General features: G+C 43.4%; 3 protein-coding genes and 1 long non-coding RNA gene across 14 annotated transcripts; 2 read left to right on the top strand and 2 right to left on the bottom strand.

The window, feature by feature from the left end:
- Positions 1 to 65,230: 65,230 nt before the first annotated feature.
- Positions 65,231 to 70,738, bottom strand: Lig4 (DNA ligase 4). Its single transcript, XM_032918759.1, has one exon. It carries the CDS (start codon positions 69,891 to 69,893, stop codon positions 67,158 to 67,160), a length of 2,736 nt encoding a protein of 911 aa, XP_032774650.1. The 5' UTR covers positions 69,894 to 70,738; the 3' UTR covers positions 65,231 to 67,157.
- A 3,409-nt stretch (positions 70,739 to 74,147) lies between these two features.
- On the top strand, positions 74,148 to 87,583 carry Abhd13 (abhydrolase domain containing 13). 4 transcript variants are annotated; one of them, XM_032918908.1, is made up of 3 exons: positions 74,161 to 74,431; positions 76,881 to 76,952; positions 84,950 to 87,583. In XM_032918908.1, exon 3 carries the CDS (start codon positions 84,970 to 84,972, stop codon positions 85,981 to 85,983), a length of 1,014 nt encoding a protein of 337 aa, XP_032774799.1. In that variant the 5' UTR covers positions 74,161 to 74,431; positions 76,881 to 76,952; positions 84,950 to 84,969; the 3' UTR covers positions 85,984 to 87,583. The 4 variants fall into 4 exon arrangements, with proteins under 4 accessions (XP_032774798.1, XP_032774799.1, XP_032774801.1 ...); XM_032918910.1 differs by lacking the exon at positions 74,161 to 74,431 and adding an exon at positions 74,442 to 74,594; XM_032918907.1 differs by lacking the exon at positions 76,881 to 76,952 and having other exon boundaries at positions 74,148 to 74,431.
- A 2,065-nt stretch (positions 87,584 to 89,648) lies between these two features.
- On the bottom strand, positions 89,649 to 99,708 carry LOC116914678. The gene is made up of 2 exons (XR_004389761.1): positions 99,482 to 99,708; positions 89,649 to 90,275 (listed from the first exon to the last, which is right to left on the bottom strand). It is a non-coding gene; the product is annotated as an uncharacterized LOC116914678 (long non-coding RNA).
- Positions 99,174 to 129,988, top strand: Tnfsf13b (TNF superfamily member 13b). 8 transcript variants are annotated; one of them, XM_032919086.1, is made up of 7 exons: positions 99,174 to 99,832; positions 99,920 to 100,004; positions 106,167 to 106,262; positions 113,348 to 113,404; positions 124,572 to 124,684; positions 124,765 to 124,915; positions 129,321 to 129,988. In XM_032919086.1, exons 1-7 carry the CDS (start codon positions 99,470 to 99,472, stop codon positions 129,431 to 129,433), a joined length of 978 nt encoding a protein of 325 aa, XP_032774977.1. In that variant the 5' UTR covers positions 99,174 to 99,469; the 3' UTR covers positions 129,434 to 129,988. The 8 variants fall into 8 exon arrangements, with proteins under 8 accessions (XP_032774977.1, XP_032774981.1, XP_032774979.1 ...); XM_032919090.1 differs by lacking the exon at positions 106,167 to 106,262; XM_032919088.1 differs by lacking the exon at positions 113,348 to 113,404.
- Positions 129,989 to 144,179: the final 14,191 nt, after the last annotated feature.

The raw sequence follows: 144,179 nt of genomic DNA, 5'->3' as shown, positions 1-144,179 counted from the left end.
ATTCCTGCTATAGAGTCCTTAACAAATAACATTCAATCCCCTTTTTCATTTTTAACCAGGACTCAGAGATTGGCAATTCTGTATAATAGGTCCCATATCAGACACTGCTGAGATAATCTAAATATATAAGCAGGAACGAACGACTTTTAATCACCACCTAAAGGCTTGGGAGCGAATCCTGAAATGGAAGTGCTTTGCGATGCAGACGTATGAGGTTCTGCCGCTTGGAAGCAAAGAAACTGTGAAAATCTTCATTGTAACTCGGAGGTGGAATCTCTGCGCCTGAATTCCACTGTGTTGGAGCAGAGAAAAATTTCCATCCTCTAAAATCTGTTAAACCTTCTGAGAGACGAGCAGCCCAGCTTCACCCCCTGAGCTTCAACTGAGTGGGCGAGGATGGCAAGCCAACAGTCCACTGTGGATTCCCCTCACGGACGGGAAACTTGAGCTTCCCCAAGCACCAGAGCGCTGCTATATGGACCATACATTATTTTATAAATGTGATGCTGTCCTCCATTTCACATGATTCACATGTACCCTGTTGAAGGCTAGCAATATGGGGGAAACGTGACCAAATACATTGCACATACATGTATGCAATTTTGAAAGATGAATGAAGAAATGAACAAGCCACACATGTCTAGGAAGAAGTTCATTTTGAAGCTGAAGGGGGTTTCTGGAGTTTGGGATTAGGTGTTGGCAATATTCGATTGGTAACAAATCATAGAGAGCAAGCAGAAGAAGGAAAAAGAGAAGGCTGAGTTCAAGTCCTGGTTCTCTTCCTAAGGATAAAAGTGCATGTTCCTTAATCTATCAAGCCTTGGGGGTCTTCTAAGTATGATGAATGAATTAAGTCAATCTCTTAGCCCTTACACTCTTACAGAGTAAAACTGAGTGAAGTGTTTAAAAATAAGTTTAATCTCATCACTCAAATGAGACTAGCCCCGGCAGAGGCAAGTCGGTCTCTGTAGTTTACACTATCCTATGAGTGGCAGCCAGCCATTTTCTGATTGGCTTTGAGACCCATGGGAAGGAATGTTTCTTAGTATTGCAAACCCAGGGAAGAACCTATAACTGGAGATGTCCCAAGCCCTAGGGCAGGGTCTACTACTGATATTAAGCTCAGTAAGTAATCTTCCAAAGTTCCTCCTTAATACCTGAATACCTAGAGTCTTAGATCAGCCCCGATATCTTCCCTGCTCAGCACAGTTTCATTGCAGATGACGGCCAATACAGAGACCCATAGCTTATCAACAGCTGAGAATAAACAGGACATCTGCGTCAGCCTCTCAAATGCAGGAGACACTGCAGGAACGAGTAAAGAGTTAGAGCAGGGGTGTGGGAGGGAGGGATGTGAAATTCTGTCCTCTAAACATGACACATTAACACAGGCAACATGCACACACATGTAAACACATACACATGCACACACATGTTCAGACACACACATATGCATACACATATGCCCATGTACACATGTGCACATACACAAATACACACATACATGCATGCACATGCACACACAGACACATGTACATGAGTGCACACATACACATGTCCTGTGTGTGCACACACACATGCATACATATGTAAACACATACACATGCACACATGAGCAGACACACACATTCACATTCACATATATATGAATATGTGAACATATACCTGTGCATGTACACAAATACACACACATGCATGCACATGCATGCACAAAGACACACATACATGATTATACACATACCCATGCCTGTGTGTGTGCACACACATATACACAGACACACACACATGCATATGCATACATACACAATCACACAGGCACACACTCATGCATACACATGCATACACTCACTCTCACCCAGTTACACACACACACACACATACACACACATGCACAGGGATGAATGTGCCTTGTCTCTAATTCTGTGTTTACATACTATAATTGTAATCTATTTTAAGCATGAAAGGTAATTTTGTTTCCCCTCTTTACTACCTTCACATTTTACATTTTCCAGGTCATAATTCATATAGACATTAATCTTTTTTCAATTCAGCCATCCATTCTGTGTGTTTCAAAATCATGTATCATAATATAAACATATGTAATCCCTACTTAAATAAAAATACATTTTAAAATATTCACTTTTTCTTGTTTACTATAAATAATTAAATCAATAAACGATTCAAACTCAAAATTTCTGATTTTACAGTGCTGGGAAAGCCATGTGCATGCAGTGGAATACATACTTTAAGGTTTGAATTCAGACCTTTCCATGAGGCTGCAATGGGAGGTATGAGAGCCACTTGTGCCAAGAGGCAGGAGCTCCCAGTCAGCCTCGTGGTCACCGTGGAAACCAGATGTTCTCCAATGCGCTCTGCTGCTAAGTGGGATGTTCTTTCAGTATGGTAAAATAAACACATTTTCTACTTACTTATTTCCACCTTCCTGATGGGTTCTTAGGATGTAACTCATCATAGCCTAGAGATATCTATAAATAATTATTCAGTTTATCATTTGTAGTTACATGTGCCCAAGTGTGTGTATGTGTATAGTGTGTGTGTATATTCATGTGTGCATATATGTGAGTATGTATGTACATGTATGTCTATGTGTTTATATGTGTGTACAAGTGTTAAGTGTGTGTCTATGTGTGTGTCAGTTTATGTGTGTATGTGTTTATGTGTCTATATGTGTACCTGTGTATGTGTGTCTGTGCATGGCTGTGTTAACTATGTTAAAATAAGAAATAGCACACGATTTCACTCCTAATGATTCCAATCCGATTTTTAGAACTTTAACATTTTCTCCTTTTTTTCTTTTAAAAAGAGTTAAAATAAACCAAAACCCCCAAAAGGTTCTGCACGTTTTCTATACCATCTTGAAATGAAGACCCTCCTACAGGTCTTCTCAGTGATTGTCACAAGTGCCGCTCCACATATGGAAATCAAAGTACTGTACATGGACTTGGCGAACAATGAGGCCCCAACCCCAACACTTCTCCTGTTGATACCATGCTCCCCAGACAAAAGAAGTTAGGAGAAACAAGAAAGACAGATTTACATGGGAACTCCCAGTATATGGAAAAGTTAGTCCAGGGTATCCCTCAATGTATGGGGTATGTATGACATTAATCACAAATTGAATTAGTGATCTCTTGTGTATAGAATTACAGTGTATATTGTTCACACTTACATGGCATGCCTAAAGCAATGAAGAGTGGCCATTCACATTTGTAAATCTGAATGTGGCAAGGGCAAAAAGAAACATCAGGAAAAAAATTACCAAGTGCCATTCCCTACTCACACTTCCTAGTCATGGTGGGGTCTAAATAAAGCCCTGAAGGCCTTGCAGGTTCCCCATAAACACTTCATGAGGCTGAGTTACAAATTCTGCCAACAATGTCACTAACTGGAAGCTGGGGATAGTGAGTAGGGAAAGGCAAAGAACATCATGACTGACATACAATTGTCCCGCCTACCAGGTGGACTTCCTCAGGCTGAACTGGTTCTTTTTCGTAAATCAGTTAACTCATGGCGTGATTTTGATACTGGCGGTTTCCCCATGAATGGCCACATTTCATACATTGTTCCTAAGTTGAGTCAATGTGCAGAACTGGCTAGCATTGCTTAGTCCTTACACGTAGACCCTCTAGTCTGCCTTCTTGAAGATTGACTGTCTTTCCCTCTATCTTTGAGCATGTTTAAAAAAAAAAGAATCAATTTTCCCTGTGCCCTTGTGCTTAAAATGGCCCTCTATGCTGCAACACCCCTGCATTCAGGAAAAGTGTGTCTCTTTCTGCTTTTGTAGCATCCCTGTGACTTCACTAGGGTCCCATGAGATGGTGCTTAGATGCTCTGGTCATTTTCACTATCGCTGTATATAGTATGCTGTGTGTTATGTGTAAAATACTTGCAAGCACGGTGAGCGGTGGGCATGTCACGCTCTCCATCTATTGTGCTAATTAGTTTCTCAACGAAGCATCTCATTAAGAAGCTTAAAACACTTCTCATGTAGACTTAATGATAACAAGTGAGACAGAGTCGGTGGAAATGGTTTATCCAGAGAAGAGGAAAGAAGCAGAAACCCATCTTCAAACTATAACTTGTCAGAGGAGGAAGGCATAAAGGTCAGGAGTAAATGTGAAAGATACCCTGCCACTATGAATAACACCACTGACTTTCTGTGCCAGAGTGCCTTTCATGTGACACACAGCTGACACCAAGTTGCTTACACAGTGACGCAGACTTGCTAGCACATGGCTGAACAGTCCTGGGCTCTGCTGTAGCCAAGGCTAGACAGTCCACTCCTGGCAGGCTGCCTTCATGGTGTCCATGGTGAAGAGCCCTGATGGTACTCTGGTAAAATGTTTGATGACTGTGCTGAAAAGGCATTAATCTCTCCAGGCTCACAGGTCCGTCGAAGAAGCTCACAAGATCTGCCTCGGTGTTCTCAAACACTGATTAATACCCAGTGTCCTGCCCTCCTTGGAACGAGCTTATCATGGGCGATTGCATTAAGATTTCAGTTTTTCTGAGTTCTGCAGACATCATAAGGGGCAGCTGCTATCTCCCAGGTCTGCCAGGAAGTTGTTCCCAGGCAGGTAGTGCCTTGGAAAGTGTTCTTCCCCTCAGAGCAAGGAGCTGCATGTACTAAACAGTAACAAGCGACCTGAAGACACAGAGAGCATCTGAACCAAGCTCGGTTGTCTTTACAGCGTTCTGTATTTTCTGGTTACAGAATTGTAGAATAAAATACAACTCATAAGGTAAGGGTGTTGGGGTCTAAATCTCCGCTCACGTCCAGACAGAACACACCAAATCAACATGGTTCCACGTGGAGAGGTTTAAGGAGAGAAGCAGAGTAGAAGAGGGGAGAAGTAAAGGCCGGCCATGAGCAGTGGAGGGAAGTGGGAGATGGGGAGAGAAGGGACAAAGAGAAGAGGGAGAGAGAGGAGCAAGAAGGAGAGGAGGAAGAGGATGAGGAGGGGGCAAGAAGCCCCCTTTATAGTCAGGCATGGCTGGCCGTTGCCAGGCAACTGGGGCGGAGCATACCTGGCTGTTGCTAGGTAGCTGTGGAGGCGGAGCTTAGACAGAATAACAACAAAGGTTGTTTTTTTTTTTTTCTTCTTCTCAATTTAGCAAGGCAGTTTTAAGTTCAATAATTTGTATACAATCGTGATTCCAAGAAGGACTCGATTATGTTTAGTTAACAAACTGAGTGAAGACTCGAGACAGTTGAAGTCCCCTTAATATGGAGCAGCAAGCAAACACAGAACGAGCTACCATGATAACAACCTTCAGGAGACAACATGTTCAGGATGAGTGTACTCAGCTATCCGCTTGAATTACACACAGCTGCCCAGCCTTGGCCAGGAGACCCCTGCAGCCCACAGTCCCTGAAGGCAAGGCACAGACATGAATATGCTCACTGCATTTCATCTCTGTGTCACTAGAATTTTGCAAGTGGATCAGTTGGCCTGAAGACAGTAGCATTTCCAAATCTCACTGTGCAGGACGCCTTGCAAATGAGCTGTTGGGAGATCAGCCCTGGGCTTTCTGTACTGAACCGGTTAAGGAAAAAAAGAACAGAAGCATTTCCTACACCAGTGACACCCTGAAGGAGTCATCTTTAAACATGGTTTCAAGTCTAAAAAAATGCCCAGTGCTAGGCTGACCAAAGGAGCAGCGTTTGAAACCGTGTGGCTTTCTGTAACAGCTTCATGTTGACTTCCCACTTCTGAGGACCACCAGCAGATAGACTGGCTGTCACACTTATGTCCCAGCATCCCTGGGAGACAAAGGAGGTATGTAACAAGACAGTGTCTGACTCTAGCTTCTCTGAAAATCCTGTTCTGTTTCCTTCTCCCCCAGTGTTCTCTGTCAGAGACTGGGTACAGGGCTTGCACTTAACTTCAGCAAGTGAGACAAGAGCTCGTGCCCTTGGAATATGATTGACAGATGTCCGTATCTGTGCCAGGCAAGTCCAGCAGTGCCCAGCAGATGTTATTATCCCAGAACACACGACAGCACAGTCCTCGTCACCCCACACCTGACTACTGAAGCCCAGGAGAGGGAACACCAAAGCGTCAACAGACAGTGCAAGTTGGTGCAAGATACTGTGAAGTTCAGTCTCTATGCCGAAGGGAACGGAATTCTTAAAGAAGAAAATAAAAATACATGTAAAATGGCTGAAAGCACACTCTTCCTTCAGTGACGCTTCAGTAGTTTGTCTTACTCTCAAAGCACAATTGCTCTGTAGAGTTTGCCATTGAAGGCAGAGTGCACACAAAACCTCCGCAGAACCTCAGAGTACAGCTTGCTTTTCTCTCTTTCTCTTTCTTTCTCTCTCTTTCTTTCTTTCTTTCTCTCTCTTCTCTCTCTTCCTTTTCTTCTTCCTTCCTTCTCTCTCTCTCTCTCTCTGCTTTCTTGCTTATTTTTATTTATTTATTTATTTATCTATTTTTTAAAAAGTACTCTACAGACAGTTTTAGCAATGGCATCAGCCTGGGTGTGTGTGTGTGTGTGTGTGTGTGTGTGTGTGTGTGTGTGTGTGTGTGTGTGTGTGTGTGTGAGGTGATGCTTACTCAAGACTGAACATAAGAGATACCGAAAGAACAGTCTACGAGGTAAGGCACACCAATGGCTATCAGCAGGGACAAGGGACTCTATAGTGGATTCATCAGGAGTGAAGCTTCCCTGGGACACACAGAGGGAGACTATGAAGGGAGGAGATCCCACTACTTGAGGATGTTTTTCAGAGCAGACCTGGACAGGGAAGGTGCATGCTTAGGTAGGAGGTGAACCTTCCATGAGAAAGTCTCAGGCAGCTGTGGAGCCTTCTGCCAAATGCGGGTGTTTGCAGAAAGATTCACTAAGCTCAATCAGATGTAGAATCTTGCAATCCCCTTTCGTGGATGAAAAATCGAAGGCACAAAAAAAGCAGACAGCAAGCACAAGTATTTAAAGGGGGGGCAGACTTACAATGCATCACTAACATGGCCACAGTGATTCTAGGAAGCAATGCAGACTCGAATTACTGGAGAAATTTAACAAGGAGCAGAAGTAGCATGTGCAGGACATGTTGTACGCTATTTATAAGGATGGTTGAAGGTATTAATTTTAAATTCTATGCCTGGTAAAATACCCATGACAAACATCTAAAACATACCAGAGAAATATAACTTCCATGAAAAATAAAACACAGGGGAAAAAAAAAAAGCAATAAAATGTCAGAACATTCAAAACATGAAGTAAAAGCGCGGGGGGGGGGTTTACATGGATGAAGGTTCCACACAGACAAGGCTTCAGCAGCAGGTAAAGAATCCTGCAAGTTTATATTCAAAAGCAACTTTAGAGATATGTTTACAAAAGGTAGAAACTGCCTTTAGAAAATGGGATTCCATGGGCTCTGAACATGAGCCTCAACTCCAGACTGTAGATAAAGGGCTTGGCCTCACTGGTGTTCTGAGTCTATCTGCCCACCGCTTTCTCATTTCCCTGCAAGACTTCTTCTTTTCCTCTCCACTTTATGTTTTTTCTCTGCTTCATGGCATCCCTGTCTGCAGCAATAACATACTTAGAGTTCCAGATCTGAGAGGTTCTTGGGAATGGGCATATCCTAACTGTCCATGTTTAGGGCAAATAATGTGAAAATTGCTGTGTGCACTTGAGAGATACCTTTAGGCGTGAGCTGTGTGCACAAGAGAGAGACACCTTGGGATGTGAACTGTGTACACACAAGAGATACCTCCGGATGTGAGCTGTACGCACGAGAAAAACCAGGTGTGAACTGTGCACACATGGGAGATTCCTTCAGGCGTGAGCTGTGTGCACATGAGAGAGACCTTCTGGCATACATGGGCAAACCCTGAGAGATGAAGAAAGCATAATTCCCTGCTCCCCAAGGCTTCCTGTGAAAAGACAAGCATTCTGGACCAAGCCCCGTTCTAGTGGACTTCCCACATGGATGGGTGACAGAGGCACGGCTCTTTCCGTTAAGGGACTTCAAAGTGAACGAAAGAGGAGCGACCTCACTGTCTGAGAATTCACATAAAAAAAAGAAACCCTGCCTGATTTTAGACAAGATTGGTTGTTTAGTTTTGTTCGCTTGCTGTGTTTGTTTTGTTTTGTTTTTATTCCGATCCTGGTCTTTGTTTCCACATAAAAATGAAAAGGGGTTGTTTGAAAGAGTAGCCTCAAGTCTCCAGGGTAGAAAGCCCATGTGCATTTACAGCCAAAAGAAGAGAAAAGTCTTTTTTAAAATCATCAAATGTGGCTGCTTCAGCAAACAGAACAAGGAATCACAGCTGAAGGAGCCCCTGACAGTTCAATGTGTTGAGCCATCTTGGAGCCGGAAAGGACTTAGAGGCTGGCCAGCCAGAGAGCCCCAGATGCGGTCTGCCCAGGTCCGACGGCCACCAGGAGCCCTTCTGAAGCACTGGTTTAGAATCTGCCTTTTGGTTGCCACCCTGTAACCCGATTCAGGTGCTGATTGCAGTGTAAAGGCTCATAAGTAGTATTCTTACAATAAGAATCATCTGAGCTTGTATCAAAACTCAGGTGACAGCAAATGCTGGAGGATGCGGGAGAAAGAGGAACACTTTCCTCCAGACTGGTACAACCATTCTGACAGTCTGAGGTTCAAAATTGGACATTGAACTGCCTGAGGATACCATCCTTGGGCATATACCCAAAAGATGCCCCAACATATAAAAAGACACGTGTCACTATGTTCATCAAGCCTTATTAATAATAGCCAGAAGCTGGAAAGAACCCAGATGCCCTTCAACAGAGGAATGGATACAGAAAATGTGGTACATCTACACAATGGAATATTACTCAGCTATCAAAAACAGTGACTTTATTAAATTCATAGACAAATGGTTGGAACTGGAAAATATCAACCTGAGTGAGTTAACCCAATCACAGAAAGACATACATGGTATGCACTCATTGATAAGTGGCTATTGGCCCAAATGCTTGAATTACCCTAGATGCCTAGAACAAATGAAACTCAAGACGGATGATCAAAATGTGAATGCTTCACTCCTTCTTTAAAAGGGGAACAAGAATACCCTTGGCAGGGAAGAGAGAGGCAAAGATTAAAACAGAGACTGAAGGGACACCCATTCAGCCCAGCCACCCTGTAACCCCAGAATACAGCAAATTCCAGCAGCAAACCACTGAACTGAGAATTGAAAGAATGGAAGAGCTTGGGGGCTAATACAACAATGCTCAACCAGAGCTTCCAGGGACAAGCCACTAGTATTCCCTTATAAGAATCATCTGAAGGGGAAGCCCTATTTAGACTGTTGGGGAGAGCACAATGGGGGAGGGTGGGGAGGGGAACACCCATAAGGAAGGAGGGGAGGGGATGTTTGCGAAACCGAAAAGGGAATAACACTCAAATGTATTAAGAAATATTAAGTTAAAAAAAAAAAGAATCATCTGAGCTATTTAAGAAGCACGTTTCCCAGAAAAGTAATCGATTTTTTAAAAAATTTTTGCATGCATAAAAACAAGGCAGCAAAGTTATCTTTCTTTTGCTTTGTTTTACCTTTTTTCAGACTTCAGAGAACAATAAAACAAGAGTTCCTCCTGTGTCACTTGCCTTTCTCAGGAAGAAATAAAAAGGACTGGGTATGTAAGCGCATTGACAACTTCAGCTTCAGGGGAGAAATTCAGATTTCTCCTTCTAAAGGTTAGAGATGTTTGCATGAGGGATCGACTTGCAAATTTTCTCTACTCCCTTTTCAAATTTCTCTGTGGACTCTCTCTACTGTTCCTGCAATCGGAGGGGACTGGGACCCACCTGTGTATAACCTTGGGTTGTAGCAAGGCAGAACATCCAGAAAAGGAGCCCATACCCAAGGCTACAGTGCTCGAGCACAATCAAAGGAAGCAAGTGTTACCTTGACAACTGTGGTAACATGAGAGGTAAAAGTGTGAGTTAGGGGAAAATGAAAATTTAAATTAAAATGTCAGCAGTAGAGAAGCAACAATCTTTTATGCAGTTTACAGTAAATGAGAAAAGAATTCTGTTGGCATGTAACTCTATGGAAGAGCAGGGATACAGGAACGGGAAAGACAGAGAAGGAGAGGGAGGAAGAGAACAAAATGGAGAGGAAGATGTTAGATGGATAGACAGATGATAGATAGATAGATAGATAGATAGATAGATTAGAAAACAGATAGAAGATAGATTAATAGGTTATAGATATAGATAGATTATAAATGATAATAAATGATAGTCAGATTATAGATAGATTATAGATTATAGGTGATGATAGATAATACATAGTTGGCTAGATAGACTATAGATAAAAATATATAGTTGGATAGATAGGTAGATTATAGATAGATGATAGTAAAATAGATATATTAATAGACATGATAGATATATAGATTGATTGATTGATTGATGATAAAGAGATGATAGGGATCTTGTGTTTCTAAGTCCATTTGGAATTACCTACAAACCCTTTTTACTATCTATTATATACTATTACTATTTAGTGCCCTTTAAAATGTATCCTTAGAGGGCAGGTTATTTTAAAAAGGAAATTATCTTACAACAATGATGCATTAGGGGATATTTTTCCTAAGCCCAAGTTACCTTAAAGCAAACAGCACTGAGGTGAGGTTTGTTCTAACATAATTCAGGGGCCAGGAGAGCCTGGAGTCTGTGATTTTTCTTGGAAAGATGAGGTGCTGCGAAGAGAGAGGTGGCTTAAATATGTGCTCCTCAGTAATGAGCAGCATCTCATATAGAATCTTCCTTAAATGCTGCATTCTGTGACCTGAGGTAAGAGTAAAAGACACCCGATAGAGGGGCAGGAGAGCGGGACAGCTCTCATTACACACGCAAATGGCGTACCACATTATAAATTAAAGGTGGCTCTGTATCAATTTTCACATTGAATATATTCTTCATCTTATGAAGGATTCAATAAAGTGTGCAACTGGCACTTCTGCTGGTCCTGGTACTATGTCTTATATAATAATATTAAAAATACGTGCAGGCTCACAGAAAAACCCAGTCCATACACTGCTCTCCTTGCAAGCTCAAGGGGCTTGTGTCCAGTTCCTGGAACCCACATAGAAAAAGCCAGTGTGGAGATATGGGCTTGTCATCTCAGCACTGGGGAGGTTGGGACAGGTGGGTCCTGCAGATCTGGGGACAATCAGCCTAACCTACTTGGGAAATCCCAGGCCACTGAGAGCTCTTGTCACAAAGAAAAGGAGAATGAACGGTCCCTGGGGGAGAACACTGGAGGCAACCTCTGCCTTCCACGTGTACTCATACAAACACACGTGAACACTTACCCATACATGAAGGAGGGGACACAGACCCATTATAACAGCTGGAATAATATCACGATAGCCGCCAACGACAATGACAGTGACAAAATCCAAAGGTCAACAAGAAGAAGCTTAGAAACAGTTGTCTGAGTCAAGAATCGGGAATTGAAATTTCTCAAAATATGTTCTCACACAGGGAGGGTTGGCGGCATAAGCTTTTTTACAACTGGAAATGTGTAATTAGTGGAAGAATATTTTTATGTGTGGTGTGCTTTTTATCTTATTCCTATCACACATAAATAGAACCCACTCCATGGTTTTTGAACCCTGACTGACCTAAGTAAGTCACCCTGTACATCGCCGTCAGCATTACGCTGTTCTCTGCCTGTTTCTTACCCAAAGCCAAGATTCATTCACAGACTTTGGGCTTTTTTAATGCTTATTTTAAAGGCTGTGCTTTAATTAAAAACAAAAAAGAAAAACAAAACAGAAGCATCTCCCTTTTCCCCCTTCCAATCGCTCCCACACACCCCTCTCTGCCCTCCAGTTTTATGGCTTTGTTACTGTGTGTGTGTGTGTGTGTGTGTGTGTGTGTGTGTGTGTGTGTGTGTGTATATACATATATATTCCAAAATATAACCTATTGAGTACAAATCATGTTACTTGCACATATGTTTCCAGGGCTGACATAAGTGCTTCCTCCCTAAGGACTAGCTTCCCTAGTACCAGAAGCTACCTTGCAAGCAAACAACAGTCCTACCCAGCCATGATGCCTGTAACCATATCAACCACCAGCATGGCACAATAACCCTAAGGGTGTGGTAGTGGCCCGCATACCCTGGTGGCAACAAATCGCTCTCTAATTGAACTTCAGACCTGTTCAACAGGAAGGAGGCCATGCCTGATAAAGGAAATCTAAGTACTCAGTGCCAGTGAAGTCCTGGTCTTTAGAGGAGAATCTCCAACCAATAGCTTACTAAAGCAGCACCATCCCTAATAAGAGTCTATAAACATGTGTCCTTATACCCGTGAAAACTGTAGTCTTCACCCCTCACTAAAGAAACCTCTCCTGGCAGCAGAGACCGCTGAAGAAAACCACAGCCAATCAACATGCAGAGCTGCAGAAACCACAGCCAATCAACATGAAGAGTTGTGTAGCCCGGGATACAAAACCCTGCCACATCTAAAGGCTCAGGGAGCATTGCAGAAGAGGGAGTGGGAAGATTTTAAGAACCCAGAGGATCAGTGACTCTGGTGTGAGATGTGTCCCCTAGTAATGTCAGACGCCACACTTACAAAGTCTCCCAAGATGACATCCCGAAAATGAGCTAAACAAAGAGAATACGAACGAACACGTGAAATTGTACAGGAAAAAGTCTACGAGGCGTCAATCCTGTCACAAAGAGTCACAGGCAACTGAGCAAAGCCAGGAGCAGGAAAGGTGGCCTTTCCGTGGGGAAAGAGCAGGACAATTAGTTGTCTAGTGACTCCCGGACTTTTACAAATCAAATTTAATTGCGAGTCGACCGTGTCTCACATGTAACGTGTAATTTTTTCAAGTCTGAATTTTCTCTGGGCTTAATGATAACCAACTTTCAACAACTATAACTTCTTCCCTAACCTGTTTAGGGCCTGTGTAACCAGATGCCTTCCACCCCAAGGTCACTCCAGTTAGCTGTTAGTACATCAGAGGCTAAAACGACGCAATATAAATTTCAAATCAAGTCATCTTCATTTCCCTGGAAAGGTCGGGGTTGCATTCCTTTGTTTCCGTTACCTCTCGGTTTATAAAGAAACAAAAATAGCATAAGTGAGTCTTCAGATTTTATTTCTCCTATTCGGGACTAGAAAATTAGGATATCAGTAGAAGAAAACTAAATATATAATTGATGTTCTAAACTCTGTCCAATAAGTCATGCTACTTGTGGAAATAAAACTAGATGCTCAGCTGGCAAATCTTAGAAAGGTGCAGGTGAAGAAGAGGACAGCTCACAGAGATACCGGTGCATTTGGAGTTACCGACACGCCCCCGTCTCAGCTGTTCATTTGTCCAGGCTTCTCCTGGAAGCTGCCCGGAGAAATGCCGTTACCCACACTGCCTTTCTGTCTGTGCAGTTTTCATGCTAATGAGCATTGCAAGTTCAAAAGCGAGCCACAGAACCAAGAAGGCAGAGCGTGAACTACCTGGGTCACCTGCCTCCTGGCAGAGCAATCTAGCTATCCTTCTGAAATAACAGGACAGAATATATTAATCGTCATGCATTTGTGCTACTTCCCGGAAGATCAATGTTTGTCAGCAAGATCCTTGGGCCATATAAGAAGTGAAGGTATCCTTTCAATTCACAGCAGGTAAGAATGTTAATGGGCTGTACCCAGAGCCCCGCTGGCGAGCCAGGCCAAGAACAGCGGGGCCTGCATTCCCTTCTGGCCAAGGAAAATCTCTTTTGGACCCTAGGAGATGTTTTAAATGGCGTGCAATGTCTGCAGACCAGTCACTGTAGCATGTTGGGAGAAAAAACGGAGTCGATCTTTGAAGAACACCGTGTAACCTGTGTTAAATGTGGGGTTGGCAACGGCGTACGAAGGCATGAGCTTGGGACGCAATCACTGATCACTGAGTTTTGAAGGAAACTTACGAGCCAGCCCTATCTCGAATCTCAAAGACAACCCTGACTGTGAGGGTACAGCTCAGCTCATAATGGTTGGGATTTCTTAACTGATACAACTCAGGCTAGGGGGACAAAAGCTGCCTAAGCAGAAGCAGGCTGATTGTAGCCAATAGATCAATGGAACAGTGTGTTATAGCGGGGAAGTCGAGGCCGCAGGAAGTTAAGGCAGGTGGCCACATTGCATTTGCAGGTAGGAACTAGAGAGAGCTATGGGTGTCAACACTCTCTACCTTCTCGCTTTCAGCCCAGGGAATGGTGGGGCCCACAGTTAAGGTGGGGCTTAAGATCTCAATTAACCTAATCTATACTAGTATGTCAGAGGGCCGGCCTCTTAGGGGGCTCGAGATCCCGCCAAGTTGGCAAATATTAAGCATGACACTGGAGAAACAAGGAGATGAGCCACACCCCGTCTTTCTGCCCTACGTGGCGTTCATTGGCAGACGCACTAGTCTTTGACTTTGTAGTTTTCTTCATTGCATCTGTGGGCACATTCCAAACTCAGCAAGAAGTAGAGAATGTATGTTTGTATGTGAAAAATAGTGGGAAAGAACACAGAGAAAACAAAAACAATCTCATCTCATCCTCAAGGATGCTTGGCCCCCCAGTCCTTAAGTTAGGATGAACATGTGTGTGTGTGTGTGTGTGTGTGTGTGTGTGTGTGTGTGATTCTTTCATCCATTAGTTAATAAAATATTGAATGAGTCCTGGTTTCTTGCCCATGAGGATTGCCTTTGTGATAGAGTGAAGAGGAAAGGCCTTGAGTTCAAATCCTATTTACACTCCATTATATAGTACAGACAAGACACAGAAAAATACTCCAAGGTCATCTAGAGTGGCCTTCTGAGGCTTCCAAACAGTACAACCCAATTCTCCCATGGACCCACAGTGGGTTTTAAAATAAAGATCCAGTTGCTGGTAAGTTACTCTTTGGACTGTTGCGATTGTGCCACAGAGAAAGTCTTAAACTGATTTCTGGCCTATCTGTGTGTTACCCAACGACTATACCACATGAGTAAATTTAGGTTCCTTTATTTGAAAATCTATTCAATTCTCTGGGCATGCTGATGTTGGAGTTTAATCCCAGCATTTGGGAGGCAGAGGTGGGAAGATGTCTAAGATGGAGGCCAGCCTGGTCCACAGAGCACATGTTCCAGGACACTCAGGGATACACAGAGAAACACTGTCTTGAACACTCCAAAATGAATTCATCAAGTGAAATTAAAAATTCTTTCCATCTGTCCTATAAAAGTGAAAATATTTAAAACTCCTCCAAATAGCCATAACCTTTAAGGTTCATTTCTTTCAAATGGGACTTTCGATATGTCCTTATAAGTTTATATGGTTCTGTTCCCAGCTGACTATCTGGGGAGCAGGCATGTCCACACCGTGAGTGCTGTTAGTCTGTCTTTCCTGCCCCACGGTTCAGCTGTGCCTCTTCCTGCACTGGATGAGCTCTCCACAGCGCCTTTGCACACTCTGCCATCTTCGTGTCACAAACGCTTCTTCATGTTTTTTGTGATACTGGGAAAATTCTTACTCATTGCTCAGAACCTTACATATTGTTCTTTTCTTTCCTCAGACAGCTGCTGAGGCTGTCTACTACAGCCCTAACCAACGTACAGCGAGAGACACCATCTGCCATTGTCTGCCTAACCTAACTGGGGCATGAGGCTTCAAAGCCAAGGTTGAATTCTTCATTTTTGTTCATGGTGATTTAGGGTTTAGTCAAGACCGGATGGGAAAGTGTCAGGGGTTTCTGAATTTCAGAAAAACCATTGTAGGTTCTCCCAGCAGCAGGAGAGACATAAAAGGGGATTGACTCAAAGCAACATCAAGTTTTTGGAATAAAATGCATTACAGATATTCCTAACATGACCTTGGGAAATGCCTAGTGGAAGACACTTTATTGTAATTGTATAGGATTGTTCCCTGAGTTAAATGACAATAGGTGGCACCGGCATTGTCGCTAGAGGGCAGAGTGTTGAGAGAGGGATGATGACCAGGGCAAGGTCTTCATTCCTGTGTGACTAATGGGTTCATGGCTGAGTTCGAGTTTGGAAGAAGAGCTTAGTTGGAGAAAGCTGGCCAGTGGGGAAGTGCCTTTGAAGGCTGTGTTTTGTTCATTTGTATCCATATCTATTTATCATCTATCTCCTATCTTCTATTTATCACCTATCACCTGTCTACTAACCATCTATCATCTATCTTCTATATAACATCTATTTATCTGCCATCTATCTATCACCCTAATATCTATGTTATCCTTCATCTATTTTACCTATCATCATAATCTATCATCATATCATCTGTCATCTATCTCCTATTCATTTATATTTCACCCATAACCATCTATTTCATCTATTTATCTTCTATATAACATCTATTTATCTATCGTCTATCTATCCCCTATCTATCATCTATTATCCTTCATCTATCACCTATCATCTATAATCTATAATCTATTTATCATCTGCCATCTATCTAGCTAACATCTAACATCTATATATCTCTCATCAATCTATCATTTATGATCTATTTATCTACCAAATATCCTTCATCTAACATGTACCTATCTATCATCACCTCTCCCTCCCTCACCTCTTCTCTCTCCCTTCCACCCTCTCTGTCTGTCTGCCTGTCTCTATCTCTGTCTCTCTGTCTCTCTCTCTGTCTCTCTTTCTGTCTCTGTCTCTCTCTGTCTCTCTGTCTCTCTCTGTCTCTTTCTCTCTCTCTCTCTCTCCCTCTCTCTCCCTCCCTCCCTCTTTCCTTCTCTCTCATCCTCTCATCAGGAAGGAAGTGAGTTGCCTCTTCTCCACACATTCACAACAGCTTAATACTTCGTGCTGTGTTGGTTCCATAGCAGTGGGTCCACAGATCCTCTGAAACCACCAGTCAAGTGACCCTTCCATAGATTTTTCTGGTATCGTCTGACAGTGACAGGAAGAAGACTAGCATGGTTTTCAATCAAATGATTGTTATATCCTGTGACGAATAACAATGAGGAGATGTTATATCCTCCTCATCTCCCTTCTCACTAAGACGTCTGAACAAGCAGAGCCATTCTCATGGAAAGCCAAAACAAATCACATGCATGGGCCTTTGGGTGGCAGCAGTACTTCCTTCCGTGGGGCAGAGGAATTCTCCCTTGAAGACCCTTCATCAAGCACAAGACATCCCCTGTGGTGACATCCCTTACTTACAGAGTGTCTTTTTGATTGACAAATAACCTGAATCCGTTACCTTTATTTTGGATGGGGCTTTTGTGTCAAAATGACTTTGCTCCCTGAGTGTTTCCCAGGGGAAGAGAAAATGAAGACAAAACAACTTCTGGGAGAGAGAAAGGGGCTGAGGTACTTGCTTTCCAGATTCCATTTTCTCTCTGCTTAGTGAAGAATAACATCCCTGTGTTCCAAGAGTCGCCCCAAGCTAGCAGTGTGACCAACAGGAGCTGCAACCTTTTCCCTAAATTCCACAGGAAGGAAGAAGCCCTGAGCTCCTTCTGAACACCGGTGGGTTCAGACGGCCTCAGGATTCCTTTGGAATAAAGGGTTAGATGTAGCAATAGTGAGACACAGCCTTTTGTTTGGCCTGGAGTGCTAAGGGAAACCATGCCTTCTCTTTCACAGTCTGGACACAGCAGCTTCTGGGATCCCACAGGTGAGGGTGGGGGTCCTTTCATTGGTATTCATTCCCTCAGCCCACGATAGCAATCCTAAGAAACCTTAACTTTAAAAGTCTGTGTACCGTATAGAACTGGGGAGCAGGGGAACCCAGATGTTGAAGCAAGTTGGCTTTGAAGAGGGATGCCACCCCTTCAGTCTCTGCTCCATTTTTGTCCCTGTATTTCTCTCAGACAGTTACAATTTTGGGTTGAAAATTTTGAAGATGGGCTGGTATCCCCATCCCTCCACTGGGGGCCCAGGCTAACTATTGAAGGTGGTCTCCCATGTTCCATCTCCCCACTGTTGGGCATTTCTTAAGATCACCCACATTGAGTCCCAGTGGCTCTCACATCCCAGGTCACTGGGACTTTCTCGAGAGGTTGCCCCATTCTTCTCCCAAATCCTGCCCACAGCAGTTGCATATTTCAAGTCATTCTCCTGGACTTCTGGCTTCTCTTCTGATCCAGACCCCCTTTCCCTTCACCCTCCCCTCTCCCATCCAGATCCTCCCTCCCATGACTATTTTGTTCCCCCTTCTATGTGAGATTGAAGCACCCTCTCTTGGGTCTTCTTTCTTGTTAAATGTCTTAAGGTCTGTGGATTGTATCATGGGCAGTTTGTATTTTTTTTTTTTGGCTAATATCCACTTATCAGTGAATACATACCATGCATGTCCTTTTGGGTCTGAGTTGCCTCATTCAGGATGATATTTTCTAGTTCCATCCATTTGCCTGAATCTTACATCTGACTCTAAGAGGATGCTGTAATTGAGGGAGGTCAGGAATCTTGTGACTTCACCTTCTTCATTTGTCTGAGCAAATTTCTATATGGCTGGCTATTTTATATCATGTTTATAATCATAAAGTAACAATTATTATTCACTACAATGTAATATTTTACACCGCATGTTTGTCAAAATAATGTTTGTCCCTTAATTTCCCATTTGCTGGAGTCTGGATCCCGGTGAAGCTGAACCGAGAAATGGTGGGCATTTTAAGAGGTAACTAGGTCATGTGTGCTCTTCACCTTCAGGAAGGGATTAATCCAGTTCTCCTGAGAATGGGTTCGTTGTCATGACAGCAGATGTTACTCTCCAGCCTGGTGCCTGTGTCTCACTTTCTGACCAAGCGGCCTCTTTTCCACACACTCCCGCTTCTACGCTTTGTGCTGTGGCGTTCCCGGCCAAAACCAGAAGCTTGGTGCCTTGTTTAATGTGTTTCCAAATCTGTAAGCTGAGTAAATGTTTGCCTTTATGAATTATTTAGCTTTCATTCTCCTCGTACAGACTTTTAAAGAATAGGTCAAGAACACTGCTGAAAGGGCTCAAACATCCGTCTCGCCGGGGCCCTGACACTTTAAACAGGGCAGCAGGCTACATCCTCCCCATGCCAACGGAATGGACTCACCTTGTCCCTTGACACTCCAAGCCTCGACACACCTGTAGCAGTCAGTGGCCATGAGTGTTTCTAGTCCACTGAAATTCAAGTGACTCTTGAAATAAAAAGCCTCACCCTCCCTACAGACAAAGAAACCAAGGCGGCACAATTTCCTCCAGCCCAAGTTCCCTACAGATTGCACATTATGGGGCCCTAAAGCCAGTCTGAGACATTGCTGTTAACCTCCGGTGACCTTGTATATATGCAAATCCAGTTATTGGGGTGACAGCATGCTCCATTTGTAGTCTGATGCCTAGTTTGCAAGTAAAAGCACTATATGAGGAACTGTAGAAAGAGTTTTGCCACACTGCTGAGGTTTCTCTCTCGGCTGGTCCCATGCAGGCATGCACCTGCCCAGGAGCTATTTTTGGATCCACAACTGAACGACACACACACATACACACACACACACACACACACACACACACACACACACAGAGAGAGAGAGGAGAGAGACAGAGACAGAGAGACAGAGAGACAGAGACAGAGAGACAGAGACAGACAGAGGGACAGAGAGACAGAGAAGAGACAGATAAACAGACAGACAGACTGAGGTTAGCTTATTTTTAACATGCCTTACTAGCTCAATGGCCTTTCTTTCTTGGCTAGCATGCCCTTCCCTCTGGTACTCCTGGCTTAACACTTTCTAAATCTACTTTTAACTTTGCTGTCCTGTTACTTTTTGTGAAGCCTATTGGTCTTTGCTGCCTCAGACATTTCTGGGCAGCCCTTCCGGGGACCGCTTTCCCTTTACACCTACATGTTGGATGATCTCCCCTCTGTAAATCTGTCTCTCCCGGGCCCTGGAGATTGTCTCCTCCTGCATCTTAGCCCAGGCAACTCTAAGGGTCCCACCCATTCTCCCTTTGCCCAGCCATTGGCTGTGCTGCAATTCTTTATTGCCAATCAAATCCAGATGGGGGCAGGCTTCCTTTTAGCCTGAGGGATGCTGAGAACAGGTTTTTTTGGATAACCCAGTTAGCAAGAGAACACCAGCCGCTACAAGTAACTTTTTTTTAATTTGCCGAGTGGTTGGACAACCGACCAACAAGCGACAAGACTAATTGGCTTTATCTTACTTCAGCCACAAGTTCCAAGGCTTTTTTTGAGACAACATTCTAAATCAAGCTTTGAATTCATGGGAACCCCAGTGGGTATGGATCAATCCTTGTCCTAGAAAATAGTCAAGACCCACCCTAACTGCCACCTCCCTGGTTCGTTCCCTCTGTGGTGTTAGGAGGCCCCATTCGTGGCTGAGGATTCCAGCTATGGGACTTGGCGAGAGAATTTGTTTGACTCAGATGGACCTCAGTGGAAACTGTCGATCTGAGATCCACAGGGGTAAGATGCTTGATGTGGTCGTCTAAGCAGCATCTCAGCCATATTGGGAACATCCCCTTGCCACCTGACGCCATTTTGTGCTCTTCCCTCTGAAAGGCTTATCAATACGATTGTAGAGCGAATGGTAGTTTGTTCTGTGGTGTCAATAGTGCCTGGATATTTTACTCAATGTGAGCTGTAGATGTAGAGCTCTTAAGGCGAACAAGAAATAGTTAACGCTGTGGTTCTGCCGTTCTTAAATGCATTTCAAATACCCAGTGTGTAACGTTCATGTAGCTGTAGCTCTCACCTTTCAATAAAGACGCTTCTTTTTAGCATCAGATAGGCAGGGCCACAGAGATCCAAAACCGGCAGAAATTCATCGAGTAAGTGACCCAGGGTGCCCATTCCCAGTGATACATCTCGAGCGCAAGCTCTAAGGTTCAGGGGACATGACGGACGATGGGGCAGGAAGAATGTAAGAGTCAGAAACTGGTGTGAGACAGCATCTTCTATACATGACACGGATTCCACACACACGAAATCTCAACAACACGATCACATAAGCGAGACCCGAGCAATGATCACACCCATCGACAAGACAATATGAATGGGGAAATTGCACAAGGTCCACTCTAGATGAGTGAAGGCAGAGAATCACTGACTGCTGAGAGATGGGAAACCGGTTTTTCTCCAGGGAGGAGCCTCCCATAGGTTATCCAATCCCAGTGGTCAGCACCAAAACATGTACATACAAACAACAGTACATGTAGTCATCTGTGTGTGTGTGTGTGTGTGTGTGTGTGTGTGTGTGTGTGTGTGTGTGTAAAACAATAATTAAAGAAGACATCATGAATTCGAAAGGGAGTGGAGGAGACACAAGAGGAATTAGAAGGAAAAAAGGGGTAGAAATTATGGAAAAACCATACTCATGTATGGAATTCTCAAAAACAAAAACTTTTCATTAAAATAACATTTAAAAAAAACTTTAAATCATTTAGTCTGTGTACTTAGAGAAAAATGTCTCAACCTGGAACAGGAATGGTGAGGCAGCCTCTATGTAAATGCAGGAGACAGCACAGCCACAGAAGCATCTCCTACAGAGGGACCTAATTGAGGAGAGGGATCCTGAGAGAACAAGGATTGCTGCTGCAGACAATGCCAGCCAATCGGGAACTGCTGTTTAGAAGAGATGATTTCTTGGGACCAATAGGGTTCAGATGGAGGGTGTTAAAGGAGCTTGCAGTAATGTTCAAGATCAGCGTGGGGTGTTTCTCACCTGCTCCCAGAGTCTGTGTCTTTGACTCTGCAGGACCGTACCTCCAACCCCCAAGGACAGGTAGGGTCAGGAGGCCAGCAGTCCAAGGCGCAGGCAACATTAACCTGCTTAATATTCTCAGCCCTTTAATTATCTGAAGCTCAGTGTTGTTTGATTGGCATTGACCTCTGCTTCTTGCAATTCTCGCACACCAAATGAATCAGACAGACCCTCTAGGAGGTAGCTATAGTCAAGAAGCTGCTGCTGCTGCTACTTCGCCTGCTGAGAGACTTCTGTGCCCATAACCCCAGTCTCTCCCGGCTTCCCTTTCATGCTTTCTTATCCTGTTTCCCACAGTTCACAGTGACATCATTTCCTTTCACTCTTGTTCTCTAATGAGGTCGAGGGCTGTTAGAGTTTTCTGTTCCATCCACCTGGTATTAACAGGCTGTGGCAGGCACAGCTATGACTAAGGGCCAATGATGATTGGGCTGAAAATTATCCTCTTCCTTCTAAGCATCCTTTCAACGTACAATTCCTTTAGAGCTCTGCCACACTCATAAAGCACATAAATATCACCAAGCATTCTTATTGGTAAAGACAACATATACTTATAAGAATCAGCCTAAGAGGAGTATGCACGAAAATAATCACAGCCCCTGAAGGAATCCAGCAGTTAAAACTTGTCCCGTGTGGTCCTCACCCACAGAGACCGTGTGAGTTCTATCTACATCTGTCCACTGAGGCAGAGACACAGACACAAGGACCCCTGGAGTTGACGAAACTCCAGCCAAGGTTGAAAATAAGATGGTAAAATAAAGAGACTTGATTGCTAAGAATGAAACCAGCTACTGTTATAGTATGACATGCACTGTTAGGAAGGAAAAGAATCAGGCTTTAAGATCGTATAGCTCTCTCCAAATCCTAAATCACCAATGTACCCCTTGACTTGTGACTTGAAGTCATCATCAACTTAGCTCTCCAAGTAGGTGATGTTCTTTTCAGCTGTAGCTGGTATGAGGGGAGCTGAGCTCGATCAAGACCCTCATGGATGCGTGGCACATTAACCCATGTGAACTGTGAGATCCAAGTGTAATAATGAATTCAAATTCCACCTCAAATCTGTGAAATGTCCTCTCTGCGGTCGGTCACACTGGGCACCAACACACATCATCCGAGCTCAGGGAGAACTGAGGGTAAACCTGAAGCGATAGATGGTGCGAAATGTTAAACGTATTATAGTTGACTATGGGATGGTTCTATTACTCTTGACTATTTCTCATCCCAAGCTTCTGTGTGAGTTATTTCTTATAGCGCTGTGGTGAAGTGCCTTCCAGGAAAACAGAAGAAGAGGAAGAGGAAGGTACGTGTGTCACAAACAGGGTGAGACAGGAAAAAGTCTTTGTCAAGTTCTCTAGTTTTAGCTTACAATCACCAAGGCAACCAAGGCAGCATGGGGTTACAAGGGTCCAAACCCAAGACCAAAGCATCCCAGGCCATGGTCCCACTTCATGGTGGTTATGAAGAGGGATTAGAATAATACTAGTAGGCAGAGAAGGCTAAGGCAGGCTCCCATAATCAGCCACTTCTTGTTCTCAGAAGACTAAGGAAAAACAATGGGCAGACACAGGGTCAATACTGAGACAGGGCTGATAAAAGGGGAAAGACCCGAGGACCCTTTAAAATACCATTGAAAGGACTTCCAACCTCAGTCTTCTCACATCCCGGTAGTGCAAACGCTTCCCTTTCTCCATAGCTTGGTCTTCTATCTTTCCAGATGTTCAATTCTTTGTTCATGCCAGGGAACAAACTCAAGAATCCCTTAGACAACCATCCTTTGCAGTAATGGTGTTAGGGATTTGTCTTGCCCCATACTAGACTTTTACATGTAAAAAATACTGAAGTGAATACCAATGGCGGATTCAATTATCACGATATCCATAAATATAGATAGCTGTGAACTAAGGAATCAACTTGTGTTGAGCTTCAATAATCAGCACTGAGCTCCACCCCAGCCTTACCCAGCTTAGCGCTCATTAACAGTCTAAATTCAATGAACCCCTGAACCCCTGAACCCCTTCAGCACCCAGCTTATCTATAGCTATTTCAATTCCTCACACCTCAAAAAACCAAGGCTCTTCACCTGTGCACCTGCTACAGCCATGTTCCTGTTCCCTGGAAGCCTTCCGAGCATCCATTGCTTGTACACGCTGTCTTCGAACGTGCACCTACGGCTTCGTGTGGCCAGCCATGGCTTCCTGAACCTGGAACAGGCTGATTCTGCTCATCTGCTACGGGAATCACCAAAACAGATCTCTACTGAAATAGTCCATCTGCCACCTCCACCGGGTTATCAGGTCTCTGCACTATTTCCGGTATTTGTAATCTGTGTCTGCAATATTGTGGGGGATAATTTTACATTATTAAATATGAGAGTATATTAAAAAAAATGGGTAGGCCGCGCATTTTGTCCTTCGACTTTAATTTTGTCCCTGCAGCATCTTGCCCAGTTCCAGCGGACAGCGGGCAGTTCATATATTAACACGTCTGACATGAATAATGAGCCGTGTTATAATAGGGTGAAATTATATGAATAATTAAAGTTCCAGTCAAAGTCTATAATAGAGAACAAGGCTTCCTTCCACTTAGAAAGGGCACAGAATACTTGATAAATGACGAGATCAACAGCTTGTTAATACTCTAGGAAAAGCGTGGCCATTAACACTTGTCTAAGTTGTCCCGTGGAAGGGCCGTGTCCTCTGAGCCTTAATGTGTTGGCTCATGAAACCCAGTTCTCTTGTTACCGTGTGTTTACTTATCACATGTTCGTCAGCACTGATAGCCACAAATCTAGTTCGATGATCCACATGATGGAAGGTGCAGTTCCTTCTCTAAAACTGCGGAATCTCAGAGAGAGAGAGAGAGAGAATAAGGGCGGCTTCATGAGTATGGACAAAACAAATAAAAGGTGTCCTTACTGGAGGCTGAAGGCCAAGGCAAGGACTGACACTTCTGTTCCATTAAAGAGCAATACCTTCACGGTTGGAGGAGAAGGTCTCCTAAAAATAAATGTCTAAACTAATGATTGTGATGGGTGTAGTCCTAAGGTCGTAAAGCATAATAAACATTGGGAATAGACTTGAATGAAGTCACTGGAGCAGAGGACCTGCGTGTCAACACACTATCCTTGTGTTATCCGGAATTTGACATAACAGGATAATCTCTTCCCTAAGTATAATGTACAGACCTCAGAATCCATTTGTGGAAAACCTGTAAAGTTTCCTCCAGACTACAGTGATGGATTACTGTTATTAACGAACCCAAGGACTGTCTCACACACTGACCTCTCTTTCCACAATTTTACCCACATCGTTCTTCTGGGGTGTGCATTTCTTGGAGCTGACCAGTGGATGCACCCCCACTGAAGTGCACACCGTAAGTTAGATGTCCTACAGATCACTCATGTCACAGGAAAATCGGGGTTTTCAGAACTTCATTTTAAACTGTAATCACTTGGATTTCCTATCTACAGGCAGTGTTTTCATCCAAGGTCTAACCTGCGTGGTGTTTACAGTAAAGGGTCCTGCATGCCCTGTCCTCAGATTTCATTTACTCAGCTACTCTATGCCTTAGAGGAACCTTTATATTTGGGGCAATAGCCTTGCAGAAGCTCATGACACAGTCAGTGCCTCTCGAAAGAGATGTTCTCCAACATCTGGAGTTTGTAGTCACTTGCTTATGAGAGTGTATTGCTTTGAAAAATTATCATAATCTGTAATGATTATCTCTCAGACTTGTCTGAGTATGGCCTTGAACTAGGTGCTCTGTATCCGGCTCCTTTATCTGACCTCTGTACATGCTCCACAATCAGGAGTCCATGTGGTCCCTGATTCGCTTTCATTTCAGCGTTTCGAAAAGCAAACACCTTAAAAACACATCCCCGGTGAAATGAGGATGGTAAATTCCACATGGCAGAACATCATTCTCTTTCTGCATAGCCTATGGTTGAATTATTCTGACTCAAATGGAACTTCCCTCGATGTGTATATGTATACGTGCACATGTGCTTGTGCGTGTGCGTGCGTGTGTGTGTGTGTGTGTGTGTGTGTGTGTGTGTGTGTGTGTGTGTGTGTTTAATTCTATTGGAATGGGTGTTTTGCTTGCATGCATGTCTGTCCACCTCATAAATGCCTGATGCTCATGGAGGCTAGTCTTCTAGAGTGTGGGATTTTTCTGGAATTAGAGTCACAGGTGGATGTGAGCCACCATGTGGTTGCTAGGAATTGATACCAACTCCCACTGAGCAATCTCTCCAGCCTCTGTCACATATTTTTTTAAATATGAAATTGTAAGGAGAGATAGCTTAGTGGTTAAGAGCACTGATGCTCTTCCAGAGGTCCTGAGTTCAATCCCAGCAACCACATGGTGGGGCTCACAACCATCTGTAATGAGATCTGCTGCCCTCTTCCGGTGTGTCTGAAGACAGCTACAGTGTACTTATTCATAATAAATAAATAAATCTTTAAAAAAAATGTAAGGAGTAAGTTCATAGAAGAAAAACAAGTCACATTGAACCACATAAGATAAGAAGACCTTGTTAAAGTTGATACAAGTTTAATAAGGTAATATGGTATTTCCTCTCCACATGGCAAGTCCTTGGCTTGGTTACTAGGAAGATGGAACATGGAAGTGAGTGACCTCTTGTTGCAAGACTGTAGCTGTGAAGCTTCCTTAGAGCGTGAGTCAGAGGGACAAAACTGATCCCACCTGATCTCTCAGCGCTCTGCCAGCCTGTAAGATTCCATCCTGCCAGTTTGCTCACTGGTGATTTGAAAATGTCACAAGTATCAAGGCTCCTGGAATATTACAAATATGCAGTACATTTTAAATGTCCACTAAGACAGCTAAAGAGGGATGTAGCTATTGGGAAGGATGGATAGTTTAGTTGCTAATGTGGAAATCACAGCAGATGTTCTTAACTGTTGATATTGGTAAAATGTAACGGTTCCTAACAATGTGCAGGGACCTCTCCTTTGTGTGGTTGCCATGGACACCTGGATGGATGAATACCAATCCCACCTGTTGTCTTATCTGCAGTCCTCCTAACTTCCTAGTTTAGGTATTTCCAGACACCAATTACTTTCTCTGGGAAGTGGGATGGGTTCCAGATACAGAAAGAGTTCTTGCCCTACATAAACTTGGTTTTAAATTTACCATGCAAATATCAGGAACAGCCTGAAATGAACACCAGGAGTGTGTGGTGAGGCCATGGGAATGGCACAGCCCCAGTGCATTAGACCCAGGATCTAGAACTCCTGATGCTACATTTCTAACCCATTAAATCCAATATCGCCTTAAAGTGAGTCTTCCTTAACTTAAAATGCAAACTATCCTAACCAATGCATGTGACAGTGGATATTTTCTAAACAATCTTATTTTTCCTTTTTAAAAAAAATCTTTTAGCGACTGCTTTAGCGTCATCCACAGACAGCTCAAAATTATGGAAATCCATAGTTATAAAACAGGAAGAAACCCCTCTGTTGATAAATAATTCATGATGGGACTCCACAGTGCTGTAATCCATCCTGGTATACTTTAAGTGGAAACTGAGTTATAAAGGGTTTCTGTTCTCTTGATGTAAAAGTAATAGCCTTTGACTCTGAAGATCCCACAGTGAGTAAAGATATTTTATATGAATTGTCTCCCTCAATCGAGGAAAGCAAAAGCAGCTGGTGTGAGCCAGGAGGATGCTTTTAGAAGGAACTGACGTCCGTCCTCAGCCAGATGACACTGATACTGTGGCATGCGTCCAGGGTACCACTCACTTGTCACCCCGTCTCCTACACTGCAAACCCCACACACTGTCTGGCAACCACGGGTTCTGCAGCCTCGCTGCCAAGTGAGTTTTGGACCTCTGTGGAGACAGATTGAGCTTTAAAGTGCCCACACTTACTGAAGCTACAACATGCGGGAGGGAATTTAAACACGTGGAGTCTTTGGTTTAACATGAGAAAGTGGGAATAATAAACACCCACATCATCTAAGTGGCGAACAAGGAAACTCCCTGCATTCTTTTACTATTCCTTTGCTCTGTCTGAGCCGCATCGCTCCTTCTCTTCCCCTATTCTGCTAATTTATAAGCATGTATTTCCTGACCATGTATTTCCCAAGTGTAAAAATCTCTCAAGGACTCCTTAAAGAATACAGATTAGTCCTCGGATCAGGGTTCTCATGTCTGTGCATGCCCTGGCCTAGCCCCTGACTCAGTTCTGCTCTCTTGGCCACCTTGAAATGTCAGATAACACCCATGGGCTACAAGGCACAAATCCTACCTTAAACAGCCCCATATTTTCTAAGTAGAACTGAACTTCAGTACCCAGGCCCCCTTCTCAGAGTACTTCCTCTGTTCCCTCTGATATAAATCTCCTCAAAGCACCAGCTAGGTTTTACAATTCAGGAGTGTCATTCTGGAGAACCATGGAGTCATTCTTTGAAATGTGAGCATCAGGAAAGCGGCCCTGCACCTACCAGCACATCTTTAACATGTCCTTAGATGTTACCACAGATCACTGGAATATATTTAAAAAGTAAGATACAGAACAATTTAGTATAATAGTTGCAGAAATGTGAAGTGGGTCAAAAGACTAAAGATGAAGTAGTCCTGAGTATTGGGAACCATATTAGTTAGTTCTGTGTCACTGTGATCAAAATACCAAACGCGAAAACTTTATCAAAAAAGTGATTTCCACTGTGTTTCCCAAGTAGCTATGGCAGCTTGGACCTGTGTAATTGAGCAAAACATGATGGTGGTAGGTGTGAAAAGAGGGCAGATCCTCCACCTCATGAAGGAGAGGAGGCAGAAAGAAGAAAGATATGAACCATGTGTGAGCTCTAAAATTATCTGTAACAGTCACCTACTTCCTCCAGGTAGGAGCTCATATTAGCAAGATTTTCTAGAGAAACAGAATTTATAGAGTGCATAGGTGGATAGATAGATGTATACATACATAATTAGATGCATAGATAGATACATAGATACATAGATAGATACATAGATAGATACATAGATAGATACATAGATGATAGATACAGATAGATAGATAGATAGATAGATAGATAGATAGATAGATAGATAGATAGATAGATAGATACAAAGATACACAGATACATAGATAGATACATAGATAGATACATAGTTAGATACATAAATACAGGGATGATTCATAGATGCATAGATATATAGATGATTTAGATTAGATAGAGATAGGTAGAAGGGGGATTTATTAGAATGGCTTACAGGCTTTGGTCCACCTAGTCCACCAATGGTTTTCTACCAATGGAAGGACTAAGAATTCAGTAATTGCTCAGTCCACAAGGCTGGATGTCTCACCTGGCTTTAATGCCAGTGAAGGAATGAACTTGCCAGCCAGAGTAAGGGCAAGCAGGCAAAGAGAAAGCAAGCTTCCTTCTCTTAATCTACTTTATATAGGCTTCCAGAAAAAGGCATGGTCCAGATTAAAGATGGATCTTCACACCTCGAAAGATCTAGATTAGAAATGGGTCTCCCCACTTCAGATGATTTAAGAAAAAAAAAATCTTCTACAGGTTTACTCAGCAATTTTGGTTTTAGTTAATTCCAGATGTAGTCAAGTCGACAACTAAGAACAGCCAGCAAAGGGTCCACCTCCTAATGCTTCACCATCTCTGAACATAGTGCCCACAGCAAAAGACCAGCTGCCCCATACACGAACCAGAATAGGAATTGCAGGCAAACCATAGCCAAAGGTCTGTGGACATGTCGCAATGGAGAAATGCATTTATTTGAACTGCATACATCTTGAATCTGGATGGAATCCTCCAGGAGTCTGATAGTAAATTACCCAGATGTCCCACTAATCACTGTTTGTTTGCAATCGTTGAGTTAGCAAGGGAACTGCCTATTGAAGTCTGTCTTCAGGAGAAATTGAAGTTAAACATTTTTGGATCTTTTTAAAAAGATAAAGATTCACCTGAATATCTTTGTTTTTCTCCAAAAATTATTCAGAATTTTGTATGAAAAAATATCTTTTTATTTATGTATTTACATCCTCAGTTATTTGTGCACATCTAGCATGATGACAGTATTTATTTTACACATTATGTTCTGTGATTCCAACTGCCCCAGCCTGGGAACTGGAAGTCCTTTGTGTTTTCTTCATTGTCCGTTGGGTGCGGCCCCATCATTGTGGGTTTCTCTGATAATCTCATGCACTGTCTTAGTTAGAGTTTTACTGCTGTGAACAGACACTATGACCAAGGCATCTCTTATAAAGGACAACATTTAGTTGGGGCTGGGTTACAGGTTCAGAGGTTCAGAGGTAAGAACATGGCAGCATCCAGGCAGGCATGGTGCAGGCAGAGCTGAGAGTTCTACATTTTCATCTGAAGTCTGCTAGCAGAAAACTGGCTTCCAGGAAGGTAGAATGAGGGTCTTAAAGCCCATGCCCACAGTAACACACTGCACCAGCAAGGTCACCTCCTAATAGCGCCACTCCCTGGGCCAAGCATACACAAACCATCACATGCACTTACTTCTGCTTCTCCAATAGATGCTCCACCTATTTGCCGCACTGATCCTGGAATTGGCCATATTCCCAGAAGCCCTTAGCTCCTCTTGTTGGCAACAAGACCTGGAACTAGCTATGCTCAATGGTGCTTGGGCACTAATTCTCTTATGCCCTTTGAGCTGACAGAGCAAAAAGTATGTAACTCCAGTTAGGGTGAGATAGTTCACTCTTTGGCTTGTGGACTGAGAACAGTTCAGTGTTTTTTGACACTCTTGACACTCTAAGAGTTGTGCTCTCTTCTGTCTTGCACACTCCCTAGGGTCTGGCTCTCAAGCTTTCAGATGCCTCTGTGAGAGTCCAGGATGTCTAACAAATCCTTCCTTATGACAACTCGTTTTCTAGTACCTTGGACCATAGAAAAGTCCTCCCTACTCCTCAAATAGAGTCTTTTGGACAGTAAAGTCTGAGGGTGGTCAGGTGACTCAGATTGCCTATGTCCTCTCTCCAAGCCCTAGCTGGATTGATTAACAATCTAAATCAAAAGTTGGATCTAGATGGCTCTGAGACAGCCTGAAGCTGTGCCCAGCTGCTCCTTTCTGATGGCGATTTTAAGCCTTTTGTCCGGCTTCATTTCAAAACCACTAAATGCTTCAGAGGAGCACACGGTGTAGAATGGCAGGATCCACACAATGCCATGGTTTGCTCTCAGGTTTTGCTGACCTTCAAGTTCAGTGGTCTGGGTGGATTTCCATTTATTTTAGCAGAGAGGATACCTTACAGGGAGCTTACATAATGCTTTAAAATGTTGTGTTTTGCATCTAGGACGAGAGACATTTGCTCTGCTAGAATCCCATCCGTCATAGCTAAAATCAGAAATCCCACCAAGATGATCATGAAGCTTACCCCAAGCACCTGATCAACCCGTCCTCAATTGCTTCAGTATGTATTTTCATACTTAATGTGACTCTGTTAGAACAAAACAACAAGTGCTTCTTAATAATCTATGCCTGCATTCAGTACTTCGAGAGGGTCTTTGGACAGAGTTAGATGCAGATGAATTTTTAAGCTCGGCTTGATGTTTCTTTTTAATTTATTACAGCCCCACCCTTTTTTTAAATTAGAAATAAAAAGTGGTTCATTTTTTCACACGACAACCCTGTTGGCACAGTAACACTAAAGGGTGCAATGGTGACATGAATACTTTGGTGATAACCAACAGCTCTCTAATTAAATTAGGGCATAATTACCAAGAGGAAAATTATGCCTAGTACTGGAAAACCCAGCCAAATACTAGTGAAAACCGTGGTTGTTGGAGAAGCGCCTACAACCGCCCTTTACTAAACCAGCATCATCCTTAGCTACACTGTAAATATTTCCCCCTTGGACCCACTGGTAACTGTAGTCCTCACCTCTCATCAAAGAAACTTCTCTTTGCAACAGATGAATATCCAGAAAACCATAGCCAATCAAAATACAGAGTTGCAGAGCACAGTTACAATGGATAAATCTACAAAAAAAAAAAAAAAAAAAAAAATCCTGCACCCAGGCTCAGGAAACATTGTAGAAGAGGATAGAAAGACTGTAAGGGTCAAAGGTTCAGGGAGTTTGCTGTCAGATTGTGTCTCATAGAAATATCAGAAGTTATCTCAAAGTCTCACCAGCATGATTTCCCAAACACGAGCTGAACATTGGAATGTTCATGGAGTAGACATGCCACCATGGACTAGAGAAAGACCAGGAGACCTCAGCCTAAACAGGGAAGTAAAGGCAGCTAAGGAATGCTTGCAGTAGGAGAAATGGTTCATACCAAGGAAGAGCACATCAATTGGTTATAAAATACCAATGGCCAGCCCTGAAGACATTCGTAAAGATAATATTATATGACTGGACAGGTTATATTTAGGAGCGTACAGCATGCGTGCGTGCCTGCACGCGTGGGTGTGTGGGTGTAGACATTAAGTAATGGTTAGTTTTAAAAGAGACAATGAATTTGAAAGAGAGCAAGAAAGGCTATATGGGATGGGATGGAGAGAGGAAAGGAAAGGGGAAGATAATGTAATTATATTATAATGTCAACAAATAAAAGAAAAAGGTGATTTAAAGTGGTTCATTTTGCACGTGAATTTCTACATTTCAGCTTTGATGCTCACTTCCTCTTGTCGCCATTGAAAGTGTTCCTGTTCCCCAGATACTGTGTCAGCTGGAGAACAATACAGGTTCCTGATTATGATCAACTGTTTTTGGAAAAACATTTCCAAGGATACTGGTCATTTCTTCTTTCTGAATCTAAATGATGTTTGTTTGTTTGTTTGTTTGTTTGTTTTGGATTGGTTGGGTTGCTATTGCTGCTGCTGTGGTGGTGGTGGTGGTAGTGGTGGTTGCTGTTGTTGTTGCTGCTGCTGTTGTTGTTGTTGTTGTTTTTGGCCTGCAAATGCATGTGCGGCCAGCATACAATACTGTAAAGGGAAATAAAGGCATTGTAAGGTGTTTGCTCTGTAGCTCATTTCCTCTCTCCTGTGTGGAGGGGCACTTTTCAGGTGATCCCCAAGCTTTGGGTTTCTCCTTTCTCATGGGGTGTTCAGCTAAGTTCCTATTCAAAGAGCTTCGAAGGACACATAAACTGAACTCACAACAGTCCATTGCTATTGGCAAGACAGTGGCTGGCATAAGCACTCCAGATGAGGACAGAATCAGTCAGGTCAGTGCCTCCTAAAGCTGAGGTACTAAGCTTGGTGGAACACTTGCACATTGGTGGGAGATTCTCCCATTGCAGTCAGTGGACACTGTGGACCCTCGACTGATGTCACTGGCGGGTACCTACCCAGAATACCTAAGCTTCAGCAATGTGTTAGAGCTCCCACTCCCATATCTGGGAGGTTCTGGTCTCTTAGGGCATGGCTGATTCCCAGTCACTTCCAGGCTGGAACAAACAGCATCTCCCACTTAAACATCAGTTTTCCTCAGCGCATTTTGCCCATTCGAATACCACTGGGGGTAGGGTGTCTTGGCAGTTAAGAAGCCTGCTGTGCTAGCATGACCACCTGACTTCTGATTCCCAAGATTCACACAAAAGCCTAGCACAGCTGCTTGTGCCTATAGGCCCAGCAGTGAGCGATGAGGGAGGTGGGTAGACAGGAGGTAGGACAATCTTGGAAGCCAACTGACCAGCTGAGCCAAAAAAGCGAACTTGCAATGAAATATTTTGTTAAGTGATATAACAGGACACCAGTGACATTTTTCTGGCCACAATTATACTCAGGGATGTGAGCACACACATGCATACAACACACATACATGTACCCAACATACAGAGAAACACATATACATATAAACACAAATACAGTTAAAGGGTCTGGAAACAGCTCAGGGCTGGAGTGTTTGCATAGCATGTGACTGAACAGGGTTCGTTCCTAACACTGAAATTATAAACAAATGGGTACCGTAGAGGAGACGTGCACTTGTCTTCTTTAACTGTCCTAGCTTCACCATGCTGAAGATTGGACCTGGGCTCCCTGCTCCCTGCTCCCTGCTCCTTGTTCCTTCATTTTTTTTTTCTGAAACTCGGTGAGCATGGATGCTAGATGCTAGCCTCTCTCTATCCCCATGCTTTCATAGCTTCTTCCTCCTTCTGTGAAATGAGACACAAGGACTGCGGCCTGATTCCAGCTCATTCTGGCTCCCATTGGCCGTGGCTGCAGAATAGTCAGGCTGGGTCATGCTTGGGCTCAACAAAATAAAACAAGGGTCGCTTGGGCTGACCGGGCTCTTTCTGCCTGCTTAGAGCTAGGCAAGAAAGGGTGCTGTGTTACACTGTACAGACAGCCACTCTTAAAAGAGAAAGTGCAAAGCTAAGTCACACCCAGCCTCCCCTTTCAAGAGATGGTACAATGCATCCAGGAAGAAGGAATGAGGAGTACAGAGAGCCACTGTGAAGGAGAAGGCTCTAAGTTTGTTGGTTTTTTTTCTGGCCAGGGTGCTATTTATCTCCACCCCTAACATTCTTCGGCTGAAGCTGCCTTTCCTTAGGCCAATATTGACATTAGTCCAATAACCATTACTGAAAGAGCCAGGGAGAGACTGGCTGTCTCCGGGTTCAGATAAAAAATGCACGGGAGAGGGGTGAGGGATATGCTCAGATATCAGTAGCACAATGAGGGAACATAAGATTTCAGAAGGTGAAGACATCTGTAAGTGACTACTTTCAAAAGTGAACATTGTTATTCAGGGTTGGGAGAGTAGGAGGCAGGGACAGCGACAGAACAGGAAGTTCTGTTACAAAGTAGCGAATCGTTATCTGGTGCTGTGGCAGCAAAGAAACTGCAGGACATTTCACATTCAGAAAGCCAGAAGGAAGTGTCTGTAACGTTTTCACCACATACACAAGACAAACATGGAGGAGTGGGAGCTTCCGCTTGATCTGAACCTTAGACAAAGCAGGGGATGGTGTTATATTTTTATAATGAGCTTTTTATGTCTTAACATAGCTGTTAGAATGCTTAACTAGGGAGATTTTTGAAAACAGTAAAAGTAAAGGGTCCTTCCTAAGTTGCTTGCTCTCCCTAATACTCACAGAAAGGAAATGGGGTACTGAGACGGGAATTTTCTCAGTTCCTTCGCAGCTGTGAAGCTGAGTTTCCGCATAGGTAAATTAAGTTGAAGAAATCCTCTTGGGTTAGAGGGAGCCGGTGAAGTTCAAGAACACAATAAACATGGACTCTCCCAACAGACCCTTGATAGGAGACCATCCCCGCTTTCAGAATGCTCCTCCAGGAGGCAGATGTCCACTGAGTTTCTGCTGTTCTACCAGCCTGGCCCTGCCAGACACCAGGCTTACCCTCAGTCACATCAGAGAAGAACCAGGCAGTCTGGTCTGGTGGTGCAGTTTTTCTGAGATTTTATCCTCTGTGGCAGTGTATGCTGCCACCTGGTGGAGAGATAAAGAATTGCTCCAGGTTCCTGAGGCGATTGGTTGTGAACAAGGTTGACACAATCGAGAGTGTCAGTCAGAGCTTTAGAATCACAGGCCTGGCGTCAGTCAGCGGCTGGCTTCACTGATAACTCCATGGAGAGTGGAAATAAAATCTCTAATTAGGAGAGCACACAGGTGGAGTGTGAGGAACCCCGTAGTGTTTAAGTGAATGTCGACAAACCCACTCCCCCCAAACCCCAGTCTGCATTCTTCCCACAACCTAAGACTGTATTAAGTGAAAATTCCCAGAGATAAATAATTCACAACCTTTACACTGAGGTCCATTCTGAGGACCATGGTGAGATACTGTGGGCTCCTGACTTGTCCCACTTGGGCACACAGGGAATCACACACGTTTGTGTGCACTGTGCCTAGGCTGTACATGACCCGTCCCACTCAGGTGCACAGGAAAACACACATTTGTGCACTGTACCACACACTTGTGCACTGTACCACACACTTATGTACTGTACCCACACTTGTGCACTGTACTACACACTTGTGCGCTATACCCACACTTGTGCACTGTACTACACACTTGGGCGGTGTACCCATACTTGTGCACCATACCACACTCTTGTGCACCATACCCACACGTGTTCGCTGTACCCACCCTGCACTGCTGTCTTCCTGTCATTCTCCCAGCAGCCATTTTGAGAATCGCAGCAGCTGTCACAAATGTCCCTATGCTTGTGTCCCAGTAGTCCCCATTTTACCCAATAATGGTCTCAAAGTGCAGAGTCGGATGCTTGTGATGTCCCAGTGTATCACTCTAAGGCCCGGCTTTTGTTATGTTATTTTATGTGTACTTCACCAATCCTAATGTAAGGCTATACCTCCCCACGAATATATCCATAAGAGAGGAACCTAGGAGATCTGGTCCTATCCAGTCCCACACCTATGTTGTGCCTGTTATCAGAAAGCAGGCAGGGTAAACGCTGGGGTAGTTATAGTCCACTGCTGTGGTTATAACCCACACTTTAAAGAGCATTAGAATAAGACATAAAATATAGGTGGTGGAAATTTAAAACTGAGTTTTCTTTTAAATTGGGAGAAATTAAATTGTCGATATCATGAAATACTTTAAAATTTTAGATGGATGGAAGGCAGAACAAAGCTGGGAAACCAGCTATCTCCTCCCAGAGCACCAAGGGAAAATACTAAACTTATTTTTACGTTTTTCCACTAGTCCCCCTTAGTTATCGGCTTTCCGTCAGGGTGTTAAGCTCTATAATGAGAACCATATTTTTGATATATTCTATTTCAGGAGCTTGGCTCCCAAGCCGAAGACAAATTTATATGAAATCCCAGAATATGATATGCCACAATTTCATAAATAACACTTAGAAAAGATAGCACTTCATGGTTCCAAACTAAACTACTCACCCTCAAATAGGCTCTCACCACACACGGGATCCACGAAGCCAGGAGCGCTGGGGACAGGAGGTGCCCATTTCCAAAGGTGACAGAGCCGCTTGAATGCCGGGACTCACTTCCGAGAGTTCTGCATAGCGGTGACAAGCATGCATCCCGTAATAACCCCTGCAGCCATGACTGCTCTGTCTGAGAGGAGCTTAGGTGAGGACCAAGATGCCCAGATGATGAAATAGACTTCTTCTCCCAGTTTACTGTGGAAGAGCATATTTCTGCATCTCTCAGGACTCTGCTGTGAACGTCATAATATGTGCTATTCATGTGGTGGGTGTTAAGGACCAAGTAATAGTGAAAAGCTGTCTTTGTGGATATCTTCCCAAAATTCTGATGAGCACACATACAAACACACACACACACACACACACACACACACATGCACACACACACACATATACATGCATACACACACAAACACACACACATACACACATACACACACACACACACACACACACACACACAATAATCCTAAATATACTCTTAGGCAAATGGAATTATTGAAAAACTTGAGTCCGTTCAAAGAGAACCACGTTACCACTGGCTTGCCCTGCCTCATATACTCCAAAGTCCTGAGATGCGACTCAGACTTAAGTCACGAAATCTATTTTGGGGAGAATTTGAGGATGAAATCTTCAAGAACAACTTTAATACTTAGGCTTTAAATAGTGTTGGACAGTCTATCCTGCCCAAGTCTAGTCTAGAAGTGGCCTGTGTATGAGTTTCTTTGTACAATTATAGCCATTGCAGAATGCTACTTTAACAACAATTAGTCTGTAAACTATCCTGTCACTTGATAGATAGATAGATAGATGATAGATAGATAGATAGATAGATAGATAGATAGATAGATAGATAGATATCACATTCATTTCTAGATATAAGCAAATATTTAATCAGCCAAATTTAACATGGTTATCTATCAAGTCTTAAATTCTAATAAGTGTTTCAGATTTCTCTTAGGATGTGAGGCTGGTGTTTGTGCTGCTATCAAGGTTTGAAAATGAAGGGAAGATGGAGTAAATTTTCCTGACAGTGTTTTGAAGAATTGATAAGGGCCTGTGAAGTCTGTCCACGAGTCTGTGTCATGCCACTGTGGTGGTGGCGGGAGAGTGAAATGTGGGAGGGAGCAATAGGGCACATCCCCATGTGATAGTGGGAGACAGAGGATGTAATAGTGTAGTAAAAAAAAAGACATTTAAAACACCCCAGTGTGTGTGTGGGGGGGGGATTTCTACCCGCCTTAAAACATTTATGCTCCTAGATGAAAGACACACACAGCCTTGTATTTTTACAGATGCCTTAGGCAGCATAATGGTGAGGTAACCTACCCTCCATCATCCTCCATGGTGGCTCCTCTCTCCTCTCCTCCTTCCTGTCCTCATGGTCCCAAGCCTGGAAAACCCCGACCCCGCCTATCTCTCTTCTGCCCAGCTATTAGCTATTGTCATTTTATTCCGCAATCAAAATTAAACCGGGGTCAGGGTCTCAGAGGGCATATGCAGCTTCCAGATCTTAGAGGCCAGCACTTAACATTACAATAAACAGTAAAAACGAAAACAAAAACAAAAATCCTCATCCTAAGGGGACCACCCGCCCCTGCACTGAGGGGCTGGAAGCCAGACAACTTAAAACTGTTGCCTGTGCCTCTCCCAGCATGTCAAGGAGCACACGGAAGTACCCTCGTGTATGAGGGTACATGGCGGTGCTCTAACGGGATCCAACTTCCTCCTTGCTATCGATGCTTTAAAAATAGTCACTTGGAAAGCTCAGAGCATGCGCGGTGAATGCATAACATGTGTTTGTAAGTATCCTCAAGTTGACAGAACCTAGACTCACCTGGAGACAAAGCTCCCTGCATGCCTGAGAAGGAGTGTGTCTACCGGGTTGATTGACACAGGGAGAGCCATTCCGAGTACGTGTGGCACCGTTCTCTGGGCTCAAGTGGTCTGCACCCTGGCATTCAGCCCTCTCTGCCTCCAGTCGGCAGGTATGGTGCATCCTCAGCCCTCATGCCTTCTCTGCCATGACACTCGCTCAGCTGTGAGTCCACATACACTTCCCTTGTTTACACTGTTCTTACAAGGGCCGTTGTCATGGGAATGAGAAGAGCAACAGAGATACCACATGTACACAAAACAATAGTGATCTGGGTGTGGCCCCCTCTTAGTGATCCGGGAGTGACACCTACCCCCCTGAGGAAGTCACTGCCCTCCATCCCTGTTTATCCTGCACCACTCACAATAGCCAAGACGCAGAGCCAGCCTAGATGTCCCTCCATCCATGGCTGGAAAAGCAAACTGTGGTTCACAGATACCCCGGAAGGTTATTAAGCCATGTGCAAGCAAATGGATGGAAAGGAGATTACATCCAGCAAAAAAAATGTCGCCACGTTCGGAAGGAGCTTTCTCCCGTAAGTGAAAGCTAAATCTGAGTGTATTTCCGTGTTCATATGCATATGTGTGTAGGACATGAGAGTAGAAAGTGGGTATGAGACAAAGGGTTTGGAGGGAGAGGATGAACAGGAAAAGGAATGGAATGTATATTTCCATATACATCATATATATTACAAAAGCAGAAACAGGAATCTTAGAGGGGAAAGTTGGTGGCCATCCAGTGTTGAGGAAAGGACAGAGCTGGGGAGAAGATTTAAATATGAAAAGTCTAACGACATAGAGTAGAAAATTTTACAAGATCATTCCTTTGTGTGTTGTAAACAAAGAACAGTGGGGAAACCACTTTGCCCCCCAGCACCCCTGCCTTCTACGCCTTCGTCTCACTCTGTCAGACACAGAGCACTGCTGTCCTTCTAGCCCGAGTTTCTGTGGAATCTTCTCACCCTTTCTGTTCCCAGGGCTCTACAAAACCGCAGGTCAATAACTCGGACTCAGAGCTCAGCCTCCCAACACCCTGCGTCCTGCAGGAACATGGCCATTCAAGACTCAACTGTCAAGGCAGCTTGAGAGAGCCTCTTGCCTCGATTCTGTGAGCTGAGTCTCCTCGGCTGAGGCTGTTGTGAGGGGGTGTGCAAATGTGAAGAATCCACACATGTGGCTTTACTCGGGTCCACCAGGTTTCCTGATTCCTGAGGTCACTTCCTAGAAGAAGAGGGAGCAGGGGTAAAACCCCAGCAGTGCAGTCACTGAGCTTCTGAGTCACGGGGAAGAATTGCGCAAGGCCCAGGGAAACAGCCAGTAATGAACTGAAGTGAAAGGGTCCCTTCCGTCACTGTCCCTTGTATCTTGTGAGACCCAGGGCTCTGAGGGGACGCGGCGTGAAGGCCAAGAGCAAGAAGAGAAGATGAACGATAAGTGACCCACAATGACTTTGCCTGAGATCCCATTCACCTCCAGTGAACTGAAACTCGAACAGTCACAGAAACAAGTATTTTACTACACATTGTTTTTCCCAGCTAAAAAGGGGGGCATAGATAAAAAGACCCGACAACCCATTCTTCCTAGAACAGGAGAGAAAGAGTCTAGTTTTCTGGGGTTAAAAAGAAAAAGATACAAACAATACTGCCTTCCGCTGTGTGGCTTTTCTCTGGGAGACCTGGACAAATGTTTACTGACCCCAGGTAATGCATCAAAACATTCCAAAGAAACAACTCCATCCAAATTCTCAGACAGTGAGCTTATTGGGGTTACTCACGGGATCAAGAGTGACCGCGTCCACAAGGCCCACCCCTGCCTGAGGAACATCTCAGGATCCAGTTTCTCGCCCAACATGTGGAAAGCCCTACCACCTCTTCTTCCTTGGGGAAGGGGGTCCTGCATGAGTCTCACAATCTCCTTGTGAGTTTTGGGAGCTTCGCCCCTTTCCCTCTGTGGGGAATGCTTCAATCTAGAGGAAAATGCTACATAACACTCACTCCCTTTTCCATGGAGGGTGGTTTATAATGGCTGATGCTCACAGGGAGACTTTTTCTTGTACCCCAGGAAACCCCAGAATTCTGCCTGTAATTTCTGTTTAAATGGTGGCATGGATTTTCCAAAAAGAGGTCTCCTAGCTCTTGGGTTTGGTTTCGCTTATGTCATTACATAGTGGTTTGTGTTGCTCATCCCAGAGGGACAACCTGAAATATCCCCACTTCCTCTTAGTAACCTGTGAACACACGAAGCCACTGTCAATTCACCATCCGATACTGGCTGACTTCAGGCCAGCAACAGTAATGGCCTAGGCCACAGCTTCTGTTGTAGAAGAGCCTGTTTACCTGGTTGGCCCTGTCCACATCCAGAGTCATGCTCTGCTCAGGTACTGTCTGTCACTCATCATAAAGACAAGACTGAGGGGAGCGGTGGGCAAGCATAGCCTGAAGCTCTCAGCAGAAGCCACCATTGCTGACAGATACACAGAGAAGCAAGGAACGGCTCCACTTAATATTTTCCCTAGTTAACCACCTGGAACACATCAGACGCCCGAGATATATATGTACAAAGGTGGACATACTTAAGACAGTAAGGTCCGACAGCAACCTTCCAAGGAAAGGGATGGTAGTGATCGGAATCAATCTCAGCGGTGAATATCAGGCTCAGAGAGAGATCACTTACACGTGGCTGACAGACCAGTGATCTGAGTGTGTCTGGAAGACAGGACCCCGACATCTGGCAGTCATTACGGCTGAAACCCTGAAGGCACACTAAAGCTCCTTGCCTCACTATATGCATGAGCATTTAATGCCACCGAACAACAGAATCTAATGCCTGCAAGCCAAACGGTCACGCTCGCCGGAAGGAACACTCATAAATACCAAACGGAAGGTCTTCTTACAATAAACTTGATTCGTTCTTGTCGGACGCCGCGTCCCTAATTTTACCACGTATTTTGGGGAAACGTCTAAGAGAATGTCAAACGTTTCTTCATCCCAGCTCCCTAATAGCTGCAATCGATGCTCTCAGAAGTGTGGTGCATCTGCCTTCCCTGCCTCATAGAGGAGAGTCCAATTCCCTCCTCGAAAGCATCTTTATGACCCAAAACAAGGAAGCACGTGTTAGCACACCTAGCATGGAGCTCTTGAGGCCAAGCCGTCTTTAATGTCTGGATTGTGAATAACAACAGTTTTCTGATAAAAATGGTTTTGTTAACTCAATCTTGTTTTGACTTCTTATACCATTAATGACATCACCCTTCCAGAACAAACAGGGAAAAATGCTGGACTGTGTCCTGTGAGGCCCTTATGTGGGGGTAGGGGTGCTGCTGACATAGCTCTCAGGGGGCCGGTGAGCTTGTGACCTTGTTGGCTGACACAGTATTTTATTTTGCAGCCGATGAGGAATCTGTCCTTTCACAGGCAGACAGGTAGACAGGAAATGCTTTTCTGTGTGACTCGTGTTTGTATGTCCATGAAAGAGGAGAGGGCAAACTCCAGTAAATAACAACACAGAAATAGTTCAATGTCTGGAATATATTCCACTATAAAAATGCCCTTTAAGAGTGAGCTGAACTGCCCTCTTAACTTCTGTATGAAAATTAGAGACGTAAGTCAAAAAATACGGGATTTCCTGTGGTCCAGGTCTGGCCATGATGCCGTGACATAGCTGGACAAAAGGTAAATTTCTGGGATTCGATCTTTGTATAAAACCCTTGGTTTCTTTTCTATACTTCCATTCTCTCACTAGCTCCTAAAATGTCAAAATGTTAGGTTTCTGTTTTGCACTTTCTTCCTCTTTCTAACCCCTAAAATGTCAAAGTTTCCATCTCAAACTCTCCATAGGATCATAGCCAACGCCATCATTGCAAACCCAGCCTCCCACACTGCTTACTCCATGGTTCTTTCTTACAAACCTTCTCTCCACAGCCCCCGAAGTCACATCATCTCCCCGTGTGCCAGTCTCTCTTTAGGATTCGCAAGGCGTCTTCACCTTAGTGCGTGTGAGGCAAGATGTCAGCTTCCGTGACTTAGTGAAGTCGCTTTTCTGGATGTGAGGTTTGCACATTTGGTAACGTTAGAAAATTATATTTCATCCCTTAGTAATGGTGACTGTGTTTGGGTCACTTCAAACGGATTCTTTTGTACAATATAAAATAATACAAATACGAACTCTGAAATGCGGGTTAGGCCGGTGGTGCTCTCATGGGGCCAGATGGGGATGGTCAGAATGAAGCAGAGCTGTAAGTAGGACAGAGACCACAGTGAGCTGATGACTACAGCCATTGGATCATGACAGTGGAGTTCTCACGCATCCATCTCCTTTCTAACTCTCCCTTAGGGAAACCTCCACGACCCACGACCTGCTCCTGATCCACGTCTCTGATGTGTGCCCTGTGCCTCCAAGGTCTCCATCACCGGCAGTCTCTCTGGCTGGAGTGATCCAGGCATGTCTGAGTCAGTACCAGGGTTAGGGTGCTGGGCCTCTGGAAGACACCAGGCATGGCGTTAGGAATGTGATCCAGCAATCCCAACAGGATCGCACAGGCCAATCCGTCTTTGCCTTTTCATTTCCATCTAGCTGTGTATCTGAGGTAAAAATTAACACACAAGGGGTTGGGGATTTAGTCAGTGGTAGAGCAAAAAGCCCTGGGTTCGGTCCCCAGCTCCAAAAAAAAAAAAAAAAAAAAAAAGAAAAAAAAAATTAACACACGGTTTGATTCGAACAGGAAACTGATCGGATTTACATTCTAACAAAACAAAATAAAAAGCAAACAAACAAACAAAACTCCCTCAATCTAGCATGTGAGCAATAGATAATAAGGGGCCGTAGGTGAGACAGGGACACCAGGGAGAACCGAAGCTCCGTGTCTTTACTGTAATGGCCCCACCACCTCAGCCATCAGTGATACAGACCCTGTTCCCTTCCTATACTAGATGACAGCAGCTCAGTGGAGTGAGCTGGATTTCTTGGTACTAATGACATCATTTTCGGTGAATAAACGAACAGAAGATGATAGCTAATCCAATTAGCCCGTTCTGCTTAAGATGTCATTGTAGCGACAACCCTCTAAAATATGGTGTGTCCCTTAAGGTTTTGATCTTGGCCATTCTCTGGACCAAGCATAACAAGTGCTACAAAGAAGAAACTGAGACAGGCAAAGCCATGCCTCTGAGGTTCACAGAGCAAAGACCACATAACCACATGGCCACATGACCACATGACCACATAACTACACGACCACATGGCCACATGACCACATGACCACATAACTACACGACCACATGGCCACATGACCACATAACCACATGACCACATAACCACATGACCACATAACTACATGACCACATGACCACCACATAACTACATGACCACATGACCACATGACCACATAACCACATACATGGCCACATGATTACATAACCACAGACCACATGACTACATAACTACATGGGATCACAGTGGGCAAGCAACCTCTGCAAGTCTAGGCGCCTTCAGAAGTAACCAAGCTAGATAATGCCCAGATCCTGGACCTCTGCCCTCCTAAGCTATGAGAAAATAAGCTCTGCTGTTGTGCCATTTTGCTTGCATCGTTCTAGGACCTGATGTATGTAAGTCTCTGTTTGTCAGGGTAGACTTTGAAAAAGAAAGTCTTTGCCATCTTATAACTCTTTTAGATTTACAGAAAATAGTCAGTTCTTACAGGTTTATTTGCTTGCTTGCTTTTAAGTTTCTACCCATGACTCCTGGTATCCCATAGCACTGATATCACAGTCACATGGTGTGCTTTTCCATTACTGTGAACAAACAGCATGACCAAGGTCACTTATGAAAGGAAAAGTTTAATCTGGCTTACAGTTCCAGAAGGTTGGAACCTATGACGATGGAGTGGAGTGCAAAGTCACAGCAGCAAAAGGAACTGAGAGAGCTTCATTCTGAACCACAAGCAGGAGGCAGACAGCACACTGGGAAATGCCACCAGACTCTTCAAACTTTAGAGCCACACTCAGCCATGCAAGAATCCTTCCCAAGCAACCCCACTGGCTGGAGACCAGGTTTTCACATGTGAGCCTATGGATTGGCTGGGGGGGGGGGTTCTCCTTTCAAAGCACCACAGAGATACTAAGAAGACTCTCACCATCATAATTGATGAGTCATGATCGTTTACCTGGGTTTATGGTTCAGACCACACCCAGAATATCTTGCCTTTGGGATGTGTCTTATGTTTCCCCTCAGTTAAACCTTGGCGTTGCTTGGGGGGAGAAGATGAGTCTTGTGGTGCTCCAATGCTGACCTATCACACTGAGGCTCCATCCGCTCAACGTGGCTTTCCCTTGCTTCTTTTACCGTGGTCATCTATATCTGTCAACAGAACATTCATTTTCCCCCATTACCATAGAGCAAAGTTAACCTCTCCAACCCCGAGGCCTCCGTTTCTTCTAGTAAAAGGGGTGGGGATCAAGTCAGTGAAAGAGCAAACTTCCTACCTAACATGAGGCTCTGGGTTTAATCCCCAGAAAATAAACAGAAATTTAGAATGTGACTCCTTTAATTTTTGTAGAAGGTGGTGGTTGTCAGGGTGCTGTCTTGAAAGAAAATTCTTGTTCCTGAGGCCAAAGGGTTACTTGTCCGGTACTAACTTATTTGATCCTCATCACAATTGCAGGAAGAGAGTCTATATCATCACAATGCAATGTAGAATTAGACACCAGCTCAGAGCTACTAATAGAGTAGCCCAAGGCCACTCTGTGCTGGCTCCAGAACCGCACATGGAGCTGCTACGCTACCCACTACTGCTCAGCCCAGGCCCACGCCAAGCTCCCGGTGAGCCATCTACACAGACTTTTCAAAGGTGTCTTGGGGAACCTTCTAGAGGTATCCTATATCCTAACTACCTTTTCTTCCTTACCCCAGATATTTGTCCATTGGAGTTAGATTACACATCACGACCCTTACACAGCACTACCTTAAACGCACACTTAAGATGACGGATTCTGGAACACGGTCTTTTTCAGTCTCAAGAAGAATGTGCTCACTAACTCCTCATCCCTACTTCTGTTCTCACAAAGACGGAGGTACGAACGCAGCATGAGGTTGCAGTGCCATCCGATCCGTCCAATAAGAATTTATATAATGCCAATATAAATCATAACTGAGGAGAGAGAGTCATGGAAATGTAAGCAGGAAGCTGAAATTCCCCGAAAGAGCCATCGAGATTGCTTATTTAAAACAGGGAAACATTAAGTCTCCAGTCATATGATTCAGACCCAAAACACAGCGAGGGGAGGGAGTAATTAGAAGGCAGTGTGCGGAGCGAGGGGGTCCGGAAATGGACACTGCCTGCCGCAGGCCTTCCTGATCCTATCTCTGTCCACACAGGCAAGGTCACAAATGTCAAAGCGCTCTTGTCTGCTTTTTTTCCTTGCAGAAATGAGAGCACAGAGCAGGTGGGAAGCCTTGTGAATGGAGAAGAGATCTCACACTGGGAGACTGGAGCACACCCTGAACTTTGGAGAGGAGGGGGTGGGTCAGAGGGAATGACGTAGCCATTTTGGATCATTCCTCCTGGCCTCAGGGGTAGGCATCCTGCCTCATGAGCTCAGCGCTATTTTACGACATTGGGAAGCTTCCTGGTTTTTCACTATTACAGAAATTACTGTGGTAAACATCATGGCATATGTTTCTTTCCATTTATAGAGAATTTCGTTCCAAAGAGTGGTGTTAACTAGGGAGATCATGAACACTGGAACTTCCCATTCTCACAACATCCAAGGAGGTGAATTTGACTGAAATCTACATGTGACCTCTACCCTTCCAGTCAGGCATTTGACGGTAGCTGATACCAGCAATTGCCCCTGCTGTGACCTCATTTACACTAATTAACAAAGTCATGTGAAGCTGAAACAGGTTGTCCTATTCGATGAATCTCAAATCTGGCAGCTGTCAGGACTAAGGCCGGCTCTGTGCTTGGCAAGGAACGCATTGTCTACAAAGGCGTTTTGCTGACTCCTCCTGATGACCAACGTAACACGACCATGTCATTAAGTTTCTCTGTTGAAAAAAGACTTAAACTGATTTAAAACTGGAGTTTCCCATACTTAAGAGATGTCTTTAATTAATAAATTCTCATAAAGGGAGATGAGGACACCGTGGGTAATAGTTCTATGTATCGTGTTCTTCTGGTGGCAGAAGGACAGTCAGAGACAGGGGGCACTGAGAACACATCAGTACTGTCTGACACGTCACCTCACTGTCCGTGCAGACCAGCACGTATTACCTCACTGTCTGCAGACTAGTGTCAGTTAGAACTTACCTTTTAAATCATGCTGCTAGAAGGAGGTCATTAGTGAGATGTCAAGTGTGTTCAGTGTTCCTACAATAATACAAGGGGAGGTGAGGAGAGGAGGCAGTGGCTCTGTTGCTAGAGAGTGCTGACGAGATTATTTATGACATGATCTTAAAAACAGCAGCATGCCAAGCACAAACGCTAGTGCTTGTGAGTCACCGGAAACGAATGTTAGTCCACGCCAGTCTTTATAAACATGTGCCTGGAATATCGCTGGGGCTTCCCAAACTAGTCTGCTCCAACTTGATGACATCCTTCGATCCCTATAGAATTTCACCGTGAATACATTAGTCTTCCCTGCTGTTTTTGTTTAGTTAGTTTTACAGGTTTTATAATACTGGATAACCATATTTGATATCATTCCTCAATGACAAAATCAATGTAAATACAAAGCGTCTATACCAGGCAGAAAGTCACCACAGTCATAACATTTCCTAGAGAAGCCATAACATTTCCTATGTGACATCACTCCACATGACATGTGTGTTGTGAAGCTCCAAGGACTCTGGAGAAATATACAGAATGAGGCTTCCAGACACAGAGAGCCATGTGCTTTGTCTTCTCTCTTGTCTGTGGATCTCAGCTGTAGAGCTTCTGATCTATGTGTACATACATACACACACACATGCACACATATAAACATATATATACATATACATGTACATGTACATATATATACATATACATATGAGTTTCCAGAGACTCAAGAAAAATAGAAAGAGATTGTGAGGGAAGAGAATGACCTCCAGAGAGAAGAACAGAAGACATTTCTGTAATGAAAGGGAAATACAGAAACAGAGGAGGGCACTTTAACTCTAGAGTTCCACCACAACTCCCCCAGGAGACATGGACAGCCCAACAAAAAACCCAGTGCCAGACACAGGACATCTCCCCTCAATGTGCTGGGTAGGGTTTTCCAGGAGACTCCCCAAACAATGCCAACTACTGCTGCTGTCCTTAGTTGCCCCCCAGAACTTGAAGGGAAGACTTCATGCTGAGAACAACATACCTTGTATCGAGGGCCTAGAGAAAAGGAACTAAAACTTGCCTGCAAGCCTCCTCCTGAAGGACCAGCTTTCTTTCACACTATTAGAAGATGTCACATAAGTTTCCAAGAGAGGGAGGCCACCAATAGCCCTACCCAGATGTGACAGCTATGAACCACAATGGCCAGCATGGCAGAATTCCCTAGAATAGTGTCTTAGTGGCATTTATATCTTAAGGACAACCAACAACCATCTAATTAGATTTATACACAGTTCAACAGGAGTGTTCATCAGTGCGTCTGGTACTGTAAACCTGGTCAACTCTCAGTTGCTGGAGGAGCCATAGGCTCTAAAGGAGAAACTAGTCGATCCATTTTCAAACATTGTTACACTTTCTAACTATATCTGAGATGGCTGTTCCTAGCCGTCAACTTGACTACTTCTGGAATGACCTACAATCCAGAAATGGAGAGCAAACCTGTGATCCAGATATTGAGGCTGGAAGACACAGGTTTCCAACCCAGATCTTGAGATGTAGTGTCCATGACCCAGGCAGAGTAGTACATGCCTTTACTCCCAGGAGACTTAGGCAAGCAGATCTCTGGGTTCAAGGCCAGCCTGGGACAGAACAAGTTCCAAATCCAGGCATGATGGACACATCTTTAATCTAGGCCACACCTTCTGCTAGCGACCTACATATGGACGGGATCGATGGAAGAAGGAAGAGTCATTCTTTTTTGCCTGCTTGCACTTTCCAGCAACATCTGTTGGAACCTACTTTTTCAAGACTCTAGCTTATATAGAAAACAAGCTGAAACAATTAGTCCCGTGGGACTGAGCAACTACTAGATTCTTGGACTTCCTACTGCTGGGTTAGTTGGACTGCAAACTGTAAGTTATCACAATAAATTCCATTAATATTTAGAGGCATTCCATAAGTTCTGTGACTCTAGAGAACCCTGATAGTTAGGATTAAATATTTATCTTTCTACCCATAGATAAGTATATACAGTTTACTTTTTGCAATAGGTCAGGACTATTACAAAGAATCATAAATGGCTAAAATGTAGAAAGTAAGTAATACTAGGATGACCAGCCTCAGTTAACACATCTAGAACACAATCCCTACACCCAAGGCTCATGGAATATCATGAAAGATGAGGCAGGAACATTCTAAGAGCTAGAGGAACAAATATTGTCAGACAGGGCCTTGCAAACATGATAGGGAAGAGGCACCCATGAAATATGGTTGCCTGAACACAGGCGTAAAGACACTAGTCGGTACGGATGGGGAAACTGCACAAGATCTTATATGAAGGGCACAGGCAATTATTGGTTACTAAGCCTGGAGGGAGATCCAGTCTTCTCCAGGGCTAAGCCTGCTATTAGGTTGTCCAGTCACAAGTGGTTAACCTTAAACTTACACAGAGGAGAGCAACATTAAATGGACTATCAAGTTGTGTGTGTGTGTGTGTGTATAACAGTGCTAACTTAAGAAGAGGGCATGAATTTGTGAGGGAGTCAGGGGGCACCATGGGAAGAGTGGAGAGGGAATGTAAATGGTGAAACGATATAAATCCAGTACTTGTGTATGAAAAATAAAATAATTATATTTTTTCATTAGTAATTTAAATGATTACTTTTAAATTTTAATAAAATTAATTAGTAGCATACTACATTCATATTAAACTTAAGTAATTAGAATTAAATTAAAACATGAATGCATTTATAACCCTAGCATTCCTAGGGCGCTAAGGGAGGCAGATACAGAAGAACTTCCTGATATGGGCCAGCTTACTTGGAATATCCAGAGAGGCAGAAACAAGAGGGACCCAGTAAGTAGGAGAAAACCAACACGCAAAGGGCTGCTCTCTGACTTCCACAAGGACACTGTGGCATATGTGTGCAACATGTAGAAAAATCTGTGCTCCTTCTCTCCCTCTCTCCCCTTTCCCCCTCCCCTCCCCCTCTCCTTTCCCTTCCTCTCTTCTCTTCTCTTCTCTCTCTCCCTCCCCTCTCTCTCCTCCTCCTCCCTCCTTCCCTCCTCCTCTCTCTCTTCTCTCTCCTCTCCTCCTCCTCTCTCTCTCTCTCTCTCTCTCTCTCTCTCTCTCTCTCTCACACACACACACACACACACACACACACACACACACACGGAGGGAGGGAGGGAGGAGGGAGGCAGGGAGGCAGGCTCCTGCAGTTGAGTGCTTAGTCACCAGGGAGTGGCACTCCTCCGAAGGATTAAGTGTTGCAGGAAGTGGGTCACTGGAAGTGGGCTCTGAAGCTCCAAAAGCTCAAGCCAGGGCCAGCCTCTCTTCCTGCTGCCTGCAGATCAGAGTGCAGAACTCTCAACTCCTTCTCTAACACCGCGTCTGCCCGAGTGCTCCCATACGCCCTACACAATGAAGAGTTGCCCTGGTCATGGTGTCTCTTCACGGCAACAGGACACTGACTAAGACAGAAGTAAAGCTCAAAAGGCTTTTGTTGTTTCTTAAAAGGACAAATAGGGTTGTTGGTGTAGCACTTCCTGTGCATACAGGAGGCTCTAGATTCAATCCCCCAATCCCCCTAAAAGGTACAAAATGGAAACAAGCTCCACCTAGTGTCTTCCTTGTTTCCGCTTAGGATATACTTGAGATCGTTCTGCATCAGTGCACATTTAATTATTCAGTTTTTATCAGTGACATATTGTTCTGGCTTATAGACCACCACTTACTTGTTCAAACAGATTTCTGGTCGACTACATCTACTGCTGCTTCTTCCCTAACTGTCCTTGTAAGTAGGTTCTTTGTTTTTAACATGGTCAATTATATTTGAGGTAGATGTCTATAAATGAAATTCAAAGCATACTTAAATACGACACTGGTAGCAATGGGTCATGCATATAGAAATAGTATATATATATTATGAATGAATGATGTCAATGGGAGAGCTGAGGTCATCACACCAGGAGGGGATATTCTGTAGGCACAATTTGTCCACCTCCCATAGGTTTTTCTTTCCTTTGACTATATATATGGTACGTGGTCTTGTTGGTTACAGCTGTTCTCCATTCAACAACAAGAAAGGGTCTCATCTGATTTTTCATTGTAAGCATTATTTTTCCTTATTGTCAATGTTGTACAATAAATGCAGCAAACCCTTTCTCCTCCATTCTACTTTAATTTGATTACAGAGCGAAAGAACGTCCCCCTGAGTGTGTATCACTTGCATGACTTTGGGCACTTTTTAAACTTTGAAATATATTAGAATATATATTTTGCTTTGTGCTATAAAAGAGAGTTTTAAAATCACTATTTTCCGGATAATGGCCTCTTTGTCCCAGTGGTGTCTCTATAACGACCTGCCTGTCCTGCAGCTTGAGACGAAGCCTATACTACATGCTGGAGTGGGTATCCAGAGTCCTCTCCAGCCCCTGGAGGACCTTGGTTTTCTGTCTGGTCGAATGCGACCACTCATGCAACGTTGGTGACTAAGCTACTTTACACTGTGCTACAATGTTTCCACAATGTTTCTACAATGTTTCCACAATGTCTCCACAATGTTTCCACAATGTCTCCACCGCTGATATGCAGCTTTACAACCTGTATGTAGTTGTCTCCCTCATTCCCCTCCCCTCCATAGTATATATTCAAACTCTGTCATGCAACTTCCCAAGAAATGTTTTGATTCCTATCTCCTGTATTTAAGGGGGAAAAAAGGATGAGAAGTGTTTTTAGGCTTCTTGGTCTTGTCTGGCACCATGCTGCTTGCTGTGCTCGGAGAGATACAACCATCTGACCCTATCCATCTGGTAACTTAGCCAAGTGCAAGAAACACAGGTCGGCTGATTCTGTGGGCTGTGTTCTCGCCATGTCCCTGCCCCCTCTGGTTTCCCTGATCCTTCCTCCGGCTCCTTGACAGGACTCTCCTAGCTCTGCCTAATGGCTGGCTGTGGGATTCTGTATCTGCTCCCAGCAGTTGCCTTAGGGAGTCTCTGTGGTCTCTCTGATAATAATTACGCTATGCTCCTGTCCCAGAGAACTCGGCCGGTGAACAAACTATAGGCTGAAGGTTTTGTGGATGGGTCGGTGTCCCAATCCCTCAATTTGAGGCCTTGCCTGGTTACAGAAGATGGACTCACAGAGTAAGCTCACAGATATCAGGGAGCCTGTAGGGATCCGACCTAGGTCCTCTGCATGTTATGCCTGAGTGGCATGGTGTTCCTGTGGGAATCCTAACAGGGGAGCAGGGATTGTCTTTCTCTCTTTTGCCTGCTTTTGGAACCCTGTTCCCCCTACTAAGTTGGTAGTTGCTTGGTCTCATTGTAGCTTGTTATGCTGTGTTTGGTTGATGTCCCTGGGAGGCTTGATCTTTTCTGAGGGGAGGCAGAGGTAGGAGGGAGGTGGATCTGGGAGAGAGGAGAGGAGAGAAGAGAAGGGAAACGGTCGTCAGAAAGCAATATATGAGAAAAGGATAAAAATAAAAAATAAACAGGTCAATTTAAAACATATTCAGGCCTGATAATTTTTATAATCAATATATTGCATATACTAAACACACATGTATATTCAGGAGATTCAATAATATTTTTCCAAATAAGAATGTGTTTATTAAAATGGATAGGGACTAGAGAGATGCCTCAGTAGTTAAGAGCACTTGCAGAGGCCCCGTGTTTGTTTTTCACCACCACCCCCAATGGGGGCTTGCAACCTTTTGTAACTCTAGATCCATGGGATTCAACACTCTGCTTGTCTCCGTAGGCACCAGGCCTGCACATAGTGCATATACACACATTCAGGTGCACTCACACATACATATAATAATACAATACAAAATTTTAAAAAAACATTTAAAAGCTTGGTGGTCTGGATGGTAAAGTTTGACTGCACCAGGGTACTCCCATTGACCTTAGTGACAGCCAACAACGCAGGCATAGCTTGCAAAGCACACAAGCCAAGATTTTCCTTGCTTACTGCCCAGAAATGTCACAGTAATGGAATCCCAAGAGAATGTTCTGCCTCACATACAGCACACATCCACACATGTGCCCTCACACACACAGGAGCACGCGCTGCCTGTCCCTTTCTAACAGCAGATTCTCGGTGATGAAGTCAGAGGCAGACAACATACATAGCTGGCTAAACCACATTGAATTTGTGACTTCTTTTTTTTTTTTTTTCAAATGTATTGGTGAAAGTCCATCAGAATCTCAAATTTTTACTATCTTTTATTTTTTATTTATTGTGTATACGTGTGTGCATGCATTCATGTCTGTCTCTGTGTGTGTGTGTGTGTGTGTGTGTGTGTGTGTGTGTAGAGGGGTGCCTTTTCATGCCTTTGGAGTCGATAATATTTTATAATCAATATGTTGCATTTTTGGCAAGACCTTGGTCAAATGGGGCATACCTCTCCGCTGTTTCATTGCTGAGTGATTGAATTTGTATCAGACACTTGCTACTGCTTCCCATACACCCTGGCTGAATTGATGGAAGAAACCTGCTCTAACACCCAGACACTACAAGCAAACCCATGGTTTTCCTGACCTCAATGAGCCAATTTACATGCATTCATACCCTAGGGCCTAACATTATTTTAGGCCCTAAAGTTTGCCTCCCTCAATGTAAGTATCCCAGCTAACAAGGACTAACTCAGCATAGCCCAGGTCTGTAAGGATTCACTGGGAGAGAGAACACTGGAAGCCTTGCACTGGGACACAGCTAAGGTTTTCCAAAGGTTGATTAATAGTAAGTGGTAGGTGGGTAGTACTTTAGAAGCCCAGAGAGTGCTGCACATGGCAATTAACTTATAGACTAAGAGTTCTAGATGGAGTAAGCAATTAGCATTTGTTTTATGAATGGCTGTGGGACTCGAAATACCACCTAGATTATGTATGGTCAAGGGTTAGTCATGCTAATGAAAGAAAGGTCTTTTCTCATTAAGCTGTAGAAGCTTCTGGAATGTGTTTTCTTGACCCACGGGCCACTATCCTCTGAGTTTGGATCCTTACTCTTTTGTTGTGCTTGGCTCTTCTAGTCCTCATGAGATACTTAACAGAACTCTTTTCTTTAAAATAAAAAAAAAAATTATTTCTTTACATTTCAGTCGTTTTTGCCCTCCCAGGGTTCCTTATCCCATTCCTCCTCCCCCTTGCCTCTGAGAAGGTGCTCCCTCCCCACCAGATCTCCCCCTTCCCTGGAGCCTCAAGTCTCTCAAGGATTAAGAGCATCTTCTCCCACTGAGGCCAGACCAGGCATGGGGGTGGGTGTGCTCCGACCAGCCTGTGTATGCTCCTGGTTGGTGGCTCAGCCTCGGGAGCTCCCTGGGGTCTGGGTTAGTTGAGGCTGCTGGTCTTCCAATAGGGCCTCTCTCCCCTTCAACTTCTTCAATTCTTCCCCCAATTCAACCATAGGAGTTCCCAACTTTCAACCACAGGAGTCCCTAACTCCAGTCCAGTGGTTGAGTGTAAGTATCTGCCTCTGACTCAGTCAGCTACTGGTAGGGCCTCTCAGAGAACAGCCATGCCAGGCTCCCGTCTGTAAGCACATCATAGCATCAGTAATAGAGTCCGGCCTTGGTGTCCCCCCGTGAGACGGATCCCAAGTTGGGCTAGTCACTGGACCTCAGCAGAACTTTTAACTCTGCTCACCAGATTCCAGCAGCACCAGTTCAGGATGGAGGGGTCAGGCAGACCCTTCCCCACTTCTAGAAGGACGAAAGGATTCAGGGTACCCGGGAAGGCACTCCTTTGCATTGTGTTTCTATGCTCCTGCCCACCCTTCCTAGATATTGCAATAGTTCTGCACACATCATGTGTGGAACTTACTGGTACACCACAGCATTTGAAGCATCAATCTAATGTGTGTGTTCCTTCGGTAAAACAATTTAATAAGCCAAACACTGATGACATTGTTTTACAGGAGATGGAACTGAGGAGTGGTAGAGATAGGCAACCAGCCTATCCAGAGAAATGAGGTTTCAAAGCTGGGCTTGTCCCTTCTAAAGTCCATACCCTCAAGGCACTGGACAGCAATACACTCTCTTACAAAAAGTAAGTTTCTCTTTTTCTCTTGATGGAAAAAAAAATCCCGTCAGTGCATATGATTAATTAATAAAAAGACTTTAAAGTAATACACTGTAATAGTAATCCAAAGATATTTATGAAAGTTGAATAAACACAAGACACACTGAAGATGGACTATGGACTGTCTATGTACTCAAATGCCTAAAAGAAAAAAAAAATAGGTAATGTTTGCCGAATAGATTATGAGGCAGAAAATTACAAGGAACTCACAGTCTAACCACAGAGAGAAATGATGGGTTCATCCCACAAAAACAAACAAACAAAAAGCAGTCATACATTACTCAGGGTTAGAGGTAAGATTTGGAAATTAGGAGGATACAGTACAAATACTGAGAGAGTGAATGTTTCAGGGGAGAAGAATACGCACGGGACTAGATTGGGTGAGGTGTAATCAGGAAGTCCAACTGGGGTTGTTCAAGCAGAGACTAGAAGGAAGTGTGGTAGTAACAGCTTTGGGTTTTGCTCCAGTGGGGCTCACCGAACAACTATACAAATGAGGACCTCGGAAGGCGGAGGCAACCCCTCAGTGCTTCTGTGAACCACAGACTACCAGATTCTCCAACCAAGAGGCCATTCATTGAGAACATCTGTTATCATCAGCTGCTGCGCCCTCGTGAGGAACTGGGTTAGGTGAGAAGCTGCTTCTCTCGTGTCATGGTTACTGGTAACTCCCTGTTCTGTGAAACGACGGGGTCTGTAGGAGTTCTATAAAAGTCAGTGTGATTGCCAGCTTTACACTGATGCATCAAATACCCAAGGAGGTTAGTTAATGGAATGGAAAGACCTGTCTGGTTTGTGATTGGGAGACCGTAGTCCATGACAGGTTAGCCCCATAGCTTTTGGTGACAAATTATGACAGTCATGCATGGTGAAGCAAACTACTCATGCTGTGAACCAAGGAGCAAAGAGAAGAAATAGGGGTGGGCTGGGGAGGGGATCACAATTCACTTCAATAATGCGCCAATGACCTCAACATCTCCTAGCAGACCCCACTTACTGAAGGTTCTACCATCTACCACACTGCCACTCTGTAGATAAGGCCTTTCCATGTGCCTTTGAAAGATAATTAACATCCAAACTGGAGCAGCCAGCAAAGTGAGAGAGAAATAGGAAGAGACTTGAATTAGCCCACCAGTAAGAGGGAGACAGAGGATGTAAAAGCAGGAGTAACATGGTATCTCCATCATATTCTACTAATTAGAAAAAATTCACACTCCTGTCCCTAATGGAGGGAGCATAAAAACAGAGCACAATAGAGTGAAAACAGAAGGATCATGAGTTCAAGACCAACCTATGCTACATAGTAAGACCCTTTCTCCAGTGTGTGTGTGGGGGGAGGGGGTGTCTGACCATCACAATCTGTCCTTTCTCCAGTGTATGTGAGTTCAAGACCAGCCTATGCTACATAGTAAGATCCTTTCTTCAGTGTGTGTGTGTGTGTGTGTGTGTGTGTGTGTGTGTGTGTGTGTGTGTGTGTGTGTGTGTGTGTGTGAGTTCAAGACCAGTATGTGTGTGTGTGTGTGTGTGTGTGTGTCTGTGTGTGTGTGTGTGTGTGTGTGTGTGTGTGTGTGTGTGTAAGTGTGTGTGTATGTGTGTGTATGTGTGTGTATATGTGTGTGTATATGTGTGTGTATGTGTGTGTGTGTGTGTGTGTGTGTGTGTTGGTGGGGTGTGTATGACCATTACATTCTGTCCTGTAATGTGTTGTGTACAACTTCTTCAGTATTTTGTCATGGATAAAGTGGTCACTCCTTTCCTCACCTACTTATTGTGTCTGCAAACTGTAAGAGTCACTACCAGAGGTAGGTTCAATGGCAGATGAGGTTCTAACATAGTATGTTAAGCAAAGCTCTCAGTCATGGGTCTGTGAGGCTGAGGAGAAGTGTTTTGCTCTCTAAACAGTCAACATGCAACGGTGACAGCACAAACATAAGACTTTCTGCTTCAAAGAGATAAGGAATAGGCGATGAATGGAGACTTTTCTCCACAGCAATCCTGACATTCAACCCAACAAACGATCAGAACTCCCCTCCCAGGCTCCTGTAACATTGATAAAACCCACTGGGTGGACTTAGTGGTATCCTCATTTTGGCCTGCTCTTGGTTCCCAATCTGGGATGGGTAGCTGACTCTTTGTAAGTTCCCTTAAAGAGCATCCCATGGCAGATGGTCAGCATGGCTTTTCTTTTGTTCACCATTGCTCTGGGGACATATGCCAATCTGAAGACATTCCAACATGGATTAGTAATCTGATGTGTGCATGCTCTACATCATAAATCATGTCACTTATTTTTCTTTCTTGAGAGAAATTAATTTATATATAGTAAACAGTAGCTTCTCAGTTGAATAATGAGACTGACCCTTATGTCAGCAAAGGCTGTCCAGCTGATTCATCCCATGATTCAGTAGCTGAGTCATGAGGCCACTTGTCAGACCTGACATTTGCAAGTACCTGCTCAGCTCAACCCAGAGGCTCTCGCACTGCTCCGTTTTAAGGGAACATTGATTATCTGATTTATAATTGACATAAAAAGCCAAAGACGTTAAAACAATTGCTAACTTTAAATGGAAAACATCTTTGTAAATCCTTGAGGTCCCCAAACTATCAGCTGGAAGAGAAATGAGGCTCCTCCATAAAACCACTCAACCAATCATCTATTTTCACTTAAAACTCGATTGTGTGACTCATTGCATCCACTACAGCTATTAGCAACAGCAGCTTTCAAGCAGAAAGGACATGGGTGACTGAAGCAAACACAAACGGCAGCAGCAAAATGGCCCTGCTTTCTTCTGAGGCTCTGATGTCAGAATCACTACGTACTGAACAAAATATTATAAAAAAAACAATAGAGTCGTAGTAGGGAGAGTGTACTTCTCTGATTATACCAACTATATATTTAGGTACCACCTGATGCTACATATGTTAGCCCTTGAATAGTATGATGCAGTTGGTAAAAATGCGAAAACCTGAATTATTCCTTCAATTCAGCTTTCTTGAAAGCCACGCTCAGCTGTTAGGGCACTGACTGCTCTTCCAGAGGTCCTGAGTTCAAATCCCAGCAGCCACATGGTGGCTCACAACCATCTGTAATGGGATCTGATGCCTTCTTCTGGTGTGTCTGAAGGCAGTAACAGTGTACTCACATAAATGAAATAAATAAATAAATAAATCTAGGAAGGAAGGAAGGGAGGAAGGAAGAAGGAAGGAAGGAAGGAAGGAAGGAAGGAAGGAAGGAAGGAAGGAAGGCAGGCAGGCAGGCACATCTTGTATTCAGGGTAGTTCTTAGGTAGCTTTTCCATCAAAGAAACAAGGCCACCTATTAAGCCTATCAAGATCTGTGGTAGTTCATCTTGACTGTCAACTGATAGGACCTAGAAACATCTGGACTACACACTGCTGGGCAGGTCTGTGAGAGGTTAATGACTGGAAGGAGAAGCTCTTCTTTCCCTCGGAGTAGCGAAAACCTTCCAAGCATAAAGCTAGCTGCCTTAGCACGTTCACTTCTTGTCAACAGACTGTGTCTATTTCCTGAAGCTTCTTCAGCTTCCAACACAAGACAGAATCCTAGCAGTTCTCTAGGAACTGATTTCTTCAGCATCAGATGGGGTCTGTGGAGGCATCAGCTTTGTGGAGTGTGCAGACGGACATATAGGACTTCCCAGCCCCTATACTGTAAGCAGATCTAATACATCCCATTTTATAATATATATATATATGTCCATCCCCCGATTTTACCTGTGGGCCATATTCTGTTGTCATATTTATTGATGTATTTAAAGCTCTGAGGCAAATAGAAGCAGGAACTGTAGGGTTTTGGGAAGTCCCAAGGATATAAGGTGAATCACTATTGCAAGATTCCTCCTATAACAAAGAGGCAACAGTCTTCCGGGACATGTTCTTAGAAAAGGTTGAACCCTTCTCAGAATCTGCTCAGGGACATCCGGTGTTTTGCTCAGGCTGAAACATCTGTCATTGCTCCAGGGTCTTCCTGGGAGAGGCTCTTATTCAACAATCTCATGTCCAAGTTAAACCTCTGTGGCCATGCAGCCCAGAGTCAAGTTTGAGCTATTTCCCACAAAGCGGCTAGGCCCAAATCCAATACAGCTCACTGCATATATATATATATATATATATATATATATATAATAAAATATATGTATTCATCCTATAGATTTATTTATTCCTCTAGAGAACCATGTCTAACATGGCAGCTTTGAATCTTATATCATAATTAATTGAGTATTATATTTTAAAGTATTTGTTGATTTGGGTTTATTTCTCTTATCTGCCCCCTGCCCCCCCCAAAAAAAAAAACCTATCACAGCTGTATGACTGATAGTTACCAGATGAAATGTAGTGCTCACACTATAGTCCCAGCAGCACTTAGCACTCAGGATGCAGAGACAGACAGATCTCTAGGACTTTGAGGCTGGCCTAGTCTATATAAAGAGTTCCAGGTCAGTCAGAGCTACATAGTGAGAGCCTACCTATAAACAAATGAACAAACAAACAAACAAACACTGAGGCCAGTAGTGATGGCATATGCCTGAAACACCAGCACTTGAGAACTACAAACAGAAGAACCAAAGTTTAAACTCATCCACAGATTAGTCGTGAGTTTGAGGCAGTATGAGACCTGTTCCCAAAAGTAGTCACAAAACCAACAACCTTTGGTATTACTTTAATATAAGTAGAGTAGTAGATGGCTGATAAAAAACCAGCTTACATTTTTGGAGGTTCTTTGTCTCATAATGCTTTGCCAGGGCTTCCCCATACCCCTCCACTTCCAGGTCCTTTGTATATATATTATGGTATCCTGTTTTGGTTTTTATGGCATTTCTGTGTGGGGAAAATGTGTGCGTCTCTGTGACTATTTGTTCTTTACTTTGTTTTTTCACTGAAAGCTCATTTTAATATGTGTATATTATGACTCACAGAACTGCAACAGTGGAGTTGTGTTCATGTTTTGCAGGCAGCAAGGCAGGTTGGGTATCTCCTCTCTTCAGCAGTCCTTGTTGTTCAGACAGCCATGAGGATGGAGGGTCTTGGGAATATGGTAAGTTTCTGGGATTTCCTGAGATTTTTGAGTTGTGTACTGCCTGAGTCTTAAGAAGGCACCCTTTAGAACTTCCTAAATATTAAAGAGTTTCCATTTAGGAAGTTCATAAAGAATATTGATTGGAGTTTACTTTTTGTTTCTTAATCTATTTGTTTGGCTTTTTTCCTTCTGTTTGTTTGCCTCGTCTTATTCCGGCTTGTTTTATTCTAATTATTGTTACTGCCACCATCATTGTTGTTTAGATTCACTTTGTATCATAAAGAGAAAGAAAGGGTATGGAGTTGGGTGGGTGGGGAAGTGGAGAGGATCAGTGAGGGGGTATCAGGAAGGGAAACCACAATCCAAATATATAAAATACTTTCAATTAAAAAAAAAGAGAAAAGTTTATGTTCATCTTTTTCTTTAAATCGCGGTAGCATGCTAATTTTGAAGAGAGTTTGCAGGATTACACTGGCTATTCCTGAATCTTAATACAAAATTCATTTAGTAAAAGGATTCAGAGATGTCAATTTCTTTCCCCTCTTTCTGTGTAGCCCTGGCAGGCCTGAGACTCACTATGTAGACCAGGCTGGCCAAACTCACAGAGATCCAGTCTGTTCATGCTTGCACTAATTTGAAGGTTAATGAAGCCGAGTCTGTGGAAAGCACTGTGCATGGAGTAACATACAGAAAGGACAGAAAGACCATGGCAGGGCCAGCAGAAGAAAGCCACACAGCTCACAGTGGTCAGGAAGGGTAATGGGGCAGGAGAGGGGAGAGCTAGTAAGGGCAGGGTTAAAATACCAGAATATATTCTTCCTTCTTGGACATACCTTCAGCGACCCACTCCCTCCAATATCCCACTTCCTCTGTTTCCTACCACATCTCAATTGGTTATGAAGCGATGGATGCATTGATCCATTGACAAGGCCGTGATCTAGTAACTTCCCACAGTCTGACTTTGAACTTTGTTACACTGGAAACCAAGCTTATGTTCACATGGGAGCCCTTAGGGCTGCAGTTTTCAACCTGTGGGTGGAGACTCCATTGGTGGGATCACATATTAGATATCCTGCGTATCAGATATTGATACTACAATTCATGATGGTAGCAGACTATAGTTATGAAGTAGCATCAAAAATAATTTTATGGTGTGGGGGGGGTTCACCACAACACAAGGAACTGTTTTAAAGGGTCTCAACATTAGGAAGGTAGAGAACCACTGCTCTGTGTGGTTCAGTGTGCCACGGAGTTAAGCAAACTAAACCCTCAAATCATGTGTGAAATGCTTTGTGCCTAGGTCAGCAGGACTGGGGAAGGGCGGGGCCTTTTCTAGTCGGGCTTATTGGAATGTTTAGGCAGTTGAGGTTGTGCATTCTTCTCTTTTTCAACCTAATTCCTGAATTCTGTTACATTGTTTTGCTTCTTTTAATTTTTAAATGTCATTCTCTTACTTACCTCTTAAAGAATCTTTAAGTTTATTTAGAAATTGTTATTTTTGTGTTTATATGGTGTAGAAGCTCCGGTGTGTGAGAGCTACTGCCCAAGTGCGTATGTACCCATGTGAAGGGGTCAAAGGGTACAGGGTGTCCTGCTCTATCACCCTTTTAACTGTGCTGTTGTTTTGTTTTGTTAAGTTTGTGTATTACTCAGAGTTCTCTAGAGTAATGGAATTTATAGAATGAATCTCTCTATATTATAAAAAACAGGTTTATTCATTAGAATGACTTATAGGCTAATGCAAAATTGGCTATTTATGGATTGAAGGTTCAAGAATTCAGTAGCTGTTCAGTTCCCAAGGCTGGATTTTATCAGGAGCCTGCGAAGCATCAGTTCTCTCTGGAAGGCAGGGGTGGGGAAGCACTGGTGGTTCTCAAGATAAAAATTTAGTTTTGCCAGGGCTAAAATGTTGCTTACTTTCTGTAATATTTACTTTCTGAACTCTATTCTGGGGCCAGAAACTGGTGAGTGTGTGTGTGTGTGTGTGTGTGTGTGTGTGTGTGTGTGTGTGTGTGTGCGCGCGCGTGCGTGTGTTTAGAGGGTGTTTAGTAAAGAGACCCTTTTCTACTCTTGTTCTTAGTCCTTCTACTCTCTCCAGATTATAGATCACACATTTGCCCGAGCATCTTTTCATTCCAAAAGTTCACAGCAAGTTTAAACTTTTGAAGTTCACACTGCTTCAAATCATAAAGAATTACAGCAGAAGTGTTGACAGGTGTTTCCATCAGGACTAGTACCTAACTAAACATTTATAATTTATCTTCTAGATCGACAAGCTCATTATAACTTTAAAGCAATACTTTTCATAAATCAATACAGTTTTGCCAAAAGGCAAAGCATCTGTCTTGTTTCCCATTCATTTTGAAGTTTTGTATAGGTAAATCAGTCAATAGTTTATTTTCTGTCTTTGCACTTACAATTAATTGCCCATTCACAATTTACAAACTTTAGTCATCAGATAATGGTTACATGGCTAGCCTAGAATGGATGTTTTCCCTGAGCATAACTTTCTTAGCCTGCTTTCTTATCCTAGTGCAATCACCACATGACACATGAAGGTTTGCAGAGCCTTCTCTGCAGCTTTTAGAGGTCTTGAAATTACTTGTATAAATTTAGGAATTCTATAGAATCATTATTAGGAATTATGAATCATTTGTCTACATAGTAGACATAGTATTACTAAAAGAAGGCACATCTTCATTGATCTGTAGGAAATTTGCCAAATAGGGTGGCCTAATGCCCAGTAATCATCAGACTATGTAATGATGACGGGACAGGAATATCACCAAGAACCAATCCTGAAATGAGCTCTCTGAAGGCCCTGCAATTCAGAGTTTACTCATCACAGCCGTACACAACACTGGGCCATCTCCACAAAGTCACTTGTTCATTTTTACCTCTCCTAGATGGCTTCAGACAGGATTTCTCAGCTGCTCCTCAGTATATGCTGGAATCCCAAAGAAGTAGGCTCCGATGCCAGTGAAGAAACAGACTTGCCAGCCAGAGTGAGGGTAAGCAGGCAACCAGAGAGGAAACAAGCATCCTTCCTCCATGTCCTTTATATAGGCTTATAGGAGAAAAGTGTGGTCCAGATTAAATGTAGATCTTCCCACCTCAAAGGATCTGGCTTAAAAATATATCCTCACACCTCAAAGATCCAAATTAGAAGTAGGTCTTTCCACTTCAAATGATTTAATTAAGCAACCCACCCCCCCACACACACACACACACAGGTGTATGCTGCTTATTCAGGGTTAGTTCACTAAGATAGAGTGAAACTGACAACCAAAATGGCCAACACAGTTGGAAATAAAAATATCCTCTGAATCCTATTTCCTTGAGACAGGGTCTCTCTTTGTTTGCTGGCCAGGAAGCTGGAGTGATCCTTTTGTCTCTGTTCCTCTCAGCGCTTGGGTTATAGGCATGAACAACCATTCCCAGATTTTGTGGATGCCAGGGATTGAAAATTTAGGCCTTCATGCTTGAGCAAGCAGCCCTACCCACTGAGCCATCTCCCAGCCGCATGGGTTACAATTGCGACCCATGGAAATGCTGTTCTACCACCTCCTCTGATGGACCTTCCTGTGTTCTGAGCCACGGTAACTTGTGGTTTTTCATCTGCAGGTGAGCTAGACTTCTCTACGCATTCAGAATTGAAGTATTAGAGTTGAATGTTTGAACTCCACACAACTCCTATATGAGTTGCTTAAAAAAAAAAGTCACATACACTATTTTGCTTTCTGAAATTTTTGTTTTGCTTTCTATGTTCCTGACTCCCCATTTCCTCTTATCTATATTCCTTCCTTGTATCATTTCAGATTACTCTTCAAAGGACGTATGGGTCCTGTCCTGGAAAGGTCTCCATCCCCTTAGCCAATAGCATGGAGTCTCAAACATGGCAGGTGGTCTCCCAGTTTGATAACTGCCTTTTCCTAGCAACTAGAACCATTCCTGGAGCTCAGGAAGAACTCTTGGTTTTGAATGCTTAAATAAAAGGGAAAGATCAGCCAATCAAAAATGGGTGGTAGGTGATTTGTCAAGGAAGGTTAGGATCCTAATTGTGAGGATCTTGCACGTGTGATTTACCTCTAAACCCATCCAATTTCATGCACCAGACATGGGTGAGCAGCCCTTTGCATGCTAGCCATATCCCAATAGCCTAAAACATAAGTAAAATATACTTGTCTTGAGTAACCAATACAATCCACATTTACAGAATGGAATTAAAGGCCTTTAAAAAAATGACCCTAAGCTGCACCTTCACACACACATGTGAGTATTTTATAAATATTTCCACGTAGAATTGTATCCCTCCTAGGTTTATGAATTCACTTCCTCTTGCTATGAAAGTCCATCCACAACCCCACACTGTTGAAATTCTATTTCTCTTCCCAAATATACTCAGTTGGGTTAATCGATTCTACTGGGAGGGACCCGAGTAGGAGAAACGTAAACACTAGAGGTCATATGATAATGCTAGATGCTGTGATTCTCCCCGTTCTGGGGAGATAGTTCCATGTCCCATTGCAATGCTAGAGTTGGTGTCAGAACTGAGACAAAATCGAGGACTGCCAGACCCCATCTCCTGTGCTCTTCTCTTAGCTCTGTAACAGCTTTCTGGGGCAATTCCAAGTATTTGCCACTCAGTAAAGAGTTGCTGGATCCCTAGCTCTGTTCTCAAGATCCCAGGCAAAAAGCACAAGTATGATGAAGCTCTCTGACTTTCAGTGAAAGAGCCCCTAGCCTGAGGAAATAACATTTTTCTTTGGCAGTGCTAGGTCATGAGGACAATGCAGTCAATGGTTGAGCTCCTAGTGAATGCATCTGCGGAAAGAACTTGGTCTGGGAGGATTAAAGTCAAATGTACAGCGTTTCAGTGTCTGACTGTCACTAAAGCAAACAAGCCAGCAGCATCCATCTTGGTGAAAGGAAATAAGCCAGCAGGCACTTTTCCCTAGGCCATGTCTAGGGAGGATCTTGAGACTTCCAATTAACTAATCAAGGTAATCCCTCACAGGGTTTCCTAGATGACAGGGTTTTTAGATCCTGCGAAGATGACAATATTAACCATCACAAGAGGCCAATCATACTTCACCTGGTGGTGCTGCGAAAAACAAAAAATAAAAACCGCAGAGTGATATTTAAAGCCAGAGACAGAACATCCTCAGTCAGGCAGGGAACAACCAAATCAACAAACATGAAGAGAAACTGACAAATGTATTTCACTAGTGTTTCTCAACACTCAGCAATTGTCTCATTAAACAGTCACTCTGAGTCAGCCTTCCCAGACTTACTGTACCAGGATTCTCCAAAGGAACAGAATGGACAAGAGAATTCCATGTATTGCAAAGGGATTTATTAGACTGAAGTACAGGAAGTGTTTCACGGAGTCCAAAAATGGCCACCTCATACTGGAGACTGATTCTAGTAGTTGTTTAGTCCATGAAGTCAGATGTCTCTGTAGTTCCAATCTGGAGGACCTGAGGAATCCTGGACTGCTGATTTTCAACCTACATGTTTCTGTCTTCCATGACCAGAAGGTGCCACTCACTTAAGGTGTCTTCTGACTTTAAAAACCCCTAAAGAGAATGCCCAGCAGCTTGTGTTTTAGTTGATTCCAGGTGCATTCAAACTGACAACCAAGATTAGCCATAACAAATGTACACAGACCAGGTAAAAGATTTATCAGGACAGGAAAAGGAAAATGTGAATGGAGTATAAGGAGCTAACTTAAATGCTGACAAAAGGCACATTAGGTGCATTCAGTGGGGTGCTGTGCCGCAGTGAAAACCGATGAGGTACTTTTGTGGCCTGCAAGTATTCTCACAACTTAATAAGAAAATAAGGAAAACACAGTAAGCTTTAGTATTGTGACCCCAAATAATGGCTTTATGAGTCCTTTACCATGGGTACCCTGAGTATTACCTTTAAGTAGGAAAATTATAAAACTTTTAATTCATATACATTTAAATTATAAAGTTACAAATCTTCAACTATACTTGTGCTTTGAGACATGTCTCTCTGAACACAAAGCAGTACACACTTAAATCATTAAAGCTCGCTTGGTAATGTGAAACCCAAAGGATCCAGGAGGAGCTGTGACTAAAGCTCGTCTGTAGGTATACCGAGACAAGAGCCATGGCTCTCTTCTACAGTCTCGGTACCTGGGAGGTTAGAGGTGCAATACTGTAAATTCACAGTCATCCTGGACACCGCCTCACACAAGGACACAAAGTGTAATGACATTATTAAATCTGATTAAAAGAATTATGATGAATCGTTTTAAAATAAAAAGAACATAAATAATGTTGGTATTATATTAAATATTTAATAATTTTATTTAAGTTACAATAATCACAAACATCTCAATTGCTTCAAAAAGAAGTCTAATTACTTAAATAGTTTATACCCACTACTTCAGGTCCCACATCCCTCCATGTCAGTGGTGCCATGGAAGAATAATTCTGAACAGATCTAATACATACATCACTGTGACTTCAACATAATCATAAAAGCCATCTCTAAAAGCGACAGCACCTAGTCTCTAATGAAATTGACAACAGGTTCATTGTATGGACAGCTACTCGATGGCTCATCAAAGGAGACAAGTTCTGTCAACATTGTTAATACTGGAGTGCAAATTCACGCAGAAAAGTTCCCCATGAAACGTATCTTCAAAAAAAAAAAAAAAATTCTTAGCTAACTTATAGTTGTAAAGATTTTTTTTAATAAAATTAATTAACATCTAAAGTGTTTGGTGTTTAGATGATTCTCACTCAACTTCCCCCATTTATCAAAGCACATTTGGCAAACCTTAAAAACTTATTAAAATATTTCATGCTTATAGGGGGCATTTGAGACCTCAAATAAAAAGGCTTATTCTTATAAGTCTAATTATAACAATTTTGGTATAAGCCTTTTATTAGCTAAAAACTTTAATTTTTAACTCTGGAAAATTCTATTTAGAAAGTCAATAGCAGCAATGGTTCTAAAAGGTTCCAAATATACTTTCCTTAATATCCAAGTCAAAATTCTAGCTTCAACATGAATACCACACAAGCACCTCTTCAAGTTGTCATTGTATGTCAATTATAAGTCATGTTAGGAAAAGGGTTTTTTTGGCTTTGGCCTATTCAGTTTCCTTTCTACTTGAAAAGTATTGCCTTCTGGTAACTAATCCTTTTGAAGTATTAGGAGATAAAATGAAGGCCACTGGCTATTCCATCATCACTGCCTGCTGTTGTCTGACACGGTTAACATTTTCCTCTAAAGCAAATACAGGTTTTCCTCCTGCAGTTCACACTTGTCTACTGAATCGATCACCCAACGTTCTTGCAGGATTTTAAACTTTTTCTTAAGCGTTCTTCTGAATGTTTTAAAGTCACTGACTCGTCTCTGATCTTCCCCGATGATTACGTGAGACACCCCTTCAGATAAGCGGGAAACCACCTTTGCTCCACGAAACCGCAGCTCAAGTGCTGTAACACCTAACCTTGTGGCTTCGATTTTGGAACTTAAGTCATTAATAACAGCATACAAGTCCAAATAAACGGTGTAGTGTCGAAACATACTGAGAGGAGAGTGACCCCAGGAATAACGGCACTCTAGGTCAGCAATCACAGGGGCCATTTCTTCAGGAGTCTGCTGCTCACTGGGTTTAATTCTTAAAAACACTTCTTTCAATTGATCCAAATCTGCATCAACGAAATAGCTATCACCATAGCAGTCATATTCACGGGCAAAATGCTGCTTTGTTGATGGGCACATGTGAATCATAAAGCGGGGTTGCCATGGCACACATGTTTTTGTTTTAAAACACTCTAAAAGCCACTCGGGCTTGACAACATCATGCCGATCTGAAGAGATGATGTTTCTGACCCTAATGTTCTCAGAACCTGCAATCACACAGTATGTATCTGGGCCTGGATTCTGGACTATATAACCACCAAATTCTGCAATTTTGTTCTCTAGGTCAGGCTTTGGATAACCATCTAATCCACTCATGACACAAAACTCAACATCTTCAAATACATTAGAAACTTTGTTTATGTTGGAAAGGTTAGGCGCTTTTAGGTGTTCAATGATTCCAATGGTTTTCTTCGTCTTAGAGATGGGTTTCCGCCTTTTTTCTCTGGGTTCGTCATCGTCACCTATGTGAAGGTGTTTTGTGGCAAGCTTCCCCGAGGCTTTCCCCCTCAGCTGCTCCAGGTCATCCAGCGTCATACAGTCATGCCACTCTTTGTCGTCTCTGATCTTCTCGATGCGTGGGAAGCGCAAGGTAGAGCCAGTCTTGTACATGTCACTGGGGACGATCTCTGCCGCCTTGACCTGAACGATGACAGAGTTCTGGGGTTCAAGGTACACTTCTGGCTTCTCTGTGCCACACAAAATACAGCTTGGTGGAGATTTTCTTTGGAAAGGTTTCCAGTATTTTGCCAGTTTCAAGCCCAGGTCATAGAGTTCTTTCATCGTGTAGCCTGACCCAACACGGCACAGAGTGTGGAACACAGATGGCTTGTCACCAGGAGGTGGTGTCTCTGCCACTGCACACAGGAAGTGAGACATCATGCCACCTCGAGAACCTTTACCCCAGTAGCCCCCAACAATTAAGAGGTCTAATTCATCCATTAATCCAGTGACATACTCTGGTTTAATCTTTAGCCACCCTTCGCCTCTTTTGTCTGGCTTGTAAATGGACAGAGGGTGTTTAACCATGATCCCCTCTTCTCTCTTGTCTATGGCATCATTTAATGCGTCCACTACTTCCTGCTTTGTCTGAGCTTGAGTTTTCTGCACTATCTCTATTCGACCTTGTATGGGTGTGAAAGTGCTACTAAGGATATCATACCTCTTCCTGAGAGTCTCACGCCCTAGCTTCTTATTATTAACCATCAGCACGTCGAAAACACAGTAGCATGTCTGTAGGTCAGAATCTTCGACCATCCTTTTGATATCAAACTTGACCCCCTTCTGCATGAAAGTCTGTGTCGTTGGGTTGTAGGCCATCATCTCGCCGTCGAGGATGCACACTTGCACATCTGCCTTGAACGCGTTGTGAATAAACGGGGTGAGAGAGCCTTCCTGTGGAGATTCGCCGAACTGATCGGTGTAGTTGTAACCATTTCTGGAGAAGTACCGGTACAGGGCGCCATCTTTGTGCATCTGCATGCGCTCGCCGTCGAGCTTAGTTTCGATGTAGAAACTCTGCTGCTTCATGTCCTTCTCCACACGCTCCACATCTGCTACAGCAGCTAGCATTGGCCTAAAGGCAGAGAACAAAGTGATGGAGATGTCGCTGAGCCCTACGGAGGGGTCATGTAGCTGCCTACAGACCTTTTCCAGATCTGTGGTGACGTTGTGCAACTCGACCGCGTCATTGTGGAAGATGGACAATATCGTGTGCTGACTGACACCAAGCTTTAAGTCTTTAATAATCATGCGAATCAGCCACTTTTGCTCGAGTGCTGAACACTGGGTTATTAACTGAAGAAGGCTCTTCTTCACTAGATCTTTTCTTTTGCCAGAGTTATTGCTGGCAACTAAGTCTAAGAGTTCATTCACCTTCTGTACGGTTAAGCTTCCTTTCTGTAAGCACCTTGGCTTCAAAACAAAGTAGGCAATCGTGGCAAAGTCCCCAGCGTCTGAGCGAGCTCCACTGGGGGTTCGGTAATTCAGGAGCTTCTGGGCATCCTTGCCTTCTCTTGGTAAATTGAGCAATTCGATGTAAAGCTTAGCCAGCATGGTTTCTTTGATTCCGTAAGCCATCCTCTCTCTCTCTAGCTGAGGGAGAATAAGTCTCATTGCTGGGTAAAAAGAGTCCGGAACATCCTTCTTGTTCTTATGAAGGGCATCATGAAATTTTCTCCAAGAATCCAGAAACTCCTTGAAGTGCCTGATTTTTTCTGCACGGTCTTTACCTTTCTGTATTCGTTCTAAGGTGGAGCATAAGTCTGCAAAGGGGACATGAGCTGCGACAGTTTGTGAGGCTTGTGAGGAAGCCATAGAAACGAAAACAAATCCTCTGGTTTTAACTGGTAAAGCAAAGAGAGGGTCACTTTAAGTGGCAGTTGCAATTCATAAATATTTAAAACAATGAGCTTATAGAGGTGATTTAGGCCATAATAACTATTAAGTTTACTTAAGAACAACAGATCAATGCAATAAACAGATAAATTTCCGTTTCATCCTGACCAACCCTTCCTATTGAGTCTCAGCTTCAGTTCCTATGACTGAATACATCAATTTATCAATTTACCTTACATGCTAACATTCAATGGTATTCTAATCAATTTACCTTACATGCTAACATTCAATGGTATTCTAATCAACTTACCTTACATGCTAACATTCGATGGCATTCTAATCAATTTACCTTACATGCTAACATTCGATGACATTCTAATCAATTTACCTTACATGCTAACATTCGATGGCATTCCAATCAACTTACCTTACATGCTAACATTCGATGGCATTCCATCTACTGACTGTTTAGCACAGAATACAAAAGCATTATTTTTAGTGATGAAAGTCAAATCGGATGTGGCACATTTCCCTTCTGGGTTTCCAAGTGATGTCTGTTTATGTTTCTTGTACAATTTACACTGTACCAGGACAAACCAACTGCCGTCAGTCAGTGATCTTAACAAATCACTTGCTCACTGAAATGGAACCCGGTTCCTTTGGCATTCTGAGACCTGAATCACAGCTGACAATAACAAACAGTAGCTATCCTTCTCTTCCAGCCCAATAGAGAGCAGGTCCACATTTACCTTCTTTCCATCACTGCTGTGACAGGTCTCTCTGCCAGTCAAACCTCAACTGGAAATCTCCCAAAGCAGCCTTGTTTTTATCGGTTACACACATAATAATTTATCACTTTTTGTTCATATCTTTCTGCCTGTTATTTCCCAAATACTCAGTGGCTACGTATGAGCCAGGCCATATGCTCTGGTCAACAGGTATGCTTTTGCAATATTTGCGACAGCATAGATAAAGTAAAGAACAACGGGCCCAAAGAGAGCAAATTATGATAAGACATTAAGCGCTTTACCAAAAATAAAATCAAAACCCCAACCCTATTAATCACTGCCCTTTCACCAAAGGCTTCAGAAGGAAATAACTTGAATAGGATCTAGAATGTTCCCTAACATGTGTTACCACAAGCAGCGTGAAATCCGTTTGAAGTTTTAAATATCCCTGTATGATCTACCGGGATGTTATATCAGTTACCTTCATATGGCTTAAACTTCATAACAGTCAAACAAGTACTCTAAAAATGATTTCAAGTGAAATGCCTGTTGCAGGAAAAACAGTCAATGCTTTGTTCTGTGACTTCAGACAACAGCATCTGGCCAGGCAGTGTAGCTTATGAAACCCCTCATGCTCTACTTCCCTACTTCACGAAGAAAAGTCTCACATCAAGTGGCAATTTGTGCTTTCCACGGTGAAATCTAGTTCACATTTGTTTATGGAAGGGGGAGGGTCAGGGCTGGGCTAGTTAAACAGACACCCACAAAGTGGGCTGCACGCCCTGGAATTGATTCACAGCATTAGTAGCTCATGGGGGAAAACACAAACATCACTTCTCAGTCTTATTTCTGACAGAGGGAACACAGCTAGCTCAGCAGGTCAGATGGAGAGAAGCCCCCCTGGCACTGTATCTTCCGACATATGTAACAGATATTTGGTTAACTGCTTCCGTTATTGAAGCTGGTTTGCATAACTGACTGTGCCAGCCACCTGGTTCCTTCAAGTGGGTACACGGTGGTGCATACTACTACAGTTGTAATTTCTGTTCAAAGACTGTAGAATGAAGTATGCTAAGAAATACTCTCTGAATGTTCCAATATAGGCGTAACTGTAAAATACATATAGTCTCGAACTTTTTCTCAACAAACTGGAGCAAAGGATTCAAGATGCATTTGTAATAATAGTGTATTCTAGGCAACGGTATGAATACATGTGCATCTTAAAACAAGTATAAACACAGAAAACCAAGGGTTCGAATTTCTATAGAGCACGCAAATTTTGTTCAACGCAAATGCAGGAGTTAACTATTTGAATTTCTGCTGCTGTGGCTGCTCTCCGGTTTTATTTTGTTTTATTTTTGCACTCAGAGGTTTGATAGTCTGCTTTCCATTCGCAATAAAACAATTATCGCTGGCAGGCTTCAGGTGCTTTAAGTCCAAACACACTCTTAAACATTTTAACCCGTGGTAAAGTCGATTATCACAGGCTTTCAAAGGCGCTCAACGGGGTAAGCCTGCGTACCTGTTACATTAGTGCTTTGCTTACCTAAGCAACCTGTAAATCCCAGTACAGCCGAAGGAAGCTGGAGGAGTGCGGCCGTCCCAGGTAGCTAGGCGGCAGAGGGAGGCTTCACTTTCAGAATGTACACAACTAATTATCAGAACAAGATTTCCTCACCCGGTGGCTGCCACCTGAAACGAGTCCGCGGCGAGCCGGCTGCACCGCGGAAGGCGTCGCCCCACGAGAAGCTCCGGGGTGGTGACGCTAGGACCTGACAGCCCGCCACACGACTTGCCTTGGCAGCCTCCCGAGAGGTCGCCCAGTTTCACTCGGACCGGAAAACGTCGCCATCGGAGGCCAAACCCGCGTTTCCGCCAGCTGTTTATTGCGCAGGCGCAGTGGAGGCCAGAGAGCCAGGAGGCGTTTAAAGGCGCAGACCAGGCAAGGGCGGGACAAGGGCGGGGCAGGGGGCGGAGCAGGGGCGGGCCGACGCGGCGGCTCAGTGCGCCTGCGCTCCACCAAGGTCTCGCCGAAAGCCAAGGAGGTTCGGTCCCACGCCGCTGGATGTCACCGTTGAGCCGAACTTGAGGAACTTGGAAGCGTGGGTTGCTCTGCCCCGACTTGATTGGTTTTTAAAGCCTTCCAGGACAAAAGAGAATCCTCCGTCCTAAAAAGACTCCAGAAAAAGACTTTTGCAAAATTATCCAAGGTCCAGTGTTCTTCGTGTTTTCACTGTACAGAATACCACATAATTCGCAGTAATACATAATGCATGGCACAGAAGCATGCTTACATGGACTAGAGACTTCTCAAAAGTGCTCGGTGATTTGGAATAAAGCTAGCCCATAGTATTGTTGAATGCCTTACTGTCACTCAATAACTATACTAGATACTCAAAATGGGAATATAAATGTATGCCCCACGTCCCAGGAACTCTTACTGCACACTGGGAATGGTGGCTATGCCCTGCCCTACTCCACCAATAAGAATTCAGAAGTTATGGGCAAAGTGTAGGGAAGAGTTTCTTTGAAGGTGAAACTTTGCGTTACTGGTGAGAAGGCCGGCAATTCAGGGCTAGTTTAAAGTGGAGCCAGATCCTACGACTCTTTGTGGCCAATTGTTTTCTCTGTAGTTTCTTTAAATCTCTGATTGTTGCCTGGGATGTTGCAAAGCCACACGTTACTGTAGAGGGGCATCAGCGGTGCCTGTACAGTTCTCATTCATCTGTGCCTGGTTCAACTGCTCCTGAGCTCCGATGTCAGGCGCAGGTGGGACTTGGCATTACTTATAGAAGAAGCTCGAACTATGAGCTGAGAAAAGGCAGAAGTTAATTCAAAGCTCTGATGTGTGTTTTTTTTTGTTTGTTTGTTTGTTTGGGTTTTTGTCTGTTTGTTTGTTTTTTAGCTGCATGGTTAATGGAGAACCAAAATTGTTCTGTTTTATCCTAATTGAAAGGGGAAAAAAGTAAAAAGGAAGGACGGAACTATCTGGAAGTTGGGCATGGTCGAGGAGAAAGTTTAGTGTGGATAAAAGAAAGAGTATAGCCAAGAGCAGGCACGTTTGGGAGAGTTCAGTGAACACGACCCTGAACTGGACCTCTGGACTGTAAAAAGCCAGGTGTGCATGTATGTACCTTAGCAAGTTTACTTCGATGGAGGTGGGAGAGGCAGAGGCAAGGGGAGAAGGAAGGGGAGAGGGGCGGGGAGGGGGAGGAGAGACAGAGAGAGACACAGAGAAAGGCAGAGAGATAAAGAGAGACAGAAAAGGGGGGGAAAGAAGAGAAAGGAAAAGAAAAGATATGGAAAGAGAAAAGAAGAGAAGAGAAAAGAAAGGAAAGGAAAGGAAAAGAAAAAAAGAAAAGGAAAGAAAAGAAAGAAGAAAATGAAAAAGAAAAGAAGACTTCTTGCTCTCCGGAGTGTGCTCAGACAGCAGCTGACTGGAAACGCGGAGAAGCATCTTACTCCTACGGCCACCGTAGTGCGAGGGCGGAGCCCACTGTGCTGCGCATGCCCAGAGGGGTGAACAGGTTGGCTTCGCGCTCCGGGAAGGAAGCCGGAGAACAGGTTATGTGGGGGCTGGCGGTGGCATTTGCCAGGGACACCGCACGCGAGCCGGAAGTGCAGGCTGCGCCAGCCGCGCCGCAAGAGCTCCGGGCTAGACGGTGGCGACGGCGACCCCTCGGCGGGAGGAGGACGATGAGGAGCGGCGGGGGCGGCGCGGGGCCTCGCTGCTGCGCGGAGCCGGGTTCCGAGCCCGCGGCCGACTGCGCAGCCCGCCCGCGAGCCTGAGTGAGTGCGGCGGGGACGCGGGCCGCCTCTCCGACCTCCCCACCCCGCAGCTCGGAGCCGGGAGCCTGAGCCTCCCTGCGTCCCTTCCCCTCCCCTGCCTGGAACAGTCGGTCAGCAAACCCCGGGCTTGGGTCGAAGGGACGGGCGCGTTTGTCTGTAACAGGTGCGGACCTGCTAACCGCGCAGCTGCCAGGGACGGGGCACACTGGAAGTCACTGGGCCAGGAGTAGACTTTTTTTTTACCATTGGTGTGGAGCGAGGATGCATCAGGGAGTGTGCTTGGCTGAGCTGTCAACCTAAAATAAATCTCCCTCAGCTCTTCTACACTGGTTTAGTAGGCAGCAGGAACCAAGTGGCCCACTGGCTTTAAGTTTGACGTTTGGGTTTTGCTTGTTTTGTTTTTTGTGGCTGTGCCCTGTCTTCCGACATGAATTAGTCCTTGTGTGTGTGCGTGTTTAGACATGTGCTTTTCTAAAGCACTGCTTCACCTCACTGAGATTTAATGTTTGTCCGTGCAGAGTTTATGTCACAACTGTGCTACGTACCCTGTTGAGCTGTGGTTGAGTTGGACTTGGTTCTGTGTGTGTACCTTCGGCCGCGCTGTCTGTTGAAAGTGTACAATGGAGTAACCTAAGGTCACTGCCGTCAAGGAATTCCCATCCCAGCCCATGAAAGCAGGCTCATCACCCCATTAGTAAATACTGCCACATAAGTCGGCCCAGACTACGGGATGGAACTGGTGACACTAGGGACAAGGTCCAAGGAAAGCTTGCTGGAAGATCTGTAGTCTGAGCTGGATCTCAGCAGAAAAATAACTATGCTTCATGCAGTAACAACTAGCGAGTCACTGCTTTGATTTAACCGGGATTTGCAATACTGACACTTGCTTTGCTGTGATAGATAGTAAAATGCTTGAATTTTGTCTCCGAGGTGGCAGCATTTTATCTATCACCTCATCTTAGCCACATTTCAATTAAATGCTTCCTCCTGCTTTTGTATATTAGGAAATAGATATTCAGAAAGACCAGGCAAGCTGACTTCTATGTGTATAATTACAGGTAGCACTTGGCTTGCTGCCTTTCACGGGGACGTTGGAGGCTCTCCCTGATTGACAGCTAGATATAGTGCAGAAACTCAGGCACTGGGCTGTTAATCTTTGTTTCTCTGGTTCATTCATCCTCCAAGATTAGAATATCTTTCTAACAATTGTTGATCTGCCTCAGGAAAAGCCGAGGCCCCTAAAACACCTCACTTTAGAGTAGATCTGTGGCAAGTCCCAGTTTTTGTAATTAAGATGTTTGCCCAGTGGCACGCTTCCCAATACCTCATTTGATGTATGCCACTCAGTCTTACAAGTCTTAGATGGTAAAGCAATGCATTCTCCTAACATTTGCTTGCTAGAGGCACAGTGTTTTCTACAGCAAGAGCGACCTACATTCAGAGTGAGCCTGGGTCAAGTACTTGTGTGAAATCTACTTAATATAAGAAAATAAACACCAGCATATGGTAACATCTAAAACCTGTCCCGTCTACAATACCCAATCATTCTGCAGTCTGACATGAAAGTTGACATTTTCCTGCTCGAATTTCTTTTTGATGTTTACCATTTTCTTACAGATCTTTATGATCTCAAAACAAATTGTCATTGACTTTCCTGGTGACAGGTCTGTCACACAAGCTTTTGCCTAAGATGGCTGCATTTCCTCAGCCTTTGGGGTTCGTGAGGGTAAGCACAGAGATGAGACTGCCTTCTCCCTGGTGTAGGGTGGAAGTGTCTCCTTCACAGGTCCCCATGCCCTCTGGACCCTGCAGCATCTTCACAGGCAGATCCTGCTCATCTGCCCCCCGGGACTATTAAAGCTCACTTGCTCGTTATTGATGGCATGTGGGTAGCCATCAGGGAGATGGATAGCTTGTTCTGTGGTGTCTCCAGCACACCACGAGCAGCTATTTGTGTTTTCGTGTCAGCTGTGCAGCTGGCAAAGGGTCAGAATTTCCTTCCCAGCGCTTAGCAGCAAAGGAGGAAAGTCGATGTGAGAGTGGAGTTCCGTGTTCTGTGAAATGTGATTGGAATCTGAATCCTTGGAGTAATTAATGAGCACCTTGAGGTTGTCCCCTTGTGATGTGGTTATCAACAGTGGCCTGTGCCCTGTTTTCACAGTCTTCAAGCAACTCAGCTTTGTAATTCACAGAGGGAGTTTTCAGAGATCTCTTGCTGTAGGTAGAATCAGTTAACACACACAGACTGCACCTTTTCCACTTTAAAATGGATTAAGTAAGGAGTGATTTTATTTGGGGGATAGTTTTGAACCTTATTAAAATATAAACTTGACTATGATAAAGAAATAGATCTGTCCAGTTTCCTCTCTAATTGATAGCACATTGACAGTTAAAACACATACATTCCTCGATCTGAGCATCAGTTACTCATGTAATTGTTACTCTTTAGGGTGAAATGTTGCCGGATAAAGAGCCTCACAGAACGTAACTGCTCTAATTTCCTCTCTGCTGGCCTTGGCAAGTATGTATTTAGATTATTCTGAATCTTTGTGTTTCTATGAATACTTGTGCTAAGTGGATAAAAAGGAGTGGTGCAGGCAGGTGCTGAATGGAAAGTAAAGAATCCCAGCCCTGCCGTCAGCTTTGTCCTGTTTTAAAGTACTTGTTAGGGTTTTTCTTGGTTTATTTTGGGATGGACAGGTAGTGAAAGTTTGAGTTGTTGTGCTATATTGTGATGGTGACCTTTGATTCCTTACTCTGCTCTGTAATTGCATGACCTTGTGTTCTGGGTCTTTAAGTGTGTAACATTGTAGGTTGTATTGGAGTCTGACAGTTACTGTTTAGATAGGAAGCTGGGAAGCGACCTGTTGTAATGGTGTTTTTATTGGGGGTTTCTGGTCATCTAGCTTCTAAATAGGAGACACGGAAACCTGGTATTTTTATTCCCAAGTCATAAGCCTAGACTGGGCAGGTTCTGAGCTTTCTAAACTTAATCCCATTCATAGGCCCCTGGTTACTTGCTGTTGAAGTCTTACCCAGCTTGCTGTATTCCACCAGTGCCCTCAGGAAGAGTTTCTCTTGGCCACATGCTCATGGTCCATCCTGCCTAAAGGCAACCTCTTCCTCCCTCTGACTTCTCTCTCCTTCTCCCTCATGGTCTCTCTCAGAAACCTCACTCCATCCTAAGGCCTGCCTTTTTTCCTCTCTGGACAGTCATAGAGTTGAGCCTTTTATTAACCAGTCAGGGATTATTGGGGAGCATTCTTTACAGCACATTGGTTAACACTTGCCTCAAGACTGGGTTGTAGTCTGGCTTCTGAGTACACAAAGCACAAGTACCCTAACAACGTGTGGTCATCTCCAGTGGGTCAGATGGGTTTGACAGCGCCCATGGGGGCTACAGCGGTACTCTAAAGGATAGGCTTAACTTTGATATTGAACTCTATTTTTTGAAGCACCAGTTTATAGGATAGTTAAATGTCTGTTTCTTATTTTATGTGTACATGTGGGCGCCTACGTGAGATTATGTTTACTTTATGTGTGCAGGAGTCTGTGGAGGCCAGAAGAGGAGTTGGATCCCCTAGGACTAGAGTTTGGAGCGACTATGTGGGTGTTGGGAGTTGAATGAGCATAAAACTTACTGAGCCATCTCTCCAGCCCATAAGTATATTTTCTTAGAAATAAAACCATTTGTATCTTTCAAGCCCATACATCAGGAAGGTAATTCAGGGGTGATGAGGTCAGATGAGCATGGCCAGTATGCTTAGTATATTAAGTGAGCTTTTCTTGTCCCTTTCCGAAGTACCTTAAGTAAGGGACAGAAATTGCTTGGCAGTACAGAAGCCCTTATGACTGGGGTAAGCTATAGAGCAGCTTCCCCAGTGGCACTCACCAGAAAGCACAGAGCTTCTTGGGGCAGAAGTCATGCTGAACTATAACTTTCTAGGCCCACACCTAGTAGGCCTACATCTGCCAGCCAAGTCCTAGGTCCAGAAGGTTCCATAGTCTCCTAAAATAGTGCCACCGTCCGGGGAGTAAGGGTGAAACCTGTGAGGCTGCGGGAGCATCGCATGGCTAAGTCATAGCCGAGTGTGCCCACCTTAGACAGGAAGCAGCCAGAGCACTGGAGATGCTGAAGGGAGGTAAGCGTCTTGGAGGAACTCACCAAGCGAGTACTGCAGTTATTAGGTGCATCCTGATCACAGTTCTGATGCAGCCTAAGACATAGTTAATACTTCATGTTCATGTCTCAGGAACAGTTCTCTTAGAAGAAAACAATTCTATCTACCCTAGTTTTGCATCATAATATATTCTGCAAGTATTGTTTCCTGAGAAGTGCTTACTCACAGCAGTGCCATAGCCCAGAATGCTCTGTCCACAAGGCAGGAGTTACCTCTAATTGCTATTTTCTCATCCACATACAAGTCAAGCATATTATAGTAAGTATTTTTTTGATTGTGTCATGTATGGTTGGTGGCATTGATACTCTCATGCCTAAATTCTCGTATGACATACCTTATTGATCATAGCCAATATGATGCATGCAGAACACTTAGTGAGGAGGAGCATGTGTTTAGCTTGGGCAGTTGGAGCTGTCAGTGAGGCATCGGGTATTGGAGAACAGAGATGGAAAATATAAAGAACAGACTTGCTAATAAGGACCAATTCATTCTGGACTGTGCTACAGTCTTGAGAATGGAACCTCTTAGGGGGAAAGGTACTTGCTTTGTTTTTCTAATATAATACCTGAGAAAATTAATGTTAAAAGGCAGAGAAATCTGTGGCTTATGGTTATGGGAGTTCACTCTGCTACTTGTTTTGTGCCTGTACAGGGCAATAAACTATGGAAAGGCCTAACTAATAAAGAAGACTGTGTCCTTGTAACCTATTAACTTCCTTGTAGCAGGCCCACTTTCTGAGGCCCCATGCCATCATCCCAAGGGATACTGGGGACAGCCACATCCAGACTGTACTAGCAGTAAGTGAGCAAACATTAGATGGAGCCTGCATAGTGAGAGAAAAGCGTCTGGGATGGTGAATATTGGAGTTGTTGACAGTGGTTGCCACCTTAATGAGCTGGATGTGACGGCCAGTGAGTAAGGTTTGTTCTAGTGTCCAAAGAGCTCACTCAGACTCCCAGCAGTTTCATGCAGTTAGTCTGCCTTTCTCTGGTTTCCAGGGAAATAAGCCTGAAGGTTAAATGAGTCCACATAGTGCGACTTTTCAGAGACACGTGGTGCTTTCAGGTCATGTCTGACCACATGGCAAGGACAGCATTGAGAGAGATGAAATCAGGTATTCCCTTCCCTCAGACACAAGCTGACATCACACAAGATGTGCACGAATGGCGTGGAAGAGATTAATGCTTACTGTTGTGTTCTTCATAATCAGGTCTAATGCTTCCTACTGCACAACCCCATTGTTGGTAAAAATCTCTTCATGCCAGCATGCAAAATAGCTTGACAAGTGCTGACTCCTTTCTAGTGAAACCTCATAAATGTTTTGCCATGCGGCATACATACTCTGAGGAACACTTGCTGACCTCAGACATCTTGCATGACCAAGTCTTGGGTTAGCTGGGTGTTTCAGACTCAGCAGACCTAAATACTACACAAGGCATGAGCCAAGGTCTGCATTATTCAGTGGTGTTGGCGAGAAAGCCATGTTGGCACCAAGTGTATCTTTCCCATTGGTAGCTCAGGTATAATGGAAAGATGACACCAGAGAGGGAGTAGGTCCCACAAGGTGCGGCTGTTCCCTGTCTTGTTAACGGTCCAACCCCCAGCAGAGGACAACCTGTTCCATTTTGGCAATCAAGGCATCCAGCTCAGAGAATCCCTCACTTAAACCTGGCTTGTCTATAGCCCTTCACTGTCCTCATAACCAGGAAAGACCTTGCCAATAGGATGCTTTTCACATCCAATCACAGTGCTACCGAGAAGCTCAGAAGCTACCCGCTCTTCTCTGGTTTCCAGAAAAATAAGCATGAGGGTGAAATGCTGAAGAAGCAGCTCTGGTTAACCCTGTATCTGATTAGCAGACTGGAAACAGCACTCATCCAGTGCTGACCGTAGCTCTGTGCTTGACTCAGTGCTGGCAGGACTCATTACCAGTGTCAGAATGCCTGGGCTGTATGTGTTGACAGGAGCTCAGAGTTGACTGGTGAGGGACAGTGTCACTGAATTTAAAAGACTGCAAGCCCTTGAAATTACTTTCACACGTTGGAGCTCCTCTAAGAGAATCTTTGAGGTGAATGGTGGATAAGGCAGAGATTGCCAACAGGCTGGGTCATGTGGTATCGTTTTGACCCACAGTTTGTCAGCACAAAGGAAACATCTGTACATGCTCATTTATTAATATGCTCAAAAACTTGACGTTTCATTGGTCTTCTTCAAAGTGGGCACTGTGATGTAACCGCCCATTGTAAATTATGTTTATCAGATTTTTGTTTTCAGAATTATATTATTCTCTAAGGTGACTTCTGAGGAAGGTTTTGTGGAAGGAAGTTTATTTCTTACTATTAATCTACTATTACTGTTCATAGTAGGCCTCACGTTTAGCAAGCTGATGATTGTAAAACATTACTGGTTTATTGGTAAGCGTTATTAGTCTTGAGGGCATAGCTATGAGGGATGCAGTACTTAGACAAGAGAAGGGCTCAGGGCTGCAGTAGCTGAGGACTGTAACTGTAGAGTAGCTTCAACAGATGTAAATATGGGTGTGGATTTCATAATGTGCTTCTGTGTATGTTGGCCTTTCTGTTTCCCCTTACAAGGTTTCCTTTAATAAGAACTTTGATTTGAAAAGTAAGTCATTTTATTAATAATTATTCAATTGCAGGCACACTTTTTATAGTTACATATGTTTTTATATTTTCGTACTAAGCAAATTCTTATATTGATAATTAGCTTCAACCAAAACCAGAAAACTATAGAGCCAAAAATATCCATTATAGGGGCAAATGGAATTATCATGTCTATGACATTATAAGTGCTTTTATTCATTTTATTGCTTGATGTAGGAATTAGTTTAAATCTCATTTATTGAAGAGAATATTCAGAAAAGAACTAGGTGACAAACCGGGAGGTACTCAGTAAGACTGAGCAGGACAGTAGGGTTTCGGTTTGCTTTTTGCTGCTAAGGTGGAGTGGAATGAGGGGACAGATTGGGGCTTATTTACAGAGGTTTAAGGGTGGTGGGCTGCGGTGTGCTTTTGCCTACCGGATCACTAAAATGAGCTTTGGGTCTTTTATTGTTGGCCACCTTCATCAATGACACCTCTGTCTGATGAAAAGGTAGGCTATTTTATTTAATAAAATAACAATAAAGATTTTGACTTTTTAAGACTGAAATTTTAAATGGTATTTTATCAAATTTTGCAGTACTCTAATATGCATGTGTGTGTCATTCCAAACCTTTTAAATCAATTTTTGGATCAAAGCTAAATTTGTTATCATCGTTGTTTCTGTTCCTTTACATGTGCTAGCAGACAGTTTACCACTGACTTATCACATGTGCTAGCAGGCAGTTTACCACTGACTTATCACATGTGCTAGCAGACAGTCTACATTGACTTATATTTGCTTTCTCCACATTTTTATATTTCACATAAAGTTGAAGGCTAAGCTCACATGGCCACGTGTCATCACATGTGTCCTCAGTCACATGGCATGTGTCTTCAGACCCTACTCCTGTGTTCGAGGTGTACAGGAGACAGGAGAGCATAAAATAACCACAGCACCCCATAGTACACTAGTCTGTTGTGTGGACTTCGCACTGTACCCTGTGTTCCACTTTGGTCACCCAGACTTAACCTGCTGTGCTTGGATTTTGTTTTTTTGTTTTGTTTTGAAGTTTTGTTTTTATTTGATCTTCAGTGCTGCTTTTCCTGTAATAAAGCTTGCTACAACTGGATGGCAGTGTTTATTTCTGAGAATCAAAGAAAAAAAAAGTGTTATGCTGTTGTTTCATGTTCGAAGTGATTCATTTGAATAAAATTCAAGCATGAAGACTGGGAGGGTGGGGGGAGTTCAGTTCCCTAGCATGCCTAACTGGGCTTAGCTCCCAGTTCCAGATAAAACTGAACATAGTGGTGGAAGCCTGTAATCCCACCCTGGAGATGTAGAGTCAGGAGGATCAGAAGTTCAAGACTGTTCGTGACAGTATGAAGCAATAGTAAAACTCATCTGTGAAATAACAGACTCTTTCGATCAATCTGTAAGTTTATTTTTGTCAGTCAGTCATTAAATACTCTCGATAGCTTATTAGACTTTTTAAAGCATTAAAAGAAACTTAGACACTGTCTCAGGTTCTTTTTCCGATTATGATAATGTGCATAAACTTTATTTCTGAGGTACAGTCTAAGTGGCCAGCACTGGCCTCAAACTGAAGTTCCTCCTGACCTCTAGAGAGTTCACTTGGTAAACTTCCATACAAAACTGCCTTCTGGTGGGGTGTCGTCTTCATTACTGCCTTCTGGTGGGGTGTCATCTTCAGTACTGCCTTCTGGTGGGGTGTCGTCTTCATTACTGCCTTCTGGTAGGGTGTCTCTTCTTCATTACTGCCTTCTGGTGGGGTGTCTTCTTCATTACTGCCTTCTGGTAGGGTGTCTTCATTACTGCCTTCTGGTGGGGTGTCTTCTTCATTACTGCCTTCTGGTGGGGTGTCTTCTTCATTACTGCCTTCTGGTAGGGTGTGTCTTCTTCTTCATTACTGCCTTCTGGTGGGGTGTCTTCTTCATTACTGCCTTCTGGTAGGGTGTCTTCATTACTGCCTTCTGGTGGGGTGTCGTCTTCATTACTGCCTTCTGGTAGGGTGTCTTCTTCATTACTGCCTTCTGGTGGGGGTCTTCTTCATTACTGTCTTCTTCATTACTGCCTTCTGGTAGGGTGTCTTCTTCATTACTGCCTTCTGGTGGGGTGTCTTCTTACTACCTGCTGGTAGGGTGTACTGCCTTCTGGTAGGGTGTCTTCTTCATTACTGCCTCCTGGTGGGGTGTCTTCTTCAGTACTGCCTCCTGGTGGGGTGTCTTCTTCATTACTGCCTTCTGGTAGGGTGTCTTCTTCATTACTGCCTTCTGGTGGGGTGTCTTCTTCATTACTGCCTTCTGGTGGGGTGTCTTCTTCATTACTGCCTTCTGGTGGGGTGTCTTCTTCATTACTGCCTCCTGGTGGGGTGTCTTCTTCATTACTGCCTTCTGGTGGGGTGTCTTCTTCATTACTGCCTTCTGGTGGGGTGTCTTCTTCAGTACTGCCTTCTGGTGGGGTGTCTTCTTCAGTACTGCCTTCTGGTGGGGTGTCTTCTTCATTACTGCCTCCTGGTGGGGTGTCTTCTTCATTACTGCCTCCTGGTAGGGTGTCTTCTTCATTACTGCCTTCTGGTGGGGTGTCTTCTTCATTACTGCCTTCTGGTAGGGTGTCTTCATTACTGCCTCCTGGTAGGGTGTCGTCTTCATTACTGCCTTCTGGTGGGGTGTCTTCTTCTGTCTTCTGGTATTACTGCCTTCTGGTGGGGTGTCTTCTTCAGTACTGCCTTCTGGTGGGGTGTCTTCTTCATTACTGCCTTCTGGTGGGGTGTCTTCTTCATTACTGCCTTCTGGTAGGGTGTCTTCTTCATTACTGCTTCTGGTGGGGTGTCTTCTTCATTACTGCCTTCTGGTGGGGTGTCTTCATCACTGCCTTCTGGTAGGGTGTCGTCTTATAGTAGCTACTTGTTTCAGGACTCTATTACTATTGTGTCTAGCACATCCTCTTGTATCCTTTATCTCTGGTTCTCAGGATCTGCGTTCATAACAATTTGACTTTGTTAGCACAGGCTCTCTTGCTGACCCATGACTGACCTCATTGAGCAGCACAGAAGCCTGTTTTGTGCTGCGATGAATTTCTCACAACATTTGCAATCAGACTTGTTTTCAGTCTAATATTGAAGATTATGGTTTTTCTGAAAGTAATACAATATTAGAGTTTATTACCTTGGATTGGTTTTGGTAAGTTAAAACCTGCTAGTCCCCTCTTTCTAAGTACAGTTAGCCCAGGACAAGTATGTGTAGATTAGCCATCCGTATTCTTGTGATCCTGTTTCTTTGGCCCCTGGCTGTTACTTTTTTTTTTTTTTTTTTGTATTAGAATAAATGTAGATATTTTTAAGAAAGGGGTTTGAAAGAACTGAGGGTAGGAGGGGCTCCAAGAAGCTTGCTGCCTCCTGATGTCTTATACACTAAGATGGCAGCCAGTGAGCCAAGTCTCCATCTCCCCACGTGGAAAGCTGGGAATGGCATTTAAGCTTTGTTTGTTGTTGTTTTGTTTTGTCAAATCACTGAGAGGGATACACGAATGGCCTGGACGCAGAGAAGCACGGTTTCACAGTGGACAGGTTGGTAACGTGGTTTGTGTCTACAGGTGGGAAAGAGGTAGGACGGGGGCTAAGGACGTTGTAATGGCGCAGAGCTGCATTTTATGACGGACCTGACTTGTGGGGCAGAGGTGCTCGCTGAGTCACTCCTTCTCTCATGTCTTCCAGGACACCTACGTGGAGCTGCCATGGAAAAACCCTGGATGCTGTGGAGCTTCATCGAAAGATGGCTGCTGGCCCTGGCGTCCTGGTCTTGGGCTCTCTGCCGCATCTCTCTCTTACCCTTGATAGTGACTTTTCATCTGTATGGAGGCATTGTCTTACTGTTGTTAATATTCGTGTCGATTGCAGGCATCTTGTATAAATTCCAAGATGTCTTGCTCTACTTTCCAGAACAGCCATCGTCTTCCCGCCTTTATGTTCCCATGCCTACGGGTATTCCCCACGAAAATATTTTCATCAGAACCAAAGATGGCGTGCGCCTGAATCTGATCTTGGTGAGATACACTGGAGACAATTCCCCCTATTGCCCGACAATAATTTATTTTCATGGAAATGCAGGCAACATAGGCCACAGGTTACCAAACGCACTGCTTATGCTGGTGAACCTCAAAGTGAACCTCGTGCTCGTTGATTACCGGGGGTATGGAAAAAGTGAAGGGGAAGCCAGTGAAGAAGGACTGTATTTGGATTCTGAAGCTGTGCTAGACTATGTGATGACGAGACCTGATCTCGATAAAACCAAGGTTTTCCTTTTCGGCCGCTCCCTGGGAGGAGCAGTGGCCATTCACTTGGCTTCTGAGAATTCTCACAGGATTTCAGCCATCATGGTGGAGAACACGTTCCTAAGCATACCACACATGGCCAGCACTCTGTTTTCATTCTTCCCAATGCGTTACCTTCCTTTATGGTGCTATAAAAATAAGTTTCTGTCCTACAGAAAGATCTCCCAGTGCAGGATGCCTTCTCTCTTCATCTCTGGCCTCTCTGACCAGTTGATTCCACCTGTGATGATGAAACAGCTCTACGAGCTCTCCCCATCCCGGACTAAGAGATTAGCCATTTTCCCAGATGGGACGCACAACGACACGTGGCAGTGCCAAGGCTACTTCACTGCACTAGAACAGTTTATCAAGGAAGTGATCAAGAGTCATTCTCCCGAAGACATGACAAAAACATCGTCCAATGTCACCATCATCTGATGCCACCCTCTTGATGGAGGGTGATGGTGTCTTTTCTGGGTGTGTGTCCATACCGGTCTGCACAGTGACTCTGAGCTTTGAAAGGCCTCAGCACTCCATTCTGACGATCCTGTAACTTTCCACATTTTCAAACTGGGCTTCTTAGAGTGTTTGATATCCCCATCAGAACTCCAGCCTGGTGAAATACCCTTAACTTTAGTTTGACATACTGGTTTGATAGATGCCATCCAGAGGTTTCTTGTTGGTGAAGTGGTAAAATCTAGGTTGTACTCAGATGGAGGTGCGAACAAGAAACCTTCAGGTGTCTGTCACTCCTTTAGTGAATATTGGGACAATCACGGGAAGCAAGCAAGTGCTGCTGCGTTTTCACCTTAAACATTAAGATGAAGTGCATGGTGGTGTTTATTCCTGACTTATGCAATGCGATATTTTCATGTAAATAACACTGGTCACATGCCAATGTACATGGTTTCCTGGGTTATATCTATTTTTATGTAAACTCTATTTTGTTTTGGTGAGGAATGAGTGTGAGGCCTGTGAGCAGATTCCATGTTCTGCTGCTACTGAGATCCGGCTTTTTCCTAATAATAAACAGGACCTTTTTCCAATATAGATGTACTGTGTTTTTGTTAGGAGCTGTCTGGAGCGTGCCTAGTGGGATAGGAAGTTAGCATTGTACTGCAGCTTTCTTTGTATACTGAGCATTTTAACATTTGTGACTTTGGTTGCAAACAGAATTTTAGCCTCTGTCAGTTTGAATCTTCAGATTAACAATAACAGCCACAGCAAGGGCTAGAACTAGCCGATAGTTGAGCGAGGGTAACTCAAGACATGTGAGCACACAGCCTTATGCAACGCTTTCATCTGAATGAAGTCCCAGTACCTAGGATGAGCCTGACCTGACAGAGGCAAGCATCATTTATTGAACTTTTTGCAACTTTTTCAAGATGAAAGAAAAACAAAAAAGCAAATAACCAAGTATGGCTTAATATTCCAGTTCTGGGTAATGGACTGTATAAAGGGACAGTCTTAGGAAATTTGTCAGTCTTTACTGGTGAGATTGAAGGATTCCAAAGCTTCTCTCTGTCTCTTACACAGGTAGCAATTAAGGAGCTATAGGTGGGAAGTTGTACTTGTCATCACGAGCCCTTTGAAGCCTGGAAACATTTGGTAACATTCCAGTCAGGAGGTGGAACCTGCCAGGTCCTTTCCCACAGTCCTCACCAGGTAGATGGCTTGAGCCCTTGCACATTAGGTCAGCTCCAACCCATGATTGCAGATAGCTTAGCTGTGTTTCTTGACCTTCCACAAGCAGCTAGAGCACAGTAATAATGAGTCAATAGTCTTGACCTTAATTTAAAACTTTCCACGAACATAGGGCTAGAAGTACTTTTGCCAAGTAGCATTCTTAGCCTTCATTTTATGCCAATGTTTAGAAAACAATAATGTATAGCAAGTATAATTTCTAAAGAATAATGCTTTTCTATAAATTATTAATTGTAAAGAGTCTTGTTTTTTAAAGAGTTGGTAACTGGTCATGGAGGGTGTATTTTGTATGTGTAAATTCACCACAATTAAAGGCTGCTTTTCACCTTGTCAATCATTGCTGTAGAATGACGGTCCTGAGTACCAGCCTGCTGAAAGGGCAACACGTAGCAACAGCCAGAGCGTAGACCTGAGCTGTCATGGCATACTTAGTTAGTTTTTACATTTACAGGGTACTGTATTGGAGTTCTGTTTTCGTTCATTTACCAATGTGCTTTTTGGATCATCCACTGAAATAGGACAGCTGCTCCTTCCTTGCTGTTTTCTCTGCTGCTTTCTGTTCAGCTTTTGCTGATCGGGACCTGAGGGGTAGAAGAACGGCACTCAAGTGTATCTACCACCTTGCTCTACTAGAGCGAACACTTCACCTCAGCAGAGACAACTATGTTTAGGGATGTAGAACATCTCTCATTACCAGCTATGTATTTGATATGAATACTTTAGATGAATAGGCATAGAAAACAAACTCATACTGTCAGGGGCCATGATGCAGCCCTGCATCATTTGTGAAAACTCTCATGTGGTCCCAGTGGAACATGACTACTGCAGGCGTCACTCCTTCACTTCAGACTCATCGGTGGGAATGCCGTGGTCTGTCAATTCCTGGCTCATTGAGAGATAGATAAATGATCTTAAGTTATGCAGCTACTATGAATTTGGAAATACTAAAATCATCCTAAACAGGACAAGATAAACTTAGGGAAAAAAAATCTTAAACTCCATATTTTAAAGAATGATAGAGAGTGAGAGAAGAACTTAGTTAAAAAACTAAATTCTGTATTTTAAAGAATAATAGAGAGCAAGACTTAGGAAAAAAGGATCCTACAGAGAATACTACTGCATACTAAAAGAAGAAAGTGTTTGTTACAGACTAGAAGATACTAATAGTCTAGAAACCACTTGACAGCAGTTGGCAACTCTGTTCTTAAATTAGAGGCAGAAATACTTAATTGATGAGCTGGATGAACAAAAACTTCAGAACACAATTTTAGATCAAAGCCCTAAAACAAGGTGATCCTTGTGCCTCATGTAAGTGTCTTAAAAGTTTTGACTGTGGTGACACATCCATTAAATGTTACTATAAAATGGGTTACTCAACAGCTTATGTTGGCCTGAGACACTTAGTGTTGAGACAGATCATGGTTCTGGTGACATCACTGGAGTGTTGGCATGTGTGTCCCTGAGGTTCACACCTACTGATGCTTGCCCTTCTCTCAGGCTTGGCTTGGGTGGGAGTTGACCTGGTAGACGTGTTTCACATTGGATGCATATCAGTCAGCCTGCACATCAGATATTTACATTATGATTCATAACAGCAAAATTATATTTAGGAAGTAGCAACAAATAATTTTATGGTTGGAGGGTCACAACAGACAACATGAGGAAACTGCATTAAAGGGTCACAGGCTTGGCAAGGTTGAGAACCATTGATCTAGGCCATCATTGACATATTTGAGCCCTCTGATTATCCCTCAAGCCTTTATCCTATCCTATCGTGTTTGACAATTATATATTTTAAAGAGAATTGCAAAGAAAAATTAGTCATAAGTAACTCTTTTGGAATGTCTACTTAGGTATTGTCATGTGACTCAGGTAAAGTTAGAATTGATACAGAACAGGGGTCTATTTTCTAGCTTGCTAGAGTAGAAAATGCAAAACTGTATTCTCATTGCATATGCACCTCCCTTCCCCTCATCGGAAGCACTGCTGCCTTGTCTGACGGCAGGTAGGCGATCATCCCATTCTAGTCAACATTTGCCAATGACACAGATATACCTCCATTTATATTTTGTATTTTAAAAAAGTAGACAAAAGATAGAACTGTATAACCCACACTTTTTGACAAAAAGTGCAATATAAACATTTAACAGGTGTGTGTGCAACATCATTTATATCAATTTCTGTCAATACAAGATGTACTAAAATTCATCTTCCATATAGGAGAATTCAGTATGAAGTAAGTTAGTCCAGTTTCATATCTGAGCCATAATTTTGTTGTTGCCATATTTTCTTTGAAATAGTAATAAAATTTTATAGCTCAAATTCTAATGTCCTCTTAACTATGCGCTTACCCTGGCAAGGAAACATTTGTGGGATTTTGTGGTTGGTTTTTGGTTCACTTTTCTTTTTTTTTTTTTTTACATTTCTCTTAAGGTATACTATCTATTTTTCTGTACTGACATGCAATAAATTGATACATGAACAGCTTGATTAATGTCAGATAGTTTGTATTCAGTCTTTTTAAGAATTCTATTCATGTAAAGTCTATCTTAGGACGTTAAGTTATCTAATGGTTCAATAAAACCACGAGTTTCACTGAAAGTAGTGAATCTTATTCTAATCGTGTGGATGAAAATGTTTGCATTTCCTTTTCCCAAGAATATGGCAGTCCTTTGTGCATTTAGGCTGATAATCAAAAACATTTTCTACATATGAACTGCTGCTGAGTTCCTAAGCCCCAAACATCTCTTCAGTCATATGGTTGTTGTTGGACTGTCTCCTTGTCTTCAGACTTCATAAAATACTCTCTAAGAAATTTTGATGGTTGTTTTCCTCCCATTTGTGTTTTAGTTGATGATTCCAGATGATTAAAATAGTCTTACAGTTCACCATTATGGGTCTGTATCTTGCTTTCCCTTAAAAGACTTTGAGTAGTGCCCATCCAAGATGGCTGATTGGAAGTGTATGGCATGCCTTAATCCATCCTAAGGAAGCATCAGGATAAATCACTTTTGCAGACTGTCGTGCTGTGAAAAAATGTGATGGAAGCCGTCACTCCTGTGCTGTCAAATATACACAGCCTGAACTCAAAATGTAGAAGACTTTGGATCGCTGCTTTGAACATTTCATATTTAACTCTTCAACTCTGTCTTAACTTCCTGCAACATTCTAGCAAGTTAGGCAATTAATAGAGCTGATTTACTGAGAGATAGGGATGGAGAAGGTCGTGCTTGAATGCTTAGAAACAAGGCTGGTGTTAATGGGCTCCTGTCACCATATCATAAGCTTTTACAACAGGTAAGTAACTTGACTTGGGGTACTCACAGATTTTCCCCCCACCACATTCCCCCTCAGTCTCAATTTAGAACACCTTTGCTAACTTACTCAATGAAACACTCAATGAAAAATGGAATGGATGCTGAAATTTGAATCCAAAGTGGACTCACTAGATCACTTCAAGCAATTGCCAAGAACTGGGATTTAGAAGTTAGCGTGTGACAAACTATTTACTTAAGTTACATGTGTGGCTTCTTTCAGAGACCCAGCACACTCAACAAACCTCATGCTTTCCTGATTCTCTTATAATGACTGAGGCTGGAGGAATGGCTGAGAAGTTCTAAAACGCTTCCTCATAACTTGAGAACCAACTTGCTGCCTCCTCATCTCCACAGTTCTGCTATGCCATTGCTGAAATTGTACTTGACATTTACTGAGACCTTATGATCAATATTTCCATTCTGTCATTTTTTAAAATTTTTTATTAGATATACTTCTTTACTTAAATTTCAAATGTTATTCCCTGTCCTGATTTTCTGTCCATAAGCCCCCCATCCTCTCCCCCCCCCTCCGCCATACGGGTAATCCCCCGCCATAGATCCTTCTTACTGCCCCCCCCCATATTACCCTGCACTTAGGGTCCAACCTCGGCAGGACCAAAGGCTTCCCCTTTCACTGGTGCCCCAACAAGGCTATTCTCTGCTACATACATAGTTGGAACCCTGGGTCAGTCCATGTATATTCTTTCGGTGGTTTAGTCCCTGGAAGCTCTGGTTGGCAGCATTGTTGTTCTTATGGGGTTGCAAGCTCCTTCAACTATTTCAATACTTCCTCTAAATCCCCCCAGGGGGATCCTGTTCTCAGTTCAGTGGTTTGCTGCTAGCATTGACCTCTGTATTGGACATGCTCTGGATGTGTCTCTCAGGAGAGATCTATATCTGGTCCCTTTCAGCATCATTCTGTCATTTTTTTAAAAATATCTATTTCACATGTATTACCTGCCAGCATGTCTGTCTATGGAACATCTGTATAGTGCTCTCTGAAGACAAAAGAGGGCATCCAATCCCTTGGAACTAGAGTTATAGGTGTTTGTGAGCTGCTAAGTTAGTGCTGGGAATCAAATGTGGGTTTTCTGGACAAGCAACAGTGCCCTTAACCATTTAGCCACGTCTTCAACGGCCATTTTGCCATTCTTATAGCTGAAGGGTCTACAACTCAATCCTAACCTTGAAGGGTACTCATTCACCCTCTACCATGGGTATTCAGTGGCGCATCTCAGATTGAAGGCCATCTTTCCTGGCTGTTGGCTCCTTCATAAAGGTGTATCAAACTTCACATTTTTATTCATGAATTGGACTTATTCTCTGACTCAAACCTGGTGCTTCTGTCTGTAAGTGCCTCTGACAGCCTGGCTCAGTTTTGTGGAAGCTCAGAGCATGGTTTCTCTTTTTGTGAGTGTCCATCACATTCAACCTAAGGTTGCTTATACTCATGTAGGTCTCTGCTACATACCTGTTTTTCTTTTCCTCCTGCAACAGTTATTCCCTCCTAACCTGACAATTGCTTTCTATTTTCGGCACCTAGTGGGTCCTAGACTCCTTGTCCTCACCTGCTACTAAGCCAGCCCCCAACACCAGAAGGAAGGAAGCACAAAGAAACAATTAGTATAAAAATTCACTTCATAGAGTTTGGAACCTAGAGCAACAGCCAACAGCTAACAAATCGGGAAGCTGAATTCACACACATTTTACATAGAAATGTTGGAAATCCCTCATGTGATTAAATTTCCAGGAAATCCTGATAGCTCCATCTTACAGATGAGGAAAAGACAAAAGCAGAATATGCCAAGGAAAAGCTAGAGCTTGTGAGATGGATACTGGTAGGCAGATGTCAATAAGGCTAGAGACAAACCCAGAAAGGGCACACTGAAGGAAGGTTGTAGAGGGAAAAGCTGGTGGGCTGAAAATCAACATCAGACGTCAGTAAGCCTAGTAAGACAATATTGATCAGAAATGGGGCCACGGGAGGAGGGTGATACACACTAGAGGTAGTCATTATGTCCCAACTTGGATTTTTTTTTCACTGTACCTGTAGTTCTCTTAATGTTATCACCATTAATTTTAAAACACATGTAAATGTTACTTGCTGGCATTTTCCTGAGGTGAGTTTGGGCATGGCATTATAAAACTGCATAAGAACAAGAGTCAGAGCCAGCAAGGGCGGGGACAAGGGTTTGTAATCTTGAGTCAGGACTGTCGCACTCTGCATGTTGGACTTTCCAGGGCGTGTATTGGCACCTCAGTTTTCAGTGGATGGCATTAGAAAGGGACTTTAGGAGGTAATTAGGGCAAGGAGGAAGTGACAGCTGGGTTTGATGTGAGATGAAAAAGAGCTGGGTAGTCCTCTGCCTTCTGGAAGCTGAGAAAGGAGGAGGGATAGCTGCCTTCAAGCCCAGCGGCACCCTCAGTAGATGACCTTTCACCTTGACCTTGGACTTCCAGGCTTCCAGAATGGTGAGGAACAAAATACTCTTTCCTTAGCCCCCAAGTCTGTTGACTTGTATTCCAGGAGCCCAAAGTGGTAAAACTAATTCAACAGTGGAATTTTTACTGAGTAGACCTACAGATCAGTGAGAACTGACTTCCCATTGAAGTCCATTTCTATGTCAACCCTCTACCATGACTTAACATTTGGGTATCTTGTGAATTAGTCACTAGCATCTTGAGTTTCAGACACCAAGTGTATATTTAGATCATAAAACCTATATTATAAAATTTATGAATTTGGAAAAAATTCCCTTTTCTCAAATAAGTAAGTAAGATTCCATAAACAGTGAATGAACAAACGCTCATATAAGAAGGCCCCACTGCATGGATCAGCCATGGGAGATGTGAATGGCTGCATCTCTCAGCACATTCGCCAGGGACAAAGTTCTTGGACTCAGTGGTCTTTGAGTCACCATCATGTTCCAAAGCTCATGAATACCACAGTGTACAGGTCAGAGCTAATCTAAGAGTAATGATGATCATAAAGGCCATAGCCCAGTGTAAACAGTAATTATGCTTATTAAAGCAGAGTCATTCAAATAAACATGGTTAGGAATAAAAATCACTAGCGCTGAATTCACATAACAATTTTACTAGGATACAAGATGGGGAGTGGCTTCTGTGATCCATATATTCAAAGGAGAAGTCTCATATTACGACTTTCTATGCAAATTTACTCATGTAAATTATGTATGCAATTATGTTTTGTCTTCTAAGGGGAGTAAATAAAGTTTCCACTGTGATAGCATAATTTATTTCCCTTTCTAGAATAATTATTCTTGCTTACATCTTCAAACTTAAGGAAATAGGTCACTGGGTAGCTCACTGCCTTCTACCATGTGACTGAGACTTTTGAAAAGCAAGGCCGGAAACCTAGCATGTACTTCTGAGAACCAATCTTACCAGATTCATTAGGAAGCCGATGTCTGCAAAGTATGTCCTACTGAGAAGCAGAAACCAGCCAGAACAAGGAAGTAAGATGTTGGAATGTGAGGCCGAGCTGTCCTGTAGAACTTCATGGATTTTTTTTCCTTCCTGCCTGAGCCTCAAATTGTCAGGCTGTTTGGGGAGCCCACAGGTCCTGTCCCACTTCCTTATTCTGTACACAACTTTTTACTATGTTCTTTCATAGTTTTTGAACTTTCATGAACTTATAGAAAAGGGGGAAATACTGTGTGTGTGTGTGTGTGTGTGTGTGTGTGTGTGTGTGTGTGTTTTAATCTCTCTGACAAAGTAATGGAGAAAAACTAAGGAGTGACAGTTTTATTTGGCCCATGGTTTGAAAGTCTCGGTCCACGGTTGCTCAGTTCCCAGCACCGGGAAACAGCTTTAATGCCCTGGAACAAGAAAGATCCGGAAAGCATGCTCTTCTACCGGGCCTTGCCTCCTGATGACCGGTTCATCTCTGAGTTCAGTGACCTTACCCATTGACGATGTTGGCACCCTATGATCCATCACCTTTCAACAGTACCAACAAGCCTCCCACAGAGGGCCCTACATGAGAGATACTGCAAACCACAGCAAACAATAAAAGTAACTTCTCCAAAGTCATACCTAAGCTGTCAACTTAGTGACCAGTCACCCACAGCCAGTTTACCTTCATATATTTCAAATATTCTTTCATAAACTCAATTCATCTCTTAAAACCAAAACACAAACTGCATTATTGCCATTGGATTTTCAGCTCCCTTTCAAGCCTTCTCTATTAATCTGAGCGATGTCTTTTATAGAAAAACGATTTATGATATATTTAAATCGACAGGTGACCCTTGGTTTTTTCAGTTGGGTATAATGGCCCCAAAGGTAGCAGTTTCCAATCCTGGCAATCTGCATCTGACTTGTGAGAACAGAGTTGTGCCAGAAGTGATTAAAAATTGTGACTTGGGAAGACTTTCCTGGCCTGCAAATGACCCCTGAACCCAAAGAAAGCAGAGACTTAGCACACACAGGAGGGTAGGGTAGTGTAGAGCTGGGGATGGGAACTGGTGGCCAGACCATGACTGCATTAAATCTTCAAATGGTACTTGGGCCATCTGCAACATCAAGGATTATCAAACGTGTAGCATCAAGTTTGGAGTTAGAGGGCAAACATTACAAATGCTGCTGTCGTAGGGGCCAGCATAGATGACATGTGTGGGGTCTGTTGGCAGCAAAGTTCGAAAGTGAGGCAGTCACCCACTGACACCTTCCTTGGGGTTCCAGTTGCTTTTCTTTTGCTGCGGCACCAACTACTGACTTAGGATTTCCTTTTGGTTCCTGATATGAAAGCACAGACCATCATGGTGGAAAGGTACTACAGCAGAGGCATAAGGCAACCGGTCACTCCTTTTTGTCCACTATTCTGGTGAAGTCCCGAGGCAAAATCAACCCTTCCTCTCATAAGTCATTTTTTTATCTTGTGTTGTGATTGCAGTGATGAACAATTAGCCAGCATGTGTGTTTAATTCTTTTGAACATATTTTTCACTATAATTTTGTTTTCCATGCAATAATTTTCTGTTCAAGGTGTCTTAGAAACTCATTTCAGATTCACAGACTAACATGAACTGTAGACTCATGCTCTCACATAATAATAATAATTGTTCTCAGAATAATTATTGTTCTAGTAGACATGTTATTATAGCTTCAATTTTGAGTAATGTATTGAATATTATATGTAGTCATACATAATCAATAATGATGATACCACATGAAATTTCCTCAGTAACCACAAGGAAAAAAACACAGAAAAACATGGTAGCTGTGCAGAAAAATAATTACGTATGGGAAACTTTCTCTATTGGTTAGTCTGACTGATCATACAAACCAAAATTATTTATTTATTAATTAAAGGAGATATTTTAGATTGGAATTAAATGAGTTGTCTTATGTTAGAATAAAATTATCAAGGATATGTCTTGCCTCCCAATATCTAAAGTCTCATAAAGGAAGCAGTCTGAGGAATTACCTTAATAAAATACAGGGAACTATAAATTAACGAGAAAGGTCATAAACACTCCTAAAAATTAAAACAACACCCTACCAAATATATTTGAAATAACACCTCAGTGAAAATGAAAATTCAAACTAAATTTTCATATTTTTATATATCAATAATAAGAAATCTCTCAGACGGAATTGAATTTTTACCAAGCAGTTTATGGCAGTTAAATAGCCTAGTGTTCTTGTCAACGAACAAGAAAAAGGGTGACCAAGGAACACTGCTGAAGACCCACAATAAAGGACAAAATAAACAGGAGAAGTAGAATGGAACCAACCATAAAGACAGGTGCATATCCAAAGACGGGTGTCAGGGCATTCTCGGGAAGGATTGACTGAGCATAGAAGGCCCTCCTCCAGAGTGGGTGACACCTGAGGCACGAACCACACCTTCAGTGAAGCACAGGAAAGAATTGACACACGAGAGCAGTGCAGGAAGAAAGGAGAGCTTGCATCAGCCATGGACAATCAGCCCATCAGGACGATGCCAATACTAGTAGAGGAGAAATAGCAACATCCCAGCATCCCAAACAAACCACAAACCCACAGGAAGCGGCAACCCCTTCTCAAGAAAACCGAGTATGAATGTCCTCAACAACACGATGCAGACTAACTCAGTGCATTAAAACAAGGTCGAACTATCTGGCGTTCCAACAGACAGGCCTTAGGTGACGGACACCCATAAACCGCCTAAGGACAACCGACACACCAGTGCTGTGCGGTTTTCAAGAAATGAGTGCACTCTCCACCTAGCAAAGCTCCAATTAAATCGTGAAACCATTTCCTGTGCAGGAAACAAACCTTTGAGTTAGGGAGAGATAACTTTGTCTTGTTCATCTCCTAAGAAACCAAAGAGTCATAAATGTGAAGGAGCTGTTTTGGTGTGAACTCTGCGGTGGTTATGCCAACATTGGTGCCTGCCAGCCAGAGGGAGGCTCCCTGGCAACCATTTTTTTTTTAAATAGTAGCCATTGATACCCAGTGACACCACTCCCTGAATCAACATCGGACGCTTATTCTAAAATGACCTGAACTCAGATTGCCTGGGCTTTAACTTAAGGAGCTTGACCATGAAGTTCTTTCCCTAATCGAGTAGAAAAGATGAAGGGTGTCCTTTAGCCCGGCTAGATAACTCCCTCTGAATAAACTATACAGAGACCCAAGAGGAAGGTGCTGTGTCTTGGTCTCACACCCCTTCGAGTCATTTAATTTTTGTACGTCATTTGGTAATAAAACATGACTGAGATATGTGCTTGATTTTGAAGCAGTGATTTACTGTGGAGCCCAGGCTAACATTGAACTCACAATCCTCCTATCTCGGCCTATCACGTGGTGGAATTCTAATCCTACCATTAAGTCTCATGAGTGAGTCTTAATGTCTTAGTCTCTGTGTGGAGGTCCCTGTTACTACCAGGAGTCATTGCCTGTGAGGCTGGACTGAAGCTCAGTCACCCAAATATCGTTTGATGTCAGACCTAAAGAAAAGTCACCCACATACTTAATATCCTATTTTCACTTGGGAGATTAGAGAACAGCTCGTTTCGGGGGTAAAGATTGCAGCCACTGGCTTACAAAGTTCTTTAGAACTCACAGAACGAAAGGAAGGAAAGCCTGAAGTCCCAATGAAGAAGATTCCTAGCATCACTCGGGGATGAGTTGGGAAATGACAATCCAACAGCATTTCTTTTTGACACTTTGCAAAAGGGAATATGTGTCTTGGTGGGGACCCCCTGCAGATGTTACTGCGACAATCATAAAAATACCAATTTTAGCACTGAGTACCACAGCAAGAATCCTCCCTCTGTGCTGTGGTGGTGGTGCATACCCATAATCCCAGCACTTAGGAGACAGAGGCAGGTGGGGTGGTCTCTGAGTTCTAGGCCAGCCTGGTCTATGGAGAGAGTTCCAGAACATCGAGGGATATGCAGAGAAACCATGTCTTGCAAAAGAAAAAAAAAGAAAAGAAAAGGGAAGGAAAGGAAAGAAAGAAAGAAAGGAAGAAAGAAAGAAAGAAAGAAAGAAAGAAAGAGAGAGAGAGAGAAAGAAAGGAGGAAAGAAAGAAAGGAAGGATGGAAGGAAGGAAGGAAGGAAGGAAGGAAGGAAGGAAGGAAGGAAGGAAGGAAGAAACTGATCTAATTCTGTAATTGACATAGGGAAAGCCAGGCACAGAAGCAGGATGGGTGGCTGGGAAGCCTCCCTCTGGAGTTCTTGCAGCTGTGCATCCTTGTTTCTGAGATTTTCTTCTTAAGCTTAGGAGGGAAGGCAGCATAAGGCTAAACCCCAGCAGCCTGAAGTTTATACAAACAGTGACTAAGCTAAATCCTCAATGGCCTATGCTGAAAGATAAATGGATGGTGAGGTACCAGGCCCCCAACCAGCCTTCCAGACCAGGAAAGACTAAAATGAATGAAACAGTGTCTGCATGTCACCAAGCCCAAGCACAGACTGAAGACATTCTGTGTCCATAGCTGTGAAATGAGTGCCATCAATGTGGAGATCGTACATCAGCTCCTAGCACAGGTCACGGTGTGTGCGTGTGTGCACACGTGTGTGTGTGCATGTGTGTGTGCGTGTGTGCATATGTATGTGCACACATGTGTATGTGCGTTGTGTGTGTGCATGTATGTGCATGTGTGTCTGTGCATATGTGCATATGTGTGTGTGCATGTGTGTGTGTGTGTGTGTGTGTGAGAGAGAGAGAGAGAGAGAGAGAGAGAGAGAGAGAGAGAGAGAGAGAGAGAGAGATCTGAGCCTAACGGCTCTCTGACACCGAGTCTCAAAGGCAAAGAGGAAGCCATGCTTCCCTGTAATCCACCCCACATTTAAAGAGTCCCCAGTGTGGCCTTAAATAGATCTCTACCACGTTCTCTTCGTTGTCCTGTCAAGATTGAGCAGAGAACTTCGGGTGGAGTTCACTCCGTTTTATGATACCCCATTTCGTCTTCCACCAGGGAGCTGTTAGCTTCCTTGTCCTGCAGCCAAATGCACTTCAGGCTCAGGCACTGGGCTTATCTGACTTGCACATTAATTATCCTTTATTACACCACTAGGCCTTCAGTGTCCCCTTTCCTCTTCCTTAGAAACCATGTGGCTCCAAGTAGACAGTTCTTAAGGGCATGCCGAAGGGAAAGCACCTTCGACAAACTTGTCTGGAGAAAGCCAGTCTGAATCTCAAGCTGCCCCCAGCCGTCGTGTCAGAGGCCTCATATCTCCCACAAACAGGACTATATTGAGATAGAATGAAAAATCTTACAAAAACTGAAAGTGAAATGCGGAAGACAGATTGAGCAATCAATGGAAGGCCAGAGCCAGAGAACCTACTTCAGGGTAGCAAAAGATGCAGAAGAGAGAAAGTCAGGAGAGTGCCATGCTCTGAGGGCAGCCTCCTGAGACACAGATGACAGGAAATGACCTACCCCCATGGTCACTTACTCCAAAGGCCCAGACCTTCAAAGTGCTCCTCTTGGAATGGATAAGTCTGCAAAGAACCTGCCACCACCGCGCCTCTGTTTTTGCCCTGAGAAAGGAGAAGATATGAAAGTGAGATATGTTCCCATCACTCCGCAGAAGGAGGGTGCCTGGGTTGGGATCTGCAGGGACAGACGGCTGCTGGCTGCTACCCTCCTGCTGGCTCTGTTGTCCAGCAGTTTCACAGCGATGTCCTTGTACCAGTTGGCTGCCCTGCAAGCAGACCTGACGAGCCTGCGCATGGAGCTGCAGAGCTACCGAAGTTCAGCGACACCCGCCGCCCCGGGGGCTCCAGGGTTGTCCGCGGGAGTCAAAGTGAGTTCACTCCCCCGCTCTGCCTGTGCAGGAGCACCAGGTATGACACTCTGCTGCTGTCCAGTAACTGCTTGTCTCTATTCCCAGCTCCCAACACCCGCAGCTCCTGGACCCCACAACTCCAGCCGAGGCCACAGGAACAGACGCGCTTTCCAGGGACCGGAGGAAACAGGTATGGCTGGGGCACAGCAGTTAGGAGCTGGGGCGGTGCTGTGCACACCTGCAGCCGCCCGGCGGCGGCGGTGAGCAAAGCACTTTGTGTGGCTTTGTAGCAAATGCAATAGGCTGCGTGGCGTGCCTTCCCCTACACTGAGCAGGGCATGTGGACAGGAGGATAGGGTGCACGTATCCCTCACAGTGATGGTGTGCTCAAGGACTTAGCAGCAGAGTTCTTCCTGTCACCGCAGAGTCACGTGACCACCTGCATCTTGGTTAAGAAGCCATTCCCTAGCATTTTTCAGATTTCCCTTGTTCTAGCCAAGTTGAGGTAGGACAAACCCTGCATTATGAGGCTTTACTAATTTTTTTCTTAACACATACACGCGCACACGCACACGGTGGGGGCAGGTGCAAAACACACAGAAATGGCAAAGATTGTAATGTACCCTTGCCACATGCAACATAATTCCCGCGTAATCATTCTGCTGTGGCTTTGGTGATTTCTGTCCATTCTCTAGCGTTTTGCAGAGTTGGGAGCTACTAAAATGAACTTTTCTTCTTACTTCATGGGGGGAAAAGAACCAATACTTGTTTGTTAGCAATACGATTTAACACACCCCTGCTGTTGTCTGCTTTTTTATTCTTATAAAAAATTTACCCGATAATCCGAGTTAAAATAACTAAAAATAAGTTAAAATAATTTCAACTGAGTTAAAATTAACTTTAAGTTATTAAGTTACTTAAAAATAAACAACAAAAATTATTGAATTCTAAGTTACATGCTAAAAGAGTGCATGGAGTTATTACATGCACTGCAGAACTAAACATTTTGCACAAATTTGAAATTTACTGTATTCAGTGTGAGTGACCTTCTATCTTTTTTTTGCTGAAATGATTTTAGCATATATAGTGCGATGTATACAATACTAGCACACATGCCACAATGAGGGAATAATAGCACACAGTTACAGAGCATCACATGCTATATATTACAGTGTATGTAATAATAGCTCATAATCACAGTACATATAACTGTATAAGCACTATACCCTGCTTTATTCTGTTTTTTATTTTACAATAAGTATCTCACAGACTTCTTAGTTATTCCCTTTAATCTAATCTACTATTTGTCTTTTAAATAATTATTTTATTGTTACTGTGATTGATACAAGATACACATAAATTTTTTATGTATCTCTTGTTTCTGAGGAATTATGCATTCGATAGAACCATAGTTTATTATTCAACTTTCTTACTCTGAACTCTTTGGGTCACAGGTTTCTATGTACTCATTAGCATTCCGTCCTTATACCTTCATTTTGATACTTTTATAGCTTCGCCTTGCTTCTCAAGTTTGAGTGTGAACCCCATTCTCTAACTGTAAATATTTTTCACATGTTCTTATTTTACTTTCAATTTTATGTTTTTTAAGTTTTGTCGATTGGCTGGCTATCTAGCCTATGTTTTTTTACAATTTGATGTTGATGTAAATACTTGCACTGTGTCTTGTATTTTCTTCAAACCTATAGAGAGATGTGGTGTGTTTATTAAAGAGATTCTTGTTTCCGCTGGTTTAAGTTAAAGCCCCTGGCTCCCTAAGTAGCAAGCTACAATCCCCTTTACTTGTCTCTTGTTTTGACTAAGTGTTCCTTTGCTCCTAACCTATTAATCCTTGTGTCTCTTGTTGTGGTAAAGCCTCTCACACTGGTATAACTTCCTCCTTTCTCCATCCCCCTTCAGGCTGTTGTCTCAAACAAAAGCATGAAAGTGTTCTCCAGAATGCTTGTGCTGGTGAACTTGGGGCATCAAGTTCTTTATACGTGACTGAATTTATGTGAGATAGTTTTATCGCCAGCTTCTTCCTCTACCCTTCTGCTTCGTATGGACTAAGTAGTTTTACATTTTAGTGGACATCCATACACAGTCAGGCAGGATGCCACAGTGATCTTAAGTCATGTCTCCTACACTTCCAGGCTTCCTAAAGACTAGTTTCAAAAATAACTTTGCCATTCTAAAGAGGACATAGACTCATTTTAAAAGGTTTAAGAGTAAAGAATAGGAGAGTATGGTGTATGTCTTCAATGCCAGCACATGGAAGGTAGAGTCAGGCAGAACTTTGTGAGTTCAACACCCAGCCTGATCTATATGGAAAGTTCTGGACCAACAGGGCTACATAGGAAGAAAAAGGAGAGGGGGAGGGGAGAGAGAGAGAGAGAGAGAGAGAGAGAGAGAGGAAGAGAGAAAGACTAGGTTAAATATCCTATAATGATATATTTTAAATAATTTTCACATTTGCATATTTTATAGGTTTGTGATTTTGTGCATCCAAATATTTCAGGCTGACGAAACTGGAAGAGGAAAATTAATTAATAATTTGTAAAATTTAAACAATAATGTACTGTCAATATATGATACACATATTTTGTTTTTTCTTCATTTATATTTCCCCAATACTCATAAATCCAAGATAAGAAAGTTGCAGATCTGAGTCTCAAGGAAGGGAAATGTCTCCTGTTCCTGGACAATTAAAGTATCGACTCTTGTTTCCTTTACTCTCCTTCTGAATTAGGGAAACTTTCTTTATCAGTGACCACTGTGATTATCTACTAATCCACAAAAGTTATCTGAAACACAAGGATTTTCTATTGGTTTACTGGAGTCTCATTTTTTAATTGATAAAAGTGTGTTTATTTTTGTAAATTTTGTTACACCTGGTTGTTCTGACTGTTTTCTTGGACTTGAACTAACCTTGGTGTTCCTTTTACTTTCACAAGTGTCCGCTGAGGCTCTTACTGGGAACTGCTTACATCTGTTTCTGAGCTGTGGGTATCTCCATTCTCTCTCTTCTGACAGCAGTAGAAGAGAAAGGCAGACCCACACAAGTCCTCTGAGTCCTCTGGGGATAGAGTACTTTTACTTAATTTTAAAACAGCATTTTGGCATACTTTTTTTTAGTTATTTTGAATTTGAATTATATTTTATTAAGCTTAGTGCATTTTATAAGGTCATTTTATTGCAATACGATAAACAGAAATGTGGGGAAATCCAGGATTAAACAATTGCCAAATAGCTTATCATAACCAACAATTCACTCTTAATCCTTTAAATGTGTTTGGAAAGATTCTTAATAATAATAAGAGAAAAACCTAAAGCAGCATAATCTGAAAATATTACATAATCTAGTTTCCTTAAAACTGCCCTCACATTGGCCTGTGCTTTGAGCCTTCACAAGCTATGATTTTATCCGTTTCACAGTCCACATAAGAATATCTTTAGAGCCTACGAAGGTGACTTCTTTCAAACAGCTTATGGGCAAACGAAATTAGCCTGTCATCCCAGCTACTCTGGAGCTAAGGAAGGAGGATCACATGATGAGTTCAGTCCCTGCCTGAGGCAGCTGAGTGAATCCTGCCTCAAATCAAAATAAAACAAGGAAAGAGGAGGCAGCTCAGTGGTCCAGCTTCTGCCTCGAATTCATGGGACCGGAGGAGGCAGCTCATTGGTCCAGCTTCTGCCTCGCATGCATGGGACCGGAGGAGGCAGCTCATTGGTCCAGCTTCTGCCTTGCATGCACGGGACCCCAGGATCAAACTTCAGCATTTCCTCACTTGTCTGTCTACAGGGAAAGTTGAAATAACTGTTTTAGATTCTAAAAAGACAAAGCTCTTTTTAAGAAACATTGTATTGACTGTTCTGCGCATAACATTTATCAAAGCTCCTGCAACAGTAGCAGTGTCAAAGCAGAGGTGGAAACAGGGACAATTATGAGACATAAGGGAGGGCAGAGGGGCCCAAAGATCACAAGAGAACAAGGACCAGGATCATTTAAGATTCACGACCCTGAAAGAAATATCTGTACTTTATTGCCAAATAATGATCGGACAACTTGGGTCACTTTGCCTTGTTTTTATCCGTGTTACACAGACTTCTCAGTTTGGAATCGGTTTTGAATTATACAGGGTTGCAAAGATAGTTCAGAGCCTCTGGGAATACTTCCGTCCAGCTTCCCTTAACTCTGTGGCACCAGGCCACACGAAGACATCCAGACTCATGCTCATCTAGGAACGCGACACCAGTTGCAACTTGGGAGTTGACGTTCCATCCAGGATGCTGTACTGCATTTAACAACCATGAAATTTAGAAAATAGAGGGTAACACAAAAATCTTAATACGTAATATTTTAACACGAGTCCTTTCTTGGATGAAGAGAAGTGCCAATACTAATTTTGAGTGGCCTTTCTTGATCTCCATAATCCAATCCAAGAGAGGAAAAGCTGTGATATCTTCCAAGTGGGAAATGTTGGCTTAACCTTTTGCAGACTTGACCTGCAAGCTGCACCATGTATGTGAGGAACGCAGCAAAGAACTCTACCATTTAGGTGAACTTGAGCCTCCTACCAGGCTTGGGTGGGTCCCTTCCTAGAACAGCTGGCGGCTGCTAGGTGACCTTTGACCCAGTCTTTGCTCATTTTTTTTCTCCTCTTTTTCAGTGGTAAGTGTGTGTGTGTGTGTGTGTGTGTGTGTGTGTGTGTGTGTGTGTGTGTATTTCGCAAGAGCTGGCATCTGTTCAGTTTCCAAAAATGTCTTTGAAATTGGAAATACTGATCTGATAACCAAATATCTAAACCCTGTTCTGGTTAAGCTAGAAGTTTTGGGAAATAAGAACCAGGAAGCCAAGCCAGTCAGTGCAGCCAAAGGTAGCAGTGAAGTCTGTTCTCTGGAGTCAGACGTTGTGGTGAGACACACAGAGAAAACAAATGAATGGCATAAGACTGAACAATAATACTTTGAAAAAGAATATAGGTAAGTCGGCTTTCTGAGTACCAGAACTAGGCAGGATGCCGGGGGGACATCTTTCTAGCTCTCCTGGAAACCTCAATAGTTCTTCGCGATTGTAGCTCTTGTGCTTTTCAGGCGTGAGCATTTGTTTTCAAACTGACTTTATAATTTCAAGCATTATACTGCTCTTATTAATAATTCCAGATGCCCAACGTATAGGTGAGTTTTAAGTCAAATCGGCATGCCCTAGAATTGCCTGCGAAGAGAATCTTTTGAGGAATTATCTAAATCAGGTTGGTCTGTGTTCATGTCTCTAGGAGAGTGCCTTGGCTGTTAATTTATGTGGAAGACTCAGACCATTCTGAGTGTCACCATTCCAGGGGTGGGAGGCTCTGAACTATGGGAGAATGAAGAAAGATAGCTGACCACAAGCCAGCAATCGAGGAAGTATGCAGTATGCTCTCTCTCTCTCTCTCTCTCTCTCTCTCTCTCTCTCTCTCTCTCTCTCTCTCTCTCTCTCTCTCTCTCCACCCCCCTCTACTCTTGACTGTGGATATGATGGAACAGCTGCTTGAGTTCTACCTGGATTTCCTTTAAACAATGATGTGTCCCATGCAATTGTGAGCCTCCTCTGCTTGGCCCTCTGTCAGGGCATTTGACATCATCAGTGAACCAAGAAAGCTGGTAACATCTTTCTATTTACTTGTTTTTATAGGCGAGCTCCTCTGGGCAGGTGCAAGTTCATCTGAGCGGTGCTGCCCTTTAAAGGACACACCTGTCTCTGAAGAGCTAGATCCTGTCCAACTGGGCAGACAGCCATTGTTTGTATGCCATTATGTAGTCAATCTGAAGTAAACAAGAAAGGGAGAGAAAGGAGCCAACGTGGTGGATCCCTGTGGATATCTATATGGTGTTCTTCGCCCTGCAATAAAGTTTTTCATTAGGAAAAACCTGGTTTTATTTGAAATTAAAAATTGATGTATATTACCTAGAAAGAGCAGAGGCTTCATTATAACAGTTTCATAAAGTATACCGTGCACTTTGATCCTATACATACCTACCCCTGCTTCCTCTAAGATTGGAACATTCCATCCTGCAGGAAACTACCTAAATAGGAAGGTAAATATTCACATTAGTTTCAGGAAGTCCCAGAAACTGAACAAATTCAGCAGGCCCCTCCCTACTTGAGTAGACAATAAAAGTTGAGAACCCATCTTAGAGCAAATAAAATATCCTGGTTTGGATATGCTTGACACAGGAAATGGCACTATTAGGAGGTGTGGCCTTGATGGAGTAGATGTGGCCCTGTTGGAGTAGGTGTATCACTGTGGGGGGTGGGCTTTTAGACTCTCCTCCTAGTTTCCTAAGAAGCCAGTCTTCTCCTGTTTGCCTTCAGAACAAGATGTAGACCTCTCAGCTACTCCAGTGCCATCCCTGCCTGGAAACTGCCATGCTTCTCACCATGATGAGAATGGACTGAACCTCAGAACCAGTAAGCCAGCCCCAATTAAATGTTGTCCTTTATAAGAGTTGCTTTGGTCATGGTGTCTGTTCACAGCAGTAAAACCCTAACTAAGACAGAAGTTGGTACTGGGGATTGGGATATTGCTGTGATTGGCCTGACCATGCTTTTGTTTGGAGGAATGTGGATTTGGGGACTTTGGAAAATAGTGGGATGCTTTAAGTGAGGCTTAATAGGCCATCCAAGTAGGAATATGGAAGACATTATAGTTCTGAGGGTGATTTGAACTGTGCAGACCTGGCTCAAGTTGTTTTAATGAGGTAGAATTTTAGTATGTGTTCTATCTACTGTTCTTGTGATATTTTGATGAAATATATGGCTGCTTTTACCCATGTCTGAAAAGTCCACCTGAGGCTAAGGTGGAGAGACTTAGATTAATTGCGTTGGCAAAGGAAGTCTCAAAACAGCCTGGTATGAATTCTGTTGTGTGGCTACTGAAGCTTACTCTTATATAGAGCATTGGATGAAAAGGAGCAAGCCGAGAAAGGGAAAATACAAAATGTATGGTTCAGGTATTAAAAGGGCACCAGGAAGCTACAGGGAGCTGAAGCCCATGTTCCAGGAGATACATGGATTAAGGGACTGTGAGGAAAGACCCCACCTGTGGAGTTTATTATGCTTCTGCAGTTGAACAAGGGACTTGGTGATTGTTTTCATCTGGACTTTCAATCTAGAATGAAGTACAATCGAGAAATGAAGAGCACAGCTGTGACAACACATCCTGAGTCTGGAAGACGCAGGCTTTTGATCCAGAATTTGAGGAAAGGTGGTCATTGAAAATCTTAGGCCCAGGCAAGGTGGTTCACACCTTTAAACCAAGAACTCAGGAGACAGAGGCATGCAGATCTCTGAGTTCAAGGTCAGTTTACAGAGCAAGTTCAAAGACAACCAAGCTTAGGCAGGGAAGGAGTTGGAAAACAGAAAGCTGGTGATAATGTAATAGAACAAGGGGGGCATGTTCCAGCTCCAGCAAGCAGCCAAAATTAGCAGCTTTAGCCATGTGGCTCTGGCTTTAGAGTCAAGAATGGAAAGGGCTACTGGGATAACTGATGATGCTTAGCTGGAGCTAAGAAATTAATGGTGATTAAGAAGAGACCATATTACTGAGGTAAAAATCTGAGAAGCATTTCCTGAGCATGCAAAGAAACTATGATCCAGAGATAGCCATTGCTGTACCTCATGCTGTAACTAGACTTGGTAATGTGCACAAGTGACCCAGGTGGTACTGGTGTTGAAGATATGAAGGCGTCACGGAGAGCAGCTGTGGCTTGTCACTGTGGGAGGTCAGGGATGGACATTGGTGAAGGTGCAGCCTCAGTTGCAGTTGATGGCCCAGGACTGAAGGGGTCATGCAAAGGATTTGTGGCTTGGCACCATGAAGAGAGCCTAAGAGAGACTACTGGTGAAGCCTAGTTGCATGGAACAAATCCAGCATATTGAAGACACCAGTACCATGGGATGACCACCAAGAACAGCAGCAACAATAGAGTGTGGATCAACCAGAGTCTGGAGTGCTACAGAGGACAGAGCTGGAGAAGTGACCCAGGCCCTTTAGAGGAGCTCAGAAGTGTTGATCCAGACACTGGACTAAATGTATTTTGCATTATGCTATGTTTAGGTATGGGCCCCATAGACTCATGTGTTTGAAAAACCTGTGGGGACCAACGAATGGAATGAGGTGGTTTGAATATGCTTGACGAAGAGAATGACACTATTAGAAGGTGTGGCCTTGTTAGAGGAAGTGTGTCACTGTGGGAGTGGGCGCTTAGACCCTCCTTCTAGATGCCTGGAAGCCAGTCTTCTCCTATTTGCCTTCAGAATAAGATGTAGAACTTTCAGTTCCTCCAGTGCCAGGCCTGCCTGGATGCTGCCATGTTCCCACCGTGATGATAATGGACTGAACCTCTGACCCTGTAAGGCAGCCCCAATTAAATGCTGTCCCTTATAACAGTTGCCTTGGTCATGGTGTGTCTTTAGAGCAGTGCAAACCCTGACTAAGATAGAAGCCGAGCTGCAAAGAAGATTCTCAGGGGAGAAAGGCAGCAGACAAGACTGTGAGACCAGACCACCTGCCTGAAAGAAGCAGAAACCAACGGAGCTGCCTGCAAGAGATTTAGACCAGCTGGGGCACCTGGAAAGGGTTCTCTCCAACCCGTTGGGCATCCTGAAGGCTGTACAGTGAGCTCCAGGTTCCCAGCTTCGGGAGCTGTCACCCATGCTGGGAGTAGGCTTTGGTGATGTAGCCGTGATGAGTCATTTCTGCTTTAGAAGTAACCCCAATAAAAATGGCTCATGGTTCACCAAGTTGGCCTTGGACGGCATCCATACTTTGGTCTGTCATGGGACCTTAATCCTGGGTGACTAGATGTGCATGTTGCATTTCCCCAGAAAAATTTTGTCACACAACAGTGTGTGAGATCTTTCCTCTTTCCAAGTAACCCCCTGTTTACTTTTATGTTATGTGTGTTTGTGTGACTGTGAGTTATAATATACATGTGTTGTACACGTCATACCATATATAAATGTAGATTTCACATATACATGTTTGTATTTAGCAAACATACATATTTATCTCACCCATTCTGCCATATTTCACCTAATTTGGCAAACCACCACCCATCCGCTTTTCGGAAAATGGCATAACTTGTTTTATCCCTGAATAAAACTCTATTGTCTGTGCATTCCACTTTTTAAATGTTCATTAGATGCAGGACAGTGAGGCAGCGTTCCATAGCTCAGCCGGTATCAATAGCTGTACAATACACATGAAAATGCTGGCTTCTGCCTCACGTGCTGCACTAGACTTGTTTGTGAAAAATCCCAGGAGTGATACCACACTTTAGATGAGCCAAAGGGAAGCCCAGGGACATTTGGAGGAACAGAACAAAGTTAGCATGAAGTTTAAAGTAATAAACGAGAGGTTCGGTATCTGTATTTATACATAATGTATAAAACAAACAAGTTCCTGTAAATTTCACTATAATCTGGCTCTGCTAACACTACAACATCTGTATTAAATAAGGGGCAGAGCTATGATCTGACTTCCTTGTCTGTCGGTTGTCCATTTCAGCTTACAGAAGCTCTGCATGTTCTCCACGATTGACAGTGTGCCGTGATTCTAATGTGTGATGTCTGTCTCCCTGGCAACAGCAACAATAACAGAACTAGTTAGTTATTTGGGGAGCCAGTAATTATTTTCAAATATAGACTTTTCCTTCCTAAGAAGGAACAGACTGCTTCTGTACTTGTCCCCAGCACGGACAGGAATTGTTCAGTTGGGTTTAAGGATTTGTGTAGGCTTGGAAAAAATGTGCTCAAGATCCCAGGTTATGGGATCTAGAAAGAAACAGGAAGCATTGAAGATTTTCCGAGCTGCCTGATGTTTATAGGCATGGGGACCCCACCCCTCAATCTTGTAAACAGGGAGCTATGTGGGTGCTCCTCTGTTGCAGTGTCTTTTCGAGAGTCTGGCTTTTCTCTGTCCTTGAAGTGATCGCAAAAGTAATTGTCAGGGCTCACTGGGAAACTGTGCTGCAGGAGAAAAGCTGTGTGTGACAGTCTTTTCTCGTGAGCCAGTCATACCCATCCACAATTACCTAATGATTACTTTGTTCATACTGGACTTTGATTGGTTGACATATTCTACAGGCATCCAGATTCAGCTTGAAGGGCTTTGGTTTCTGATACAGAAAGCAACATAACACAATAGTGGCTCCCTTCCTGTTTCAAAGCACATGCTTCAGATTTTCTTGATTAAAAAGTGTATGGATGTTATATTGCAAGTCACAGCTTTTAGATAGGGAGACAAGGTTTCCTAATGAGTAACATTCAGGAGCCCCAGCTAAGACTGAAGAATGTTGGCTTTCCTCACACCACTCTTGAGGGCAGCAGCTGTGTTCATTCTTCAGGAATTTCACTTTATAAACCACTTACTTCCCTGAGCCAATCTTTTTGGCTTCATTATGAGTAAATATTCTTGAGATCTAAAATGTGACCACCCTCAGATTATTCACCATGGTTCCATGTACCATTATGTCATGATTTCTAGTCTTTGATGGGTTCCACTGCCAACTTAGGGGAGAAGGAAACTCTGTTAAACATTCTATATAATTTCAGTTGTGGGAAAGGGAAAGGTATTTTTATACCCATGAAATACTAAGCACTACTGATGAGTTTCCCAGTTCTTATCAATAGGCGCTCCTTTAATTAGACTGTGGGCCTCTGAAATGGGATGGCTAGCTACCTACACTGTTGGGAAACACTGTAGCTGTCTGAGTTTGGTTCACTGTGCATCAAATCTTTTATTACACTGCTATAGATATCACAGACTAAGATCTGTGTTGAGTGACTCTTACAATAAAAACTGGAAAAGTTTACTGGTAGATTTCAAATTTCTTAAAAGGAAAAAGAAATGTATTCAAAAGGCCCAGAGACTTTCTTGACCCGGTGCCACTGTTGGACCTGCTTATTTGGAGAATATACCTGAGGCACTGATACTCAGCAGACAGCCTGATAGCCTGCTTTGATCACTGAGGAACACTGTTTCAACAATATTTCTCTTCTAAGGGTCATATTTCATCCAAGGGTTATATTTCTCATGGTACATGCCAAAATATTTTTTTTCAATGTGTAGGCTAGAGCCAAGTTTCAGTTCAGCTAAAATCAAATTATGATATTTTCCTACCAGGTTGGTGGTGGGTTCGAATAGATATGTTTGATAAGACACCGATATTAGGGTCGTGGCCGTGTTCTACCGAGCTTAAAGAAACAGTCAGAAAGTAGTTCCAAGAGGAACTCCATGCATCCTGCCTGCATTACCTTCAGTTAGTATGAAATGCTCTACCAATGTCCTCCTAGCATGTTCACAGCTATCCAACTGCAATGTGTTAAGCCTTTAGGCTTAGGTGCTAACACTACTACAGTGTTACTTTGTGCGTTCCTACATGGGTATAGATTCTAAGATTACATCAGCATCCCTTCACTTAATCATCAGGTGTGCAAGCATGCACACACACACACACACACACACACACACACACAGTAGAAGGGGGATTAATTGGGTAGAAGAGATTAGCCTCATAGAAGGCAGGAGAGAGTAATGAGTGAATTTGGTCAGAGTACATAGTATATTGAAGAAAGATGAATTTACAACAGTTGTCACTTTGTACAAAGAATATATACTAATAAAAAGCTTTATTATTAGTTTTTTAAAGAAGTGGATGGGGTGTGGGAGTCCCACTGTGTGGCCTAGAATTCAGTATGTAGACCAGGTTGCCCTTGCATGCATAGAGATCCCTCTGCCTCCTGAGTACTGGGTAATCTTTATTTGTGATGCATGCTTAGATTTATGATTTGCGTTTGCAAAGACATCTTTACTGCTTCTTGTGGTTCTCCTTACACTTCAGCAGAAAGGCCCTGCATTTGTTTAACAATTGTTCTTTGCTCCCTGGAGATGTGTGGTTTGACCTGATGATTTCAAGAGGCTTTGCTGACTGTGTAGCCTCAGAAAACCTTACATCTCATTTTAAGGTTTTGTGTGTGTGTGTGTGTGTGTCTGTGTGTGTGTGTGTATGTGTGTGTGTGTGTGTGTGTGTGTGTTTGCTTGGGTGTTTGTTTGTTTTCTCTTTCATCTAAAATATTCTACCTACAAAACTTGACTTTGGCTCTAGAGCAAAATAGAATTTAAATTCTGGTCCCTCTGGCATCTCTGAGGCTCTGAACAAGCTGTTTATACGCTCTAAAGGAAGCCTCCCAGCATCTGATCTTTAGAGTTCTTGTCAATATCAAGACAGAGGTACACATCAAGCCTGAGGGTGGTATTTACCACTTCTGTCGGTCAGTAAATTCTGACAGTTACTTTCATTTTCAGACAAGGCAGAAATTGTTTTTTTTTTTTTTTTTTTTTTTTTTTGGTAGCAAGTCACTATTTAATGTTAGATTTTTTTATTAATGAAAATCATTTTTTAATAATGAAAATTATTTTAGAAAATCTTTACACATGTAACTCTTCAAGTATATGGCATATGTAAAAACCAAAGGACCTGCCTGGGTCGATACCAGCTCTTCAGTGTATGTTACAGTTTCCAGTTTAGCATTTTCATGGGATTTCTGAGTGTGCGAATGAACGGGTCTCTGTCTCCTGTGCCTTCTCTTGGGCTCTTTTCCTTCTGTTGGTTTATCCTGTCCAAGTTCAATGTGATAGCTTTTGTTTTATATTATTATATTTTATTTTGTTATTTTTTAAAGAAAGAAACAAAGAAACAAAGAGAGAAAGAAACAAAGAAAGAATCAAAAGCTAGCCACTAGGGTAAAGGTTGTTTATACCTGCCATTTATACCTGCTGGGAGAAGGCAGATCAGTTTTCTCTGAAGAAGTGACACTGGGTGTATCAACTTCTCAGTGTAGACTTCAAGTTCAGGAGTAGTTGACCAACACATAGTGGACACCACAGCTTTTTGGTGTCCTTTTATTTGGTTATGGCTTGCTGGAGTGTTTGTTTGCTTGTCTGTTTGTTGTTGTTTTCTGTTCAATGTTCTGTTTTGTTTTCTTTGTTTTGAAGGGTTTTATTGTATTGGGTTTGTGCTTGTTGGATTTTTGTTTGCTTTTTTGTTTGTTTGCTTGTTTTGTTTTGTTTTTTTGTTCTCTTGAGAAAGATATTAAAGTTTGGTGGGTAGTGAGGGAGAAAGGATCTGGAAGGACTTAGGGGAGGGGAAGAATAGAATCAACATAAATTTCGATTTATTATTTGTTTTATTTTAAATAATTAAAATATTTTAAAAAGTCAAAATGATTAGAAATAGTTTAATGGAGCCGAGACTGAATGATTGATACAGATGGCCTCTCACTGCATTCCCAAAACACTGAAGTCTCACCTTGGGTGTCAAAAACTCTGTGTGTTTAAAGGGGACGATTTCACAAAGACACCGTTCTTTAAGCAGTGTGAGTGCTCCTAGGGACACAGGGTTAGCCATATCTTCTCTCTTCTTCATGGCCTTCTTGCTTCTGCCAATAACTAAAACACTGTGGTTTTTGTGTTTTTGTTTTTTACTTTTCAGTCATTCAAGACTGTCTGCAGCTGATTGCAGACAGCAACACGCCGACTATACGAAAAGGTAATGACCGGCCAGCCTCTGTGTCTGCTTAGGATTCAGTCCAGCGTGGCTGATGCTTGTAAGTCTCAAGTCTAAGGTAGTGTTTGAACTGCGGCTCCCATCAGCCACCCTCCAGAGTTCTTACAGCACACGGACTAGTATAATCATGCCGTAAACGCACGGCCTCAGATTAAATTTCAGACAGTCAGATCACATTGAGTTCAGCTTTTATTGTTCGGGGAAGTGTTGGCTTCTGCAGAGAGACATGGCTCTCTTCCTGTGTCTGCCTGTGCTCCTTGGCTGGAAATCTCCTCAGGGGATGGAAATGGGGCTGCCTTGTTCTGAAAACTGTAATTGTATTGGTTTTTAATGTCCACGGGGAACTTAGTGACAGATTATCCTTCGTCAGAGTGGAATGGTTTCAATTTGATTTTGTTCTCTTGGAGCTTTGCTAGTTTTAATTTTAGAAAGAAAACAAAAAGTGGTTTCTCTAACAGCAGCCGGACACAAAAATACACTTTTCACCCCATTTCCCAAATAACACCACCCACGATTTTGAGCCAGAGGAAGAGCCAAGCACAAGGGCTCTGTTGATAACCCGAGAGCAGCTCGCTGCTCCCTGCAGGCTTTCAGAGGCCTCCTGAGGCCCTCCACATTGCCAACCTTGGTGTCCTCCTCCCAGAAAACCTTTTCTCTCTTTAATTTAGTCCAGTTTCTCGTAGATTCGCATAACCGCGCCACTCTTGCATGCAGCAGCGCCCTGAAAAGTAAATATTTGGGAAACATTGACGCATTGCAGTCCTTGACAAGATAAGATAATCGCTGAGCAAAAATGTTCAAGGAGGAATGATGCAGTTGGTCTGCATATTTTATCTGTGGTCTTTTCACTGGGGCACAGAGAAATGAGCAGCATCACAGTGGCTTTTTCATGTGAGTGTATCATTGTACGCTCAGCTGTAAGATGAAGGAAATTATTTACACTCACAGGAAAGTGGATGGGACTGGGGTCCACAGACCTAGAAAGACAAATAGTGTGTGTGTGTGTGTGTGTTTTTGTGTGTGTGTGTGTGTGTGTGTGTGTGTGTGTGTGTGTGTGTGTGTGTGTTTGTGTGTGTGTTTGTGTGTGTGTGTGTGTGTGTGTGTGTGTGTTTGTGTGTGTGTGTGTGTGTGTGTGTGTATGTGTTTTGTGTGTGTGTTTGTGTGTGTGTGTTTGAGTGTGTTGTATGTGTGTGTGTTGTTCTCACTCTCTGACGGCCTGCCCTGCCCACCCTCCCTCTCCAGCTTGAGATCTGCTTCCTCCCTTCAGATTTCTTACCACACATGTTACCATAGGTTTTCCTCTCACTTCCTACAGATCTCCTCCTTATTCATAGTCTGCTGCATTTGGCATGCATGCACACACACACATGCACACAGGTACACACACACACACACACACACACGCACACAGGTACACACACACACACACATGTACACAGGTACACACACACACACACACACACACACACACACACACAGCCCAGAATCATGCTGTATTTGTGTTTCTAGGCTTGTGTCTCATTCAAGACAGGGATCTCCGGTCTCATCCACTTTCCTGTGAGTGTAAATAATGTCCTTCATCTTACAGCTTGATAAAATCAAGCCACGTACACGCACTACACTGCCCACTTCTCTGTTGATGTATTTATTCAGTTTGCATACTGTGACTGAACTGCTGAGAATATGGAATGCTTGTATTGAAGAAAATGTTTGTGGGTTTTATTTCAATGGAGTTTGGCCACTAATGACCAATGTGGGGGTGGGGAGAAAATAGAAGAAAGCCCATGAATTGACAAGGAAAGACTGTACACAGACAGCTGAGAGGAGAAACAGCTTGGGCACTGGATTTATGAGTCCTCTGGCTGCAGCTGGAGTTTAGACCACACTTGATGACCAGGGATAGAGAAACAACTTAGGGTAGATAACACGTGCAGGTTGGCCTTCACGGTGAGTCTCTGGTTCTATTTTGCATTTATACTTTTGTACATAATTTTAAAGGTGCTAAAGACCAGACAAGCACCAGGCCATCTGAAAAGCTAAGATTGCTTATAGCCTTTTGTTTCCCAAAACCATCTTTGCAGCATTCAGACATCAGCAACCGATTTTTCTAAGAATAGAACTCAAGCCAGAAGAACCACCTAAGGACTGGAGACAACATTTAAAACGGTGCTTGGGGAAGATTTACCAGACACATTTGTTTGAGGGGAAACCAAGCCTAAATCCACACAAACACCACACCCTAGATGCTTTTGCATGGATGGGCCAGCTTCGGCCAGCCAGCCAAGGACAGGAACACATACTTGAGAATTGCATCTAACTGAGACATGCCCTGGTATTCTAGGAGGAGTTGAGCAGGCCTACATGTGAAGAAAGTTTTCGTGCCATGAACCACTGCACCTTGCGGAGGGCATCAAGCCTTGCTCAAGCAGTAACATGTCTATCTTACTGCTAAGCCCTATCATCTGGGAGTCTGAAGCAAAGTCTCCTATGCTCCCCAGAGCACAAAGAGAGAGATGGCTTGCATTTGGTATGCAATATAGTCACCCTCAGTGATGACCACATCCTGCTGATCCAAAGCACCTCGAAGGAACGCATATGTATTCTTATCCGTAGTATGGGTGGTGATGGTTCAGGAGCACAGACTCAGGTTGCCCTGGGAGATGTTCCAACGCAGATAGCTCCGTGACAATTTTATAGCGGCAGAACAAGAGACAGTTGCACGTCAAAGCATTTTCCAGGTGCTTTGCTGCAGGTGGGAGCAGCAAGGGGAGAGTTAGCTGTTGGGATTCCTAACCTCTGGGTTGGCACAAAGAGTCGTTTGCTAACACATTCTAAAGGTTTTGTTGGATGACCACAAGGATGGAGTTAAAACCTGGGGTTGGGGGCAGGGCAATGAATGAATAGAAGGGGGCTAACCAAAGTGCGGTTTGTTTATTGTTTTTGCTTTCCTACATGTTTGCATGGATGGGCTCATTGCCCTACTGATTTACATTTCCCTCTTGGGTTGTGATCTTAAGCATCACTTCAAATTTTACTGAATTTGGGGGTGTCTTCTTTGGGGAAAATGTCTACTATAATCCTTGACTACTCTCTACTTCTTAATTGAGCCATTTTCTCTCTCTTTTTTTTTTTGTTGACATATGAAACTATATTTTAGGTGACAAACCCTTACAAAAATGCTCAATTTGCAAATATTTTCCCTTGCATTGAGGATTATCTGCATTTTATTTTGTTTTATATTATTTTAGAGATAGGGTCTACTTGCGAAGGTTCAAGCTAACTCCCAAGTGCTGGAATTACAGCCATGGTGTCACCGTGTTGTTCAGAAGTATTTAATTTGAGGAAATCAAACGTCCTTATCAATCCCCTTCCTTTTCTCACATTTTGGTTACTACCGTTGCCAAACATGTCAACAAACTCAACAGCACAATCGACACCTATGCTGACTCCTTTTTATTCAAGCCATTTGTCCCTATACGTAAGTCACTGCGTCATTTTTTTGTCCATTTCCTGTATGGTGTGGACAGTGTCATGCCTGACACGACATTACTCATACTATGTAGATACCTCGCTACTCTAACGTCATTTGTTGGGGAGGATTGCATGGTCTTGGCATCCTTGTGAAGACACAGTGGGCACAAGAAAGCTTGGTGTTATTTCTGTACTCAGTGTTCTGTTGGCTTATAGGTCTGATTTTTGTGACAGAACACAGCAGTACTTCACCAGGTGTAGCTTGGTAAAATTTTAAAGTTTAACTCTTCGACATTTCAAAGGCTGTTTTGGAGCATCGAGTATCCTTGTCGATAACAAATGAACTTAAGGTTGTCTTTTCCTTTTTAGGAAAAGAACCACTGCCTTTGTAGAGAAGCTATACTGACTCTAGATAGCATCAAGTCCTATTGCCATATTAATGATTTTATGGTTATCAGTCCATGAACGTGATGTGTCTTCACATGTACTTGTGTCTCCTGTGTTAATTTTAACAATATTTTATAACTTTTTACATGTGTGTCTTTTAGTACATTGAATAAATTTATTCCTAGCCATTTTCTTCATTTGAATTCAGTCTTAGTTTAGGTAGCTAAAATAAATCACCACAGGCTGGATTGTTTAAACAATAAATTGCTTTTCTACAATATCAGAGCTAGAAAAGTCCATGTCCAGTTGCCAGGAGGATCTCTGTGAGTTTGAGGCTAGCCTGGTCTACAGAGTGAGTTCTAGGATAGCCAGAGCAACACAAAGAAACTCTGTCTCTAAATAAATAATAAGTAAATGTGTGTATGCAAGTATGTATGTATGTATGCATGCATGCATGCATGCATGTATGTGTCATAATACTTCCTGTTGACTCTTCTTCTGAACACATCACTGGGACATAGTGACTTAGTGTGTGGGTTCCAGGAAGACATTAGCTCATTGCATAACAAATGATACCAAAGATGGAATTGTCTACTTCAGTTCTCCATTTTTCCTTCTTGGCTGAAATGAAAATGACTTTGGGGAATTGACCCTTTGTGAAGCAACTTAGCTAAATCCATTTGTTAATTTTGCTAGGTTTAATATCTGTTCCGTAGATCACTGTTTTGTGGGGCAATAAACAGTTCCACTTTTCTCCTTTCGGTTGGACGTCTTTCCTCCTATTCACTTGGTCTCCTGGCTGCACTGAGCAGCAGTAATAAAAGTCCTGTCCCTGATCATGCCGAGAAACACTGCACTTACACTTACATGACCGATGTTTGATATGCGGTTTCTTGTGGTTTCTGGCTTCAGGACCAGGGTGATTCTGGTTTCATGGCATGAGTCAATAACTCTCCTGGTTTCTAGAAGAATTTGAGGAAGTTATTGGAAGTGTCTGTTTATATGTCACCATTCTGGTTCCCTTCAGTTGTATAAACATGTTTAATTGTTCCATGTCTGGCATTTTTGAGGGACGGTTTCTGTTAAGATTTTATTTTCTCTTGCGGTTGGTCCATTATTTGCTTACACTTTTATTTGCCTTTTAACCTTTTCTTGAAAATTAGACAGTTTAGAAATCATAATGCGGAGCTTCTAGAAGTGAGGTACCCCACCTATCCCAGAGTCTTCTATGGGTTGCTATGATATCGTCAGCATACATACATACTTGCATAAACACATTTACTTGTTCAGTTGATTTTCATCCATTTATCTATCATCCATCCATCATCCATCCATCCATCCACCCATCCATCCTTCCATCCATCCATCCATCCACCTACCCATCCATCCATCCATCCATCCATCCATCCATCCATTCATCCATCATCCATCCTTCATCCATGTATCCATCTATGCATCTATCTACACATCTATATACATATTCCATCCATGAAGTCTGTTCTGCTATCTCTGTAGTCAGTCTGGTAAATGCTTCACTCTCTGTAGTCCGAACCTCCGTAGTCATTAATCATAAACACTAGAAGCCTAAAGTCACCAGAAACTTTTCTCCCTGATCTTCACAAGTTGGCTTTGTACTTGAGCATTCTTCTTGTCCTAGTCATTTGGCCTTTGCTGTCAGTTTTACCATGTCTTTACCTGAGGAGTTTAATGGCGCTGTAGGAACTCACCTCGATGTCTCCATGTTCTCTGCCCTTCACATAGAACCAAGGCAAAAACCAGTTTCCTCTCAGAAGTGCCTTTTCTTTCCCACCTGACTTTATAAGGAATTCTTTCCTATTATTAACAATTCCCTTTGTTTTTTGAGATTGTAATATAATTGCATTACTTCTGCCTTTTCTTTTCTTTCTCCAAACTCTCCCATATTCCCTCCTTGCTTTATTTCAAGTTCATAGCTTCTTGATGTGTGTGTTCTTTCCTTTTAAAAATCAACTTATTCTTCTTTTAAGTCTCTGGGTGGTTATGATGGTAGGGAGAATAATGGCTGTCAAAGACAGGCACACCCTAGGCTGTGAGGCCCCCTGGTTGGTTCCTTCTGCTGTGAATTCTAGGAACTGAACTTAGGCAGACATGGGTCTCGGGAGATTACTGGGATGAATGGCTAGGTGATATTCAACAAATGTGTTCTTTCAGTCACTAAGTTCATGGTGATTTGTTGTGGTGGCAATGGGAAGTTCACAGTGCTACCTCAAGTCAACCTTCCCAGGGTTCCGTAGTACACAGAAGCTGTAGGATGTTCCTCAGTCTGATCTCTTCTTTTATCTTTCAGGAGTCCAGTTTTATTAATGCTGGAAATCATTCACCTTCTACTTCTATTTTGATTTATTTCCGAAAGCTTTTTCCTGTTTCTCTCCCTCCCTTCTCTCTCCTCCACCCCCTTCCTCCCTTTCTCCCTCTTCTTCTTTCCTTGCCTGTACTGTTCAATTGAGCACAGGTAGGTTGACCAGACTGGCTTCAAACTCCCAATCCTCCTGCCTCAGCCTCCCTTTTGTGGGATCATAGGTATGGGAAACCCCCTGCTCACTCTTTCAATCTGTTTTTCACAGAATCACTTTCTTCTAAAACATCTTTTGTATCAATTAAATGAGTTTTTCTTTTTCTAATCTTCCAGATTCTTTGAACTAGCAGCATTTTTTTTCTGGACTGCCTGTAAAATTCTTTGGAGTGTGTATATATGTGAAGGGCTCTTAACATTCCAAAGTAGCCTTTGGCCTTGAGATGTTTGTTGTTGATAGGTTTCACATTTAAAAATGACTTATTTATGTATGTCTGTATGTGTAGATGTATGATACGCATGCACATGTGTGTGTCTGTGGAGGGCAAGAGAAGATGTGCATATAACATGGGTGCATATTACTCTTCTCCTGATTCCCTCAGGATAGGGTCTCTGCCTCAACTTTCTTGAGTTTTCTCTTGGTCAGACTATAAGGCAGTCAGCCCAGTGGCCCTTCTTCTGTGCTTTCCTCAGAGCTGGGATAACTAGTATCTGGGAGATGACTGGTTATCATCTGGGTACTGTGATCCGAAATCCAGCCCTTACAATTGTGCATGAAATAGTCTTCACTGCCATCTGCCCAGCCCACATCTCCCACTTCCCTATCTCAGCCTCAGGGCCCTCGGTTATTTCCACAACCTTTGCAGCTTTCCTTTGCCCTACAGCTAAGTGCTTTCTTCATATCACTCCAGAGTAGAAAGGGACAAGGATTTCCACTTAAAAGGGCACCTGGATTCTTTCGTGTGTTTATATCTTTCAGCACAGGCGTTTCATGGAGGTCAAGGAGAACTTTAACTCCCAATAGACTCTGAAGAGGGCATAGGTATACCTTAGGGCATGTGCTTGCCCAATACATGTGAATTATCTTTACATATCAATACTGAAGGTTTTATTCTATAAACATTACTATATGTTAACATAATCATTTTCAGGTACTTTAATACATCAGTGACCTAAAACTGAGTTCACACGCTTTACATGAAACAGTGTTTACTGACAACAGTAAGGGTCAGGATTCTTGACACCAAATCTTCACATTGTTTGACACAGGGAGTGAGGCATGTCAGCTTAGAACGTCTCTCAATAGAGGGGCATTGACAAAACCCAAAAGGTAGCACTTTTGTTTATCTGTAGTCTAACTCCTATCCTGAAGTTCTAAGTGTGTTTTAAGTGGGCTGTGATATTTATACTTAAGTTTACAACTCCTGGAGCTGTTAACGTGTCACTTGGTTTGCTAGCTTAAAGGGTTCAGAATTAACTCATCAGGAAATGTGCCATGCTTTGGTGGCATTTGAAAGCACAGTTGACCTTAATCAATTCTGATATTGGAGGTTATAACTTGTGTTAGTGTGTGCCTGTGTATTGTATTATGTGTTGGGTGCACCTGTGTTGTGTGCACCCATGTTGTGTGCACCTGTATTACATGCACCTGTGTTGTGTGCAACTATGTTGTGTGCACCCATGTTATATGCACCTGTGCTGTGTGTATGTGTTATGTGCACCTATGTTATATGCACCTGTGTTGTGTGCATGTGTTATGTGCACTTGTGCAGTGTGCATTGTGTTGTGTGTACCTGTGTTGTATTCATGTGTTGTGTGCATATGTTCTCTGTACCTGTGCTGTGTGCACCTGTGTTGTGTACACCCATGTTGTGTGCACTGTGTGTGTGCACCTGTGCTTTGTTCATGTGTTGTGTGCATGTGTTCTGTGCACCTGTGTGGTGTGTACTGTGTTGTGTGCACCTGTGTCATGTGCACCTGTGTTGTGTGTACTGTATTGTGTGCACCTGTGCTCATGTACACAGTAGAACATGTAGAGTGAATGAAGAAAAACATGTATGACCTCTGTCTTCTTAATAAGCGTTTTTGACAAAAAAAGCTACAATGTAAAGAGCAAATAAATAAATTTAAATTAACATAGAACAAGATTTATTAAGTAAATACTGTCTCCCAGAATAATTTAAGAGTACCTTTAGAAATCTATGTCTTACTTCACTTCTGGTGTCTCTGCCAACTCCGTGATGGGTGGGGTTTCACGTTTCAGAATTTCAGTAGGGTGTTTATCCAGACGTTTTACAGAGACAGGCTGTGACTGATTACCACAGCATCGTCAATTCCAATTGTTCTACTTAGTGTAGGACTTACTGACTCAGTGATTATTAGGTGCATATCTGCTGGGGGATAAAAAGTCCTGGGAAGTTACAGGCAGGCAAACGAGCTGGCCTGACCACGGAGGAGTTGTAACCACAAGGCAGGGGAAATGTCCTCTATGTTCAAATTATCCACTCATTTTTAATAGACCATAAACATAATCACCTTTGACACAGTCATTGTTTTTAACTTTTATAGCAACACTTTTTCCGTTGTTTGCTTTGCTTTCTTTGAGACAAGATCTCTCTATGTAACCCGGACTGCCCTAGAACTTTCTATGCTAGACCAGGCTGGCCTTGAACTCCCAGCTTGGGATCTAGAGGTGCATACCGTCATGCTGGACTGGTAACAATCTTTACATTAACTCTTTCTCAGGTAGTTCAGTACTCAATGATCTAACACACCTTGGGCATATCCTGTCATTTAAACAAAATAAACACTGACTTGTTGGAGACCTCTCACTAGGCTTATGCTGTGCGCAGATGATAAAGAGGGCTTGCCTTTGATATTTGCGTTTGATGGGACCTGCTTCTCTGAGCCTGTTATCCTGATGAGCACTGGGTAGGGGGGTATTTTTAAGAAAATTCTTGGAATTCCTACTTGTGAAGAAAAGTGTGGTGGTCATTCCCATTCACCTCAGGGCCATGCCACTCTGGGGAGCACACGGAGTGGAAGTCGCTCCAGGGAGTGAGTGCACACAAGACATAGGCTGACGAGAAAGAGCACCCATGATGCTTCTGTATCTGTCTGCCCATCTCCAGCACTGACACCTTTCCCCCACTTTCCCCCAGGAGCTTCCCCCAAACCCCATCCATCTATGGTAATGCTTCCTTAAGGAGCCAGCTCAATGATCCTTATGCACCACAACCTGAATTCACAGTGGTCTCCCCTCTGTTTTACCGTTGATGTTCTTAGCCCCTTCAAATTTTCAGAAAACATGCTTCTTGTTCAGTGTTCCTCTGGACACTTATTTGAGACAGGAATACACATTAGTACATTTCTAGTAAATTCTACATTGTAGAAAAAGAATAAGGAGGTGCTCATTCCCCTTCAAAAATTAAAAGTAGAACTGCAGTGTGATTTAGCAATTCTACTCCTGGGCTTATAGATAAGAAAACTAAATCAATACTCTAAAGAGACAACTGGATTCACAAGTTCATTGCAGTACTGATCACAACAGCCAAGAAATCAACTTGATGTCTGTCCATCACCAGAGGAATGAGTAATAGTGTCATGGGGCATGGGGTACTGAATGAACCTGTGAGACAGGCACAAAAATATGTGTCACTACAGGATCTCTTCTGGACTCATTTGATTGGTTCGAGAACCCGTAACCCCTTTTTGCTTATTGAGATGACATTTTAAGACAGGCTTAGTAATTGTACAAGAATGGCCTGGCATGTTTAGACTTTCCACAGCATGGCTTGGTATTCCGTGATCACTGTGCTATGGCCCTAGCCTTCTGCCAGCTGCTTCCCTTGTTTAGTGTATAGCTCCTCTCACTGTCTAACCTTGAGGCTCAGCCTAATGCCAGTGTTTACATGCTGTGTCTGTGCACACTCTCTGTACGGTAAACTCTTCCTATGAAATGCATGTTTGTTCTCTCTCCCCTTCTGCTTCTGAACTCTGTAGTCTTGTCACACAGGTTCTGAGCAGTTTCCGGTGCAGGGCACATCCCAGTCACAGTCTGCATTTTCTAGTTGTGTTCTGAAGCCAGGTTGGGGGTGGGTTCACTTTCTCTAGACACAATTTGCTAAGTTCTTCGCCAAATCACTTAGGAAATGGAAGAAGAGGATCTCCCAGAGTGCTGTGCAGAGGAAGGTGTATTCTCTCTTTCAGATCCTCCCCACCACCCAGCCTTTATAAGGAAATAGCCAGTGTGCATAACAAGAAAACGTAGGCAAACCTGTGGGATGAGATCTCTTAGACACCTGCACCCAGGTTCCCCATGGTAAAACATCTATGGCAGATAGTCCAATAGAGAAGGTTCTCCTCCTCCTCCTCCTCCTCTCCTCCTCCTCCTCCTCCTCATCCTCATCCTCTTCCAATTCCTCCTTCTCCTCCTCGTCCGCCTCTTCCTCTTCCTCCTCCTCTTCCTCCTCCTCATCCTCCTCTTCTTCCTCTTCCTCCTCCTCCTCTCCTCCTCCTCCTCATCCTCTTCCAATTCCTCTTCTCCTCCAAGCCTTCTTCTTCTTCCTCCTCCTCTCCTCCTCCTCCTCTCCTCCTCCTCTCCTCCTCTTCCAATTCCTCCTTCTCCTCCAAGCCTTCTTCTTCTTCCTCCTCCTCCTCCTCCTCCTCCAAGTCTTCCTCCTCTTTCTCCAAGTCTTCCTTCTCCTCCTCCTTCTCCTCCTTTGCCTTGAACTCCTCTTCCCCTCCTCCAACTCCTCCTTCTCCTCCAAGTCTTCCTCCTCTCCCTCCTCCTCCTCCTATTTCTCCTCCAAGTCCTCATCCTCCTCAAAGTCCTCCTTCCTTCTCCAAGTCCTCCTCCTTTCACTTTTTAGAATATGTGGTGTGCTGTTTTAAATTTGTGGGAGGGAAAACCGCTTTTCTCAGTTTACTGTCTCATGAGTAATTCTCTCTCTGCTGCAGGAACTTACACATTTGTTCCATGGCTTCTCAGCTTTAAAAGAGGAAACGCCTTGGAGGAGAAAGAGAACAAAATAGTGGTGAGGCAAACAGGCTATTTCTTCATCTACAGCCAGGTAGAGTCAGGCTCTCCTCCACCCTGGTCCAGTGCTTTCACCGTGCTTCACGTCTGGTGACATCCTGGTTTGTTTCTCAGGTTCTGTACACGGACCCCATCTTTGCCATGGGCCATGTCATCCAGAGGAAGAAAATACACGTGTTTGGGGACGAGCTGAGCCTGGTGACTCTGTTCCGATGCATCCAGAATATGCCGAAAACACTGCCCAACAATTCCTGCTACTCCGCTGGTACGTAGCTGTCCTAAGACCCGCTTAGCAAGATGATGTAGACTAAGCTGGGGCATCTGATCCCCCCAAAAGTGCTGCCTTGTGATCTTAATGGAAAGGCCTTCTGCCATTGACTGTGCTGTTTGTTTTACAATGATTTGTGTGAACTGAGAAAACCGATGTCATTACTAATGGCCACACCATTTTTATAAAACTTAAGAGAGAGACGGGGATGAAGAGGCAGCTCAGGAGTGAGGAGCATTGGCTGCTCCTCCAGATGACCTCGGCTTTGTTTCCAGTACCCACATGGCAGCTCCCATGTACCTCTAGTCCCAGGGGACCTGACCCTCTCCTCTTGCCTCCTTGGGCCCTGTACATACATGGTGCACACACAGCCATGCAATACCAAACACATAAAAATAATTAAGTCCAATAAATATGCTTTTAAAAAATTAAGAATGAGCGTCACCGAATTTGACATTGGAGCAATTCTTATTTCTCTTCTACTCTTTCTCTGACACATCCATAGGTGATTATAATGGTTTTTACCTCTGCTACACTTTGTAACCACATTCCACTTCTGCAGTATCTCTTCTTCGTCTAAACACGGCCCCTTCTGCTTCCCTGTGATTGTCTGTGTTAGCCCCACTGAATTTAGTTAGGGTTGCTTCATGAGCATGGGAGGAAGGTTATTTGCTGGAGCCTGGGCAAGTTTTAGTAGTCACACAGCTGGAAAAAAGGGCACCTCCCAGAAGCCAGTCACTGTCAATAGTGTTTCATGGAGGGATGCAGCTTTACGAGCCATGAGGCAAAGCTGAGGGTCCCAGTCTTGTTCTGGACCTGTGCAGGTAACCACAGCTGTGGAATGTTCACAAAGGGGCCAGGTCTAAGGTCTTACATTATAAGAACAGCAGCAGGGACAATGTCTTCTCACTGACAGATGCAAAACCCTGAGAGCCCTCCGGGTTTTCTTTTCCTGTTCAGTTCTCTAGCAACTTCACCATTAGTAGTCATGCTTCCTTACTCTTGTAACCTCCTCGTCTCTGGAGTCTCCGAGCCTCAGAAATGACATGACAGGATATGATATCATGGCATGGCATGATGTAATATAATAACACAGCACAGCACAGCACAGAAGTTCCTCAGCCTCAAGCTACAGCATGCTTGGCCCAGCAATGTGAGCATGTCCTGGGAAAAATAGCTCCCGTCAGTCCTGAGTGCAAGGAAGGGCGTATTGCAGAATGGTTGGGTTAGTTCTCGTGGTTAAACAGGTAGATACCTCAGACACCTGACGAGTTGGGAGCTCAGAATGGCAGCCTTCCATCAAGCACAGGGACACAGGGAAGGCACGCTGACTCCGTACCAGCCTGTCCACACTGGAATTGCCAGCATTTTTCTCATTTTATTTCAAATTATCAGCACTAGTTTTAGAAAACCGTGTTTCCCTTACACTTGTGTGTGTCTCTCTGATAGCTTTGACAAATCTATTCAGAACCCAAATAACCTCTCTAGTCTCAGCTACAGTTGACACCGACAGTGGGGTGAAACCCTGGGCTGTGAATCACCCCTACAGTACTTCAAAGGTTGCTATGCACAAATGCTCTGGAACCAGAGCAAACACGGTTCCACTGCAGAGGCCATGGCCCACTAGGTCTGCAGCCCCAGTGACTTCCGTGGCCAGGAAGAATTCTGTCATGTTGAAAGTCCCTAATTTTCATAGAGGAGTCCGCGTCTGTGCCCAGTGCTGACCAGCATTTTGGTGTTGTGAAATATTTACCCATGGCAAAGCCTCTCTACTCTGTTGCCCACACTTGCTACGGGATATCACAGTGTCACAGCTGATACCCCTCAGACATTTCCACCCACTGGATTTTCCCTTAGCTCCCTCCCTCTGGTGGATTTCCACAGACTCCCCAGGTGCTATTCTTTTTAAAGGGGGGGACTCCTTTGATGTTGAAGATACATCTCAGTATCAGTAGGTCGAGCTGAACATGAGAAACAGCTCCAAGACATTTCAGGCTTGTCACTTTAATTTTGACTTTGTTTTAGGACCCTACACTAATCTGCCCAAACCCAAGTGGTTAATTTGAGACAAAAGCATAGTACTGAGGAACTATCATACATACAAAGACGAGTGATTGTCTTTGATAAGTTGAGTAGGCTTCTTGTAGTGAAAAGTGTCACAGCTTATTGCTACAGCCTAGAGGAACAAAAGTAGCCAATTACTCAGTGTTGGTATTTTAAGTAGAAGCCTATAGTACAAGCAGCAGTTCTCAATCCATTGGTCACGACCTCTTTGGGGGTCAGATATCAAATACCCTAGATATCCTGCATGTCAGGTAATATACATTACATTTCATGACAGTAGCAAAGTTACAGCTATAAAGTAGCAACAGAAATTAATTTTATGGTTGCACGTCACCACAACATGAGGAACTGTATTTATTAAGGGGTTTCAGCATTAGGAAGGTCGAGAACTACTACTGTAGTGGTTCACACCCATTTCTGGAGTTTGCAGAGTTTGCCACAGTCCCATCTGTGGTATTACATCATGCTTAGCATCCAGGGCAGTCACAAATCCACGCAGCACATATGCTATGATCGTCTCCTAACTACATAAGGTAACTAATTCCTTAATGATTTGCCAATTTCAAGACACAAATGTAAGGCATGTCTGTGGAACATTGCTTGTCTGTGTTGGTTACCTGATGGATAGAATTTGGTTCCTGAACAGAACTTTATACTTCTAAGTCACAAAATACATCCTTATAAATTAGCCACAAACTAACATTTCAAGGAGTTTATTATTTTGTTTCTTTAGATTAAGGCATGTCTGTGGAACATTGCTTGTCTGTGTTGGTTACCTAATGGATTGAATGTGGTTCCTGAACAGAACTTTATACTTCTAAGTCACAAAATACATCCTTATAAATTAGCCACAAACTAACATTTCAAGGAGTTTATTATTTTGTTTCTTTAGATTAAGGCATGTCTGTGGAACATTGCTTGTCTGTGTTGGTTACCTGATGGATAGAATTTGGTTCCTGAACAGAACTTTATACTTCTAAGTCACAGAATACATCCTTATAAATTAGCCACAAACTAACATTTCAAGGAGTTTATAACTTTGTTTCTTTTGATCCTAAAGATGATCATGGTCATTTAAGGAAGCCCATAATATAGAAGGCTGTGAGAAGAAACTCAAATGATAAAAAGCAGAAACCTGGACTCAAGCAAAATCTGTTAAACAGTATGGATTATTATTAAATAAGCATTTTAATTTTAGATATTTACTTTTGGTTTTTTTTGAGACAGGATCTCACTCTGTATCCTGTCTGAGTTTTCATTTCATGTATAGCCCAGGCTAGACTTGAACTCTGAGGTTGGGAATACTGGTATGTGCCACTGTGCCTAGCTTATTTTTTTAAACCTTCAAAACTATTTAGAGTTTAAATGCATAATTTAAAAGTATGATCACAGAGTGGTAAGATGTCAACTGAGTGAAGGCATTTGCCACGCTGCAAGCTTGGCAACAGGAGTTTGATAACAGAACCTGTGTAGAGGAAGGAAGGAAAACCAACTGCACAAAGTCATCCTCTGACCTTGTCTGAGTTAGGGTTAACTGCTGTAAACAGACATCATGACCAAGACAACTCTTATAAGGACAACATTTAATGGGGCTTGCTTACAGGTTCAGAGGTTCAATCCATTATCATCCAGGCAGGAGCATGATAGCATCCAGGCAGACATGGTGCAGGAACTGAGAGTTCTACATCTTCATCTGAAGGCTGCTAGGAGAAGACTGGCTCCCACATAGTTAGAAGGAGTGTCTCTTTGACCAACCCACACTGATACACCTCCTCCAGCAAGGCCACACCTACTTCAAGGATGCCACTCTTCCTAATAGTGCCACTCCCTGGGCCAAGTATATTCAAACTACCAAAGACTTCCACACATGTGCTGTTACCTGTGTCCATACCCATCTCTCTCTATCTCCTCTCTCTGTCTCTCTGTCTCTGTCTCTGTCTCTCTCTCTCTCTCTCTGTCTCTCTGTCTCTCTCTCTCTCTCTCTCTCTCTCTCTCTCTCTCACACACACACACAGTAATAACTAATACAAAAAAACAATAAAAAGAGATTACCATAATGCTGGGTTTCTCTCAGTGACTATGTGATAATATCCTCCCAAAGAACAAGGTTTGATCTAACTGACAGTGACATTTGCCACTGGAATCTCGGTCTATGTACAGCAAATACACATCTGCTGGAATCTTTTGGTTGTACCCATTTAAGTTTAAAGCTCACAGGATTGTGAGCAGTTGTTGAGCAAAGTGTGAATGATGTGTTGACGTGATACAATAGCTTCTTCTAATGTACTCTCTAGTGAACAGCAACTATGGAAAACTCTTGTTGCCCCCTTTCTCCCAGGCATCGCGAAGCTGGAAGAAGGGGACGAGATTCAGCTTGCAATACCTCGGGAGAATGCCCAGATTTCACGGAACGGAGACGACACCTTCTTTGGTGCCCTAAAACTGCTGTGACCCACTTGCTGGAGTGTGTGACCCCTTCCCTCCTCTTCTCTGTACCTCCGAGGGAGAAAAGAAACGGACCACTGGAGATAACAAAAGAGGGGGAAGTCGTCACCGGAAGTTTTCCCGTGAGTTGTTGAATCTGGTCCAAAGCAGGAAATATAACAGGCAGCCACATCCAAAGTGGGTCATGTGAGTTATGAGAAATGGAGCCACATCCAGAATGATAGGACTAGGAAGGCTGTTTACTCCTGTCCTATGCCAACACGCACCGCCGCACCCTTGCTTTTCGCCTCGGGAGGCACACGTTCCGAATGCGGGGACATTTCCTTGTTTTGTGATTCACCGTGAGAAGAGGGCCCACCTTTCCAGGTCACTGAAGCATTCACGCAAAGTCTCAGGATTTACCCTCCCTCCTCATGCTAAGTACGCGCGCCTCTTTCCCAGGTAACACTTTGGAAAGGTTTTGTGTTGGGTTGTTTGTTTTTAAATCTAGGAGTCTCGAGAACTGGCTATAGACAAGAATACTTAACAAATTCAAGTGTAAAATAAACTTAATTAAAACCGTTTAAGTGTTAAGTAGTTGACTGTCGAAGTTTTCTTGGTTTGGGTCAAGTTAGCAATTGCTTCTGATTATCAAAGCGTTTTTGACAGAAGGAAAGAATTCGCTCCTTTCGGATCACAGGTGTATTTTATAATGACTTCTGGTTGCTTTATAAAATGGTATAGGAGATACAGCTGACCTGCACAGAGATCACGAGTGTGAAGCTCATGTAAGCTTTGCTTTGAAGGGTGTGCTTGTGGTGGGGCAGAGATTTCCTCCAGGTCCGGTGTGGGGGCTGCTGCTGCTGCTGCTGCTGCTGCTGCTGCTGCTGCTGCTGCTGCTGCTGCTGCTGCTGCTGCTGCTGCTGCTGCTTCAGATCAGGTGATAGAGTCCAGAAGGAAAGAGCTGCCCTATTTGCCCTATTTGGGGTTTAAGCAAGCTCCATAGCATCTGCTGTAAAATGGAGGCATATATGCACACCCCGTGAGGACCCTGCCTCAGAAGTGACAGGTGGGGAAGAGCATTCATTGCCTCAGAGGAATGGCTTAGTGATCTCCCTAGCATTGCCGCTGTGGTCGATTGACAAATAAAAGCACTGTGCCTTCTGACCGTCGCCAAGACCATTGGGTCTGCCTCTGTCACCTTTGATAGTTCTTTACACAACTATAACTTTGAAAAATCAGGTGAGAAGAAGTGCTGGGGCAGTAACGTTAAAGTCTGGATATTTTATACATCTCCAAGGAATCTTTTGATGTCTACCCATCATCGTTACTGCTCAGAGAGCGAAGTTCAACAAACACGCTGGGTTTGACTAGGAGTGTTTTAGGGAAAGAACCCAGCAGTGTTACACGGGAGACATAAGAAGACCCATTTTTAGCTTTCTCTGTAATCTGCACACTGATTTCCGTAGTTTCTAGACTAGCTTACATTTCAGCTGCTGCAATGAGAGTTCCCCTTTGTCCTTGGCCCCGCCAGCGCTTGCTGGCACTAGAGGTTTTGACGACAGATTGATTTGACTACAGCGAAATGGGATCTCGCTGTGGTTTTATTTTCATTTCTATGGTGGCCGGGGATGTTGGATATTTCACGTGTTTATTGGCTGAGCCAGCTTAATCTTTTGAGGAGTGGTTTCATTTCATTAGCCCATTTATTTATTGGACCGTTCAGTTTATTAGTACCTGTGCATTTATTTTGCTTGGGTTCCTATATTGTTTTCGGAGTCCTGAGTCTGGAGCCTTTAACTACTAGGGATCTTGACATATATATTCTTATATATATTCTATATATTCTTATATATTCTGGGTATCAAACCACTATCAGATATTTAGCCTTCAATTTTTTTCTCCTACATTGTAGGCTGTTCATTTGCTAGATACTACGGTTTCGTTGGCATGAAGCAATCTTTTAATTTCACAAACTCCCATTTTTGACTGACAGGTCGTTTCCTGAGCAATGGGAGTCATGCTCTGAAAGCACTAACCTGTGCAGGGATTTTGAGGTGTTTCTCCAGTTTTCCTCCATCACCTTGAACTTTAGGTCTCGACACAATAAAGGTCATACTTAACAAACCTACAGTTAACATCATGCAAAGTGAGAAAAACAGTCTAAAAGCATTTCCACTAAGATCAGGGTTAAAAAGAAAGAGTATGCATGCTTCATCCACACCAATTTCATGCTGCACTTGAACTCTAAACCAAAAACAGCAAGTGGAGGAAACAAAGGGGATTTGAAAAGGAAAGGAAGACCTCAGAGCATCCCTGTTTGCAGGTGGTATAATTCTCTATTCTAAAGCATAGATATTCAACCAGAAAAAACCTTGGGGCCCATGCATTCCTTCAGGAAAGGGACAGGACACAAAATTATCAGACAAAAACTCAGTAGACTTCCTGTAGACCAATGGCAAACATGCTGAGAACAACAACAACAAAAACAGCAACAAAAACAGCAACAACAACAAGAAGTCAGAAAAGCAATTCTATCGCCAACTGCCAAAACACAAGAACAAACAAAGTGCAAACATAGGCATAACCAAGCAGGCGACAGCTCTGTGGGAGCACCTGTGAGACGCTGGAGAAATGGACACAGAAAAAGATCCCATATTTGTGGGTTGAATGAACTGGTGTTGGGAAATGGTTATCAAAGAGGTCTGCAAATATGATGCCATCCCCATTCAGACTCCAAGGTTCTTTTAAGTCATTTTAGGGCTGAGCAGTCTTTAGAGTCTTATTCCCTGTACCTTGGCCAGGCATGGGCCTCGATGTGAACCACCATTCACTGCAGATAGAAGCTTCTAGGCTGATGAGGGCCTAGAGATGCCTTAATCTATGACCTAATGGTAAGTCGTTAGGAGTTGGTCTAATATGACAGCCATGGAGCAGAATAGCAGTTGTAGGTTCTCTCCTAGGGCCTCTGGTCTTTCTAGCTACAGGTTCATAGGCAATGCTATTATTCCCAGAAGTAAAGTAAAATGCAAATCGTAAGGACCCTAGATAAACAAACCAAGCCAGAGAAAACTGAACCATGAATCAGATGGTACTCAATGGAGCAGAGCGAGAGACAGATACAAATCCTCAGCTACAGCATCTTAATTTATTTTACAGAGGTTCCAGAAGTATACACTGGAGGAAAGATAGCCTCTTAATCAGAACTAGGTATCTGCATAAAGAATGAAGCAGATCTTTATGGCCCACTTATACATCAAATCGATTAAATGGATCAAAGACCTTAATTTAAGAGTTGAAACCCTTAAACTATGAAACAGCTTAAAATAAAGTAACCCAAAAAGAATGTCAGAGGTGAAAATTTCCACATGTGACCAGTCATCGTTAAAACACAGGAAGACGATATATAAATCCACCCACATGGGATGTAAGTGCACGGGAGCACAGATATAGAAAAAACCCTTTTAAAATGGTGGAAGTAGTGAATCCTCTCTCTTTTCCCTTCCTCCTCTCCTCCACGAAGGATATTATTTTGTTTAGAGCCAAAGATTATTTTTTGTTCTAATGCTAGCTTCTTATTAGATAATCTATAACAGGGGCACTCAGATCTCAGTCCCACTAAAGCTTGGTGTTGCTTGGACAACTTCATGAATATGTACAAGTTATGCTTTGCATGCTGTGTATGACAATCAAAGGGACAGCATGACCGTATCTGTATCCATGGACATAGAGAAAAATTAAACTATAATACCAAAGAAAAGGGAATAAATCATCTGGAAGTAAAATTTACAGAATTTGAAGTTCATGGTTTGGATGTGAGCTGATCCTTCCCGGGCTCCTGTGTCTGGATACTTGGTCTCAACTGGTAGTGCTGTTGGTGGAATTTGTGAGACCATTAAGGTAGAGGTTCGTTATAGGAAGTGGGTCACTGCGTCTGGTCCTACACTGATTCTGGACTGAATGCCCTCTGCTGAGATTTGAGGATCTGTAACTGCACACTCTAACTGCCAAGAACTCATCCACATACCAGTGATGAACTGTACTCTCTCAAACGTGAATCTAAATGTGTCCTTGCTCCCTAAGTTGTTCCTGTCAAAAATTCAGTTGTAGATACCATAAAAGTAAGCAATAGACTAAATATATTGTCCTGAGGCACCTTGAGTAAGAAAGGGGTGCAGGGGGGAGGGAATGAGAGGGGAGGGAATGATGGGAGAAGGAGGGAATGATGGGAGAAGGAGGGAATGATGGGAAAGAAGAAAGTAATGATGGGGGAGAAGGAGGGAAAGATGGGGAGAAGGAGGCAATGATGGGGGAGTAGGAGAGAATAATGGGAAAGAAGGAATGATGGGAAAAAGAAAGGAATGATGGGGAGGAGGAGGGAATGATGGGAAAGAAGGAGGGAATGATGGGAAAGAAGGAGGGAATGATGGGAAAAAGGAGGGAATGATGGGTGAAGGAAGGAATGATGGGGGGAGAAGGAGGGAATGATGGGGGATAGGAAGGAACTGAGGCAAAGTAACCTCATGGTTCCAAACAGATGTTCAAGTATTCACCTGAGGGCCCCACCTCTTGTGACTGACCAGTTGTGTCAAGGACTTCATGTGTAGGTCAAAAGTTGCTTGGCATTTAATGTAATCTAAGAGAAAAGAAGCCAGGATTTGGGCATTAGGAGACATCACGAGATGGGTCTGTTATCAGGGGCTGGATGGGGAACAACCATCCAGGTAAAGGGTCTTCTGGAAACTAAAGAATGTCCAGACTGGATCACCCTGTGAGTGTGGACAGGCCCTCGATGCCTGTGCCCCACCTTCCCCAGTCTTTTCTACAGATAAGAGGAATCCCTTGGGTCTTCCTGTGACTCTTCCTAGGGAGGGAGTCTGTGTTGGGGCCCAGCTCACCAATGGAGTAGGGGACACAGTCAGTGTGAGCATCCCAGCGGGGAGGGTGGGAAAGTAATCTCATCCACATTAATCTCTCATTTCCAATAAAGTCATTGCACAACATGTTCAGTGTGACCCCTGGAAATTAAAGAGAAATGGTTTAATTTTTTGCCAAGTAGAAGCCACAAACTTAAGAGGGCTTCCAGACCCTCTTCCAAATGTCACAGTGAAAACAAACAAGGCATTTCCAAATCGAAGTATCATTAACCAAGGAATCCGCTTGGCCAGTCACAGAAGTCAAGGGTTGGAGTGGAGACCTGCAGAAGTCAATCTGTTCATGCAGCAAGGGGAACCCTTATCTTCTGGTGGGAACTCAGACATGGTTGGCATCTTTGGGGTTTCATCTCGGAACATTCAAGGTCCTGCTGTGTCTGCATGTGCTCCTTACTAATTAATTATACAGTGTGTGTGTATGTGTGTGTGTGTGTGTGTGTGTGTGTGTGTTCACATGTGAGTGTGTTCTACATGTATGTGCGTGTGTGTGCACATGTTGAGTGTACACAGTGGAGTCACTGACATGCCACACGGAGGACAGGATAAGTATTACTGAAAACCCTCGGGTGTGTAACTTGTCTTGATGATTGGAAAGACATGTGCTGACCCTTCGTTTCTTCTGAGAAGGTGTACGGTCCAGCCAGAAACAGAGTTGAGACTGAGGCCAAAGCTGAGGCAAACAGGGTGAGAGGTCACATGGCAGAGACGAAGGAGCTGCTGAGGATCAAACCCAGCCCCTCCCCCATGCTAAGGGAGTGTTCTGAACAGCCCCAGCCACAGACGATAGACAGGCTGAAATGTGAACTTGGATGCTGAACATCTTGAAATCACTTCACAAGTCGATGTTTGGATTCTGCGCCCAACGTTTAAGGTCAGCCTCCCGATCAAATTTCTGCTATTTCTGCCATTGCTTCCTTTCCTGTTACTAGAAGTGGAAGGACTTCAGCTCTGGGACACAGAGTTTCTTCAAGTACTCAGAGTTGTCTAAGAGATAATGATGTGACAGAGAAAAACTTGTAAATGTCCAGTGACAGAGTGGAGGGTCCTGGAAGCCAGTGTGTGGAGAAAGGAGGACCTTGGACCACCACTCGTGCTGGCCATTGCTTCCGTGTTGTGTGATGCAAGCACAAGGGGAAAACAAGGCAGGTCAAGTTCATGCTGGGGACAGCTTCAGAGAACTTTTTTTTTTCTTTTAGAAATTATTTATTTGACTTATTTACTGTTTGTTTGTGATGATGCGCATGTGAAAGTCAGAGAACTGTTTTTGGAAATTAGATCTCTCCTTTCTATAACAGGTCCCCTGACCGTAACACAACTGACTGACTCCATGATGAGCAAACCATTCAGGCCATTTAACTCAGCACATAGCACCACCAACCAAAATGAAAGCAAAGGCCTAATCCATCAAAGCCCATAGTTCCAGGAAAGTCTCTAAATGTACTAACTTTGCTATTTAGCTTCTGTAGTTCTGCTTCTGGCTAACTGTTCTTGTTAACTGAAGTGTGTCAACACAGAACATGCCCTTTTTTGTGTTTAAAAGCTCACTCTGTGAAAGGCTTGGTGTTATACTAGGATCCTAGACAACCAGTGTAGTTGCTGGCTAATAGAAGTGACTTTCTATTGCCTTAAACCTATGTCCAAGCAATCTTCTCCAGTGGATACCCTACAATACTTACACCTTGTGGGTTCTGGGGATCAAACCCATGTCACTGGGCTTCCATAGCAAGTGCTTTTCCCTGGTGAGCTATCTCAATGGCCCTTTTGAGATACACTCTCCATCTGTAACCCAAGCTGGCCTGGAACTTACTATGTGGTCCAGGTTGGCAATTTCAGAGAACTTTTATCCCACTGCACAGGGAAGGCAGGGTGGCAGAAACTTCAGAAGGGTGTGCCCCTTTCTACTGTGTATAAGCGAAGACCTTAACTGGAACTGGGCTCTTGGTTTCAGAGGGATTTCCGTTTATCGTGGACAGCAGGACAGGTAGGTTCCACTCCCTACTGATGGGTGGTCCAGTAGGAGCAAAGAACTGACCTCAACCAGAATCATCAAAGACTTTAGTGACTTCTGCCAATCCTGAAGGCCTCACTCAAAGGTTGCACAGCCTTCAAAGATGGCACTGGAAACTGGGAATTCAGCATTCCAAATATGAGTTTGGTGGGGTGCATTTCAGACTCAAATCGCAATCCTCTGTCCCTTGCCCCGAAGGCTCATGGTAGTCTAATAGTGAGAAGTTCCGCTAGTCCAAATTTGAGAGTTCCCATCATACTAACGACAATTCCAACTCATGCAAGTATTCAATGTTCAAAGTCTCTTCCTGGTCTCAAAACCATGTCTGAGCTACAAGGCTTTGTAAAATGATCTTCTAGCACACGGGAGCACCAACCAGGTAGTATCATTTCAAAAGGGTGGGATTGCAGGTAGCAAGGAAATATTGGACCAGTCGAAGATAAACAGGACAAATGTTGAATCTTGTAGTCCTGGGTCTGGTTCTGTGGCACATGTTATCACAGCGTGATTCCTGACATGAGGAGCCCTACTTCTGTAGGGCCCTTGCTAAGGGCAGCACCTTGGGCCAGCTCCACATGGTACCTGTGGCTTTCTGTGCCAGGCATTCCACTGCTTAACATCCTCAGATCCACACTGCAACCCAGATTTCATGTGCAAAGCCCTGTGAAGGTGCTGCAAGGGAGCCCTGTGCTGCAAGGGAGCCCCGATATACAGACCCTACTTGTGCTTTACTGACTTTATCTTGACCCAGTACTTCTATGGGGTCAGCATGCAGAAAATGCCGGCCTCTGCTGTCACTCCAAGATGTGTCTGGTCCCTTGGACCATGGCTGCTCTGGCCTCTGAGCGCCTTGTGTATCTTCTGTTTAATGGTGTTGATCTCTTTGTTTGTTAAAGCCATTTTATCTGCACTTCTTTTGTCCACAACATTCAGTTGCTCCCCTTTCTAACCATACATTTGCAAATCCTTTTCTGTTGTTTAGGCCTGAGTCTTGGAGTCCATTTGGCTTAAAGCTCTGGGAAGTAGCAATGCTAAAGCCTCCGTGCTATATGCTGTGTCAAAACTTCCTCCACAAAGCATCCAATTCCATAGAGTTCGCACTAACTCTACTCTGAAGACACGGGAAACATAGCTTGGTTCTCGGATAAATGTGACACACATGGTCTAGAGTCCAGTCACCAAAAGAGTTCGGTTTCCACCTGAAAGCACACATACTGTCATTGTGGTCCACCATTCTTCAGGCATTCTGGGATTCCAGCTCCCAGCATAATCCTATTAAGTGGAGACTAGTGTATCATAGGACATCTGTAGTCCTTAGTTCCAATCTCTTCCAAATCCTTGGAAAAATCAAACATCTCTGGGTCAGGCTTAATTTAGCAATGACCTCACCTTTCTGATGTTAATTTTCTGCATTAGTTGCTTGTATTAGCATTACAACAAAATACATGGCAGAGGCGGTGTAAGGGAGGAAGAGCTGATTTTGACTGATGGTTGAGATTTCAGCTCATCCTGCTAAAGTTGTTGCAGGAGGAACCTGAGCAAGGCAACTAGTGCTCACATAGCAGGTCTGGAAGCAGAAAGCCTGGCCACAGCCATGGCATGTAGCCTCTAAACACCTCCCTAGTGATCTGCTCCTGTCAGCCATCTTGAACCTCCTAAAGTCCCCATAGCATTCAAAACAGTATTGCAAGCTGTGGACAGGGTTCCAAACATGGGACCAAAGGCACTTTATACTCTCACCATGGTACTCGTGTCCAAATAAGGACATCAAAAGAGACAAAGAAAAGCAGGAGAGAGGAGAGAGAAAGGGAAGAAGAAAAAGCGTTTTCAGTATTTAAAGAGTGAAATAGCACCAAATGCAATATTAGCAGAAGAAGGCAGAACCTTTGGATTTTTCCTTCTTTTCTTTTTAGACTACTTTTTGCGATACTATATAAATCCTATTACATTTGGATACATTTTAACTTTAGATGTAATTTTAATATATATATATATATATATATATATATATATATATATATATATACAGTGTTACTTGAAATGTTGTATAATTGCTTTAAAATATCCAGACCTGGAGATTAGAGTACAGGATAGGTAAGGATAGAAAGAAAGATAGTATCAATCCTTCCGTCTCTCCTTAGTTTTTGCAGCTTGACAATGGTAAGCAGGGATGGTCAGATGTTTTGTAGAGTGGGTGAGGTGAATCAGGTGTTTTTTTCCTTTTCTTGTGTGTGTGTGTGTGTGTGTGTGTGTGTGTGTGTGTGTGTGTGTGTGTGTGTTTAGTGTAGTTGCGTCATCATACAGGTGCAGTGCCTTTCTCATCAAAGTAGTGCCTTCCTTTGCCCTGATGCTCACACATGCAACCACTAGAGGGAAGCACTCGAACACCTAATGAAACCCTCTACTTTATTAACTACAATTAAGTAAATGGTAAAAATTGTGAGGCTGCGAGAAGGAACAATAAGCTACCAGACAGACACCACGAGTGTTCCCTTAAGGTATATTCCATGGGCACTGAAAGTCCAAGATGTTGCCACATCTGCTGTCCATCTTTGCTGGAAGTTCCACTGTATCAAGCCACTCAATGCCAAGACCTTGCACAGCCATAACCCACCCCCACCCCCAGCAAAGATGTAGCTAAGGCTTCTAGAAACAAAGCCACTCTGTTTCTCAAGAGTCTACAAGGCCAAGAGACTAAACATTGTGAGTGTTGACATTTAACACTTCTGCTTTTCTCAGTCACACAGAAAAATTCATTGCTCATTCCCATGTCTGATCAAACCTTTTGTGACTATCAAAACCTTAAACATGCATCCATAGCAGAGTATGAACTTCCGCCAGCAGCAAGCTGAGGGTACTGTCAGATAGCATCTGAAACCTATAGCAGTTCCCCCTTTTTGTAGCTGCCCTGCCACCTGCAGTGCCCACCGATGCGCGTGGTATATGCCCTGGGTTATAAATGACTTGGTTTATGACTTTCCTTGTTTAGTAATTAACAGTGTCTTGTGTAACCACTTCCACAGTGGGACACAGTCTTAGGAATGACCCACATTAATGTTTGCAGCCCAAGGTCAGATAGCACACTGTAATTAATTTCTTTCGTGCTTCCATTAAGGCTTGTAAGACCCGTGGCGAGTCCTATGAACTCCACATTCAATTGAAAGTCCTTTTCTCTTGACATTTCAAATTCTGATATTCTAAAAGCTGTCAAGATCACCTATCACAGTCTGCCTATAAATGTGTGGTCCTGATGGCCCTCTCACCCACCCCTCCTTGTTGTACCAGGACACCCGGGACAGCGCTCCCTTCTTGCAGTACCACACACGCCGTGCCTCCTTCTCTGTATGCAACCATCAAGAACTTAGCACTTTTTTTGCACCAAAGATATTTCTGCAATGTTATCATGAGATTGATCCCTCCAGTTTCTGTCAGTGATCTTGGAAGAAAAATACACATTCACACATACATCATCTCCAGCAAGCAAATACTAAAGACACTTTCCTATAGAGCCTGGCCTGTAGGCAACAGGACATTTGTGGTCGTAAAATTGGTTCATCTTTGCCCTGTAGGACATGTGGATGGACACCAAAAGCCTGCTTCCCAGAAGTCAAGGCTCTTGCCCACAGCTCCCTGTCTGGGCTCATTCTGACTTGGGGTGCCCGTGGATTCTTATTTCTCCTCCATACATCTGTTTGGAGAGTGTTATTCCCAGAGGCAATGTCTAGGGTTACTGAAAGCTCTTGGACTTGGGCAAATGCACTTATGATCTTTGTTTTAAGAAGTAAATTAAATACAACACAAATGGCTTCTCATTATAATGGAGCTTGAACTTCTCACTTTACACAATCTACAGCAGGAAATAACCTGAGGACTCTTACTTTGAGCAGTCAAATATGCTTCTCCTGCCATGGAGATGCACGTACATAGGATGTATTTCTCCATGTGACCTCACTCACTTCATCTGTGAATCAATGCTTGATCCTGTTCAAGGATAAGGGTAAAAATGATGGTTATCAGAAGCTGGAGTGGGGCAGAAAGGCTGCTGCACGGTACTTGGCTGCCATGTAATGAGCTACAGGTACACAAGAGTGATAGAAAGTGTGGTGTGTATGGTGGAGGTACCACGGTGTTCACATGGTGTGACTGTGGTGTGCACAGTCCAGTGACTATGGTGTGCAGAGTAGTATGACCGTGGTGTGCTCAGTGCAGTGACTGTGGTGTTCACAGCGGTGTGACTGTGGTATGCGGTATAGTGATTATGGTGTGCATAGTAGTGTGACTGCAGTGTTCACAGTGGAGTGATCCTTGAATGCATACTAGTGTGATTGTGGTGTCCACAGTGCAGTGACTGTGGTGTGCACAGTAGTGTGACTATGATATATACACTAGTGTGACTCTGGTGTGCACAGTGGAGTGACCGTGGTGTGTACACAGTGGAGTGACTGTGGTATGCACAGTAGTGTGACTATGATGTATACACTAGTGTGACTCTGGTGTGCACAGTGGAGTTGCTGTGGTGTGCACAGTAGTGTGACTACAATGTATACACTAGTGTGACTGTGGTGTGCACAGTGGAGTGACTGTGGTGTGCAGAGCAGTATGACTGTGGTGTGCCCAGTGCAGTGATTGTGGTAGTTCACATAGTGTGACTATGGTGTGCACAGCAGTGTGACTGTGGTATGCGGTATAGTGATTATGGTGTGCATAGTAGTGTGACTGCAGTGTTCACAGTGGAGTGATCCTTGAATGCATACTAGTGTGATTGTGGTGTTCACAGTGCAGTGACTGTGGTGTACACAGTAGTGTGACTACAATGTATACACTAGTGTGACTCTGGTGTGCACAGTGGAGTGACCATGGTGTGCACACAGTGGAGTGACTGTGGTGTGCACAGTAGTGTGACTATGATGTATACACTAGTGTGACTGTGGTGTGCACAGTGGAGTTGCTGTGGTGTGCACAGTAGTGTGACTACAATGTATACACTAGTGTGACTCTGGTGTGCACAGTGGAGTGACCGTGGTGTGCACGCAGTGGAGTGGTTGCGGTTAATAATGTTCTAGGGAGTATTTAAAAGAATCTACAAAAAAGAATCTGAGTGTTTTTACCACCAGGGAAAGACAGACAGGTGGACAGACAGGTTCGTGTAGATGGACTTGGGCATTCATAATGACAACATGTATCCAAAACGGCACAGGCTCTGCATACGTGTGCATAAGGATTATATTTTACAAGACACTGAATGGGAAATATTTCTATGTTGGGCTATAGTTAGGTCAAGAGGAGATGAATATTTTATTTGCCTTATGAATATTTATAACTGAGTGGTGTAATCCGTATAAACCCGTTGCTCCCTTAGTTGCTTTCTGTTAGAGGTTTTATCAGCAGCAGAGTTAGCTAAGGACAGAGGAGTGGAGGGGGAGGATGCTGGAGCTGGAGGGGATAAGCACCAGGATACAGATACAAAGGAGCAGGTCCTAGTGCTCTGCGCCATGCTGAAGTACAGCAGTTTACAGCAAATGTGTTATACACCATCTAAAGAAGTAGGAGAGAGGAGCTCAAAACCTCCAGATCAAAGAAATGGTGTGTGTGCGTGCAGGAAGCTGGAGCGTAGTTCACTCAGCTGTTATTCCTTGTGTATCAGTCCTGAAGTTTCCACTGCACCCTCATACCGGCGCTACTGTGTGTGATTTAAAAGTAGTAACAATCTCTAGAGTTTTGTCCTTCCAGGCTCAGCAGAGGGGTCGTTTGCTGGGATGTGGCACCCAATCTGTGGTGTCATCTTCCGAGGGAGCATTGGGAGATGGGCACAAGGTAGGATATCGGTGCTTCAGAGATGTGCCCTCTGATGACCAGCTTCAGCATTGAATCAAGACATGAAGACGGCCCAGAAGGAGGTTTGGGAGCTGTGGTCAAGTGCACACGTGGAGGAAGGAAGCCAGGGAAAGTGAACAGTCCTGCATGTGCCTCGGGGAACACACATACTGCAGAAGCTGGGCGGTGTATGGATTTGGACAAAGAAGCACATGGTGGCAGATGGGCAGATGACGGGAAGAGAGGTTTTCAAGCAGTCTGATGGAAACAGGACATGGTGTAGTCACTGTGGGACTTCGGCCGGTACACAGGCTGAACACAGTACTACTGTGGGGAGGGAACCTAATGCAACATCCTTGGGCAGGCGAAGGCTGTGGGAGGGGGCAGAGAGATGAATCACCTAGTAAAGCTGTTGCCGAGCCTGAGTTCAGTCCTAGAAACCCACATGGTGGAAGGAGAAAACAGATTCCACCCAGTTCCTTTATGACCTTTACCTGCATGTCTTGAAAATCCCCCCTAAATAGTAGTAGTAGTTAGTAGTAGTAGTAGTAGTAGTAGTAGTAGTAGTAGTAGTAGTTAGTAGTAGTAGTAGTAGTTAGTAGTAGTAGTAGGTAGTAGTAGTAAGTAGTTAGTAGTAGTAGTAGTAGTAGTAAGTAGTTAGTAGTAGTAGTAGGTAGTAGTAGTAAGTAGTTAGTAGTAGTAGTAACTACTACTAGTAGGTAGTAGTAGTAGTAAGTAGTAGTAATAAGTACTACTACTAGTAGTAGGTGGTAGTAGTAGTAGTAGTAGTAGTAGTAGTAGTAGTAGTAGTAGTAATAAAGGGAAAAAGATTTATAACCAAACCCTACAGTTGGCTATAAAATGAGCTATAGTAAAGAGAAATATTTTTATTTACTTGTTTGTTTGTCCTGGCTTTCCTGGACTCAATTTGTAGAACAGAACTCACAGAGATCCACCTGCCTCTGCCTCCTGAATGCTAGGATTAAAGACATGGACCACCACTCTCAGAAAGAAATATTTTTTTTAATGTTCCCAACACACGAACTGATCTATTCATAACATTGGAATATCTGTTTTTCCTGATTTGGTCATGTGTTATTTGCCTGTATCAAATGTACACACACACACACACACACACACACACACACACACACACACACACAGTGATTACATATGAATTGAAAAGAGTGACCTATGATATGACTGGATGGTTTTCTAGCTATCTACCCAAAACTGGTGACCCAAACCCTCTCCCTTTTCTGCCCTTGAGCGCTCATCCCAGTGAGGGGCAGCTTCTCACAGCCGTACTTTCTGCCTTCTGAGGGTGACACCACATTTTCTTTATGCTGACTCCTATCTACTATGTGTTCTGCTGTGATAAACACGTTAATCAAAAGCATCTTGCGGAGGAAAGGGTTTATTTGGTTTGTGTGTCTGGACCATAGTCCATCATGACAAGAATCCAGGGCAGGAACTCAAGCAGGAATCTAGGGGCAGGAGCTGGAGCAGAGACCATTTAGGGCTATTTGCACCTAATGGACCAAGTGCAGTCTGCTTTTGTAAGCACCTCAGGAGCGTCTGCCCAGGGAGGCACTGGTCACAGTGGGTCACGCCCTCGCACATCAGTAATGATGCATGAGTAATAATTATACCACAGACTGTCTACAGGCCAATCGAGAGAGACTGCTTTTTAATTGACATTTCCTCTTTCTAAGTGTCTAGCTTGTGTCCAATCGGCAAAAAGGATCATCAAATCCCCAAGTCTCACTGAAGCTCTTAAATGTGGTGTTCCATGCATGGTCAGAGTCTTGCCTCTCCTTCTAAACACACACTGTCTTCATTCATGGGGGAGGGCGCATCCACACTGTCTTCTTATTCAGTTACAAAGAGCTTTCAGGTTTAACAATAATGAATAAGACCTAATAGTCCCTGAGCCTCAGAGGTAGTAGCCACATTGAATTTACTCGTGACGGAGACAGACCAGCCAGGTGGGTAGAAGGATTCCTCTGGGCTGTGA

Source organism: Rattus rattus, chromosome 13 (genome assembly GCF_011064425.1).
Source record: "Rattus rattus isolate New Zealand chromosome 13, Rrattus_CSIRO_v1, whole genome shotgun sequence".
Taxonomy (NCBI): domain Eukaryota; kingdom Metazoa; phylum Chordata; class Mammalia; order Rodentia; family Muridae; genus Rattus; species Rattus rattus.
This window is presented reverse-complemented; position numbering and strand designations above follow the sequence as displayed.

What these genes read in the sequence shown, in the direction of transcription:
- Tnfsf13b (XM_032919084.1), top strand. Translation starts at nt 99,470, where the DNA reads ATGGTCACTTACTCCAAAGGCCCAGACCTTCAAAGTGCTCCTCTTGGA. An exon ending in CCAGGGACCGGAGGAAACAG is followed by an intron (nt 100,005 to 106,166) that starts GTATGGCTGGGG and finishes GTTTGCCTTCAG; the next exon opens with AACAAGATGTAGACCTCTCA. An exon ending in CACGCCGACTATACGAAAAG is followed by an intron (nt 113,405 to 124,571) that starts GTAATGACCGGC and finishes TCTCTGCTGCAG; the next exon opens with GAACTTACACATTTGTTCCA.
- Lig4 (XM_032918759.1), bottom strand. Translation starts at nt 69,893, where the DNA reads ATGGCTTCCTCACAAGCCTCACAAACTGTCGCAGCTCATGTCCCCTTT.
- Abhd13 (XM_032918907.1), top strand. Translation starts at nt 84,970, where the DNA reads ATGGAAAAACCCTGGATGCTGTGGAGCTTCATCGAAAGATGGCTGCTG.